The sequence below is a fragment of the Mustela lutreola genome, chromosome 6 (assembly GCF_030435805.1).
Source record: "Mustela lutreola isolate mMusLut2 chromosome 6, mMusLut2.pri, whole genome shotgun sequence".
Taxonomy (NCBI): Eukaryota; Metazoa; Chordata; class Mammalia; order Carnivora; family Mustelidae; genus Mustela; species Mustela lutreola.
In genome coordinates, this window is record NC_081295.1 from 139,424,242 (window position 1) to 139,567,938 (window position 143,697).

The following is a 143,697-nucleotide window of genomic DNA, read 5'->3' on the forward strand; positions in this document are numbered from 1 at the left end:
GATCTGACCAAGTCTCTGACAAAATGAAACTATTGTGACCCTAGATTATGAGAATGCATTAAAGCTGAGAATTTTCCCCACCAGCGCCAGTTCTATTTAGAAGCTCACTCTTGGATTTTTGTTACTACTAGCACTTGGTTTATGTTTCGTATTTTGTCTCCTGTGTTAGATGCTTCAGATGTCAAGATAATTATAGACAGGAGTTAATTCTTTAAACTTCCTTTATTCTTTAAACCCATGCGGACATTTCTCTCTGCAGCAAGGAAACAATGTAAGTACAATAAATCCTTCCTGATGATAAAATGATAATGGTTGCAGGAACGTCCTATTTTACCTATGAATATCTAGAATTTTGGAAGATGGTCACTTCAGAGACTAGGTGACATGTCCTCTGCGTCATACTCTACTCAAAGTTAGATGTGAGATCATTTACAGCTTCATTCCCATTCTGATTTTAGGTTGTTTGTATAGGAACCCCTAATTTCACTTTTTCTAAATGATGGAAGCTGTATTTGTACAAAAATCAACCCAAACAAAACAAAAACATGCACTGTGATTTGCTGACACCAAGTAAAACACTCACGTCACCTATAGGAATAGGACTAAAAATAATGACTAAACTTTTTTTGGTGTGACTTCTGCAGAACAGGCTGATGATTTTATAGTGACTGCTTTTCCAGACATCCTATGTGTCTAGTATAGGAAAATAACAATTAATCGGATAGTTCCTTGGTTTTAAATTGATACCAAATTACTGCTCAGAAATGTATGCTTTCATGTCTGATTGTGCAGGAATTTTGACATAGTGAAAAGGGCAGGAGGCCAGAAATAGAATTGTAGTATTTTAGATATTAAGTAACTCAGAAAAGGTTCTTAACCTGTCTGGGACTCACTATTTTCTTTTATTAAAATGTGGGTTTTGGGGGCACCTGGGTGGCTCAGTCGGTTGGGCGTTGTCGTATTGGGCTCCACGCTTAGTGAGGAGTCTGCATCTCTCTTTCCCGCTGCCCTTCCCCCTCCCCCCAGCTCATGCTCGAGCTTGCTCTCTCTCAAAAAAAAAAAAAAATGATTAGAAAAATCTTAAAGTAAAATAAAATGTGGGTTTTGATTTATATGGCACTTGACTTGGGGAAATCTTTCTGGGGCCACAGCACTAGAAGGCATAGGGCAGGTACTGTGGGGGGGACAGTGGGCTCCCCCCAAGCTATTACCAGTCTGACATTATGACCACCTGTTCTTGCTGTTGGTTGTTTCTCACAAGGCTTCCTTTGTAAAGAGAGTTCCGAGGCTCTTAAAATTTTGAGAACAACCGGTATAAAGACTCTTTAAGAAAGCTTTTATTTCTGAAATTCTCCATGGAACATCAATTTGGAATTCCTTCTGTAAAAGCTAAGTAGCTATTCATAATTTTCTTCACGTGGCTATTAGCACATGATGAATCCATGCGGTCTTTGGGGATAACTGGGTTTACCAGCAATCTTCTGCATCTTGACTTATTTATAGAAGTTTCAGTAAGTGTTCCTGTCCCGATGTGGTGGACAGACAGTTCTTCACAATAATGATAAGCTTAAAATATTACTTTGAGGGCATATTTAAAAGGCTAACTTACTTGGCACCTATATTATATTTATTGACTGCGTGTCTTATGCACTAAAAATTAGTGTGAGCTATTGTTTAGCGTGGTAGGTGAGAAGTCATTTGGCCAAGGTTGTGAATGGTCCCTATGTGGTCCAAAGCTGTGCTTGCCATCATTCATACCCTTAACCTCCAGCCACTCAACCTTGCAGCTTGGGGTCTTAAAGCAAAAGAGATTTGGGCAGGAAAGCACGAGTGGATCCCCAATATCTGTGCTATCCAGTTAGAGGCAGTCAAAAGAAAAAACCAAACCAAACCAAAACAAAACAAAACCCCCCCAAAACAAAAACCACCCTCCCCAAACCCAAAAACCAAAACCCAAACCAAACAAAAATCAGACTCTTAAAACATAAAAGATAGCACCATTTATTAGATATGACCTGTGTGAAAACCAAAACAAGTGCCAACAACAACAAAGAATCTTTTCACTACAGCGACAGAAAAGGTATTTGAGAAGTTTCTTTCAGTTTTTAATGTTTTTAAAAGTTAACCCCCTTCCCTTGGTAAAATCAAATTAAAAAATTCTCCTATTCCTGAAGGACATTTGAACCAAGGATAATAAAGAGAGTTCTGGGCTAATGTATATGTTTTGCCAACATTTTCCTACTTCTGAAATGAAATTTATGTGGTTTATCAAATTGCTTTCTTGAATGAGTAGTTTCAATAAGGAGAGCTCAATTTTATTTTGGGGATACTGAGAACCCAGATTTAATGATTTCTGGAGGATTGTAATTTACTCACAAGAAAGAAAAAGCAAAAATTAAACCATCTGGTATTTTAATAGGCATTTTCTTTACCTCACGTTATAGTTCCAATCCTAGCTTCTGTAGTTATGATTTGTTAAAATACCGCTTCTCTGGCAGAAGAAACAGCTATTTTAACTCATGGGCTGTAAATCTTTTCTGTGGCTCAGGGATATCATTTCACCAACAAAGAGATATGAGAGAGTTCCCATGGGGTTTTGAGCAAGTAAATGATCCCTTCTAATCTCATTGAAATCAAGGTGCTCCGTTTAGTTTTAAAAATATGCTCAGGATCTGACTGATGCCTCTTACCTAACCACAAGGTCATCTCTAAGGTCAGCCAGAGAGAAAGTTACATGTCAGTGATCTGTCTCTAACAGTACAAGGGGACGTATCTACAAGTGGCCGGGAAAAAAATAGCTGACCTTACTTAGGTCAGCTAGTGAGGGCTTTGCCAGATTTTGGATGGGGCACTTTATAAGCCTCATTGTAAGAAATAAGCTGAATTCTTGTGCTGTGCTCCCAGGATTCTATAAATATGTGTTTGTAATACTGTATCAAACGTACTGGAATGATTTGTTTTCCTATGGCAGGCTTGATATCCTACAGAAAGGGAGCCCCGCCTTATTCATCTTCCTGTGATCATTCACTGAGCTTATTGTGAAGCGCATAGTAGATGTTTATCTTTTTTTTTTTTTAATATTTTATTTATTTTTTTGTCAGAGAAAGAGAACACATGCTGGGAGAGAGAGACGTGGAGCAGGCAGAGGGAGAAGCAGACTCCCCTCCCTGAGCAAGAAGCCCAATGCAGGACTCCATCCCAGGACGCTGGGATCAGGACCTGAGCTGTAGGCGGGTACTTAACTGATTAAGCCACCCAGGCATCTCACATTGTGGATGTTTAATAACTGCTTTTTTTTTTTTTTTAAAGATTTTATTTATTTATTTGACAGATCACAAGTCGGCAGAGAGGCAGGCAGAGAGACAGAGGAGGAAGCAGGCTCCCCGCGGAGCAGAGATCTGGAAGCGGGGATCAATCCCAGGATCCTGAGATCATGACCGGAGCCAAAGGCAGAGGCTCAACCCACTGAGCCACCCAGGCGCCCCTAATAACTGCTTTTTAAGTGAATGAAGGTTAAACATCTGCAAAAGGGAGTTTTATTGATTCAGGGGGATTAAACACTAAAAGCTAAGATTTCTATCTAGCCAAGAGCTTTTGATTTAATGGGTGATATCTTAGCTTTATACAAGGTTTCTGCTTTCAAGAACGTTCATCTATTATAAAATTAGCAGGGCAAGATTATTATTTCCATTTTGCATGTGAAGAAATTGATCTCCTGCCCAAGTAAATTGTAGCACTAAGATCAGAATTCTGATTTTCTGATCTCCAGCCTTCAATGTGGGACCTTCCACAAGGTGAGCTCATTTAGACAACTCATGTGTATATGTCTGGATTCCATCTAACATGTCAATCTTTTATTTCATCTTTTTATCTTCCTTGGAGAAAGATAAACAGAAGCCATTGTCTTCCCAAACCTGATATGTTTGGTTAGCTGAAAGCAATCCCCTTTCTGGAAATGCCCTAAAGGAGCTCAGGAATCTGTAGGATAGGCTACCAAGTAACGGTAGCCAGAGGTGTGTAATTGGTGGGTTGTACTTTTCACCTCTTCCCCTGTTTGTAAAGAGATGGAACAGCCCTGTGAGTCTGGGTGGCGTTTGGGTCCACTGTGAGTTAGGTGGAGCTTTTGTCATGAATGGGCTGTGGTTTACAGATTTGTCTTGTTTTTTAGGAGAATTTTCCTGTGCAATTGCATGATCTTCTCATTACACAGCATAAGAATAAAGAAATCCCTGAAGATTTTAAATTGAAGATTTACTATATTTTTCAGGGCGGTGAAACAATGCCTCATTTATCTTCGTATTATCCAAAATCTTACACTAGCCCTCCATACAGTAGGTTATAATTATTTGCTGAACCAATGAGACGCAGAGAGGTAACAAAACACCCCAAATAAAATTACGTGCCTTATGCACCGACATCACAAATGGCTTTTCTTCCATCCGGCCAATGGATATTATGGCCCGTTTGTGCTGATAAAGACTTTGAGCTAAAGATTCAATGTTCAGAAGAAACACCGTTCCTGTCTGTACATCAGAGCTAGTGTGATCATTTGAATTTGAACTTTATCATATTACCATTTATTAAAAAGGAGTCTAAACTGAGACAGTGATGGGAATTACTGAGTGTGCTAACAGTGGTAAACTTTGACCTCATGGTATTTAATCTGGTCAACTCTGAGGTTGATTGAGAAGAACAAGAACAGCACGTTTTGTTGGAGATTTGTGCCTAAAGAGTGAGCTGTGATTCGGGGTGCTACAATATGGGAACTTTTAGAAAACTTCCTACTCCCTTTAGGACATGTAAATGTAGTTCCATTCACGTTCTTTTCAGTTCACAAACATTTTGGGATATATTGTGTATGAAGGTGAGTTAATGGGCATTCCTTGGGAAGAGGACAAATATTTATTATAAAGATCTTTAAATGGTGTTTATTAAAGAGTAATCTAACAGTTCTCCAGATGATAAAAGCAGTTTTTTGCGGATTGCCTGACTGGGTCTGCATCTCAGCCCTGGTCTCAGAGACTACAGTGTGTTTCACACCTAACTGGGAGGGGGCCCTGGAGCAAGTTGCTGGAATGTTCTGACTTACTCATCTGTACCAAGTGGGTATCTCTGTCCAGGATTCTTTGCTGTTCTCAGACTGAAGTCCCAGGAAGGCCACTGACTTGTGGGAAAAGCTGATTTTCGAAAGGGATGGATCCTGTGAAAAGGTGCTCAGGGGCGTGAGGCAAACGTTCCCAAGGTTCTTTAAAAAAAAAAAAAATTAAAAAAAAAAAAAAAAAACAACAAAAACTGGATCTGAAGGTGGAAGTCTTTGCAACTTACTCAAAATGACCACCAACAGGCAAAGTAAAATAAATGACAATGTATATTTTCCTTTTACTTACTGCAAAATGGTTAGTGTGTTCTTTTTAATCTTCACAACAAAGAAATTAACTATTCATGGTATTCATGGTGAAGACTTGCCCAGGAAGTGGTGGCTCGTTTTACACATCGGAAATCGGACTTTTGAGACAACTTTTCTGAAATCCCGGAATAAAAGAAGATTCCAAAAAAAGTTCCCTAAAATGAAACCTCACCATCTAAGCGTGCTCTTCTCAATTATGTTTCTGTTCAAAGCTTGGCTGGCACCGTTTCCAGGAATTAGCAAAAGTATGTGTTTAATAAGTAACCCTCCAATCGAATGGCCCTTATTTTTTTTTCGTCTTATTTCCGCCCCGGGGACCGAGGAAATCCTGAAAAGCAGGGGCCGCGCTTGCCCGGCCGCCGCAGCTGAGCAAAAGGCCTCCGGCGCCGCACGCCCTGCCCTCGGTAGCCGCGCCAGGGGCGCTCGGGTCTCGGGGACCTCGCCCCTGCCGGCGTTCCCCGGGCCTCGGAGGCGCAGGGCGGAGCCGCGGGCCGGCGGGCGCCGGTGGGGAGGGGCGGCCCGAGCGCGTCGGTGACACCCGCGGTGGGGCGGGGAGGCGCAGCGGCCGCACCCCGCCCTGGGAAGAAACCCGCCAGGTGTGGCCTGGGCGCCCGGTGCCAGCGGGGAGGAGACTCGCGCCCCCACCGACCAACACCAACACCCAGCCGCGAGCCCGCTCCTCTGCGCCCTCGCCGCCCTCCGAGCCACAGCTCTCGCGCCGCTCCTGCTCCCCGCCCGTCGTCGTCCCCGCGCCCGACCTCCGTCCGCCGCACCGCGCTCGCAGCGGCCAGGACGGCCCTGGTGGCCAGGAGCGTCCCCGCGACCTACTGCGCGCCCGCCCCAGTTCCCAGTTTGGGGGCCTTCCCTTCGAACCCCCCACCCCACATTCTCCGAGCCCGCCCGCCCTCGCTTATGCCTCGGCGCTGAGCTGCTCTCTGAGTGCCCGCCGACATGAGCTGCAACGGAGGCTCTCACCCGCGGATCAACACGCTGGGCCGCATGACCCGCGCGGAGTCCGGTCCCGACCTGCGCTACGAGGTGACCTGCGGCGGCGGCGGCGGCGGGGGCGGCGGCGGCGGCGGGGGCACCAGCAGGATGTACTACTCCCGGCGCTGCACGGTCACCGACCAGAACTCGGACGGCTACTGGTGGGTACCGGCCAGCGGGCAGACACCGGGCGCCCGGCCCGCGGGGTCTCCGTGCTCTTCTCTCCGAACCCCAGCACGCTGGGACAGGGAGGGACGAGCCTTCCTCTGGTCGACGAAAAAAAAACCAGGTCCTGGCGGAGGAAAGTGGTTTTGCTCGAGCTCGTGAAAGCACTTCCTGCTGGCTCTGGGGCAGCAGCCCGGTGTCCTCCCGCCCCGTGCGCTGCTCACACCCGGGTGGGTGGGTGTGGGAGCCCGGAGAGGAGCGGTCCTTCCCTGCAAACGGGTTCTCCGTCCCAACCTTCTTGCTTCCCGCGAGCCGGGGCAGGAGGGTGGCCGGCGAGCGCTGCAGGAGGACGCGGCGGGCGTGCGGGTCACAGGGGTCTCTGCCTCCAGGACTCCTCCCCTCCACCCCCTGCGCCGCCGGGCCCAGCTGGCATCCCCTTTGTCCCGGCCGGCAGGTGGGAGGTCGGGCGGGGCTGTGACAACAAAACCCTACCCTAACCTACTATTACTAAAAGTAGAATAGTAAACGAGCGGGGATTCCGGCCTGACCTGTAGGCAGGGCTCGGATTCGGGGCTCCGCCGCCTCTGGTGGCTTATCCTAAATTCCTGGTCACCCGGAGACCACCCCTCTCGGGCGCCTGGCGGCTCCGCCACCCAGGGCTTTTGTAAGGAGGCTGCGCGTCCGGAGGCTCTGGGTCGGGTCTCAAGAAGGCCCCGCCTCGGTCTTCCCTGCCTCCCAAACTGAGCTTTCGGGCCGGAGCAGTCGCCCGGCCCCAGGTCCCGGCTCTGCCAGGACACGCCTGCCCCCTTGCCCCGCTGCGCCGCAGCCCCCGTACCTGTGGCCCTGAGCCTGCGCCCTTGGTTTCCTCCTTTTAAAAAAGCCCAGGAGGAAGGACCTCGGTGTATTATTGGTAGCCGAGCGCGGGCGCAGGGTCTTCGGGTGGCAGCGGGGACATGTGGCGGGGTGGGCGCTGCTTCCCATCCGCGCCAGCCCGCGACGCTGGGGGCCTCTCCCGATTCAGGTACCCCGGAGGGACCCCCGGGATGTGGGGAGGGTCTGTTTCTCAGAATCATTACGGAAACCGATCGAGGGGGTAGTTTGGGAAGATGGGGGAAGATAATGAGGCTGCTTTTACTGGGTCCGCAGAGCTGGATGCCAGATGCCCACGGGAACCGTGAGAATTTTGCGGTCGGTGCCCTCCCCGCTCCCCTGCAAGCCCTTCCCCAGCAGGGCTTTTGGGAAACTGGCCTGCGTTCCAGAAAATTATTTACCTTGCCTGTGGCCTTAGGCTGGGGAGGAGCAGCCTGAATGCACTCCAGGAGTTTTTTGTTTTACCAGCAGATTTGAACGCAGGGACTGCTCGAGTTGCAACCTGTTTTCTGACCTGTTTTCTGCTTCGGTTTATTTATGTCTTTATTTTCTCCGAGCATCTTGGCAATTGATTTCCTCTTTTTGAGTTAGCAAAGAATTGTTTCGATCTTGGAGCTCTTGTTTTTTGGACATAATGCACCCCGGGGAATTCCAGGAGACACGGACCGAGTACTAGGAAAAATGGGGAGAAAGTTTTGCCAGTTATTACTTTGGTTTTTAAGTTTGTTTTAAAACTTAGCCAACCGATTAAATCTGACACTTTACTTTTCCCTCCCAGTCTTCCTGTATTTGGGAAGCACGCTCTTTTAACCCACACATTTATAGTCCAGTCGGAATTTCGCAAGGATTCTCAGGCAGCAATTTTTCTTTTCTGGCATCTTATGAACCAAGTATTTCATTTTGATTTTGTATTTTTTTAAAAAAATATGATTGTGTTCATTCAGAGTCCGTTTTTTTTTTTTTTTAAATTGGCAATAAACATTACTGGGTATTGGACTATTTTGCTCCCTCGGCCTCTTGTAGAGGTAAATTTGTGAAGAATTATGTATCCGCTAACGAACTGTAAGGCTCCTTCACGGAGACACTAAGTTTTGAGGAGGATCAATGTTTTCCCATAGTATATACCTTGTGTTCTGTTTTTCCAGCCTAAAAGCTGTTTATGAGTATGTCAAGTTTTACCTCTCTGGGAAGGGAAGACAAGACTGAAATTTTGAATTACGTAATTTGGGGGGAAGGCGTTTCTTTCTGCGCTTTGATGTTGATATCCCGCCCCTCCGCCCCCCCTTCCCCCCCATCCCCCTCTTCTCCCCCCTCCCCCGGCAGCGGCAGCGGGGCATCTTGCTTGGGGGCTGGAGTCATCGTGGGGCCCTTCTTTCTTGATCCAGTAATGGGGATTCTCCCAGCATGCCTGGCCAGCCCCTGGTGCGGCTGACCCCTCTGGAATGAGAATTAGCACGAGCGCGCGCGCGCGCACACACACACACACACACACACACATCCCCAGCAACTGCTGACTTGTGGATCTTAAAAATAAGGAGAACTGACTGAAGAGAGACAGGACTTGCCCTGACACTTTTTTTCTGGTGTTTTTAATGGTTTTGCACGGAGGGACTGTTGTCCCAGAGCATGTACTTTGTAGAAGGTGGATTTCATCTCTGACCCGACTGCCCCCAAATGGAGGATTAAGAATTCACTAAGTGCTTTTCTGCCCCCAAAGTCTTTCTAAATAAAGGGTTTTTTTTCTTTTTAAGGCACAAAAACTGGCATGGAAGCTATTGGTTGAATTTTAGTTTGTCTATTTAAACTACCACTTTATTGTCTGAGTGATTATTTTTTTTAATAAGTGCGATTTTAAAGAATTGGTGTTTGTATCTAACCTTTCCCTAAGTAAACTAATTTGAGTGTGTAAAGAGCCTAAATCTCCTTTTTCTCTCTAAGATGACTTTAAAACATCTTCCTGTGTCTGTGCTTTATATTAAGAACACTGTCAGTTCTTAAGACAGTATTTTATCTCATTTGTGGTTCTTCTTCCTTCCCTGCTTACCCATCTTTTGTGTTTTCTTTATTGTAGGCTGAATGGAATCAAAACTACTTTCATTTCTTTTTCTTTACTCAGTGTTTGAAAGTTCAGTAAATGTTATGTGCTTGATGATGTAAGAGGTACATTTTTGAAAATTTAAACTGTGGATTTTGGTTGTATAGGATGTTATACTAATATGCTTTTTTCGTTTAGGCAGATCTACCCCAGTCTTGTTCTTTTGGTTAAAAGAAATGACAAATCTATAGTGAAATTTGGAGGCCAAGCGACAAAGTCCCACAGTTGTATATTTCCCTGATCAAAGTGTGGATATTATTGGAGGATTAAAAGCCAAATAGGGTGATTAAGCTTCAGAAATATGTGGTCATAAAGTTAATGCTTACTTTTCTCCAGAACTCGTGATTTCAAAGCCAAAATACATGTGAACCTTAATTGATACAAAGTTTGTTTTCAACTATCTTTTAGGGGCGCCTGGGTGGCTCAGTGGGCTAAAGCCTCTGCCTTCGGCTCATGTCATGATCCCAACATTCTGGGATCAAGCCCCGCATCGGGCTCTCTGCCCAGCAGGGAGCCTGCTTCCACCTCTCTCTCTCTGCCTGCCTCTCTGCCTGTCAAATAAATAAATTAATTAAATTCTTTTAAAAAGAAGCCTCTTCCTTAGTGAGAGATACATGGGTCCATTTGCATTGAATTTTAAGGCTGGGGAGAGTGCAAAGGTGTACAGAGCCTCATTCTTCCACTTTGGAGACCAGTAGAGTAAGACTTGCCCTAAATCCCCAAGTCCATTCATGGCCAAGTTGGCCAGGGAACTCAAGGCTACTCCCCTCTGCCCTCCTGTCAGCCTGTGCCTTTAGACCATGTATCTTTTGTAGTAGACTGGACAGCCCTGTATTTAAACAACGGAAGTATCTCAGTTCCACTCATTCATTCATTCATTCATTCAGTAACTACGGAACATGTGGTGAGTGTTAGGTGTCAAGGAGAGTCAAAGGTGAAAATACAAAAACTTTTTTTTTTTTTCTATGACAAAGACTTCTTGAAAGAAATGGAGTTCCTTAAAGGAAAATAAGCACCATAATACAAAAGGATGATGGACAGGAGAGTATCAGTGATTCCAAGGCTTCCTAAAGATAACATCTGTAGTGGAGGCACTAGTGAGATTTTATAAAGAAAGTAATGCTGAATTAGACTTGGGAGTGTTTCAGCAGGTCAGGATGGATGGGCAAAGAACATTCCAGGGGGAGAGAGGAGCACGAGAAAAATCTGGGAGACAAAAGACCAGGAGCACACATTCAAGGCCTGTAGAACAGTCTCCTTTCTGAGTGAGAAGCTGTAAGACATCAAGGAGGAAGGGCAGGTTGGGACCAGCCCTTGGGACACCTTGACTCCATGGTGGGGAATGTGCATAGGCAGAGGGGGGCCATTGCAAGTTTTCACAGAAGCCCAGGGGTAGAGTCCTGCACTGAAGGAGCAGGGAGCTCAGACTGTCGTAGTGAGCTGTAGGATGGTTTCTGTGCAGCTGTGTGCTGGATCTGGAGGAAGGTGGCTTAAGGAATCCATCAGGCAGTGAAGGAGAGAGGTGATGAAAGTCTGATCGAGGGTGGTGGCCTGACCGTGGGATAGGAAAGTGGTTGCGGCCGGGTGGAGTGGAGGCTGCCCCTGAGAGCTGGATGCGAGAAGCAGGGAGAGTCTGAGAAAACAGGCTTGGAGTCCAGTGACTCACAGCAGGGATCTTCTAAATATTTTTCTGGGAAGCGATTGCAAAGTAAGATTCAGTTTAGCTTAATCGAGAGCAGATAACACTGACATGGTTATTAACTTTGAGTAAGTTCCATCTTTTATAAAAGTATCAGATCAGTAGTTAATAATAGTTACCATCACCCGGGAGACACCTGTGATGTGCCAGGTATCTTCTGTCCATTATTGGAAGGTTCCCATTGTACAGATAGTAAACTGAGGTTAAAGTAGTGACTGCGACGTGGCCCGGGTCACACAGCTAGTGAGTGGCTGAGCTGCGTTTGAATCCAGGATACCACAGTGGGTCAAGAAATGATCAAAAACCTTGGCTGTTAGAATTATCTTTTGTACTTGAAAACTCTTCTAGCTAAAATGCTTTTACTCTGTTGCGTTCCTGTGAAATATTTATTTCATAATCATTGTACTCTTTTGTTATTCCTCTGGTAGGGTTTCCATCTGCTTAGGAAGAAACACAGTGTGATGCTGCCTTCAGCCAACTCCTGTTGGTCAGCCCTACAGAACAGCTTTCAACAGCAGTTAACTTTGTCCTCTAAATATGGGCATAATTTCATCGTAGTTCAGGTGACTGAAATGTCTTGGGAAAGAGAAAAAACCTGCTGATGGCCCTGATGGCTCAGAGCTGACTACCTAGGGTGGAGCAAAGGTGGGCTTGGGTGTGACTTGGGGAGTCCAGCTCAATCCTCAGCCAACCGGTCTTTCCAGATGAGGAGGTTCTAGAAGGCTGCTTCAGTCTGGAGGCCATGCTGCTCACGGCCTGGCCCCACCCTTCCCTTTTCTCTTTCTCTGTCCTGCACTCCATGGGAAACAGTAGGTGTGGTTCTGATAGTAAAGGTACCGCCCCACAGACCCCCAAGTCTCAGTGAGCCTCTCCTTTGGGGCAACATCCTGGAGAAATGTTAGCACAGCCCAACCATTTACTTCTTATCGCCCGCACCTGGGACTGGACGGGTCCAGTACTTGGGAGGGCCTCTTGAAGGTGAAATCCACATTTCATGAAATTGATGATGCTTTAGCAAACAGATTTTAAGTGCTTGCTTGGAATCACATTGACAATTTTTTATTTATTTGTTTTTTAAAGTTTATTTATTTAGTAATCTCTATACCCAGCGTGGGGCTCGAACTCACAACCCCACGATCAAGAGTTTCATGCTCTTCCAATTGAGCCAGCCAGGTGCCCCTGGAATGAAATTTTTTTACATGCAAACATAACGTCCCTTGCTTCATCTGGCACCGGAAAAAAGTTGAAAAGGAGCTGACTTCGTGAGGAATAACCAGATAACTTGTAAATAATTTTTTCCCCCCTCAGAATGAATGGGAGGTTTCTCTTAGGGGAATAATTCAAAATAGAAATTCTTATGACATTAAGGACCAAATACCCATGTGTCATCCCCACTTAATGAAGGAAAAGAGGGCATCTTTTTCTGAATTTTCTTATCCCTTTAGTAAGTTTTGTGCTGTTAAAATGTGTCACTCTCTTTGAATCATCTCAAACTTTTTATTTCATGTCTTGTAATAATTTTGGGAACCTGTGAAGTGCCTCATATTTAATACCTAATCCATTTCTTCTTTTTCATGTTTTGGTTTGGTTTTAGTTTTGTTTTGTTTTTCTTTTTTCCTTCTCACCTTATCCCAATTGGTGCAAAATATCCTTGGGCAAACCTCAGAATTACACACTGAGACAAAAACACAAAATGCAAGATAAAACCGAAATCTCAGAATCCTATCCTCAAGGCAGCTGCAGTGAGGACTGGGTTTGTGCGGGAAGCGGCCAACCTTCCTGGCTCCCCTTAAGAATCCCGTCAAGCGGGGCACCTGGGTGGCTCAGTGGGTTGGGCCTCTGCCTTCGGCTCGGGTCGTGATCCCGGGGTCCTGGGATCGAGCCCCATATCGGGCTTTCTGCTCTGCGGGGAGCCTGCTTCCTCCTCTCTCTCTGCCTGCCTCTCTGCCTACTTGTGATCTCTGTCAGATAAATAAAGAAAAAATCTTTAAAAATAAAAAAAAATAAAAAAAAAAAATAAAGAATCCCATCAAGCCCAGAAGGCGGGTGTGTTCCTGTGTGTTACAGAGGCAAATACTCCAGGCCCAGCGAGTTAAGTCATTTGCTCCGAGTCACAGGCTGTACAAGCAGGAGTGGCTGAGCAGGGAATGGACTTTTGGTCTACCGACCTCAGAGTATTCATTAAATTAATGTTAGGTCTTCTGTTTGTCCCACAATGCTCCAATCCACTGAAAGCAGTGTGAGAATCATAAAATGGAAAGGAAGTGGAGCTTTTATTACAGACGGCTTCCAAAGCTCCCGGGTGAGGACAAAATGAAGGCTTGGAGAAGACCCTATTTCTAAAATTTATACGAAAAAACCCTTTTCTTACATCGTTGTGGTGGGAATGGGGGGTAGGGGACAGGGCAGGTGCGCTCCCTGACTTCGATTTGGAAATCAGGGTAAGGAGATGGTGGTCATATCCTTGGATCAGTCTTTTATTTACCTTTGTTTTTCTTTTTCGTTACTAAACCAAACAAACATGCATTCACTACCTTCTGTCTGCAAAACGAGGTTGTTAGGTGCATGGAGGAGTCAAGGGTGACTAAGATATGGGACTTTGCTCTCCAGGACTGGGGTACACAGGTGTGTAATGACTAGTGCAGAATAAGGGCGGAGGTGGGAACGCAAGAGCTCCAGGCAGTCAGCATGTGGTCTGTGACTTCCAAAGGATGGACACATGACATCTCCGCTGTGTAGCATGTTTGATGTGTCTTGGAGGTGTGATACTGTCCTCCCGTGAAAAAGTAAAAAGATCACTTTTTCCTCTTTCAAGATCCTTGAAAGAAGCTCCAATAGTACATGTTAAAATGCTTTGAAAATTCTAAAGAGCAAAGCAAATGGGCTTTAAGATCCATATGAATGCATCACACAATTCTAATTTCCAACCAGTATTTATGGAGCTTTTCTAAGGCCACTCTTCGTCGAACCTGAATATATAAAGAGCCATAAAATGCCATTTCTGGTACTTGTTCAGGACCCTAGGTTGATGGAATGAACGAAAGAAAGGCCAGAGATAAAGAGGGTGGCAGAGAGAGAGGGAGAGAGAGAGAGGGAGGAAGAGAGACAGAGGAAAGAAGAAGAGAAGGGGCCCAAGAGGAGAAAACGTGTATCCACAGAAAGAAATGCAGAATTCACTGGCGCGGGCTGGGGTGTAATGAACAGCATAGATACTATAAAATGACTTTAAAAAACAAACAGTAAATATTTTTAAAAATTACCTTGTAATGCTGCATGCCTCTGTTCAAAATATTTGTCTTCTGTTTTTTTTCCTATAGTATTCTTGGCAGTGTTAAACTAGTGTCTTAAAACAGCTAATTCTGGGGACGCCTGGGTGGCTCAGTTGGTTAAGCGGCTGCCTTCGGCTCAGGTCATGATCCCAGCGTCCTGGAATCGAGTCCCACATCAGGCTCCTTGCTTGGCGGGGAGCCTGCTTCTCCCTCTGCCTCTGCCTGCCTCTCTGTCTGCCTGTGCTCGCTCTCGCTTCTCTCTATGACAAATAAATAAAATCTTTAAAAACACACACACACACACACACACACACACAAACATCTAGTTCTGAAGTCCTATTTTTTTTAAAGAAAAGAATGTTTTTTGTCAGTAGTAAAATAAAAGATAACTGTCTAATATTGTTCACATATTCGTGTGCTTTGTCCCTAATATTTGGATTAAAATCCAGAACGCATTTTCCGTTTAGCCATTGTTGAAGGGATCTTTATGTAAACTGAACCACTACTTGTTTAAACAAGTTTCAGAATGAATTTTTTTTTTTTAAGTGTTTGTGTTGGCAGGTTCTTTGTCGTATGAACCATTTGCCTTTGTAAGTTTGAAGATAAAAACCAGAATTTCAGAAAAGTTGAGGACAAATGTTATTTTTTTAAGGACAGTTATTAATTTTAGAAGTCAGTATTTTTTGACTGATCTGACCCAAGTGAGTTTTGTTTTCTTGTGGGTCTTTTTTTTTTTTTTTCCCCACATGACATCTTTCATCTTCCATGTCACTGAGTCACTGAAATGGGATTTAATACGTGAACTTTGAGCTTGTTAGTTCACTTCTCACCGTGGTTTAAAATCTCTGCACCCCAACACCTATATGTACCCATAGTGAAAAGTTCTTTCCGGCCAGGGATTTTTAAAATCTTTCCATGCTTGTTAAATAAGTACATTTATTTACAAATTATTTCTTCACCTATGCTAGAATTGTGCATTTTCCCAATCCCTGGATGAACTTAAGAGGAAACTTCCCTGCCATGAGACAGAACAAACGTGTATAATATTCTCGGTAGGAAGGAGTTCATTTGGTAGTTTTATGGAACAGTTACAGAAGAGTGAACTAAAGAAATCTTAGGTATCATCTTGCCTAGTGGATGAGAAAACCCAGGTCTAGACATTTCTGATGTTAAAAGAAAGAAAGTTCCAGAATTGTTATGTGATCAATACAAAATATGATTTGACTCAAAAAGTTGTGAAGGGCGCATAACTGTAAAAAAAACACACATGTTCCCCGAAGCCAGCCCTCCCGGCTCTCCTGCTGAAGAATCCTGCACCGCACAAAGTCAGGGGCCTGATGCCAGACCCACTCCATGAGTCACAGTCTTTTTGCCTGCCCTTCCTCCTTGATTTCAGTAGATCCATTTCTATGGGGATCTTCCCTTGGGCCAGAGACCCTCAAACGGAACAGGAAAGTGGATTCTCTTTTCTCTAGTCACCAAACCTCCGTGGGTCCGAGTCTCCCTCCCTTTGTCTCCTGTTGACAGACTGACCTATGGGGAAAAGCGTACAACCAGTTCCCTTTCTCACCTAGCTCTGTTTCCAAAGGTTGTTCTGGGCCACACGTTGGACCGAAGTGAGAGTCTTAACAGATTAAAGAGGGAATGTGTAGATCTTGCTTTAAGAGCCAGGCAAAGTCTTGAGAAGTAGTGTGTCAGATGGAACTTGGTTAATTAGGTCATATTTTTCCTATAGACAAACAGCAAGGCCAAAGAATCTCTGTTACGTTGTTCTGACACTTAGCTTTTCCTTCTTTGTTGACCCTTAAAAAGATTCGATTTTCATGCATTTCTCTTGCTGTATAGTTGTCAGTGTATTCACTTAATTGCCAAGCGACACATATGGGGTTTTAGTGGCTATCTAGGGCATGTGTGGTGAACATAGGCAGGTCCTTTAGCAAAGCGTGAAGAAGTTTTTGTGAGAATTATTAGCAGCATGAAGTTACCTGGGGCTTCTTGTTGTTGTTGTTGTTGTTGTTTTAATTTAAATTCAGATGTGTGCAGGGGAGAGGAAGCAGTGAAGATGGCTTCTTAATTTATAGAGATGTCCACTGCTGTCCAGACAAATGTCTTCTAAAAGTAGGAGGGAACCAAAAAAATATACAAAGTCCATCAGTATTTTAAGCCAACATATAACTTCCTCACCTCCCTTTTTGCTGGATACAGTTCACTTTTGTGTCATGTAACTAATAATTGGTTTTGAAGAAGCTGGTGAGTTTTATATTTTGTCAAGTGAACTTAGAATTGAGTGTCATAAACTCACCCTTCAAAAGACTTGTATGTACACTGTGGTCCCTTCATTCACAGCTGAGTTGGCCTCCCTGCCTTTCTCTCTCTCTCTTTTAAGATTTTATTTATTTATTTGACAGGCAGAGATCACAAATAGGCAGAGAGGCAGGCAGAGAGAGAGAAGGAAGCAGGCTCCCTGCTGAGCAGAGAGCCCGATTTGGGGCTCGATCCCAGGACCCTGAGATCATGACCTGAGCCGAAGGCAGAGGCTTTAACCCACTGAGCCACGCAGGCACTCCCCCCTCTCTTTTTTAAATACATTTTTATTTTGGAATGATTTCACGTTTACAGAAAATTCGTAAAGCTACTGGAGAATTTTCCTGGACCCTTCACCCAGTTTGCGATACTTTTTACAACAGCACAAGTTATTAAGTCTTTTAAGGGACTCTGACTTTCCATTGCCCGAAGAGAGAGCCCTTTCATTTGTAAGCTGGGGACTGGCTTTCTTTGTGGGAATCACTTTGTGAACAGGATCGCTGAAAATGCTTCCAAACAAAGGTACTCTCATCCCTGTTCAAGAGAGAAAACAAAGATAATTACACAGGACCTTCCTGATTTCCTTTTACATCCTCGGGTTCTAAATGAGCTTTCTGTATTTCCCAGTTATTTTTTTCCCCCTTTGTCTCTTGAATTTCTTTCCTATGATTCTAAGGCGATTGGAATTTTGCGCAAGTTTTGACAACTGGTGGAGTCCTGCTTACATCTCAGCGATGTAATGTGCCAGATTTCCTGTATCATTCCGCATGGAAGGAAGAGAAGGCCGCATTCACGGGGGTGAGGGGTGGGGCGTGCTGGTTTTGATGGGTGGGCGGTCTGGGCTGCGCTCTGCCCGGGCCTGCCTGGACCAGCGGTGTCATCACCCAGGAGTGGTTCCCAGGGAGAGCTTGGGTCCTCACCCACATACGTCAGCTAGTGCTGGCTTGTAGGAGCCTCGCTTGCAGGGAGGAATGGCAAAGAAGTGGCAGGGAAAGCCAGTGCTTCTCCAGTGTGAAAAGATGCAGAATCAGGGCCATGGAAGAAATTTCTTGCGATTTCACCCCATCTGTGCATAATAGTATAGCCTGGATTTTACAACACCCCCCTTTTATTAAACAGTGAAAATCTTTCTTTACAGCACACACAGACACACACCCCAACCCCCAGGTACACACACTTGTAGGAGAAAGTGAATGCATCAAACAGGCGTCGAACAGTTTTTTTCTGCAGGTGTAGGCTTGCCCTGTCCAAGGGGCCTGGGTGCCTCCAAGGCCCTGTGAGGGACTCAGGCTTCTTGCAACGCATTTGGGAGACCTTTTCCTGAACATTTAAACCATAATTCAACATGTTTTAAATCTCTCTTAAGCTAAGCTATAGGAGGCTGTGCCATGATTTAGAGTATCCCGGCAAATGACCAAGCAGGACTATTTTTATCATACCTTTTCTTTTGACTTCTATCTGAAACACATTACATTCCTGGCATCTCTTTCTTTAAAATATGGTACATCTACATTTCACCACCTTTCTTTTAAGATTTCTGAATGCATCTACCAGAAAAGTGTTTTGGGGACACACCTGGGTGGCTTTCTCCGTTAAGCACCTGCCTTTGGCTCAGATCATGATCCTGGGGTCCTGGGATCGAATCCCGCGTCCGCTCCCTGCTCAGCGGGGAGTCTGCTTCTCCGTCTCCTTCTGTCCCTTCTACCCTGCTCATTCTCTCTCCCACTCTGTCTCAAACAAAATCTTTAAAAAAGAGGATTTCATTTGAGAGGTACATTTGGGTGATTGTCCTTATAGAGAAGAATATTCCATAGGGCCATCTTGGAAGGAAAAGTGGCTTGTGTTTGTATTAGAGTTGTTTACATTTCCCTTCACTTTCCTGACACCGTATTTCTTTATCATTATTGTCTCCTTGTGATAGCAGAAAATACTTCTTTAGAATAAGCTCGTCTTGTGCCTCTAGCTGTTTTCCTCAGCCAGACTGGCCAGTGAAACTCTCATACTCTGGGTCTGATCCGTTGAGGTCTTCCCTTGGAGGGGCTTGTGCAGATAATCCTCATTGTGGATTATTGGGGGATGAAGCGGGAAAGGTGATAGATAATCTGCTAGAAATGTGTTTTTACAACTCAAGGGACTATTTCTGGGTTGGATCTTAGACCTGGAAAAAAAAAACTTTAGTAATTATTAGGCTAGTTAGTAAAATTAAAAAATGTTCTATAGATTAGCCAATCATATTCAGTTTTAAATGTCCTGATTTTGATAATTCTACTGTGGTTATGTAATAGAAAGTCTTTATTCTTAGGAAACATATGCTGAAATATTTTGGCATAAAAGCTTATGATGATCTTCAAGTGGTTCAGACAAGCGTGGGTATCTATAGGTAAATACACCTGCAGAGAGGGAAGAGGAGGAAACATGTTAGCATTTCTGGCTGAAGGGTCTATAGGAGTGTTTTTGTTGCATTTTTGCAACTTTTCTGAAAGTTTGAAATTGTTTTGAAACTGGAAAAAAAAATTTCATGCCTGCTTTTTTGTGTTTGCTTCATTAGTCAAACCGGGACGATGTCCAGGCACCAGAACCAGAACACCATCCAGGAGCTTCTCCAGAACTGCTCGGACTGCCTAATGCGGGCAGAGCTGATCGTGCAGCCGGTGAGCTTGCTTGTCCCGCTCCATTGGCCACATCTCGCTTTGTTCTCTCCTAGCGTCGCCTTATCCTCCTGACCTGTGCTTCCTTACTCACGACCCTCCTTCTCATACTTAGGGTTTAGAGATTATCTTTTTCTAAACGGACTAGAGAGGGGTGTGTATCTTCATAACCTAGTGGCGATGTTGGTTTAACAATGGAAACCAGGGCTCGCAGGGTTTCCCCCAGCAAATATTTACACAGATGCCTACCCTTTTGGCTTTGCAACAGCTCCTCATTTATTATTGTTTGTGTGATTATTGTAGCACTTTCTCTTCCTAGAAATGCAGCCTGACTTGTGTATCTTATGGGTTTATGTTGTACACCATCAATTTAAGAAGTTAGTTTTTTTCTTTAGGAAAAATTACCATATTGTGAGAACAATTCTGTTTGAGAAACAAAGAAAGGAAGGAAGGAAGAAAAATGAGAGAAAAAGGAAGGAAGAAAGAAAGAAAGGGAAAAAAAGAAAATGCAATTGAAAATTGAGGAAAATGGTAGCATTTAACAAAAACCTCCCAGTATTTCTGGGTATTAGCTTAGATTCTCATTGAAACAGGCTTAGAAATCCTGGACACTGTGAGGTTGTATGAGTCAAGTTTCTATTTTGAAACACTGTAGCTGGCATTCAAATTTGCTAAAACTAGACTAGAGAGTGGTGGGGCCATAGACCCCTTCTCTCTCCTGCCCCTGATTTATTGCACACCTGTGAAGGGACTGAGTTCTAGCCTCCCCGATGCGGACCGGGAATCTGGCCCATCACAAAGTACCCCTGTTAAATAAGTATAAAGAAGGATTTTAACCAAGTGAATTTGCAAGGTTCTGTTTGGAGAATATCTTAATGTTCCAATTTCTCAATTTTGGAGATTTGGGGTGGATTCTGGTCTATTTCACCCAGTTAAAAAAATAACTTCACTTTAGTCCCTCCCTGTAAAAGGATATTTGGGACTCGGCAAATGAGCTTGGTGCTAGTTCGGGTCGTTTCAAGTCTCTGACTTGCAACGCACTCCTTCTCACAGAGCCGTGGTTCCTTTACCTAGAGCAAAACGGGAAGCTCCTGCGACTCAGACTGAACACGTGCACGCCCCAGACCTGGACACGAGGTGTAGTGCCTATGGAAACGCTTTCCATGTGGCTTCGGAAATTTACATGGCATCACGTGCTCAGTGTATTTTTATTTCTGTGCACGGAAGTGGAATAACGTCAGGGAAATGTAGTGTGTTTGCTGCCATTTCTGCTAAGAGAAAGAAGGTTCATTTGACTGAAGCCCGATGAAAGCAGCAAATGTAAAATTCCAGGGAAAGCTCCTATATGGCCCTGTGGCAGCAGGCTTTTGCATGGGAAAAGAGGGTGGTTTCCTTTTCTAAAACAATTTTTAATTAGAAAATATTGATAGCCTCACAAGAAGTTGTAAAAATAGTACAGAGCACTTCTCGTGTGCCCATCACCCCTCCCCCAAAGGTGACATCTCACATAAGGGTCACGTGTCATCAGAAGCAGGAGATTGATTGGCCCAAGATAATGAATTAGATATGAATTAGATAGGCTCCTTTTTTTTTTTTTTTTTTAAGATTTTACTTATTTATTTGACAGACAAAAATCACAAGTAGGCAGAGAGGCAGGCAGAGAGAGAGGGGGAGGCAGGCTCCCTGCGGAGCAGAGAGCCCTATGCGGGGCTCGATCCCAGGACCCTGAGATCATGACCTGAGCTGAAGGCAGAGGTTCAACCCACTAAGCCCCCCAGGTGCCCCAATAGCTTCCTTTTTAAGAATGGAAAAACTTTGTTCCCATAAGATGGAGGAAAATCGCAGTTCGTGTGTAAAAGACCTTATCTAGCATAATAGTACTATGTTCTTACCCCAGTGAAGTTCCCATTGGCCGAATGTTGTTTGTAAACAGGAAAGATAGTATTTAACACATTGAAGAAAGGGAAAACTCACTGCTCCATAAATACACTTTTAAAAGCCTAGTAAAAATTTAAAATACAGTCCACAAATTTTGCTTCATGAATCCTCCTGTATTTACCCACTTCTCTCAAATTAATAAGGTAATTTCCAGGCAGGAATTCTTTGCAGTCACATGCAAAATGGAAACTCACACTCTTTGTTAAGTTCACAGCAGACGCTTTTGCTGCCATTAACAAAAATGAAGCTTCTCTCTCCAGCATTTTCTGCTCTAGTGTGAACACCTGTGAAGCTGTCTCTCTACATGTTTCCTTTATGTGAATTCTTTCCTTTAGGAGCTGAAATACGGAGATGGAATACAGCTGGCTCGGAGCAGAGAACTGGATGAGTGTTTCACCCAGGCCAATGATCAGATGGAAATTACCGATAGCTTGATCAGAGAGATGCGACAGATGGGCCAGCCGTGTGATGCTTATCAGAAAAGGTGTTGCCTTTACCCCAGAGCCTAAATGCAGGCGTCATAAACCCACTTTCGCTCGATCCTGTGGCCCAGGTCCTCCCTTGAAGGGAGCACAGCTATTCTAGGGGGAGGGCTCCCTTGCCTTGCTGTTCCGTAGCTACTCTGTACAGATGGACGGCACTCACTGCCTCCATCTTATGTGGCTGCCATGAAAAGAATCAGACAGACCCGCCCAAAGGAGCTGGCTTGTGTTGAAGGGTTGAGTTTGTTCTGTGATGTTCGCTGGACTTCCATCTGGGGAGCAGCAATGGCCTTTGGCACAGCATTTGCCTTTCAAGGGTCCAATACCAAGTCAGGCTCAGTTTCATGTGTACAAAAATGAGACCTGTAGAGTTGGAAAAGCAGTTTAAAGCAGAAACGGGTTGTCTTGATTTTGTTGTCAGAGTACGTGGGGCCCAGGATACGAGGCAAATTCCCAGGGTGAAATTTAGGGGGAAAGCCGAGGTTGCTACCAGGTTAGGCAAAGCCAGCTACACTTGCCCTGATGTTTCAGGCTCTGACCATCACAGTAGTGAGGTTTTTATATGGGATTGCAATTCAAGTCAGATGGTAAAGAATTCTCCAAATCCCACATTTGTGACCTCCATCCTGGCAATGAAGGAGACTCAGAAAGGGGGGCGTTTGCCTAGAACATGGGCCCATAGGCAGTTTTCCTGCAACAGTGTGATTGTTTTCCTTTCTTTTCAGACTGCTGCAGCTCCAGGAGCAGATGCGAGCCCTTTATAAAGCCATCAGCGCCCCTCGAGTCCGAAGGGCCAGCTCCAAGGGTGGTGGAGGGTACACCTGTCAGAGTGGCTCTGGCTGGGATGAATTCACCAAGCGCGTCACCAGCGAATGTCTGGGGTGGATGAGGCAGCAGAGGGTAAGCACCTTCCTGATGAGGTTGGTTCTCGAATGTTCCAAGCAAGCCTGAGTGGGGCAGAGGTATAGAACGTGGCAGGCTCAGCCCCTGCGGTCTGGCCACAGAGTGGTCTGGGATTTCAGCCAGTGGCGGAAACCTGGTATTTTCCGTAGTTTCCTCATATATAATTTATTTGTAATTTTTTATTTTTTAGAGAGAGAGAGTGGTGCACACTCACGAACAAGTTGGGGAGGGATAGAGGAAAAGAGAGAAAGATTGAGAATCCGAGGCAGGCTCCATGTTCAGTGTGGAGCCCAATGTGGGGCTTGATCTCACAACCCTGAGATCATGACCTGAGCCAAAATCAAGAGTCAGATGCCTAACCGACTGAGCCTCCCAAGTGCCCTGCCTTGTGTACAATTTAAATCGAAGGCTTCTATTTTGAAATAAATCAAACTTCCGATAGTTTTTTTTTTTTTTCCCCTCTCTTGTGGCTTGGGGAAGGAGCCTCATGGTTTTCTGGTCAAAACTTCTCTCACAGGTTAACACTTAGGTATAATTTAATTAGTAGATTTTGAATGTCTAGCTTTTACAATTCACAACCTGAAAATGTGTTGGCCTTTATGCACCCAAAAACCTCATTGTTCTATCTGAATGGTAGGTGACCTCATTTGTGTGAGTGATAGGTACTTAAAAAAACGTGTTGTGGAAATGCATTTAAAATGGTAAATCCGAGAGCTGGAAACGGTAAAACCGGATATTCTGGTTTGGGCTCATCGGATGCTTCCCTTATATTTTTGAGGTGTCGGTTGTTCTTGGGCAACCCTGACGGCACAGGTGTGGGAGGGGAGCGAAATCATGGCGACCGGAGTCTATGCTGAGCCTTTCCCCGCCATGGCAGTTTCTACAAAGTGTTTCTCCTGCTAATTATTGTTTTGTTGTTTTATGTGGTCATTTTGCCCTTTAATGAACAGGTGGCATTAGAAATATGCCTTAATCTCGTCGCTGGGAATTGTATCATGCCAACTGCCTGCCAATCAGCCACCCTTCTCTGGAGATGGGGGATGTGTTAGGTTGATTGATGGGACAGACATCATTTGTGGTGCCATGCGGTCATGGTCGTGAGAAGCATTAGTCTTACTGTTTGTCGTAGGCCCAGTTGAGTAGCGGTTCTAAAGTTTGCAGCCACTCGAGATTTGGGGGGATGTATTCTTTCCTAAGTGGGTTTATGAGTCTACATGTTCATTCATTCAGTTAGTTAAGCTTCCCCCTCCATGTTACAAAGACGGTGCGGCACTATCACAGAAAGTAGGGCTTCTAGAAGAGAAAAGTCCATTGTAATCCCAGAAACCAGAGTAGAGTCCTAGTTTTCAGATTCCCTTTTGATCTTTGAACACACATTTCTAGAACTCTCTATATGTACTGGCACCATACCAGAAAGTGAGTGTTCAGAAATTCTTGAAAGTGGATATTATTGACGAAAACATGGACGCCCACACGCCACATTTCTATCCAGAGCATGCAGGGTTAATTGCTATTTGAGCTGTAATAAAATCCTGAGCAGATAGGGCTGGGGGAGAGGTGGTGCTCCAGTCCCTGGGGAAGAAAGGGAACCCTGAAAAGAAGGCTTGGCAGAGCTGATGGGGCTTAAACTACGTTGTACGTAGGTGATGTTAGGTGAGACCACCTTTGAACTGAATCACTTAGGAAACATCCAGTCCCTTAATTTCTTCTTAGTCAGTATGACAGTTACATGAAAGGATAGCTCATAATTGGTCATTTTCTGCCTGCATGTTGGGTGTAGGTTCGTGACACTCTCTTGTTGCGAAGGCTCAGCATTTTTTAAGTTTTGGCAAACTTAAAAATGGCCTCGTCTCCTGGACTCAGTTTTGTGTCAGGTAGGGGAGTGTTTTTTAATAGGTGCAATTCATGAGCGAAGCTCTTCAGATCAGCTGGCCTCCAGCGTTTCAAGGGAACTAAAACTTGTTCGATCACTTCCTGCCCGTTTGCTCTGGGATTCTCTGGGGCCCTTTCCCTCTTATCCTTCTTCCCCCAAGCATAGCCCGCATTCTTTCTCACTCCCCCGAGGGACTGAGCTGCAGGCCAGGCCAGCTGATAAGGGAGCAGTGTCCCTCATCATGATCTGTAGGCAGTCACACATCTCCTGTGCCAGGCTTTTGTCTGTTTCCCTGATTTGTGCTTCTGCTGATGGATGGGTCAGATACTGCACCCCTGGCTGGTAATGAGGGGCGGGCAGGGGAGCCTGGTCATCTCATTAACTTCCCAAGTGCACTCACCTGTTTCTGCTTTAAAGCCCCAGTGAGCCGAGGAAGAGAAAGGTCGAAGTCCTAGGTAACTTTCAGCAGTCTGGCTGAAATGGCTCCCCTCTCTGAAGGCTTGCCAAGTGTATTAGGACATGGATGTGGCTTAGAACAATGTGTGTTATGTTCTTGCCGCAATACCAGACTGGAATGTTTGCCCTTGGCATGTCTAAGAGATGACACAGGTGATTTGGAAATTTACATGAGCTCATGCGAAAGACAGATGAGCTGATAGACTTGTGGACCAGAATGCTTGATTCTTATTATGGGATGTTCTTAAATTCAAAGTAGGGGAGACTCAAATTGGAAAGGGAGTTAGATTTCATTTTTAAAGAGTTCACATACGCCCACTATCTTAATATTGCCAGCGTTAATTGAAATGAGCTTTGAGTATGCTCTGTAGCAACTTCTCTTTGAAATGGGCTGCAGAGAGTTCGGCATCCTGAAAGATAATGGTAAACACTGAATTTAAAGCGTTGACAATTACAGGGATCAAAACAATTTAAAGGAATAAACAATGCAAAATACGTTTAGGTAGGCTGTTTAGCTTGGGACATAGTACATGACTAAGCTTAATGAACTATCTCACGGTTGAAAATGACTGAGTATAGAAACTTCTGTCAGTAATTTCTAATGTGTCATACATAGATATGCACACCTATTACACACACATACACACACACACCCCGCTTGTACAAAGGTAGATTTTTTTGTCCTCCCCCTCCCCCCCCCCGCAGAGGACATGATGTAGCTTTCAGGAATCTCATTCCTCCGTCATCTTCTCTTCAGCTGTGTTGAGCTGGGGTTCAACAAGTGGGGGGGAGTGTTGGGCCAGCCCCGTTCTCTGTTGGAGAGTTCCAAGCCTTTACACAATTTTGTTTGGTTTCGAAAATACTGAATATATACAACTTCGGTTTTATCGGAATGGGAGTTATATATGTCCCTTGGTGCTCGGACCCCTGATGCGAGGGGTAGGGTGAGTTGGACGCAAAGCATCGGGCATGAAGGCACGCTCTCTTTCCCCCGGCAGGCGGAGATGGACATGGTGGCCTGGGGCGTGGACCTGGCCTCCGTGGAGCAGCACATCGACAGCCACAGGAGCATCCACAACGCCATCGGGGACTACCGCTGGCAGCTGGACAAGATCAAAGCCGACCTGGTACTTGGAGATGTTTCAGTTGTCGAGTCTTGGAAAAGCATACCGAAGCATTGTGTCGTTCCTCAATCCTGGGCATTTTTGGCTGAGACATTAGCCTAAGATGGCTCCCCCAATGGACTGGAAATTTCTAAAAATCCCATTTCATAAATGGGGAAGTGGACTCGGGTAGACCTAGTAGAGATTGTGTTAACTCTTAAGGAAGACGTAAGCAAAAGGCAAAGGGCATACCCACGTGGTTTTGTGCATAGTTTGTAGATGAGTGTTTTTGAGGTGGGGGGGATGGTGGGGTTTTTTGTTTGTTATTTTCAGCAAGCAGAGCATCTCTTCAAATAGAGCACAGCAATTGTAGAGTTTTGTGGGCTTGGCAAATCCTTTCTTATATGTCTCTTACCGACACTCTTCCTTGAAGCTGGGTCAAGAATTGCATCATGAAATAATCATCTGGTTTTTATTTTTTTTTATCATTTAAAAAAAAGAATTTATTTATTTATTTATTTGTCCCAGAGAGAGAGAGGGCAGGGTGCACAAGCAGGCAAAGTGCCAGGCAGAGGTGGAGAGAGAAGTAGGCTCCCTGCCAAGCAAGGACTCGATCCTAGGACCCTGGGATCATGACCTTAGCTGAAGGCAGTGGTTAACCAACTGAGCCACCCAGGTGCACACTCCCCCCAACCTTTTTTTTTTTTAAGTTTTTATAATCACCTGGTTTTTAGTGCCTGGTTCCTACCCAGGTCTCCATGCTTTTAAATCCCTCTTGTTTTTTTTTTACTTTGATCAGAGATACTCATGCTCACTTGTACTGCCTTTTTTTTCTCCCCTTACTTTTGTCCCCCTAAGTCTCTGACCAAATTTCTCCCTCTTTTCTCTAAGATCTGGGGAGTTCTAAATTATATTGTCACACTTAACATTTTTCAACAAGTGAGTCCTCAAGTGACAGTGATCGACCCTCTACTTTGTGGAGATGGTACCACCGGGCCAGCGCAGGGAGAGGGTTGCCTTCAAGTCCGACCGGGAAAAGGTCCCTGTGGGTAAACGTTTCTATAGAGCAAACACTTCTTTCTACCGAGTGATCTGAAGTCATTATCTGACAAAAGGGAGGTTCAGAAGGGCTGCGGTTGGTATACACACCCACAAGGGGAATTAAATAATTACTCACTGTTTGCCTTCTAGCGGGAGAAATCTGCCATCTACCAGTTGGAGGAGGAGTATGAAAACCTGCTGGTAAGCTGACTGACTTCTGAAGTCTCTGTGTTCAGTGTGGTTCTGTTCCATTAAAATGCAGCCCGCCTGGGTGAGAGGAACCTGACGGCTGTGGGGATATCTGGGTATATGCACGGTGCCTGGAGATACTACTTCCAGGTCTCCTGGCCGGTTTCCTTGAGAAGTGAGTGTTAGAAGACTGTTTTCTGGAAACCGTACCCGGTGCTGTTCTATTGTAAGTTGAGAGTCACGTAGATAGCACCTATTTTAAGTACTTAGAGTTAAGGAAATAAAGCTTTTTCACTTGTGACTTGCAGCCTTTTTTTGAAGTATAAGCAAAAATAAGACTCATTTTCCCCAGAGAGGGGTTTCTTAGACCATTATCACCATTTTTTAAAAAAGATTTTATTTATTTATTAGAGAGATCACAAGTAGGCAGAGAGGCAGGCAGAGAGAGAGGAGGAAGCAGGCTCCCTGCTGAGCAGAGAGCCCGATGCAGGGCTCGATCCCAGGACCCTGAGATCATGACCTGAGCTGAAGGCAGAGACTTAACCCACTGAGCCACCCAGGCGCCCCCATTATCATCATTTTATGACAAAGTGGGAATCAATTCACTGGTCTGGTAAGAAGAAGAGCTGTTGTCTTTTTTTTTTTTTTTTTAACCCTATTGTGTCACCTTCACCTTTTTAGTATTTCCTTGTGGTAGTGATCCTTTGTATTTATTGATTGATTTTAAAGATTTATTTAATTTTTGAGAGAGAGAAAGAGAGACAGAGACAGAGAGAGCGTGAGTCAGGGGAAAGGCAGGGGGAGAAGGAAAGAGAGAAAGCCGCAGAGCCTGACTCGAGACTTGATCCCAGGACCCCGAGATCATGACCCCAGCTGAAATCAAGAGTGGAACGCTCAACTGACACAGCCACCCAGGTGCCCTGGCGGTGATCCTTTTTAAATAGTATAACTAGCAGTGACACAAGTGTCCTATTAAGTCTGGCCGTGGCTGACCGTCCCTTGAATTTTGGGGGTACGGAAGAGGGCAGGAAAAGCTTGATTTATGTTTTTAAGATTTGAATTTTCCCCTTGTAATCTGAAACTAATTATTGAACCCAAGCCTCAGTGTCTGAGTCAAGATCCTTCTGAATTAGGCTCTTCCAATAATCTAAAATTGTTCCCTTGTTCGTCGTAAGTTTGGATGGGTCTTTTTTACATACTAGGGGGTCACTGAACATTTTATTGGTTCATGTGATTTAATTGGTTAATTAATTAATTAATTAAATTATTTTTTGGCGAAAGGGACCACACAGACCAATCTCTGGAATCGCAGAGAATCCCATTAACGTGCCTGCTGTCACCCTAACGCTGCTTTTGAACTTGCTGTGCAGAAAGCGTCCTTCGAGAGGATGGATCACCTGCGGCAGCTGCAGAACATCATCCAGGCCACGTCCCGAGAGATCATGTGGATCAATGACTGCGAGGAGGAGGAGCTTCTGTACGACTGGAGTGACCGCAACACCAACATCGCCCAGAAGCAGGAGGCCTTCTCTGTAAGCTCGCCCCTCCCGGCCGTAGACGTGAGGCTCCTGCCTGGGGATGGATGGGGATGAACCCAATCAGCTACTTGGAATCCAGCCTCTGCTGAAGTGGTCGTGGAGAGCCATTCCTTTCTGGAAGCTTTCCAGGGACTCTAGAGAGGCGGGGCATTGCTTAACATCCCGGAAGCCCATAGAGAGGGTCATCAGGCATTCCGATATCCCAGAGTGTGGGTAGCACAGTGGGAGGGGGGTTAGAACCCACAATTAGAAGATCCCTGCATTACTTGTCACTGTCCATTTACCTCCATTATCTGTGTGGATTTGGGCAAGAAATGTCACCAGTGTGCCCTCTGCCAGGTACTGGGTGACCTCAGACATTCTCTTTGGTCTCAAAAATGCTATGATTCTGGAGGAAACCGTAACATGATTCTTTGAGTTGTTCATTTCCACAGCACAGTTTTCAGTTCTGACTTCCCTTGAATACGGCAGAAATGCTGGAAGGCTAATGGTGACTTGCTCTGAAGGGTCGGTTTTTCTCTCATTTACAGATACGCATGAGCCAACTGGAGGTTAAGGAAAAAGAGCTCAATAAACTTAAACAAGAAAGTGACCAGCTTGTCCTCAATCAGCATCCGGCTTCAGACAAAATTGAGGTAGGCTTCATGTGATTTATATTTTTTATTAGAGAAAAAAAAGGGAAGTTTTGGAAAAGACTATCTAGATGAATGATTTTTATCTGTCATAAAGCCATGACGAGTTTATTTTATATATTTTGGGATCAACACCCTAGACTGGCAGTTGGCAAGCTTTTCTGGAAAGGACCAAATAATACACATTTTAGGTTTGCAGACCATTTGGTTTCCGTTGAAATTACGTGACTCTGTCATTATAGTATGAAAGCAACCATAACAATATGTAAGTAAAGGAACATGGCTGTGTTCCAATAAAACTTTATTTATAAATGCAGGCAGTGGGCCAGATGTGGCCCTGGGGCTATGGCTTGCTGACCTCTGCCCTGCAGAGGCTGCCATCTGTGGGCTGTGCTCAAGGCTGACATTAGCTGGTATGACATCAACTGGTATGGCCATACTGGTTGTGAAAGAACAAAACAAAGTGTTTTCCTATCAGTTGGTGAGAGTCACTGCCTTAAGACCCTTAAGCCCTCTGCATGGGTTCCTCGGACGTACCCATCATCTAGCAGCAGAATAGGGACAGGGTGTCCTGGAGCAACCCTGTGACAGTTCTGCCTCTAGTTTCTGCTCTAATTCTGATTAGTCAGTAGCTATACCACTTGAGTGAGTATTTTGACCAATACTCCTAATGGTATCTATTTGCTAAAACTGGTTTTTAGGTTGAATCACTACCATACCATGAGTTCCCTGTTGGGAAATTCTGTTTTCGCTCTTTAGAAAAACGTTTGCTTGAGTGGGTATTCGATAAAGAAATGTTTTGTAGATTTTACTGGGGGTCACATACCTGTGAAAGGACGGATGTCCTTATATGCCTGCGCGGTGACGTGATGGCGGATGTTTTCTTGCTTCAGGCCTATATGGACACTCTTCAGACTCAGTGGAGCTGGATTCTTCAGATCACCAAGTGCATTGACGTTCACCTCAAAGAAAATGCTGCCTACTTTCAGGTTTTTACGCTTAGTTGTAATTTAATTGTCGTTTAGGTCCTAATACCTTATTTTTTGGAATGTATTTTGTAAAAGCCCTGAAAACAACCTTGGAAATATTTTACAAATACCACTTATTGGCTTTTAGTTTGGAGGAGCATAGATTGGTGACCTGGGCACCCGTTGCTCAGATGGCTCTTACTGTTACATGACTTAATACCGTTTCTTAAGCCACCTGTTAACTAGACCCCAGAAAGGTAGTCCTTGACCTGGAAGTACTGGAAATAGTAGGAAATACTAGACATTGCTGCTTACTGAGTGCCTTTTCGTGAATACGCAATCATGCTCATCTTTATTTATCATCTTTATTTTTCTCAAGATTTTATTTATTTGACTGAGAGAGACAGCGAGAGAGGGAACACAAACAGGGGGCATGGGAGAGGGAGAAGCTGAGCAGGGAGCCTTAGGCGGGGCTCGATCCCAGGACCCTGGGATCATGACCTGAGAGGAAGGCAGACGCTTAAGGACTGTCACACTCATCATCAACAGTTCTTTGAAGAGGCCCAGTCAACCGAAGCCTACCTGAAAGGCCTTCAGGACTCCATCAGAAAGAAATACCCCTGTGACAAGAACATGCCCCTGCAGCGCCTGCTGGACCAGATCAAGGAGCTAGAGGTACCATCACCAAACGAAAACAGAGAGAATACTGATTACTTGATGTGGAAGTTCCTTTGGGAAAAAGCATGCTTCAAATTCTAGCCCCTTAGGCTTTTCACACAATGACATTCTTTCCAGCCCACTTACTTCCTGGCTCTGTAGCTTCTGAAGTGGCTAAAAGTCCCTGCGGAGGGGGTAGTTTGTGGCTTTTTGGAGCTCATGCCATGCGAGCAATGTCTCATCTGTCATGTCGTAGCAGCTAGGCTGATGTCCCTTACAGGTCTTCTGTGACATTCACAGAGTTATCGGCGTGATGAAAATACGATCTTATTTGCAATTGCAGAAAGAACGAGAGAAAATCCTCGAATACAAGCGTCAGGTACAGAACTTGGTCAACAAGTCCAAGAAGATCGTGCAGCTGAAACCACGGAACCCGGACTATAGGAGCAACAAACCCATTATTCTCAGGGCTCTCTGTGACTACAAACAAGATCAGGTGGGCACCGTTATTTGGGGGTGAAGCCCAAGTTTTCCCCTTTCTTTACAGTGAGAGCTTTGCCAATAGAGGGAGGAGAGTTTAATCCAGGTTTCAGTGGGCAGCACAGTTAAATACCTTTCTTTCATACACAAAGCAGCAAGCCGTGGAAATGCAGCAGCTCTGTCCAGAGTCCTTAGCAGAGTCTTTAGGACAGCGAGTATTCAAGCTATTTAAGTATTTAAGCTATTTTATTTTTAATTAAAAAAAATTTTTTTTTTTTGGTAAAGATTTTGTTTCTTTGAAAGACCAGAGGGAGCAGAAGCAGAAAGAGGGGCGGACAGACTCCTCACTGAGCAGGGAGCCCCACGAGTTGAGGGGAGGCTTCCCAGGACTCTGGGATCTTGACCTGAGCCTAAGGCAGATGCTTAACCGACTGAGCCACCCAGGCGCCCCTAGACTATTCATTTTAAGTCTTAATACTTCTCTTCTTCTAATACGCAAAACTTTATCTGTGAGTACCCTTTAAATCTTAAATTCTATAATCTTTACGTTTCTTAAAATCTCTTTTAATTTCTGACATAAAAGAAATGAGAGATATGACCATTATGCTGCAGGGGAAGTGACGATCAGTGCAGATTTTCTGTCATCACAGAACACATCAATTCTGTGGGCTCTGCAGTACCTACAAGCATCTATATGGAACGATGACTTGGTTTTACTAATTATTTGTGTAATTCCCACAGCTCTGATTTTTTTTTTTAAGATTTTATTTATTTATTTGACAGAGATCACAAGGAGGCAGAGAGGCAGGCAGAAAGAGAGAGGAGGAAGCAGGCTCCCTCTGAGCAGAGAGCCCGATGCAGGACTTGATCCCAGAACCCTGGGATCATGACCTGAGCCGAAGGCAGAGGTTTTAACCCACTGAGCCACCCAGGTGCCCCCACAGCTCTGATTTCTTATAAGAATTACGGAGGGTTTAAGAAACATGATCAGTTGCTTAGATGAGTGTTGTAAAACAGTGGGGTTTATTCTGGCAGGAAGAAATATTTTAAGAACTTGCGTGGAGAGGAGAAGTCGAAATAGAGGTTGAAATACGTAAATATCAAGCTCGTTACATTTACCAGTGAGGATAGTTGTCATATTCAAAGTGTACCCCTTTTAAGAAGCCAGGGAGTTAATTTAGAAAGTGAGGTGTTCTGATGGTGGAGTTAATTTAGAAAGTTGTTTTTCTGGGGGACCTGATGCCAGAATTTCTTGTTTTTACTTCTAAATTTTAAGAGAGAGTACACGCGCCAAGTGAGTCCCACATCGTATATCTAATATGTAAAATATGAACTCACAAAAATAAGAGAGCTGTGGGGTGAGTTTTTGCTTTATGAAAGGATTTCTCACTTTAAAAATGGATTCTCTGGGTTTTCTTTGGAAAGTTACTTTACCTAAATCACTATAGATAGCTTTTAGTCTCTTGTGCATTGTTTAATGCATCAGTATTGTTGGAATGTGTAAAGATCATCTTCATTTAAAGAAAAATAATAAGGGCCACCTGGGTGGCTCAGTCAGTTAAGCATCTGACTCTTGATTTCAGCCCGGGTCTTGTTCTCACTGTTGTGAGTTCAAGCCCCACGCTGGGCTCCATGATGGGCGTGAGCTTATTTTAAAAAAATAAAATAGAAAAAGAAAAATAATAAGGTAAAAGCTCAAATGGTTTGTACAGTTTTATCTCTAGTTCTTTCTTTGAGAAAAAAAGATAATCATGTGTACTCATGAGTAAAGCCAAAACACGGGGCCGCTTGCCTTACAGAAAATCGTGCACAAAGGGGATGAGTGCATCCTGAAGGACAATAATGAGCGCAGCAAGTGGTATGTGACCGGTCCCGGAGGTGTGGACATGCTCGTCCCTTCCGTTGGTCTGATCATCCCTCCTCCAAACCCTCTGGCTGTAGACCTCTCGTGCAAGTAAGTTGTTGAAGTTTCTAGTAGCCACAACATGAATTTGAGTGTGGAAAAATAGGGCAAATGCTTGTACAAGAAACACAGACATGCCCTTTTTCACAAAAACCCCCTCCCTTAAAAAAAGGAGCTTCAGGAAGGTCCCTTGCATTGTCATGCAACTTTATGTTGAAGAACTATAGTTTTTATTGGAAGGTAAAAGAGAATGTCTGACTGTACGGGGGCTGGAGGAAACGTTTTTTTAATACTGAATATTTAATATGTAAATATTAAACAATACAGTACTGCCCAAGCAGTGGGCCAAATTAGAAATCAAACAGCAAACCAAAATATGTCTCCAAACAAAAGAAAAACTCCACAATACTCCAAAACCTATGGGATGCAGCAAAAGGAGATATAGTAGTAAAATTTATCTATAAATGCTGGTATTAAGAAAAAAAGTTCAAATAAACAACATTATACCACAGGGAACTAGAAGAAGAAGAAACTTAGCTGAGATTTAGTAGAGGGAGAAAAGAACAAAGAAAAACAGAAATAAATAAAATAAAGACTAGAATAAACAATAACATAATATTGAAAGTTGATGATTAGTTTTTCTAAAAAGAGAAACAAAATTAGCAGTACTTTAACTACAGTAGCTAAGGGGAAAAAAAGAGAGAAGACTCAAAAATCAAAATTAGAAATGGAAGAGAAAACAGTATAAAAATTAACTACAGAAATATGTAGTATGATTAACAGATTGTTGTAAAGAATCATATACTAACAAATCAGATAACTTAAGGAAAAAAACCCAGATAATTCCTAAAAATGCACAAGTTACCAAGAGTGAATCATGAATCTTGAATCCAAGTAACAGGAAATTTTCTTACACCAATAACAAGAATGAAAGCTGAATTAGGAATTAAAAATCTCCCAGCACAGAAAAGCTCAAGACCACATGGTTTCATTGGTGAATTCTACCAAACATTTAAAAAATATAATTAATGACAATCTTTATCAAGATCTTACAAATAATGGAATAGAGGAAACAGATCCAAAATCATTCCATGAGGACCTTACGACCCTGACCAAAGCAGGATAAAAATAACATAAGAACAAAACAGTCTAGTTTGTCCCATATAAGTATTGCTATTCTGACTTTCTTTTGAAATTTACATAATAAATGTTTTTTATTTGCATAATGTTTCTCTGCCTCCTCACTTTCAATCTGCAGGTGTCTTTCAGTCTAAAATGAGTCTCTTGTAGGAAGCATATAGATGGGTCTCTTTTTTTTTCCATTCTGACACCCTGTGTCTTTTGATTGGAATATTTAGTCTGTTTACAGTCAAAGTAATTATTGATAGATATGTATTTATTGCCATTTTATTACTAGTTTTGTCATTGTTTTTGGAGATGTTCTCAGATTCTTTCTTACGTTTGTGACTTTTTGTGTCTTCTTTGTGCACAAAGAGTCTCCTTTAATATTTCCTGCAGGTCTGGGGTAATGGTCATCAACTCCTTTAGTTTGTGTTTGCCTGGGAAACTCTTTATCTCTCCTATTCTGAATGATAGCCTTGCTGGATAGAATATTCTTGGCTGCAGATTTTTCCTATTCAGCACTTTGACTATATCATGTCACTACCTTCTGACTTGCCAAGTTTCTGTTGAGAAATCTTCAGCTAACCTTACAGGTTTTCCTTTGTAAGTTAAGGACTTCTTTATCTTGCTGCTTTTGAGATTTTTTTTTTTCTCACTATATTTTATGAATTTAATTACAATATGTCTTGGCCTGCTTTTGTTGATTTTGGTGGGAGTTCTCTGTGCTTCCTGGATCTGGATGTCTGTGAAGAAACAATTCTTACCATGTATCTTGAAGGCATTGTTTCAAAGTTCTTCTTCCATTCTTAGAATATCACTAATTTTGCAGGTAGCCACAAATATAAAATGCCCTTCGTTTTAATACCTGCTCATCAACATGGAAGTAGAGCTTTCATTATACAGATTGCCCCTGGCAGATTCTTGTCTACCTTATATCATGGAAATCCTCAGCCTTACACGGAATAGGAAGGGTAGCAAAATGAGCCCACGTGTTCATTTCCAAGCTGCAGTAGCCATCAGCATCCCATGACTGCTTTCTCCCTGTCATCCTGCATGGTGTTAGACCTCTGTCAATTACAAAGTTGCTGACAAACAACACGAGAACAAAGAAATGTATATTTTGACCCAAAGTTCGTTATCTCTACTAGTGTAGATCATCGAGAATGAGCTTTGGGCAAGTAACTTTGTCCAGATCTATTGAAATGTTGAGTGTTTAAAAAATATACATTTAAAAAACATACATTTACTCTGTTCATTCTTGTTGTAGTTTTGTATGTGGTGTGTAAGCATGGCAAGGTTTCCCGTTTGGGTCAGGGTTTGAAAGCCAGGCTCCAGCATATTTTCTTTCCCCTTGTGCCTTCTAGGATCGAGCAGTACTACGAGGCCATCTTGGCTCTGTGGAACCAGCTATACATCAACATGAAGAGCCTGGTGTCCTGGCACTACTGCATGATTGACATCGAGAAAATCAGGGCCATGACCATCGCCAAGGTACATCCTTAGGACCATTCAGGCTGCTGGCGGGTGCCTCACGCTGTTCCCCAGGGTGCTTGTTCCTGCCAGACACATCGACTAGCAGCTGAGGCTTTGGTATTTCATCTGGAGAGTTAGCTCAGCCTGCCTGAGTGGTTAGGGTCCATCCTACGTAGGATGGGAGGGAGTCACACACAGCCAGTTCTGGTACAGACAGAAGTATAAATTAAAGTTGCCCGGCAAGACAGAAGGGCCCATGGAAAAGGCATGCGGTCCTGTAATATCCTGGATCTGATTCTCCTTTGAAGTAGTAGAAAGCTAGGTCATCGATTATTAACTGGATATCTCAGAAGTGAAAGGTAGGGTAGAGTTCTTGGAATAACACCCAAAACATTAGTTCTGTAGACCAGTGGTTTTCGAGTTGTAGTCTGAAGAATCCCAGCTTCAGGGGGGTCCTCTAGGGATGACAGGGCCAGCAGAGAGGAGAGAGGCACAGAATGGATAAGTCTGGTCGGCTCCCCTTACTCCCCCTTTTCTCCATTTTCAGTCATTGCAGCTTTGCTGGAACCTGCTTTAGATTTGCAACTTCTCAGTAATAGTTCCTGTGACGAATAAAATTCTGTAGAAAAAAAATAGACAATGCACTGCTGTAGCTCTTAGGAGTAATCTTGGAGTCCTCAAGGTCTATATGTGTGTGTGTGTGTGTGTGTGTGTATAAAATATAATGCAATATATATATATATGTATATATATATATACTTATATATATATATTTACTTATTTATTTGAAAGAGAGAGAGCGCACTAGAGGGGGAAGGGGCAGAGGGAGAGGGAATCTCAGGCAGACTCTGCACAGAGCCTGATATGGGGGACTCGATCTCACAAGCTTGAGATCGTGACCTGAGCTGAAACCAAGAGTCAGATACTTAACCCACTGTGCCACCGAGGTGCCCCAAAGACCTTTTGTATCCTAATGGGCCTCTGACAAGTATTGCCTTAAGGCCCCTCTAGCATAGCGCATTTTCTGGCACTCTTCTTGTTCATGGCATGGGGACGATCCAACACTCCTGCCTGGTTTACTTCCAGCTGAAAACCATGCGGCAGGAAGATTACATGAAGACAATATCTGACCTTGAGCTGCATTACCAAGAGTTCATCAGAAACAGCCAGGGCTCAGAGATGTTTGGAGATGATGACAAGCGGAAGATGCAGTCTCAGTTCACGGACGCCCAGAAGCACTACCAGACCCTGGTGATCCAGCTCCCCGGCCACCCCCAGCACCAGACAGGTTTGGGGCATCTTTTTCTTTGTCTCAACCACACACACACACACATCTCCAACAGAAAGTAGTTTGCATATAACTAGTTTCAGAATCCCTTCTTCAGAAAATAACATATCTAAGGTCACTTATACTCTAAATATTCAGAATCAAATCAAAGGAGGGAGCTACAGTTTGTGCAGTATGGGTACTTTTTGAGGCCAAGCACCCTTCTAGCTAGGAATTCTCTGATGTTTGCGGTCCTAACTCTTTTTACAGTAACCACCACTGAAATCACTCATACTTCCTGCCAAGATCTCAACCATAATAAAGTGATTGAAACCAACCGAGAAAATGACAAGCAAGAAACATGGCTGCTGATGGAGCTCCAGAAGATTCGCAGGCAGATGGAGCACTGTGAGAGCAGAATGACCCTTAAAAACATGCTCCTAGCAGACCAGGGGTCTACGCACCACATCACAGTGAAAATAAATGAGCTGAAGGTAGGCCTCCAGTATTGTTTCAACCAATACTAGCTATATTTGTATTTATCTGTGAACTAATTAAAAAACCAATTGGTTTAAATATTTATAGAGAAGAAGCACGAATTTTCAAGAAAACAGGCTTCTGTCAGGATTTCCTTTTTTCTCTCCTCTGCTTTCAGTTTGTAGAAGGTTACCAGGCTGGGGATTAAGCCACCTTTTTGTTCGTTTGTGGGTTGCTGGATCAGGGTACAGCGTTTCCCTTTGTGGGACATAGGGAAAGTTTTCATAGACATTAATTTGGTTGCTCCCTGATACAATCTATGGTATGGGCTAAACAGATAGAATTATTTTTATTTATAGACAGAAGACTGACACGGAGAGATTCGATGGGGTGAGGCAGGTGTTGGTAAAAGCTCAAAGCCATGGACAGATCTGGGACTGCAGCCTCGGTGTTTGAACTCCCCGCTCTGGGATCTTTTCTGCTCAGCCATGCCTGGGCACTGCACTGGGAAGTGCAAGTTAGATACCCTACAGAAGAGGGCCATGTTTACACTGTGCTGATAAGGCCTCCCCAAAGAACGAAATGCAATGTCAACTCTGTCTCTCGAGGCTTTTCCATTTAGTGGGCTTGTTTGGGGCAAAAAAAAAAAAAAAAAAAAAGGACCCTAAGAATCGGATGGCTACATCTAGCACTTTCCTTCTTTTTTTTGAACAGAGTGTGCAGAATGATTCTCAAGCAATTGCTGAGGTTCTCAACCAGCTGAAAGACATGCTAGCGAACTTCAGAGGTTCAGAAAAATACTGCTACTTACAGAATGAGGTATTTGGGCTGTTCCAGAAACTGGAAAATATCAACGGTGTGACAGACGGCTACCTTAACAGGTAAACGTGAGTGACCTCAGTCACACATATTCTGCTGTTCTCAGGCTTCATTTTGTCACTGTTCGTTTGCTTTCTCTGCCTGACTCACTGTAGCCTTGCCTCCCAGTTACTTGGTTCACTACGGGCTTCCTCACATTCTTCTGTGCCTCAGGGAGAGGGTCCTCCGGCCTCGGTGTTCCTTCCTCCGTAGTGAAATCTGATATATCTTACAGCTGAGGTATATCTATAAGAGTCAGGACTTTGAAATCTTCAGTGAACACACAATGGCTGTCCGAATCATGGTGCAGGGGTGGGGTAGGGGAGGGAGTCTGTTTCTCCTGCAGTTGGTGCAGGGGTGGGGCGTGGGGAGTCTGTTGCTCCTGCAATTGTAGAATGGGCAAAATGAATTTTTTATTGGCTGTAACATTCTTTCATTAATAGCGGCCAGAGCCAAACGTTCAGTCTAATTATGTCACCGGCAATGTTCTTGGCTTCCTTGGCTCCTTGCAGCTTATGCACAGTGAGAGCTCTACTCCAGGCTATCCTGCAGACAGAAGACATGTTGAAGGTGTACGAAGCCAGACTCACCGAAGAGGAAACCGTGTGCCTGGATCTGGATAAAGTGGAAGCTTACCGCTGTGGACTGAAGGTAAACGGAAGTCACAGTCCATTATCACAGTGCTCGCGGTTATGGGAAATAATGCAGGACTGCTCAGTGCCTGATCCTGAGGCTTCGGTAACTTTTTAATGAGTCTTGAGGATTCCTGGATTTTGCTGGCCACACATGGTTGACGTTGTCGTTATCTCTAGAACACTTGCTTTCCAGAATGCGCTAGCAGGAACTATGTGCACAGGTAATTTGTGGTGAGATTAGTTTGTGGAATGCAGAGTTAAACATAATTAAACTGGTTTCTTTACGACAGGACTTTTCTTCCTCTTCAAGAACGTTTGTATGTGTTATAATTATTTAGGAATGGAATACAGTATGGTATTTAGCATTTCTCAAACAAATGAATTTCTCACACTGAATCTTTTGTCAATGGGGTAGCATCAGGAACTAGATCATGGACATAAATATTGGAAAATGCAATCAGTGAATATGTCTTCCTGGATTGATTAGCACTTAAAAATACAAATGTTCCAAGAGATTAACTTGTACTCTTTTCTTTCTCCTGTGACAGAAAATCAAAAATGACTTGAACTTGAAGAAGTCCTTGCTGGCCACCATGAAGACAGAGCTGCAGAAAGCACAGCAGATCCACTCCCAGACCTCACAGCAGTATCCACTCTATGACCTGGATCTGGGCAAGTTCAGTGACAAAGTCACACAGCTGACAGACCGCTGGCAAAAAATAGATAAACAGATAGACTACAGGTGTGCCAACCTCTTTCCCTGCTTTCTTCCTGTTTGCTTGTTCCAAGATAACGTCACTTGAAGTGATCACTGTCAAAGTCGTGGTTTGGTTTGGATTGGTGTGTAAGTTAGGCACAAGGGGCACTCTGTTTTTGGAGGCAACCCTTTTGGAAATGGGAAGTGGGCACATCACAACAGGTGCTTGCATCAACCCCTAACAGGTGCTTTCCAGTCCCTTAGAAAAAAATGGAAGCCATTGATCAGGTTCTTGTAGGCCCTATGAACTCTTGTTAGGACGGTTGGAAGGAGCAGATGCTTTGAGTGAGTGTTCTTCGGAAATTTAAGAAAATTGTGTCTTCTACCCCCTCATTCCAAATGAGGATTTAAAAGTATCCTGAATTTTGATGTCGTTCCTTTTAGTAACTACTTTTTAAAAATATCTTTATTGACTAAAAAAGAACACAGCCATCTTTATTGATAGCTAGTTCACATGTCACACAATTCCCCACTGGCAGTGTACAGTCTAGTGAATTTTAGTGCATCAGAAGGGCATCACCATCACCACAATCTACATCTACAACATTTTCTTTACCCTAAGAAAAAAAAGCTCTGTTCCCATTAGTAGTCATTCCTTGTTACCTCGCAACCATTTGGCCCCAAGCAACCACCCGTCTTCCCTCTGTCTCTGTATATTTGCCTGTTCTAGACATTTTGTAGGAATGGACTCAGCCCATATGTGGTCCTTTTTGACTGTTTTTCCCCGCTCATCATAATGTTTTCAAGGTTCCTCCGTGGGCCAGCATGTCTCCGTACTTCATTCCTTTTTATGGCTGAATAATATTTGATCGTACGGCTGTACCACATTTTATTTATTCCTTCATCCATTGATGATTTTTGGCTATCATGAAAGATGTCCCTAGGAACATTCATGGATAACTTTTTGTATGGGTGCATGTTTCCAGTTCTGAGCATGTAGCAGGTGGAATTACTGGGCAATAATGTGTGATATCATGTGATAACTCTGTTAAATACTTTCAGGAAAGGTAGCATTGGTTTAATAATTTTATTCTTTCTGTTTCCTCCAGACTGTGGGACCTCGAGAAACAAATCAAGCAACTGAGGAATTACCGTGATAACTATCAGGCTTTCTGCAAGTGGCTCTATGATGCTAAACGCCGCCAGGATGCCTTGGAATCCATGAAGTTTGGTGACTCCAACACAGTCATGCGATTTTTGAATGAGCAGAAGGTACAAGCCAGTATGTCATTCCCTTAGAGAACACTGCGTGTAAGCTGTATTTTCCTCTGGTTTTCTCAGCAGTACCTAGGTTCGAAAGGGTATTTAATAATATTACTAGTTCATCTTGTGACTGGCTGGCAGATGGCCCAAAGGAAAAATAATCGAGATACTTACAAAGAAATCAATTATTAACTAGAAATAATGTAACATTATAGTAAAGTATCTTTATAAGTTGAGTCCTTAGGATCAGAGAAGAGCACAGATTAGAAAGCTTCCTCTTAGAGAAAAAAAAAAGTGACAGTTGTGCTTCTCTTTGCTGAAGAGAAAACACCCTCATCTCCTAAGGTTTAGCTGTGAGAATGTGAGGAAACTGAGGGAAAACAGTTGTTTAGCCATGTAATAATATTTATATAAAATTATTTATACACTTTGTTGTTTATAAATATTTTATTTTTTGTATAGAACTTGCATAATGAAATATGTGGGAAACGAGACAAATCAGAAGAAGTGCAAAAAATTGCCGAACTTTGTGCTAATTCAATTAAGGTATGCTGGTTTCACAAAGAATGTTGGCATTTCATCAGGAATAATATTAACTGTGTTTACTTCAGCAGCACATGGACTGGAATTGGAATAAGACAGAATATTAGCATGGCTCTTGCACAGGGATGACATGCAAATTTGTGAAGTGTTCCATATATTAAAAATCTACACTATTAACTGCATTATTTTCTTATTTACTTTAAAGTGAGCACACCTCTTTTTTTTAAATTTTAAAGATTTCTTTTCTTTTTTTTTTTTTTTAGAGAGCATACACACATATGCACATGCTTGAGCAGGAGCAGGGGGAAGGGCAAAGGGAGAGGGAGAGAGAGAATCCCAAGCAGACTCCAGGCTAAGCACAGAGCTTGATGTGGCGCTCGATCTCATGACCCTGAGATCATGACCCGAACCAAAATCAATACTCAGATACTTAACCAATTGAGCCACCCCAGCGCCCCCAAAACTATAAACTTCTTGAGGATAGCAATTAGGCTTTCATGTAGTCTTTCCTGAACAGACCATAAAAATTTGTTAACCTTTACCTTGAATTCACTGCACATGGGCAGCATCTGTGGGGGTGGGTTGGTCTTCATTCTTTACACTGGTAGTATGTGTAAGAATCTTCGTTTAGGATATAAACATGTACCATTTGGTTTAATAATGTAATATTAGCTACTTGGACACTATCCGTACATGATAGCCTCTGGGGTTGGTCATTAGAAATACAGCTTGTGATTAAAAACCATGCAGCTGTAGCTGTCAGTGACTTGTTTGGGTCCATTAGGTATGTTTATCTTAAATTTTTTATTTGGCAGGATTATGAACTCCAGCTGGCATCATACACCTCAGGCTTGGAAACTCTCCTGAACATACCTATCAAGAGAACCATGGTCCAGTCTCCCTCTGGGGTGATTCTGCAAGAGGTAGATATGTCATTACCTGTTTCCTAGTTGTCTCCCCTACATCTTTTTTCCCTGCCCCCTTCCTATCTTCCCTGCAGACCCCGAATTCAACGTTTGTTCCAGGGGATCCACTCAAAACAGGTTTAAAAGCAGTTTATGCTCCCTTAGTGTAGGTCATCAATATGTGATGCATTTTAGGAAATGGTCAGTGGAAGTCTGAATCTAGAGTTTATATGCTAGAATCTTTGCAGGACCTGGGCTAAAATTCTAGGCTTAATGAGGGAGGCTCTTAACAAGTGGAAAATGTCTAGCAGATTTTTAAAAGACAGCTTCTTCCCAAAGACATTGGAGAGCATCACTGGTCAGATGGCTTCAGAGAACCACCCTAGGGTTGTGAGGTTGGAATACAATATTATCAGCCCTTGGTTGTACCTCTAGATTTTAGAATTAGCATACATGAACAAGGGGAGTTCTCTCTTTAAATGATCATTTCAATTTCAAATTAAAATTCCTTTCACTCCTTTTTTTGCAAGGCTGCAGATATCCATGCTCGGTACATAGAACTACTTACAAGGTCTGGAGACTACTATAGATTCTTAAGTGAGATGCTGAAGAGTTTGGAAGATCTGAAGGTAATTTACTTACCTGACTTCCTTGGAGGATCAGAAAAGAAAACGAAATAGAACCTATTATTATTGCCTCATTATAATCTGGATTTGGACACACTCACTGTAAACACTCACTGGTACATAGTTTGTTCATAAGTTAGGTGTGAGTTCTGTGATCTGGGATGCGGCTGTGAATGGAGTTAGGTAATATTTATAAAATTCTAGCTACTTTACCTTATACAAAAAGCCAGTAATTTCCTTTATTGTTTGGTTAAGGGATTTGCTTTATTTACTTTGTTCGTGTGTGTGTTCAGTTAAGGAAGAGAATGTCCTGGATTAGCTGGATTTGGAATTTTTATGTTGGGTAATTGTTTCATTTACTTCTCATTTCTTTTTTGACTTTTTAAATTATTATTATTTTTTAAAATAATTTTTTATTTTTATTTTTTTAAATAAACATATAATGTACTTTTATCCCCAGGGGTGCAGGTCTGTGAATCGCCAGGTTTACACACTTCACAGCACTCACCATAGCACATACCCTCCCCAATGTCCATAACCCCATCCTCCTCTCCCAACCCCCCTCCCCCCAGCAACCCTCAGTTTGTTTTGTGAGATTAAGAGTCACTTATGGTTTGTCTCCCTCCCAATCCCATCTTGTTTCATTTATTCTTCTCCTACCCCCTTAACCCCCCCATGTTGCATCACCACTTCCTCATATCAGGGAGATCATATGATAGTTGTCTTTCTCTGACTTATTTCACTAAGCATGATACTCTCTAGTTCCATCCACGTCATCACAAATGGCCAAATTTCATTTCTTTTGATGGCTGCATAGTATTCCATTGTGTATATATACCACATCTTCTTTATCCATTCATCTGTTGATGGACGTCTAGGTTCTTTCCATAGTTTGGCTTACTCCTCATTTCTAATACACACATTGAGTTTCTATGGAAACTTTCTACCTTGAAAGAGAGGAAACATAATTCGTGAAACCCCAAGCTTTTGATCTTGGAAGAGATGGTCTCACTTACAGACGAGGCAGGGGAAACTCAGGGTGTTGTATTATTTGCTAAGATCCTACAGATGGTTGATGGAAGAATTATGATGAAAATAGAGATCTCATGAATTTTTGTGTAGTAGCTCAGTCTGTATGTGTGCTTCTCTGTGTGTGTAGTGTGTGTGTGTGCCCACGTGCAGGTGTGTAAAGAGAAAGGAGACCCCAGGATGGGCTGGGAGGGGTGACGAGCAGTTTCTTACAACGGGAGATGTTTTTCTTTCAACCTAATTTCTGCTTTTACTTCCCCAGCTGAAAAATACCAAGATCGAAGTTTTGGAAGAGGAGCTCAGGTTGGCCCGGGATGCCAACTCTGAAAACTGCAACAAGAACAAATTCCTGGATCAGAACCTGCAGAAATACCAGGCGGAATGTTCCCAGTTCAAAGCCAAGCTCGTGAGCTTGGAGGAGCTGAAGAGGCAAGCGGAGCTGGATGGAAAGTCCGCGAAGCAAAACCTGGACAAGTGCTACGGTCAAATAAAAGAACTGAATGAGAAGATCACTCGGCTGACTTACGAGATCGAAGACGAGAAGCGGAGGAGGAAGGCGGTGGAAGACAGGTTTGACCAGCAGAAGAGTGACTATGACCAGCTGCAGAAGGCCAGGCAGTGTGAGAAGGAGAGCCTGGGCTGGCAGAAGATGGAGTCTGAGAAAGCCATCAAGGAGAAGGAGTACGAGATAGAGAGGTTGAGGGTTCTTCTGCAGGAGGAGGGCGCCCGGAAGAGAGAATATGAAAATGAGCTGGCAAAGGTAAGAAACCACTATAATGAGGAGATGAGTAATTTAAGGAACAAGTATGAAACAGAGATTAACATTACGAAGACCACCATCAAGGAGATCTCCATGCAGAAGGAAGACGATTCCAAAAACCTGAGGAACCAGCTTGACCGCCTCTCGAGGGAAAACCGCGACCTGAAGGATGAGATCGTCCGGCTCAATGACAGCATCCTGCAGACCACGGAGCAGCGGCGGCGGGCGGAGGAGGACGCCCTGCAGCAGAAAGCCTGCGGCTCCGAGATGCTGCAGAAGAAGCAGCACCTGGAGCTGGAGCTGAAGCAGGTCCTCCAGCAGCGCTCCGAGGACAACGCTCGACACAAGCAGTCCCTGGAGGAGGCGGCGAAGACCATCCAGGACAAGAACAAGGAGATCGAGAGACTCAAAGCCGAGTTTCAGGAGGAGGCCAAGCGCCGCTGGGAGTATGAGAATGAACTGGCAAAGGTAAGGAACAGTTACGATGAGGAGATCATCAGCTTGAAGAACCAGTTCGAGACGGAGATCAACATCACCAAGACCACCATCCACCAGCTCACCATGCAGAAGGAGGAGGACACCAGCGGCTACCGAGCCCAGATCGACGCCCTCACCCGGGAGAACCGGAGCCTGTCCGAGGAGGTGAAGCGGCTGAAGGACACGCTGGCCCAGACCACGGAGACGCTCCGGAGGGTGGAGGAGAGCGCCCAGCAGCAGAAGGCCACCGGCACCGAGGTGTCGCAGAGGAAGCAGCAGCTGGAGATCGAGCTGCGCCAGGTCACCCAGATGCGCACGGAGGAGAGCCTGCGCTACAAGCAGTCTCTCGACGATGCCGCCAAGACGATCCAGGACAAAAACAAGGAGATAGAAAGGCTCAAACAGCTGATCGACTCAGAAACCGGCGCACGGAAGTGCCTGGAGGAGGAGAACGCGAAGCTGCAGAGGACCCAGTATGAGCTGCAGAAAGCCAACAGCAGCGCCGCCGAGACAATCGGGAAGCTGAAGCTGCAGGAGCAGGAGCTCTCGCGGCTGCGGATCGACTACGAGAGGGTGTCCCAGGAGAGGATCGTGAAGGACCAGGACATCTCACGGTTCCAGAGCTCCCTGAAGGACCTGCAGCTGCAGAAGCAGAAGGTGGAAGATGAGCTGGCCCGGCTGCGGAGGACAGCCTGCGAGGACTCGTCCAAGAGGAAGAAGCTGGAGGAGGAGCTGGAAGGCATGAGGCGGTCCCTGAAGGAGCAGGCGATCAAGATCACCAGCCTGACACAGCAGCTGGAGCAGGCGTCCATTGTGAAGAAACGCAGCGAGGACGATCTGCGGCAGCAGAGGGACGTGCTGGAGGGCCACCTGCGGGACAAGCAGCGGACGCAGGAGGAGCTCAGAAGGCTCTCCGGGGAGGTGGAGGCCCTCCGGCGGCAGCTGCTCCAGGAGCAGGACAACGTCAAGCAGGCTCACCTGAGGAACGAGCACTTCCAGAAGGCGATCGAGGACAAGAGCCGGAGCTTGAACGAGAGCAAGATCGAAATCGAGAGGCTGCAGTCTCTCACGGAGAACCTGACCAAGGAGCACCTGATGCTGGAGGAGGAGCTTCGGAACCTGCGGCTGGAGTATGACGACCTCAGGAGGAGCCGGAGCGAGGCGGACAGCGACAAAAACACCACCATCTCCGAGCTCCGGAGCCAGCTCCAGCTGAGCAACAGCCGGACCCTGGAGCTGCAGGGGCTCATTAATGATTTACAGAGAGAGAGGGAAAATTTGAGACAGGAAATTGAGAAATTCCAAAAGCAGGCTTTAGAGGTACTCACAAATATTTGATCACAGCTTCACTGTCTTTTAAATCGTTTGCTCTTCTTCCAGCTGGTCTCGGCCATGCTCCTGCTCCCGGGATTGGATACTCCTGAACTCTCTGCTTTTCCTGCCGCTTGCCGCGCTGCTCCCTGTCGTAACCCAGGCCACTGCTCTGCCCTAGTGTAATTTCAGTGCCGTGTGCCCTTCTCTGCTCCCCTTGCTTTGATGCCCCTCTGAGTGGAACCGCTGTCTGGCCCTGCCTTTCGAACATTAGCGGGGGTGTAACAGCCAGAGTTTGTCTTCTGAACGGTCCACTCTATTTTCTAGAAGATAGCTCTTCACTTAATGAGCTCTAACCTGCATTTTTCATGAAGGTTTCTGATAAAAGCCATATTAAAGGGGCTTAAAAATCACCTTTTCTTTTTTGCTTACGTGCTTTTTCTGCATGCATTATCCAATTCTCTTTTGATCATTATTCAAATCTATTTTGATCACCACCCTAATATGTTTCTTTTTGTTTGCCTTTTCTTCTTTTAACCCCTAATTTACAAATACCTTCTTTAAGTTCTAATATGATTGGCTTCTGTAGACAATATTTGTGTGGGGCTGGGTGTGGGGTGTGCATACGTCCGTAGATTTATTTTGCTTTATTAAATATGTTAGTGTAGATGTAACAGGTGGGATGTAGGTGTTAGCAGGTGCGATGACCGGGAAACAAAACCCCCTATATTTTTTCAAACCGTAATTCCTGTTAAGAACAAGAGAGGTCTACAGCTTCTCCTAGTTCCTTCTAAAACAATAGTAAGTATGAAGCCATTTATCAAAGTGGCACCCTATATTTACGGAATTTATTTTTTTGTGAATTTATAATATAAAATAGCAGTATATCCAGGGAACACAGAGGAAGGGAAAATAAGTAAACAAGTTTTTTTTTTTTTAAATGTAGGAAATAGATTGAATTATGATCACCATATGATACAATCACAACATTATTTCTTCCCATTTCTCTCTTTTTAAATTGCAGGCATCGAACAGGATTCAGGAATCCAAGAACCAGTGCACTCAGGTGGTGCAGGAAAGGGAGAGCCTTCTGGTGAAGATCAAAGTTCTGGAGCAGGACAAGAGCCGGCTGCAGAGGCTGGAGGATGAGCTCAACCGCCTGAAAACAGCGCTGGAGGCAGAAAGCAGGCTGAAGCAGCGCCTGGAGTGCGAGAAGCAGCAGATCCAGAATGACCTCAACCAGTGGAAAACCCAGTACTCCCGCAAGGAAGAGACCATTAGGAAGATCGAGTCGGAGAGAGAAAAGAGCGAGAGGGAGAAGAACAGCTTCCGGAGCGAGATCGAGAGACTGCAGGCCGAGATCAAGAGGATCGAGGAGCGGTACAGGCGCAAGCTGGAGGACTCCACCAGGGAGACGCAGTCGCAGCTGGAAACAGAGCGCTCCCGCCTTCAGAGGGAGATCGACAGGCTCAAGCAGCGTCCCTACGGCTCCCACCGGGAGACCCAGACTGAGTACGAGTGGACCGTCGACTCCTCCAAGCTGGTGTTCGATGGACTGAGGAAGAAAGTGACGGCCATGCAGCTCTACGAGTGCCAACTGATTGACAAAACAACCTTGGACAAACTGTTGAAGGGGAAGAAGTCCGTGGAGGAGGTTGCCTCTGAAATCCAACCTTTCCTTCGGGGTGCGGGAGCCATCGCCGGAGCATCTGCTTCCCCGAAGGAGAAGTATTCCTTGGTGGAGGCCAAGAGGAAGAAGTTAATCACCCCAGAATCCACAGTCATGCTCCTGGAGGCCCAGGCAGCTACAGGCGGTATAATCGACCCCCACAGGAATGAGAAGCTGACTGTGGACAACGCCATCGCTCGGGACCTCATCGACTTCGATGACCGCCAGCAGATATACACAGCAGAGAAAGCCATCACTGGTTTTGACGACCCGTTCTCCGGCAAGACGGTCTCTGTTTCGGAAGCCATCAAGAAAAACCTGATCGACAGAGAAACCGGAATGCGCCTGCTGGAAGCCCAGATTGCTTCGGGGGGTGTGGTGGACCCCGTGAATAGTGTCTTTTTGCCAAAAGATGTAGCGTTGGCCCGTGGGCTGATTGACAGAGATTTGTATCGGTCCCTGAATGATCCCCGAGATAGTCAGAAAAACTTTGTGGATCCAGTCACCAAAAAGAAAGTCAGTTACATGCAGCTGAGGGAACGCTGCAGAATCGAACCACACACGGGGCTGCTCTTGCTGTCGGTGCAGAAGAGAAGTATGTCCTTCCAAGGAATCAGACAACAGGTGACCGTCTCTGAGCTGGTGGATTCCGGTATACTGAGACCATCCACTGTAAACGAACTGGAATCAGGTCAGATTTCCTATGATGAGGTTGGTGAGAGAATTAAAGACTTCCTTCAGGGTTCAAGTTGCATAGCAGGCATATACAATGAGACCACGAAGCAGAAGCTTGGCATTTATGAGGCCATGAAGATTGGCTTGGTCCGACCTGGTACTGCCCTGGAGTTGCTGGAAGCCCAAGCAGCCACTGGCTTTATAGTGGATCCTGTCAGCAACTTGCGGTTACCGGTGGAGGAAGCCTACAAAAGAGGCCTGGTGGGAATTGAGTTCAAAGAGAAGCTCCTGTCTGCAGAACGAGCCGTCACTGGGTACAATGATCCCGAAACGGGAAACATCATCTCTTTGTTCCAAGCCATGAACAAGGAACTCATTGAAAAGGGCCACGGCATCCGTTTATTGGAAGCACAGATTGCGACGGGCGGCATCATCGACCCGAAGGAGAGCCATCGTTTGCCAGTTGACATGGCCTACAAGAGGGGCTACTTTAATGAGGAGCTCAGTGAGATTCTGTCAGATCCAAGTGACGATACGAAAGGGTTTTTTGACCCCAACACCGAAGAGAATCTTACGTATCTGCAGCTGAAAGAACGGTGTATCAAGGATGAGGAGACAGGGCTCTGTCTCCTGCCTCTGAAGGAGAAGAAGAAGGAGGTGCAGACGTCACAGAAGAACACTCTGAGGAAGCGTAGAGTGGTCATTGTTGACCCAGAGACCAACAAGGAGATGTCCGTTCAGGAGGCCTACAAGAAGGGCCTGATAGATTATGAAACCTTCAGAGAACTGTGTGAGCAGGAGTGTGAGTGGGAAGAAATAACCATCACTGGATCCGATGGCTCCACCAGGGTGGTCCTGGTCGACAGGAAGACAGGCAGTCAGTATGATATCCAAGACGCCATTGACAAGGGCCTCATTGACAGGAAGTTCTTCGATCAGTACCGATCCGGCAGCCTCAGCCTCACTCAGTTTGCTGATATGATCTCCTTGAAAAACGGTGTCGGCAACAGCAGTGGGATAGGGGGTGGTGTCAGCGATGAGGTTTTCAGCAACTCCCGACATGAGTCAGTGAGTAAGATTTCCACCGTTTCCAGTGTCAGGAACATAACCATCCGGAGCAGCTCTCTGTCTGACCCGCTGGAAGAATCGAGCCCCATTGCAGCCATCTTTGACACAGAAAACTTGGAGAAGATCTCCATCACGGAAGGAATCGAGCGGGGTATCGTCGACAGCATCACGGGTCAGAGGCTTCTGGAGGCGCAGGCCTGCACGGGCGGCATCATCCACCCAACCAGCGGTCAGAAGCTATCACTTCAGGACGCAGTCTCCCAGGGCCTGATCGACCAAGATATGGCCACCAGGCTGAAGCCCGCTCAGAAAGCCTTCATCGGCTTTGAAGGTGTGAAGGGAAAGAAGAAGATGTCAGCCGCAGAGGCAGTCAAAGAAAAATGGCTCCCCTACGAGGCAGGTCAGCGCTTTCTGGAGTTCCAGTACCTCACTGGGGGCCTTGTTGACCCGGAAGTGCATGGGAGGATAAGCACGGAAGAAGCCATCAGGAAGGGGTTCATCGACGGCAGAGCCGCTCAGAGGCTGCAGGACACCAGCAGCTACGCCAAAATCCTGACCTGCCCCAAAACCAAATTAAAAATATCCTATAAGGATGCCATGAATCGCTCCATGGTGGAAGATATCACTGGCCTTCGCCTTCTGGAGGCTGCCTCTGTTTCATCTAAGGGCTTGCCTAGCCCCTATAACATGTCTTCTGCCCCAGGCTCCCGCTCTGGATCCCGCTCCGGCTCTCGCTCTGGATCCCGCTCCGGCTCTCGCTCTGGTTCCCGCAGTGGGTCCCGGAGAGGAAGCTTTGATGCGACCGGGAATTCCTCCTACTCTTACTCCTATTCCTTCAGCAGTAGCTCTATTGGGCACTAGTAGTCAGTTACTTGCTATTTTCTTGGGTTCGTTTACGTGAATGTTCACTTTATTAAATACTTTACTAGAAGAAGACCTAGTGCTTGCAGTATAGTGATAGAACTTTCTGTGATTCTGAGATATAACCCTGGTTGAAATCAAGTAGTAAAGGCTGTTCTGGCTTTTTATCTTCTTAGCTCACCCGAAGTACGTAATATGCTGAGTGTAGTACGTATGACGTGGTAATCAGTTGTAAGGATAGCACAGATTGAATCTAGAGTTTGTTCTTTCCGTGTTTAGATTTTTGATCGATGCTTGTACTCTTTTAGCCTATAGTATGTATTTCTGTTCTTGGAGATGAAATTACGCTGATAATGGTTATTTTAGTCCTCATTCTGTTTCATCTAAATGCTTCCATTTTTCTGTATTAGGAGAAAATCACCCCTCCCATTCTCCCTAGAATACTCCACCGCAAACCCAAACATTTTGGAATAAGTCTCCTTTAGTTTTAGATTGTGGATTGTGTAACCTATATGCTCTTAAATGCACCCGTTTGGTTTGGCATTAATTTGACTATACGTGCATGATAGCAGCAATCTTTGCTTCTCTTTGGCCAAAGTTTTCTGTTTATTTTGCTCGTCATTTACTATGTACTTTAAAAAGGTGTCTTTATGAAATTTGCTATTCTGGCAATAAACTTTTAGACTTTTGAAGTTTTTGAGTTTTGATTTCATATGTCTGTACACCCAAGGTATTTATCAGCATCTTTCTATTAATTATGTTAAATTATTTCTAAAACCCTCTGTTTACTAAATACCTATTAGGAAACACCATTAGGGCACCTGGGTGGCTAGGTTGGTTAAACAGCTGCCTTCAGGTCAGGTCATGATCCTAGGGTCCTGGGATCGAGTCCCATATCTGGCTCCCTGCTCAGTGGGGAGCCTCTCCCTCTGTCTGCCGCTTTGCCTACTTATGCTCTCTCTCTCTCTCTCTCTGGCAAATAAATAAATAAATAAATATTTTAAAAGAAAGATTTAAAAAAAAGACCAATGAAAAAAACTATTTTAGTTCTGAATTCTTGCGGGAAGCTGGTCTTTTGTAGTTTATTCAACATCTCTCAAGTGCCTGTTGTGTGCCAAGCAGTGTACAGAGGTCAAGTCACAGATCAATGCCCCGTTCTTGTTTATTCTGGACAATAAGTTCTAAGGAGCATGGGCAAAAGTCACCATAATCCCATTAAAAAAAAATGAAGTGGCTCAGATTCCATTCGGGTATTTTCCAAATACATGGGGTTTCATTTTGTCCCCTAAGAGGAAAGAATTGTCATCGAATCTATAAAAACAAGTCCTGAAGAGTTCTTGACTCTCTGTTGAAGGACAGTGAGATATAAACCTTTTCTCTGTATCAAAGAGAAACTTTTGAAATTCAGACATTTGTCATTAAATCAACACGACCTTTCTGAATACTTACTACGTCTAGGATTAGGCTAGGTACTATGAGGATTCAACAGAATTTACCAGCCACCTGACTTCAAGACATTTGCTGTCTGGGTGGGGACAGGAGACACATATAAAGCAATCAGAGGGACAACTTTCCTATATCAGCAGTATGTATTAATATACTCAAACATTTTTGTATTGTGTTATGTTAGTCACCATATAGTATGTCATTAGTTTCTGATGCAGTGTTCCAAGATTCATTGTTTACGTATAACACCCAGTGCTCCATGCAACACGTGCCCTCCTTAATACCCACCACCAGGCTCACCAACCTCCCATCCCCCTCCCTTCCAAAACCCTCAGTTTGTTTCTCAGAATCTACAGTCTCTCATGGTTCATCTCCTCCTCCGATTTTCCCCCCAATTCACTTTTCCCTTCCTTCTCCTAATATTCTCCATGTTATTCCTTGTGCTCCACAAGTAAGTGAAACCATATGGTAATTTCCTTTCTCTACTTGACTCAAACATTTTATAGTATAGGTGAGAAAATAGGAAAACAAATGAGTTGCTAATTGTGAAGAACAAAAAAGATCATATGTAAGATAGTACTTAAAATCTTGGGGGCTTTGGGGACTTTGGGTGAAAAACAGCATTCATTTCTTCCTTGTCTTACTTACCTCCTGTTCTTCTCCTTGCTCCCCTCCCAAGCTGGAGGACTTGTAATTAACTTCATTCAGTAAGTATTAAGCTCTGTGTGCTACACATTGTGCCAGAAGCTATGAATCCCATGGTAGAAACACATGGTGCAAAAATAGCCCTCGTAATATAAAAGGGAGAGGGAGATTTGTGGTAAATGCTGTGTTGAGCAAAATGAAGGAAGATCTTCAGGCTAGAGCTAGGAAGCTGTATCAGTCAACTTGGGCTGCCACAACAAGATGCCACAGACTATGTGACTTAAATTCATTTTCTCATAGTTTCAGAAGCTAGAAGGTTGGTTGCTGGTGAAAGCTCTCTTTCTGGGTGGTAGGCAGTAAGGGGCAGGGAAGGAGCTCCTGTATGTCTTCCTTGTCTTAGAAGGGCTTTAGTTTTATCACATTAGAGCCCCATCTTTATTACCTCATTCAACTTTAATTACCTCTATATAGTCCCTATGTCCAAATACAGTCACACTGGAGGTTAGGGCTCCAGTGTATGTACTGGGATGGGGGTGAGGATAGCACACAATTCAGCCTCTAATAGGAGCCTAATCTAGAATGGGTCAGAAGTTCTCCCTGGAAAAATGGTGATTAAACAGATTAATAAGGGGCACCTGGGTGGCTCAATTGGCTAAACATTTGCCTTCAGCTCAGGTCATGGTCCCAGGGTCTTGGAATCGAGCCCCACTTCGGTTTCCCTGCTCGGTGGGGAGCCTGCTTCTCCCTCTGCACTCCCCCTGCTTATACTCTCTTTCTCTCTGTCAAATAAATAAAATCTTTAAAAAGTTAAAAAAAAATTAAACATCAGTGTAAAGCAGTTCTTCAGGTTGAAAGAGTATACCCCCAGGCTTTTACCCAAGTTGTCATTAAGCTCTGAGGTGAGATAGGCTGTGTCCTGAAGAGAGGACATCTTTGACCTTGGCTAATTTTTTTTAATGATTTATTTGACAGCACAAGCAGGGGGAGCAGGAGAGGGAGAAGGAGGCTTCTTATTGAGCAGGGAACCCCACATACATATTCATCTGTGCAGGCACACTGTAGTGAAGCAAATCAAAATTAGTCAAGGTCAAAAGGTGTCTGGGTGGCTCAGTTGGTTAAGCATCTGCCTTTGGCTTGGGTCATTATCCCAGGGTCCTGAGATGGAACCGTGCATCGGGCTCCCTACTGGGTGTGGAGCCTGTTTCTTCCTCTCCCTCTGCCTGCTGCTCTTCCTGCTTGTGCTTTCTCCCTCTTTCTGTCAAATAAATACACAAAAATTTTTTAAAAAATCAAATCTTTTGATTCGATAATGAACAAGAAAGTGAATGTATGGTAGGGATGCCAGTTAACAAATATAGAAGCCATGACAGTATCAGAGAATCATCAGTTATGACCCCTAACGTAACGACAGGTTTACTGAAGGATTGTGAGTTTGTTGGGGACAGGACATTCATATGGCCTCAGAGTATCATCCCTCAGAGGGAAATGGCCTACGGTGGAGTGATGTAACCATCTACCTTTACCTAATGATCAAATTTAGCATTACTAATAGGAACATTTATGATATGTGTTCTGTATGAGGTATAATAAGGTCACACACATCTTGCAAAAATGCTTGAACAAAACCTAGTCCTAAGGGGGAAAATGTTGTAAGTTCAGAAAGAGAAACATTCTACAAGACAACTGGCTGTAGCTCCTGACAAAATTCAGTGACTTAATTTGAAAAGGAGGGTGGGCAGATGTTCTAGCTTAAAAGAGACAACAGCCCATTACAGCTCATGGGTTGAAAAAACTCATAAAGAAATGGATATAAAAGGAACTCAGGGGACAACTGGGGAAATTTGAATATAAACTGAACATAGGATGATATGAAACTATTAGTTCTCTCAGATTTGACCATGTATGGCAGTTATGTAGGACAATGTCCTTATTCTTATGAGATGCATGCAGACGTATTTGGGGGTTGAAGCAGCTGCAACTGACTTTCAAATTCTTGAAAAATAGTATGTGGGGCTGTGGTTTGTGGAGAGAGAAAGAGAGAGTACGCAAACGTGGGCAAATGTTAACAATTAATGAGCTGGAGGATGGCCATGCAAATACTCTTTAAACTTTTCTGTAGATACAAACCATTTTTTTTTTTTTAAAGCTCAGCTTTTTATTGAACCTGTTTAAAGACGTTTAGTTAAAAAGACCAAAGCCCATGTCATCATGAGACTCATTGGGTTCTTCTTTCTTTGCTTCCCGTTTTTTCTCAGCAGCGGCAGACACTGGTGGACAGGGCAGGACCTTGGCTGGTGCAGCGTGAGCCGCTGGGGCAGGTCCACCAGCCCCTACATTGAGATGAGGCTCCCAATGCGACCACCGGCCAGGGCCTTTCCAAAGAAGCCTGGCCAGAAAGGTTCAGCATTTAATAAGAGCATTGATCTTATCCTCCGTGACCGCCACCTCATCCTCGTGCAGCATGAGGGCCAAAGAGATGCAGGCAAGCTCCGAGGTGGAGGCCACGGTGCGCGGAAAGCAGCCGGCGGGAGCTGCTCCAAGCGGGTGCTTGTCGCTGTCTGAAATGAAGACCTAATCTCAATTGAAGCGAGTGACCTAGCTTCAACGGAAGGACCGAGCATCTTAGCAGCAGCTGAGGCAAGGGCGATGTAAACCATTTCTTAAAAGTTCTGGGGGCGGGAGGGAATGCAGTTCAGGGAAGCCCGGGCTCGAACGTACCGGGGAGCAGTTGCACCAGCTGCAACTCCTGGAAGACACGGAAGACCCCTGGGAACACCGCTCTAAATGACAGCTCCGCCCTTCCCGGGCCTCTCTCTATAGGCGGTTCCAATCACGTGGCAGCCTGGTCCCGCCCACAGTTCCCAGAGGCCCGCGCGCGGCGCCGGCAGTTCGACTGCTTCCTTCTGGCGGGTCGGGTGCGGCCATGGAGGGCGAGCCGCCCCCAGTGGAGGAGCGGCGGCGGCTACAGCAGGAGCTTAGCGAGTTCGTGGAGAGCTGCTGCCGGAGGCTGGAGGAGGTGACGGCGTCCCTGGGCTGGAGCCTGGATCGGCTGGACCCCGGGGAGGAGGCGGCACAGGTGAGGCGGGCTTGAGCCCCGGGTCCTTTTGGGGGCCCTCAGCCTGCGGTGTCCTCTGCGGGGGAAGGAATCCGCGTGGGAGCCCTCTCCGGTCCGCAGAGCCGTGGTGGGCGCCCGGGACCGGGCCTGGAGCGCCCTTGACGCCTGCGGGCCTCGGGTGGGGCGCGTGGGCGCCTTCGGAGCGCTCTGCGCGGGTCGCCGGTGCGGCGCTCCTGCGGAACTTCGGTTCAAGGAGAGGGTGGAAATGCGGTGGGTGAGGAGGGGTGGCAGGTCTAGGGTTTATCTAGAAAATACGGGAATCGGCCCTCGGAGCGCCGCTAGCGCAGGTGTTGCCCGTTTGCTTTGTCATGTGTCACATGGATGCCGCAGTTGCACCAGATTTGGGGTCCGGAGAGCTTAGGAGTTCACTTCCCCCTTTTCTGCCTTAAAATTCTGCACTTCTGATGGGACAGCATCGATGCTAGGATTATTAGAGGGTATCACTAAGAGATGGTGACGAGCAACTCTTTTGAACATTAGAATTGCCTTTAAAAATGTAGGTAGGTGTATAAAAGTGAACAATCCTGATTGTTTGTTTGTTTCTGTTTTGGGGTGGGAGGAGAAGAAGCCCTTCAGTTTGGGGTCATTCATGATCTCCAGTGCTCTTTCTGGGTTCATCACGCTGTAATAATTTCTCCCAGCTTTCAATTACATGACTGATTCGTAAAGACACCTAAGGCGTGTTTGACCTATACACAGGCAATTCACATTTATTGTATTAAAGGCGTCGTGGAAATTTTTAAAATTTGTTTAGAGTGATGTTTGAAGCTGTGAATTCCGTTGAGTGGGGCCTTCCATGCTCTTAACACTTTACTCAGCATCCTACTAGCCTGAAATTTCTTGGATGAACACTTAAATAGCACTTTGCTTATGCCGTTTACTGTACCTTAGTTACTTCGTTTAATAGTTATAATTACCCTGTGAGTACTGTTAGCCACATTTTACAGATGAGAAAACAAACCCAGAGAAGTGGTAATTTGTCCAAGGACACACTGCTAGTAAATAGCAATTGGGATTTTGAACCCAGGCATTCTGGCTCCTGAGATCTCTGTTTAGTTGCTATGCTGCCTCTCTAAAACGTCTTTATAAAATTCCAAAATTATGACAGATAACTCTGAGTGTACATCTAAATGCTACAGAACTAACGTCTGATATTCAAGAGAGTGACTAGTTTAAAAATCCTGTTAGGTGACATCCATCGTTCCTGGGATAGTCTGCAGACTTAATGAAGCCTCACTTTTCTGCTGGAGGTTTTTTTTTTTTAAGTTTATTTATTTATTTTGACAGACAGAGATCACAAGTACGTGGAGAAGCAGGCAGAAAGAGAGGAGGAAGCCGGCTCCCCACTGAGCAGAGAGCCCCATGAGGGACTAAATCCCAGGACCCTGGGATCATGACCTGAGCTGCAGGCAGAGGCTTTAACCCAACCCACTCAGCCACACAGGCGCCCCTCTGCTAGAGGGTTTTAATACTGAAGTTTAGCGAAGAGCAGTCGCAGGTTCTATCATAGAGCTTACTGTGTGGTCATAGTGAGGGGAAATCTAGAGAAATCAGCCTACATTACAATGTGATAAAGTCTATGAAGGTGGGATAGCTGTTTATTATAGGCTGCGGTAGGACATTACAGGTTTCCTGGATAAAGTGAATTCTAAGCTGATTGAAGTGTGCAGAATAGCTAGGGAAGCACAGAGAAAGTGTCAGTGGTAGGGAAGTCCAGAGAAAAGGGTGTGACCAGATCAGGAAACCCAAGGTGGTTAAGGATAGCTAAGCATAGACTGTAGAGAAGAATGATGGTGGGAAGGATCCAGATCTTAAAGGTCCTGTGTCAGCTGTATTAAAGAATCTGGGTTTTTGTTGTTGTTGTTGTTGTTTAAATGAGGGCAGTGGGGAAGCATGGAAGTGTCTTAAGCCAGACAATACCATATTTGCCTTTTAATAAACTCGTAATTGCTTACATTGGAACACTTGCTATGTACCAGGCCCTGTTTGATTGCTCTATATGTATAAACCCATGTATAATTTATTTAATCTTCACAATAGCTCTGTGAGAAAAGTTTTTCCCATTTTATAAATGAGGAAACTGAGGCAAAGAAAGGTAAAATACCTTGACCAAGTTCATACAGACCTGGGATTCAGAGTAGCCACAGTGCGGAGAATGAGAAGGACAACAGGTCTGGAAGCAGAGCAGTTAGGCAATGGCTGTTGTAATCCAGAATGATGTTGATGTCCTGAAGTGGGGAAGTAACAGTGAGGATGGATTTTGTGGAGGGATTTCAGAGTTACTTAGGGGTGAAAAGGGCTGGGTATTGGTTAGATGTCAATGACGAGGAAGAGGAGATGGCTTTCTGCATGAGGAAACTGGGAGACATAAGAGGAATGGGTTTGGGGTTTGGAGACCAGGACTATGATGAATTTATTTCTGTTATATTGAGTTGTTAGTGTTTTAGTATAAGATACTTAAAAGAGAAACAAGGTCTAAAAATCTAGATTTCGGGAGCCATTACTCTATAGTGAAAATTAAAGCCATGAGATTTTCCAGTAAGTGTATATCAAATGGCAAAACGTCACTGGTTTGACTTACATGAAACACCAACATTTAAAGGGGTACAGGTAGAACAAGGAAGACATCTTTAGAGAAGACCAAGTAGAAGAACTAGAGAGGTAGAACATGAAGACTGTATCTGGGTGACAGAAATGGGCAATTGGATTGTGACCTTCAAAGAGTTCAAATATTTTAAAGAGTCTGACATGTGCTTTGACACATCTTCTTTAGTAAGAAGATTGTTAGTGACCTACTGACTGGTAGTTTGTAAGCAAATCTTTTAAACTTGGGCTTTGGAGAGGTGGAGAGGGGGCTATAAAGGAGAGAGAGGTTGAGGGAAATTTTTTGTTTTTTGTTTTTTTAAATATGCACATACATCACACTGGGGTTGGGAAAGAAGCCTCCAGAAGAGGAGATAAATGGATAGCACTACTTGATCAAGTAGTAAACATTTAATGATTTAATCATTTGAATATTGTATTCCGATGGGGTGCCTGGGTGGCTCAGTTGGTTAAGTGTCCGACTCTAGGTTTCGCTTCAGGTCAGGATCTCATGGGTCGTGGGATCCAGCCCCACCTGGGTTCAGTGCTCAGCAGGGAGTTCACTTGAGATTCTCTCCCCCTGACCCACACACGTGCTTTCTCTCTCTCTCTCTTTCTCTCCAATAAATAAGTCTTAAATGTTTTTTTGTTTCTCTTTTTTATAGGATGAAGTTGTGATATGTCCCTATGATTCCAATCATCACATGCCTAAATCATCTTTAGCAAAGCACATGGTGTCTTGTAGATTAAGGAAACTGGGCTATACCAAAGAAGAAGAGGTACCATAAATTTATTATGTATATGTCATGTAATTCATGCATGAATAAATTCAGAAGATTTTGTGGGTATAGTGTGAAGTGTTCTGACATAAATACTAGTCACTTGTGGGGTAGAATGGTATTTGCCTAACTGCTAATTTTTGTAAGAAATACTGAAATGATAGTAATCTCTTGTTTGTTCATGTCAAATCTTAAAATAGGCAGTTATTGGTTACAAATACTAACTTCTTTGTTTTTACTGTTTAGGATCAAATGTATAATTCTGATTTTTTCTATGAGAATGTGAAGATACCTTCAATTACTTTGAGTAAGTATTAATTTAATAGATTATATTAAAGATAGTATAGGCATTAATATTTCATTTTTGAATTATCAGAAGAATGGACTCTTTATAAGTATGCTTGTGATTAAGAAGGACACTTCATACTTTAAGAGAATGTAAGATTAATTAATGTGTAGTGAAACTAGTTTGCTTAATCTGGAATTTAGAGACCAGGCTTATATTAATAGGCAGTGAAAACCCTTCAAAGCTTTGTGCAGTAAGACAGGTACCTTCCTTCTTGGATATAACAAAAATCTGGCCACACAACACAGTTTGCAAACGGAGGCTGGAAATGTGTTCCAAGTGTTCACAGCATATGCGGTGGTTAAAATTCCAGACTCTAGAATCGAATGCCCTGCTTCAGCTCCTGGTTTTATCACTAGTAGATTTGTGACTTTCAGCAAGTAATTACAGCTTTTTGTTGCCTGAATTTCTCCATGAAATGGGATGATGATAATGCACCTTTGCGCTGATTAAATGTTGTAGTATACGTAAAATGCTTAGAATACTTCCTGACACTTAGCAGGATTAAAAAAATGGTAGCTGTTACTGGTTGCTAAAATTTGCAGCAGCTACTACAGTATGCCGATGGTAATATTTTCTAGACTGCCTGAAATCTAGTTGCTTATTGGTTTCTAGCTAAGTCTGAAAAATTTCTGCATTCAGATTACCTAGGCAGCAGTGTAGGTTTTTTCACTTTTCAGATTCTGGAGATTTGTCAGTGTGCCCAAAGAGCTTGGATTGGAAACAAGTTAATAATATGATTGTGGACACTGATGACTCATACTGTGTTTATGGGTGCTTTTTTGACAGATAAGGACTCACAATTCCAGATAATTAAACAAGCTAGAACTGCAGTTGGAAAAGATGGTGATGGTTATAATCAAAGTAAGTGGCATCATAGTTTGAGCTAATTAATGATTTAAACTATTTTTGTCCCATAAGCAAATAAAAATCTTGTGGAAACAGTTGCATGGGGAAAGTTACATTTTATATTTAATATTATATCAGTGTATTTAGTGTCAGCTTCATTTGGTAGATATTTTCTGCTCAAAACCGCAAAGTATTTAGCTAGTGTCTTAGCTAGGGATTCATGCTTTGGAATCACCCGATAGATGAGATTACCTTGTAGATAATTTTTATTATGATTACTAGGTAACTAAATTGCATTGAGAGCGTCTTACCCTGAGATTTGCTCTTTCTCTTGAGAATTAGTCCATTGTTAAATATAAGAATGTTGAAATGCAGTGTAAAAGGACAGGCTTATGTTAAAAGAGAGCCGTCTTCATAGCTGGTCCTTCAAATAAAGCCCAAACACAAAGTTTTACATAGAGTGTCAGAAAGTTTGTGGATCCCTTCATACACAGCTTTGGAGCTGGGTTAAGAGTTTCTGCCTGGGACTTAACTTCAGCAGAGAACAGGTTAGAATTTTTAAGTATGAGCTTTTAGGAAATGAAAAGAAAAAACAAGCCACTGGAATGTTAATAGCGTTAATAGATTTATTTACTAATAGAGTTAATAGATTTAATAGATGAGTAAATAGTGTTAATAGATTTCTGAACCTGGGTATAACATGTAGCCAAAGCATGACTTTGCTTGTCTTACAAGGACTTCCGAGTTGTCCTTGAACCTTCTGAAGGTAGCTTTCTCTGGACATCTTACCTTTTTTTCCTCCTCTCATTATTCTTTCTAGCTGAATTCTATTCATTAAATTAGTCCAGAGTTAGGATTTGTTTCTCCCTTGTTGAAATTCAGTCTCTACCCATTGTTCTAAACCAGTATCTGGACTTCATCTTTTCCCAAGTTGTACTGTGGCTTCAGGAGGAGCTGTCTTACCATTAGTGCGCATTACAGTGGTTCCATACCACAGACAGAATAATCTTTGCTGTATTTCCTGTTTTAAAGGTCCCATTTTTATGTACTTTGTGCTAAATTCTGTGTTGTTGTTGTTGTTTTCGTTGAGGGAGACATTTGGCTCTTATTTGAAAAGATTACTGAGCTGTGATCAGTCAGTCCTTTTTTGGGCTCCTATTATTGTTCTGCCCCCTCCTCCTGTTTAGTTAATGAGCCAGAAAAATGTAGAAGATTTTTGCTATTGATTTTTGGAGGGGTTAATAGTTCGAGGCCTTTTTTGACCTAACTAGTTAGGTAGATTTACTAGATGTATTTTGTAGTTGAAAGAGAACTGGGAGATCATCTAATCCAGTGTCTTTGTTGAGGAGACACACCCTTTCTGAGAGGAGTAAGAAAGTTCTTGTGTGTTCATTCTGAAGACTATCAATACTTTAGTTTTTTTTTTTTTTTTAAGATTTTTTATTTATTTGACAGAGAGATCACAAGCAGGCAGAGAGGCAGACAGAGAGAGAGGAGGAAGCAGGCTCCCTGCTGAGTAGAGAGCCCGATGCGGGGCTCGATCCCAGGACCCTGAGATCATGACCTGAGCCGAAGGCAGTGGCTTAACCCACTGAGCCACCCAGGCGCCCCAATACTTTAGTTTTTTTAAAAGAGATTCTTTATAGTTCTTTCATGTATTCATTTCTCTTTCATAACACACTTACATAAGCTGGACAACTACTTTCCCCTCCTATTAGGTGAAGAAATAGATTAACACTCCTTTGCTAGATGATTGCAAGGCTTACTAATGGCTGCGCTGGATTGAGAACCAAGTTTTGGATTTGGTACATACTCTGAACTGAGTTATTCTGTTTTCTGATAGAAATTGCATTTAAGTGCAATTTATGGACTAGGAATCACTGCTCAAATATATTCATTATTTATTATGTCTGTTATAATTAAGTAGAATACCACAAACTTTAAATCTGTACCTACTCACTGCTTGCTATTATTAGCACTGTTCTTTGTTTATTCTGGTTTGTGTAAGCCTGCTTTAAAGAAACTAGTTTCTTGGCCTGGTACAAATGACAGCTTTTTTGAGGTTTTGTCTTCTTGTCTCTGGTATGAAACTATCTTGTAGTGTTGTTTAGGGTAATGGAAATAATGAATGCTAAACTAGCCCAGGCTCTAATAATTGGCTGCTTATGTGTAAGCAATTTAATTTCTAAGCACATTAATGTACAGAAAGTGATTTTTTTAGATAATGAAATGGTTGAGAATTTTATGTATTTGTGTAATTTAGAGAATATTCTCAAATTTTTTTATTAATAAGACTAAGTAATAAGGTAGATTTGGACCTTGAGTTTAGTTCTTTACAAAAGCGAAGAATTACTTTGAATAAGTAGTTCCTTCAGTAGAAAGTTAAGAGGAACTTTTGTTTTGGCACTCTCTTAAATTAAGATTTAACTTAAGAATTTTGTTATATGATATGATCCTCTTTTAAAATTTTTTTTTCATATTGTATAGAGTTCTACTGTTTCTCAATAGACCTTATTTTTGTGGCCCACTTGTGTGTTAAGAGATTTTAAAATCTAATAGCCAAGAACAGAATCTCCTAATATCTTGCTAATTTATTTACTTTGAAGGAAGAATGACTAATACGAGCAATTTTACATTTTCCCATTTAATTAATATTTTGTTTGTCACATACTAAATTATATGTTTTTTGATGAATTATATTTATGTTTCCATTTTATCACTCATACTAGGTCTCCACCAGTGTATAGAATTCTAAGTTCATTTACCTTTGTGAAAGCTTGAAACAACTACTTACTTATTTTCAGATATAATTACCTTTGTTAATTTTATAACCAGGATGCTAATTTTAATCATAAACAGTCATTTTATATTTAGTAGTTTATCTTTTTCCTTCATTATTATTTGCTGTACTTCAGTTTCATGACATATATTTGAATCATGGCCATACTTTGAAGATCATGACCATGATTTGAAGACAAAGTAGTGCATTATACTAAAAGAACCCTCAAGAGACCTAAGTAACTGATTAGGCCTAATCTGTTCCTACCACTTGTGAGAATTGGGCAAGTCATTTTACTTCTTGTGGGCCTTAATTTCTTTTTCTGTGATATTTGGAAATTGACTCTGTATGAATTCTCTGTAAAATTCTGAATTTGTAGCTTTGAACCAGTACTTTTTATGAATATTTAGTATTATATGTCACATGTTTAAGATGCTCTGTCGTGGCAAAGGTGGTAAAACAAGAATTAGAGTTATTAAAAAGCTAGATTAGAGTTTTAGTTTGGGTGACAAAAAAGTTCTGGAGATGGATAGAGGTGATGGTTGCAAAACAGTGTAATGTATTTAATGCCACTAAGCTGTACACTTAAAAATTCTTAAATGGTGCATTGTATGTAATGTGTATTTACCACAATTTTTTAAAAAGCTACTACAAAAATAGAGGATCATAGAATTTAATATGGTTACAGCACATTCAGATATACTTCTAAATCTACAGAAGCTTATATTTGAAAATTTACTTTTTATGGAAATGTAAGCTTATTTGTGTTTTCCTTTTTTTTTTTTTTGGTCAGAAATATCTATATGTTCTCAATGATTTGAATGCAGTCTGTTGTTTAACTTTTCCTGTACTTTTTCTTTTTCAGTAATTGGGGTGAGTATAAAGAGGAATTAGGAACCTGAATATACTCCTTATTTAAAGATATGCAGTATCCTTTTTGCAAATGATATCCTTTTAAAAGTATCACTCAAATTTCTAAACTTTATCTTAACCACTGTCACAATATTATAATCTTTGGAATTTTAGTTGAATTTCAAGGAATTTAAGTATCCGTCTTCACCATACAGAAATTTCAGATGAATAAAGATGACTCCAGTATATTTTAAGGAGGAAATTATATTTCTTTGTCTAAAAGTAACAGGCAAAGGTTTATGTGGAGCTTGTTTATAATATATCAGTATTTTCTAATCTTTGTATTTTTCTTCCAGTTTTTTATAGCCTATATTCAAAAGAATTAGGCTTATCAAAGCTAAGTCAGTTTTATAGTACAAAGTTAAATGTTTTAACACTTAACTGCATAAAAAGGCTTTTCCAAGTGTCTACCAGAATTAGAGTGAAATTGATCAACTTGAAAGGAAACCCTTCTCCACTAATTCAGAACCCTTTGACTAATACAAATGACCATGTATTGTTATCCATGGCTAGTCACAAACTCATATTCAATGTAGCACTCCTCTTAATTTGTAGACACATGTAAAATCACCTCTTTTTTTGTGTGTTGTAGTTCTTAGTTCATAGTTTGCTCTTATTTTATCTTTTGCCTCTTTACTTAGGAAGTCAATGAGGTTAGGCTTTATCAGATAAAAGTACTGGGAAGAGCTACTGATCTTACCTTGTTCTATGAACCAGAGTTATTACTTTAGGGTAACTTGGGAAACATTAGTAGCTCCTGTTCATTGTTTTCATCAGTGAATAATGAAGGCTAGAAAGAATTGTTTTAAAACAATTGCTTTATTTACAGTTACAATTTTTTTATTTCTTTGAGAAAATTTGAATCTCAAAAATTTTCTTCAATGTTTAATACATCATATCAAGGTATTGTATTTACTTTCTTTCATTAATGAACAGATTTTAGAAAGTTCTGTGACTGTTGTGGGGGGCACTCCTGTTAACTTTTTAAAATGAATTTGGTTATGCCAATATGCTTCTTCAGAAAATTAAAAGTTTGGTTTTAGTTTAATCTGTCATTCTCTGCTCTGGGGAAGTTTGGGATTTCTGCTACTTAAGTGATTGTGTTTTGGTCCTTCACTCTGAATCATTGTACAGTTGGGATATATTTTGAATATGGAACACCTAACATGATGCCTCCTATAAAAAGACATTTTTTACACATTTTTCGTACTTCCATAATTTATTTTCAGAAGGACTACAATGTGTACTACATTCCCCCCCCCTTTTATGGGGAAAAGCATATAAACAGAAAGAAGGTTAATATCTACTTTTATAGTATTGGTAGCCTTCTAAAATTGTTACCCAGGAAGTTTTATGAGCAAATTATCTCATGGTTATTACTGCCTGCCTTCATGGGATCTGTCCTAGCATTGTTAAAGAGAATAGCAAAGAATCCACATACATCTTTACTGGGGATATAGCATTGAGGATAAAGTTACTATTTACCATTTATCACATAGATGAATATTTTGTATATTAAGGGATTACTATGAAAACAGTTGTGTTAATGTTGCATTATTACAGCGCATGTTTAAAGATAAGGAGTAGATTTTAAGTCCATAACATATTCATGCTTCATGTATTGTTTATTCTTGTGGCTTTATTTTTACTTTAGGGATTTATTCTTCGTTACCTGTTGAAGTTCCTCTGAATCACAAACGGTGTGTTTGTGATCTGACCCAAGCTGATCGTCTTGCCCTCTATGATTTCGTAGTGGAGGAGACGAAGAAAAAGCGCTCTGATTCACAGATTATTGAAAATGACAGTGATCTGTTTGTAGACTTGGCTGCCAAAGTCAATCAAGGTTTGAGATGAATACCATGTTTTATATTTCTTAATAGTCATTTCATTCTTTGTGTGTTACTAAGATTTAGTTGTCAGACCACTTTGAATAGAAATAGGATGGTTTTGCATTATTTGATATTCACATATATGTTAAAATGTTTACTCAGTGTGCGAAATTTTGCTCTCTGACTTTTATATTAAGCGTACCTTCCTTCTATAAAATTGTTACAGCTGTACTTGTCCTTTAATCTTTGTACTTTAACGGTCTTAGCTTCAACTAATGGCTAGAGAAAAGGAATAATATAAAACAGCCTATTTCTATAATATGGAAATTTTGGGGATGTTTTTAGATGCATGGAAACATGTTGAAGTATGGGATTGTAGTCTTTCTTCCTGCTAATTCATAAGAATTTTAAAGCTTCCAAAGATGTAATTTATTTTATTCTTTTATTAGATAATAGTCGAAAAAGTCCAAAATCTTACCTTGAAATCCTGGCAGAAGTGAGAGATTATAAAAGAAGACGCCAGTCCTATAGAGCTAAGAATGTTCACATAACCAAGAAATCATATACGGAGGTAAGTTTTACATACTCTTTCAGAGCTTTGTTGAGAACAGAAATTTCCCTTAGTTATGTAAGTCTGCTCTATGGGTTTCCACAGTTCCTTAGAGGTTCTCTGAAAGAAGTATCTTCAAGACAGCCACACCTGATTTATATTTGCTCCATTCCTTTCAGATCCACTGTGCCAGGGAAAGGCTTTTCAGGGTACAAAAATCTTATGTGAAGAGGCTGTACAATCTTAAAAAAATACCAACTTTTGAGAAAGTAGCATATCACAATAAAAGCATAGATTTTGGCTTTAGACCTGTGTTAGAGTTTTGATCCTACTGTTTATCATTGCCTGTTTGACTTGAACAGCTTATTTGAACATTTTAAGTGTCAATAATTTTCATTTTAAACATTTTATGTAGACTTCGTAGGATTGTTACACGAATTGATTGAGAATGCATGTGGACACAGAAATTGGTCAACAAATAGACTTTCTGTTTTCCTTACAGAAGTTTTAGCATGCTTTTGTGTACTCTGTTAAGTATTTGGGCTTAAAAAATGTCTGGCATAAATTATTTATACTTTAATCTCTTGATATAGATCTAGACTTATTTTCAGAGTTTCTTTAGTGGATAGAGCTGGTGAATTTTTTGGTACATGACTTACCTTACCCAGACTCTACAAATAATTTCCACATTGAATCTCTAAATTTTTACCACATTATTTCTTACTTCTTACTTCTTTCTTTTTTTTTTTTTTTTTTTTAAAGATTTTATTTATTTATTTGACAGAGAGAAATCACAAGTAGGTAGAAAGGCAGGCAGAGAGAGAGAGGAGGAGGAAACAGGCTCCCTGCCGAGCAGAGAGCCCGATGTGGGACTCGATCCCAGGACCCTGAGATCATGACCTGAGCCGAAGGCAGCGGCTTAACCCACTGAGCCACCCAGGCGCCCCTTCTTACTTCTTTCTATGATTTCTAAGACTGTCCATAAATCTGGCCTCATTTTACTGAATATTTTCTTTTGCTCTAGTCAAGAGTGTCTCTTAAACTATATCTGATTACACACATTTACTCTTTCCTTTGTGTCAGGATAACAAGTTGTTAGCTCACCTGAAATGCTCTTTGTTGTTGCTCTTTTAAATCTCGATAAGTTTAAGGTCCACTGTCACCATGAGGTGCTCCTTCCCTGGTTGATTGCTGTTATGCTCTCTGTACCCCATAGCTTGGTATTTAAATCTTCTGCCTGAGATCATGTCATACAGCCTAAGTATTCTTACAGTCCCTCAAGTACTTGGTGGTTCATCTGTGTTTCTTCTCCAGTCTCATTACCTTGTAATCAAGTGAAAATGTTGTTACTAGTGTTCTTCACAATTGTATATTAACTTTTTGTTATGGAAATACTCAAACATAGACTAAAGTGACTGCAATAGTCTTATGAACCCTTTTGTCCCTGTCACTCAGCCTCAACAATTATCAACATATGACTTTGTCATTTTATTTATATTCTCACTTACTACCTCCCATTCTCCCCTTCCTCCACATTGATAATTTTGGAAGCAGATGTGAAATACCTTTCATCTGTAAAAACTTCAGTGTTTACAAATATTACAGTGATTTATCATATTTTTGGTCATGGCTTTGTCAACATTTTACCTCCTAGTTTCATTCATATCATCTAAAATTTTTGTTTGCTTTGGATTAGAACCTAAACTTTGTTAGATTTTAGAAAAAAACAATTATTGCTGCCTGTACTCAGTATGCATAACACTGCTGTTGGGTAGGTAAAGATAAATGGCACACAGCCCCCACCCAGCAGAAGCTTAGTATAGTTTAACAAGTGAAACTTCTTTCAAAATACAGATTGCATTAAGTGATAAAGTGAGATCAAAGTATGTGGGAGAAAATAGCAATTCTTCTTTTAAAATATTAGATTGGTATACCATCTTTATATGTTTTCTGAAAATAAGCTGGTATACCAGCTTTATAGAGAAGATAGCAGTCGAAGGAAAGGGAGAAGCAGGAATGGTAAAACATGTCTGTTCATAGGCTCTTTCCTGTGTGCTGAACCTGGAAACTATCCAGTAACATTCGGGTCTCGTGGAGCTCATGTAGAGCTACTACTAGTCTGGAGTCATGTTGCGCTACTCTGGAAGTGCTAGAGCTGGGAGTGGGAATTTAGGGGTGTGTGTGTGACTCATGTTACATGTCTTAGATTTTCACAAGAGAGTGTGGTAGAGGAGGGGAACTCGTGGGTAGGGATATTCCAGGTCAAAGGGCTAGTGTTCCTAAAAATATAAAAGAGCAGGAGTTTTCCAGAGACCTATCAGTAATACAGATTGCATTAAGTGATAAAGTGAGATCAAAGTATGTGGGAGAAAATAGCAATTCTTCTTTTAAAATATTAGATTGGTATACCATCTTTATATGTTCCTAAGGTGCCTAGAGCTTAGGTGCCTAGAGCTTAGGGTTTCTGAACTATGCAGTAAGAAATAAGGCTGGTTTCAATTACGTGATGTAGTAAAATCATGAAAGGCTTCAGAGGCTCTATTAAGGATTTTGGACATTGTTCCATTTTACTTTGGGAGCCATTGAAAGTTTCTTTAAAGTGGGGAGAAACTTTCCCACTATATAGTGACTATATAGTGTGTGCCTTTGAGATTGCCCATTGTCCCCTGTACCTTCTGTCTGTCTGTCTATCTGTCTGTAAGAGATCATGACCAGTGGTGGGGGTGAGGAAGGGGTAGAAGGAGAAGCCAACTCCCCAGGACCCTGGGATCATGACCTGACTGAAGGCAGATGCTTAACTGACTGAGCTACCCAGGCGTCCTCCCGCCCCTTTTTAAATTTATTTTATTTGTAGGCAGAGAGGCAGGCAGAGAGAGAGAGAGAGAGAGAGGGAAGCAGGCTTCCTGCGGAGCAGGGAGCCAGGTGCGGGGCTCGATCCCAGGACCCTGAGATCATGACCCGAGCCGAAGGCAGCAGCCCAAACCACTGAGCCACCCAGGCGCCCCCCCCCTTTTTAAATTTAAATTTAGTTATCCCCTGTACCTTCTTTTTTTCCCCCTATACCTTCTTCTTCTTTTTTTTTTTTAAAGATTTTATTTATTCATTTGACAGACAGAGATCACAAGTAGGCAGAGAGAGAGGAAGGGAAGCAGGCTCCCTGCCAAGCAGAGAGCCTGACTCGGGGCTTGATCCAGGACTCTGGGATCATGATCTGAGCTGAAGGCAGAGGTTTTAACCCACTGAGCCACCGAGGTGTCCCTCCCCCGTACCTTCTTAAAACACTTCCTCAGTAGGCATGAGGGAAGTGTAAGCTATTTTGGTTTCATCTGTGCTCCCAGGTGACCAGCCCTATGCTTGTTGTTTGCATGGATAAATAGGAAAGAAGAAACTTGCAAGTTGTTCTGAGAAATTAGGGGTTTATATAGTCTGTTAGGAAAGTATCTGTGAAGTGACTGAGATGTTTTGTATTTTATCGGTCATCTTGACTTAATTATAAAATTAAAAAAAATTTTAATTGTAAATAATATCAAATATACAAATAAGTTGCAAAACTAAAAATAGTATAAAGAACTCCTGAATATCCTTTACCCAGATCACCTGTTGTTAACATTTTGTCCCATTTGCTTGTCATTTGTACTCTGTACGTTTTTCTCTTTTGATCTGTAACTGTACATTATTTTTTTTCTAAACTATTTGAGAGGAAGTTATCCCTTGATCATTTGTCACTAAATACTTAGTATGTACTTCTTTTTTTTTTTTTTTTTTTTTTTAAAGGTTTTGTTTATTTATTTGACAGAGATCACTGGTAGGCAGAGAGGCAGGTGAGGGCGGTTGTAGAAAGCAGGCTTCCTACTGAGCAGAGAGCCTGATGTGGGGCTTGATCCCAGGGCTCTGGGATCATGACCTGAGCTGAAGGCAGAGGCTTTAACCACTGAGCCACCCAGGCGCCCCTAGTATATACTTCTTAAGAACAGGGATAGTTTCCCTAACATAATCATAATATGGTGGTCGACTAGTGAGTTTATCAATAATTACAGTACTTTCATCTACCATTCATATTCCAATTTGACCATTGACTTTTTTATGTTCTCTAAACTGCTTATGTCCCATAGTCCATTCTGATTGTTAATAGTGATTTTTCTAGCTTTGTATAATTTTTTGAAAAACCTTTCTTATCTGAAATTGGGTGCTTCTCTCCCCTCAGGTGATTCGGGATGTCATAAATGTGCACATGGAAGAACTCAGTAGTCATTGGCAAGAAGAGCAAAGAGCGGAGGATGATGCTGAAAAGTATGTCATGGTGTTTACTGGTGAAAATACTCTCTTTTTAATCTGTTACATTATAATTATTTAACTAAATTTTAGCCTTTCCAAGACCATTAATAATAGCACATCATAATTCATTAAAATGCTGAAATTGTTCCATGTTGTCATTGCTAAAGATTATTATACCAGAGTTTTTCTGTTGACATAGCTCTTTGACAGTTTTGTAGAGACATATATATTAGTGAGATAGAAAAGACATAAAACACAAGGGCTATATTTCCTTGCCCTCTCATATAGAATGTAAGGTTATACCTATTTATATTGACTCAATCATTGTTCTGATACAGAGTATTCAACTTTAAGTTAGTGAGTCTGTGTGTGTTTGGTGGAGACTAGTGGTTAAAACTAACTGTTCTCTGTTTCAGGAATGAAGAAAGACGATCAGCTTCAGTAGATTCCCGGCAGTCTGGTGGAAGTTACTTGGATGCTGAGTATTCACGACATAGAAAGGATCGGAGTAGGAGCCCACATAAACGGAAAAGAAATAAAGATAAGGATAAAAACTGGGACTCGAGAAGAAGGAAGGACAGGTGAGTCTTAACACTGCATCATCTGATGTTGAATTGTTTACTCTTGAAAGGTAAATAGATCCTTTTGTTGTAGACAATGTTGAAAAAATGAGTTGTAAGAGTAAATTACAGTAAGGAGAGTAAGTTATTCGTGAGAATTCTTATCATTTGATTTTAGTTCAAGTAACCATAGCTCTGGTGGCATAGTTCTCTATATGCCTGATTCGATATGGGTTTCCCTCTTTTAATCCTTGTTTCCTAGCAAGGACATAGGGAAGTAATGTCTAGGTAGGAAGGTATGTAGGAAGTTAACTCTATAAATTAGGTGTTTGCCTAGATCTTTTTTTTCTGCTCCTTTCTCCTTTTTCTTGTCATTTCTTTCTCCTGCTAATTCTTGAGTTAAAGGGTCTCTAGGGTCAGAGAGAAGATCCAAGCTTTAATATCAAGTCAGTTTTGTCCTTGTTAATATCACTGATAGAATTTTGACAACTGGAAAGTTATGAACTAATGGTAAAATAATAAATTTATATCACTTGCAATCTATTCCAGTAGTCCAGCTGCTTACAGGGCATCTGCATGGATCTCAGTGTTAGTCAGAACTCTTTCTCATACTGACCTCTTTCCCCAGCATTCCCTATTCTGGTTAATGGGACAGACATCATCTATTCACCTAAGCCAGAAATCATGGAGTTATTTTAGTTGCTCCTTTTTTATTCCCGCCATCTGGTTAGTTCCTCATTTCCATCAATTCTACCTGAAGATACCTTTACGTGCACCTCCTTAATGCTGTCCACCTGGGAAATAATAGTTTTCGTAATTGTTCTAACCATTTGTAACCTTGTGCCATGTGGAGTCATCCCTGCTTTACTGCCTGAGTGAATTTTCACTCTTACAACTCTTCAGGAGCAAAATCCACATTGTTTAGAATGGCCCACAAGACCACCAGCTTCAGGGCTTTTGGCTACCCATCTTTGTTTTTGCCACCAGCCCATGAAATTATGCTTTAGCTAGCCTGAATTGCTTAAATAGTTTCTCATCTGTACGTGCCACATTTATGCCTTTCTGTGTCAGGCTCTGCTGCCTAATTTTTATTTTTAAAGCCTGCTTGGTCTTTTAAGACCCAGCTTAGTCATTTCCATGAAACCTCTTATCACTCATTGAGGCAGAGCTAATCTCTCTGATTTTGTCAGCATTCCGCCTACCACGTATTTTTTATTGAACTTAAGTTATTACTCTCCCTAGTAGACTGAGCTCCTTGAAGGCAAGTCCATGTCTGATTTAGTAGTATATGCACAGTATTTGTCTAATAATAGCTTCTCAAATGGTATCTTGTCCCTCTCCAGGGCCACTGGTGATCATGAATTAGTAATGCTTATTGATTTAATAATTTTGTTCATGATACTGTCCTTCAGTTCATAAGCTTAAAGCTGACTGTGATTTAGTCCTCTTATAAAAATGAAATATTTCCTTAGTAATCCCTTTGATTCATATAATGAATGATATTTTTTAATAATTATATACAGATTAACTTAATTATCAGAGTTATTACGCTCTTTTACTACTTTCTGGTTTGTTAATGCTTCTTCCATTGAAGTAATTTTTGGCATCTCTGAACAGTTTTTATTGACTTAAATCCATTAGCTTCAAATGTAAACATGAGATAATTTGCTTTTAGAGAGGATATATTTAAAGTCTAAATAGTATTAGTGGGAAATACTTCTCAAAAGTACAGGGTTGGTCTTAATGAATAGCAACCAGCATAAGGATATCAGACAATTTTTGAATTCCGTCTATGACTTTATGACTTCAATATTTTATTTGGAATAAATTCTCTGGTCCTCATACATATGTATGTATATATATATATATTCAAAGTCAATTTTAAAGCAGAATTCTAAAATGCAGTTTAAAAAAAATTCTCATTTTGCCTATCCCCATGTCAATTTTGTCCTTTAGTTTTAATGATCCATTTTCCATATTTACTCTTAAAAGAAATTCCTGTTTAGTGTATCTGTTTGTCTTAGTTGGCAGAGCATGTGACTCTTGATTCCAGGCTCATGATTTCAAACCCCACAATGAGGGTAGAGCTTACTTAGTTAAAACAAGTATTCTTTAGTTCTGACTGTATCTTTTAACTTGTTCTGAAGTACATTACTGGTGAATCACTATTTTAAAATTCTGATATTAAGATGTCCATCATTTGTAATACCTTTTTTTCTACTCCTGTCATTTCAGGGATGGGGAAAGACATCATAGTCATAAAAGAAGAAAGCAAAAAATATAATGAGGTATTGGTGCGTGTATTAATTATGCTTATGTCATGATAACCAGTATGACAGCATTTTAATTACAATTTCTTTGAGTAGAAGAATGTTTATATGACTTGTTTAGTGCTCAGATCATTAATTTTCAGTAAGTACTTATGTTTCAAACCATGAGTATACTATTAGTCCTTTAACTTTGTTTTGCTTATATTTTAATAGATGATTGCTTCCTATTATAGATTTTGTTTCATTCTTTGTGATAATTTATGTATCAGAAAATTCTTTAAAGTCAGTACTTAAACTGTATAAATAGTACACGAACACATTCTCATTTTTAAAAATGAGACCTTATAGCTAAGGTTAACAGCCCCTTGGAACCACACTCTATAATTCCTGTGGCCACCTCAGTAACTACGACTTAACCACTGCACCGGTGAAATATAGTAGGGAAAAAACCACCTAAATATCTGTCAGGAGGGGAATGGCCTGGTTAAATAAAATATGGTATAGTCATGTGATAGATTACTATATTGGATTTAAAAGAAATAAACTTTATAATAACATGGATAGATCTCAGAAACATAATGCTAAGTGAAAATAGCTAACTGCAGAAAAATGTATACAAGTTATATTTACGTACAATATAATACTGTACATTTTCTGTGACCATGTATGTATGTAAATATATTTTTAAAGCTTCAGAAGGACCAATACCAATCTCATAACAATAATTATTTGTGGAAGGAGGTATGGATGGGAGAGATATGGAATGAAAACCAGGATTGAGAGGTGGTCAGAGAAAACTTCAGCTTTATCCACAATATGTTAAGTTTTTAAAGGCATTCATTTTTCACTTGTTAATTAAAAGTAGATTTTAATTAAAATTAAAAATATACTGTCATTTTCTTTTATGTAAATCATCTTTATTGAGGTACTGTTTATATAAAATAAAATGCACCCATTTTAAGTGTACGTTTCATTTGATTTTGACCAACTTAGACCCAAGCCGATGAAGTCGTCCCTGTGATCAAGATAGAGAACATTTCCATCATGCCCCAAAATTCTCATATACCCCTTTTACCAATTTCTCTAGGCAACCAAGATCTGGTTTTTGTTGCTGTTGACTAGATGTATCTTTTTCAGAATTCATTTAAATGGAATACTATAATATGTACTTTCTTCCACCCCACGTATTTTTGAGATTGACCCATGTTTTGTGTGTCAGTTGTCTCCTCCTTTTTGTTTGTAGTATATTTTGTTGTATGATAGGTCACTCAGGTGAAAGTTGGCCATTAAATGTTAATTACCTCCTGTCTAGTTAACAATATTTGGAATCTTAAAAACTCAGGGTGAAGATTCCAAGGTGGGTTTCAATAGAAATGAAACTTAAAATAAGTAACCAACAGTGACAGAAAGGTTGACTGGCTTTAGATCAGAATGGCTCTTGGGCTTTAGGTATAAAAAAACAGCTCTCAGATTTATAAGTTGGAAATCTTAACAGTTTACCTGCCAATACAAAATCTTTCTACTGCTATTGTACTTGATTTCTAAATATATAAAAATTCAGATTTAAAAATCTTAAGGACTTTGGTGTTACATAATGGGGAACCATGCGGAATCGCTGCTTTTGTAGGTCAAAAACTATTTGAATTCATCAGCAGTTTTATATGTTGTAACTTAATTTATTGTTTTGTTTTTCAATGTGATTTCAATGATTTTGCTGAGTGGAAGAAACTAAAAAGTGAGATTGAAAGGCATACTTGGGTTTTCAGTAGAAGAGAGAAATAAGTGGAAAGAAGTATGTTGGTCAACTTAACGAAAAATAGAATAGGTGGCAAAAGGAGATCATCTAACCGGAGTGCTCGCTTCAGCAGTGTAGGCACCAGAATTGGGAGGGTACAGGGAAGATGAGCATGGCTCCCGCGCAAGGATGAGAAGTAAAATGTAACCAGAGTTCTTTACGGATTTTTAAGTATAATACCAGCTACTGCAAACTATCCAATAAAATAGATTTAGATGAAAAGAGGCTTTGTTTGACACTTGCACATATTAATTTTCCATGCTTATCTATTTGAGTTTTAGACTCCTTCACTGGTTTATGAGCTCTTTGAGAGAAGGTTTTATATCTTTATCAGTATAAGCCCCATGCCTAGCACAACAGCTGTCAATTTATCATTTTAAATTTTGGCAGAAGGATTTGCAAGCCCCTGTCACTTAACATCTAATTTTTGATTCACAAAATATTGATATTTATAAGTACTATAACTGCTGTCCATCTTATCCATATTAAATCCTACCTCAGGTGGCACCTTCATGCCTACATTTATGATCTACTGGCCATAAACAATTTTCTCTGCTGAACTCTTTTAAAAGCACTAAGGATAGTTAACATTCATTGAGCACTTACTATGTAGCAGGCCAAACTTTTTAAAAATATACATATAGAAAGTATACATAGCAACATTTACCATTTTAGCTATTTTTAAGTACATAGTTCAGTGGCATTAGTAATCACTTTGTTGTACAACCATCACCACTATACATCACCAGAATGTTTTCATCATCCCAAACTGTATCTGTTTCTACCCATTAAACAGCAGCTCTCCATTTACCCCTTCCCTCAGCCCTTGGTAATCACGACTCCACTTTCTGTCTCTATGAATTTGACTATTCTAGGGACCTCATAGAAGTGGAATCAGAAGTGTGTGTGTGTGTGTGTGTGTGTGCGCGCGCGCGCGCGAGCGTGTGTTTGTGGTTTATTTTACTCAGTGTTTTCAAGGTTCATCCATCTTGTAGCATGTATCAAATTCATTTCTTTTAAGGCTGAATAATACTCCATTGTGTATATATTCCATATCTGTTCGTCCATTCATCTGTCGGTGGGCATTTGGATTATTTCCAACTTTTGGCTGTTGTGAATATGCTGTACAGAGATCTGTTTGAGTGCCTGTCTTCACTTCTTGTGGATGTCTAGAATTGGAATCGTTCTGTCGTAAGGGAACTCTGGGTTTCGTATTTTGAGAAACCTTCATAGTGTTTTCCACAGGGCTTATACATTTTACATTTCTATCAGCAGTGCAGCAGGGATACAGTTTCTCTATGTCTTTGGCAATACTTGGTATATTCTGGTGTTTTTTTATGTGTGTTTTTGGTAATAGCCATTCTTATGGGTGTGAAGTGGTATCTATTTGTGGTTTTGATGAGCTCTTTGTAATAAACATATTTAGTTGTCAGGAAACACTCTGAGGTGTAAAGACTAGTATTTTCACTAGTATTTTCTTCAATGAAGAAATTGAGGCTCAAGGAACTAAATAACTTGCTCTTGTTCTCAAAGGGAGTCTTGGTACTCTTGCCCCAGGGCTCGTGCTCTTTCAGTAGGTCCCTCTTGTATTATAATTACTTACTCACAATTGTTTGTGTCTCCAGCTAGGTTTTAAAATTTTTTGAAAGTAAGATATGTTTATCTGAGTCCCCAGAGTGCTTAGTATAATTCCTTGAATGATGTAGGTGATAAATGTTTATGGATAAGAAAATTCAGGCATAAAAATGCTTAATTATCTTCCTAACATCATACAAACAGTGCAAACAAAGATTGGAATTAGAGCCCCTGCTCTTAACAACTATACAGACATTTATTTATTTATAAGGGTGTTTTTGTTTTGTTTTGTTCTTTTGTAAGTAATCTCTACACCTGTCATGGGGCTTGTACTCACCCCAAGATCAAGAGCTGCATGTTCACTGAGCCAGCCGGCGCCCCTATATAAACTTTTATTAACTGTGGACACATTTGGATAGACTTATATCGTGGTATTGTCTACCATTTCATAACAATCTCTGCATTATCCACCAAGTTTTCTGAACTCCTTTATAAAATCTGAAAAAATGAATGTTTCCCACCTATCATTTTGTTAAATTCAAACTGATTCATAAATGAACTTGCCTTCTGTCTGGATACCTATTAATTATATACTAAAGTTCATTGCAGTGATCAATTTTACGTTTCACATGAAGACCTAAAAATCAAAATCTCACAGTACCTTGTGAAAGATTTTATTGATTTATTTATTTGTCAGAGAGAGAGAGAGAGAGAGAGAGAGAGCACAAGCAGGCAGAGTGGCAGGCAAAGGCCGAGAGAGAAGCAGGCTCCCTGCCAAGCAAGGAGCTGGATTCGGGACTCGATCCCAGGACCCTGGGATCATGACCTGAACTGAAGACAGCAGCTTAACCGAGTGAGCCACGCAGGCACCCCAAAATCTCACAGTACCTTCAAAATTAAGAGTGACCGTTAAATGTGAGGTTTTTGGAAGAATCTTAGCCAACATAAGGAAGTTGGAAGCAGCTGAGGAAAAATTGAAACCTGCTCTGTCCTCCTGCCCACTGCCTCCTATCTCTCCTACTCTTAAAGAGGATGTGGCTACGGTTTTTTAATCTGCCACAGAACAGCACTTACGCTGAAGTTTAAAGGAGAGGCATTTGCAAGCAAAGAGAAGTTAAGGCAACTTCTCAAATATTTATAGACTCGTCTTGGTTGCTTTAATTTACATGTCAAGGTGGCTACTGTGCAGAGCCCAGGACACTGATTACATGCAATGGGAAACTGAACCTGTCACTCAGATTTATGAATAAGATCAGTGATCTCCAAGTCTTTGTCACTGTGGAGTAAGGCTGATGGGGTAATCTTGAGCCTTTTAGTGAAAGTTAGTTGTCAAATGGCAAATTTTACATAAAATGTTTTAAGTTGGCTTTGAAAAAAAAATTTAAACCTATATATTATGTTGCACAGAAATATTAATACCATGAAAGTGTGTGTAAGGTCTTTACTCCTATCTTTGAGGACACTTTATTTTTATGTTTAGTGAATTTCTGTAGGTCCAAGAGTTCTGGTGTGAAGCTTTGTTGCATTGAGTGTAAAAAAACAAAATCTATTTGTAGTTTTTGAGTATGTTTATGAGGTTGATTTCTTTTTATGTAGCCTGCTTTTGAGTTGTTATAACTAAGCCAGCAGGTGTGTTAATTATGAAACTAAATCTCACTTACTAGATTTGCAGTTGTACTTCTTACTCTGGTCATAGATTTGGGAGTTTGGTCTCCTGGAAAGTCCTCACAGCTTTTGGATATTTGGATTGACACAGGTAATTTCTATTGCTCCTTTTCAGGAAAGAAAAAATGTAAGATTTGTCAGATTCAAGGGGCTGCAAGTTGGATTCATCTTTACTAAGCAAGTTGAGTCAGTTTTCCATCCGAAAAACCCAGTATGGTCACCTAAGAGAAAGGATGCCATCATAAAATAGAATATAAACTTCAAACTTACTTTTAGTCCTTTGGCGTAGTAATAAAAGGCAGGAAGCACTTCCAGTTTAAAAAGTCGCTAGGAGCCTAGGGGGCTCAGATGGTTCAGCATCTGCCTTCCGCAGAGGTCATGATCTCCAGGTCCTGGGATCCAGCCCTGTGTCAGGCTCCCAGCTCACTGGGGAGTCTGCTTCTCCCTCTCCTTTTGCCTCTCCCCTCGCTTATGCTCTCTCCGTCAGACGAATTAAAAATAAAATAAAATGTTGCTATACACAGCATCTGGACAATGCTAAATTAAGGAAGACTGCAGGCCCCCGAGAGGCCATGCCTTCTGAGGATCATACCTTGTGTTTGGGGTTGGGTTGCTGGAGTGCTATGTTTATGAGGCTAATTTCCCATAATCATGGAACTTTGGTAACCCATGTTTTTCCTCCAGCTCCAAGGCATGATTCCTCTTCTAGAATGAGAAGGCTAATTAAGGGGAGCTTTGAGGATTCCAGAGAGTTGAAGCATGAGCCTGGGCTTTTATTTGCTATTGCTGATACTATTTCATACAAATGAAACATTTGTAAGTAACAAATTCTTCACATAATGGAAGGAATAGCCTTGATCAAAGGGGGAGATGGATACAATACAGGTCTGCCTTTCACTGTGGGGATGGGGGGTAGGGGGGTGGGAAGGATGGGGGGGTGGGAGTTAATCTTTCCATGCCTCCTGTTTCTCATCTGCAGATAAGAATAACAATATGCTCCCAAGGATCAAGGTGAGGTTTAGAGATCATGGATGTGACTTGCCTCACACAGTGTTTGATCGAAAGCAAGTACTAAATACCTGCCATTATTATTTATAACACACTTGTGAATATTTTCTTTCTGCTCTGCCTTCTACATTGGACCCTCCTAGATACCTGTCTCATGCCCTCAGAGAATTCTGTCCTGCTGTAATGTTAGCACACAAGCCATACATCCTGGAGGGCTCTGTAGAGAAGCGTTTATAGGGAAGTGCTTCACATTCCCTATCTCCAGGGCATGTACACAGCTGCATGCACCTGAATGGCTGACCAGCATAAAAATACTGAAATACCTCTTAAGCTGCTGGATAAATAACTGCTGTCCCAAACCCCACCTCCCATCTCCCCTTCTTTGCCATGGAAATTCCTGACTGTCTCCTAGGCACCACCATGATGCAGCAAAAAGAAAAGCGTGATGTCTGGCACAGCTGGAGGCCTTGGAGTACCTAAGGCTGGTTGGCGGCTGATTAACTGGTGACTATGCAGTCAGCCTGTCCCCAAACAGTGAGATGACTGTTAACACGGATGTATTATTCCATTTCTCACTTTGCCCTATGCAGTGGGCTCTGTGTGCAGGTTTCTATATGGTGGGGGTACTGATCGTGGGCGTGGTTACAGGTGGTTGAGTCAGCCACAGCTCCCTATAGACGACAGTAGTACAAGTGTGGAAGGAGGAATCAGAAGTTGTAAGGGTTTCACACTATATATGTATAGTATTCGAATATGGTTATGGTAAGTGAATATATAAAATGCTAGAGAAGCCACTAAACAAACAAAACAGGAATAGCTAATAAGCCATAGTAGAGGGGAAACAGAATCATTAAAAACCATCCAAAAGAAGAAGGTAGGAAGAAAAAGAGAAGGAAAGAACAGATAAGATAAAAAATAGCAAGAAGGTGGATTTAAACCCACCCATATTGACCTTATTAAGCATTAAATGTAAATGTTCTAAGTGCTCAAAAGGCAGAGGTTGTCAAATTGGATAAAAAGGCAAGACCTAGGTGTATATTGTCTATAAGAAACCCATCTTATTTTATTTTTTTAAAGATTTTATTTATTTGACAGAGATCGCAAGTAGGCAGAGAGAGAGAGGAGGAAGCAGGCTCCCTGAGGAGCAGAGAGCCAGATGTGGGGCTCGATCCCAGGACCCTGGGATCACGACCCGAGCCGAAGGCAGAGGCTTTAACCCACTGAGCCACTCAGGTGCCCCAAGAAACCGATTTTAAATATGAGGATACCAATAGGTTAAAAATAAAAAGATAGAAAAATGTGTCATGCTAACACTAAACGAAAGCTATTTTACAATCAAAGTAGACTTCAGAACAATGAATGTTACCAGAGATAAAGAGGAACATTTCACAACGTCACAGAAGTCAGTTCATCAAGAGAACATAACAATCCTAAATATATGTGCACCTCATAAAAGGTGCAAAATACCTACAGCAAAGGACTGAAGGGACAACAGGGCAAGTTCACAATTACGGTGGAGATTTCAACACTTGTGCCTTATCAATACATAGTGTGAGCAGATAGCACTTCAAGAAAGAAGTGTTGCACAAGTGACATTTGTAGAACACTCCACCTGGACAACCAGAAGAATATTCTTTTTATACACACTTGTGATAGTGACCAAATGGGCCATAAAACAACTTTTGATGCATTGGAGAGGATTGAAATCATACAAAGTATTCCTCTGAACACAAAAGAAACTAGAAATCAATAAAAGATATTTGAAACTAGAAATCAATAAAAGATATTTGAAGAATCCTCAAATATTGGGAAATTAAACAGCCTACTTCTAAATAACTCATGGGCCAAAAATTATAAGGCGAATTAGAAAATACTCTGAACTGAATCAGAACAAAAACATCACAGCATATCAGAATTTGTGGGATGTAGCTAATGCAGTGCTTAGAAGGACATTTGTGATATTAAATGCTTGACTAAGAAAAGATGAAAGTATTAAATTAATGACCTAAGCTCCCATCCTGAAACAGTATAGATAAAGATCAAATTAAGCAGAAGGAAGGAAACAACAGAAATCAATGAAATAGAAAACTGAAAAGCAGTAAAGAAAGTAAACGGAACCAAAGGCAGATTTTTTAAAAATGTCAAGCATCCAACTCTTGGTTTTGAGGCAGGTCATGATTTCAGGGTCCTGGGATAGAGCTCTGCATCAGGCTCTGCACTGACTGCCAAAGTCTGCTAAAGTTTCTCTCTCCTCCACTGTGCTCACTTGCTTGCTCGCTCTTAACGAATCTTAAAAAATTTTTTTAAATGATGAATAAAATTGACCAGCCTCTAGGCAGGTGAATCCAACCAGACTCCAGCCAGGAGGAAAAAGAAAAAAGAAAAAAAAAAAAAAGACAAACGATTGATACCAAGAGTGAACACAAAAAAGAATGAACATGGACAAGTTGCTATAGATTCTAGAGACTTTTTTTTTTTAAAGATTTTATTTATTTATTTGTCAGAGTGAGCACAGGCAAACAGAGAGGCAGGCAGAGGCAGAGGGAGAAGCAGGCTCCCTGCTGAGCAAGGAGCCCGATGCGGGACCCGATCCCAGGATGCTGGGATCATGACCTGAGCCAAAGGCAGACACTTAATCAACTGAGTCACCCAGGCATCCCTAGATTCTAGAGACTTTAAAATGATAGAAAGGGAATTTTAACAATATCGTGTCAATAAATCCAACAACTTAGATGAAATGGATAAATTCCTTAAAATACACAAATCATCTAGACCTACTCAAGAAGAAGCAATCTGAGGGGCACCTGGGTGGCTCAGTGGGTTAAAGGCTCTGCCTTCGGCTCTGGGTCATGATCTCAGGGTCCTGGGATCGAGCCCCACATTGGGCTCCCTGCTCAGCAGGGAGCCTGCTTCCCCCTCTGTTTCTGTCTGCCTCTCTGCCTACTTGTGATCTCTCTGTCTGTCAAATAAATAAATAAAACATTTTAAAAAAAGAAGCAGTTTGAGATACTTATATCCAATAAATACATTGAATTCAGTTAGAAACTTTCCCACAAGAAAACCAGTCCCAAACAGCTTCACTGGTAAGTTCTACCAAATATGTAGGGAGGACTAATACCAATTCTTCACAAACCCAGATAATAGAAGAGGGAGGGAACTCCCAGCTGTGCTCTTGATACCAAAACCAAAGATATTATAAGTAAACTTTAGACCAACAGAGCTCATGAACATAGATACCTTAACAAAAATTTGGCAATGTTTTACAAACAAATCCAGCAACACATTAAAAAAAAATGACTTATGGTCATATACATTTTATTCCAGGAATTCAAGATGATATAACATTAAACATCAGGGTAATTCACCATGTCGATGAAGAAAAATCCTGTGATCCTCCATAGATTCAGAAAAAGCATATGATTAAAATTCAATACTGTTCATGGTTTAAAAACAAAAACAAAATACTCAGCATCTAGCAATGGAAGGAAACCTCAACCCAGTAAGGGACATCTACAAAAAATCTGGAGCTGGGGCACCTGGGTGGCTCAGTTGGTTAAGCAGCTGCCTTCGGCTCAGGTCATGATCCCAGCGCCCTGGGATCGAGTCCCGCATTGGGCTTCTTGCTGGGCAGGGGGCCTGCTTCTCCTTCTGCCTCTGCCTGCCATTCTGTCTGCTTGTGCTCGCTCTCCCCCCCCCCCCGCCCCCGACAAATAAATAAATAAATAATATTAAAAAAAAAAATCTGGAGCTAAGATTGTATTTAACAGTGGAAGAGTGAATTATTTCTTCTGATTGGGAACAAGGCAAAGCTGTCTGCTTTGCCACTTCTGTTCAACATTGTACCAAGGTCCTAATTCGTACAATAATGCAATGAAAAGAAAATGTATAGATTGGAAAGTAATACTGTCTTTATTCACAGATGACATAATCATCTGTGTAGAAGATCCTAAAGAATTTACAAAAATAACCAATTAAAACTAATAAATTTAGCAATATACAATATTTACCAATATACAGAAATCTTATAATTTTTATATGCTAGTAATGAAAATTGGAACAAGCATCAAAGAACATAAAATATATAGCGGAAAATTGAACAAAACACATGCAGGACCTGTACACTGAACACTATAAATCTTGCTGAGAGAAATTAAAGAAGATTTAAATAAATGAAGAGAGATGTCACACCCACCAATCAGAACACTCTTTTTAAGGCACCAATTCTCATTAGATGGAACAACAGATTCTATGCAATTGCAATAAATTACCAGCAGGCCCTCCTAAAAAAATGGCATAATATATTTTTTATTGTAAGATATGCATAACATTGACCATTTTAACCATTTTTAGATGTACAAGTCCGTGGCATTGAGTCCATTCACATTGCTGTGCAACTCCCACCACCATCTATCTCTAGAACTTTCTCATCTCCCCAAACCCATTAAACAACTCCCCATTTCCCCTCTTCTAGGCCCTGGCAACCACCATTTCATTTTCCATGAATTGGGCTACTCCAGGAACCTCGTATAAGTGGAACCATAAAATATTTGTACTTTTGTGTTTGGCTTTATTGCACTTAGCATAATGTCCTGAAGGTTCATCTATGTTGCAGCCTGCCAGCAGACCGGCTGGCCTGCGTTCTGTGTTTCTTTGTACCTTTCCTTTCCCTACCCCCTTCTCCTTCCCTCCCTCTCTTCCACCTACCCTTCCTGCCTGCCTGCCTGCCTGCCTGCCTTTGACAGACTGATTTAAAAATTATATGCAAATGCAGTGGACGTAACCAGAACCTTTTAGGAGGAAAAAGAACAAAGTTGGAAGACTTACACTACCTGATTTCAAGACTTCTTAGGAAGTTACAGTAACCAAGACAGAGTGGTATTAGCAAAAGGATAGACATGTAAATGAGTAAAACAGAAGAACAAATCCAGAAGTAAATGCACAGCTGTGTGATCAGTTGATTTTTGACAAGCCGCGAGGTGATTCAATGAGGAAAGGATGGCACTAATACGCCGGAGCAACATGGTATGCATAGGAAATTCAAGGAACCTCAAGTTTTACCTCAAGTCATACACCGGCATCAACCCGAAGATAATCATAAACTAATTACATGTAAAAGCTGAAGTAAAATTTCTAAAAGAGAACATAGCAGAAGTTGTTTGTGACCTTGGGTTAGGCAAAGATTTCTTAAACATTACACATAAAAGAGAAAACCACTAAGTTGGATTTCATCAAATTGAACTCTTGTGGGCGCCTGGGTGGCTCAGTGGGTTAAAGCCTCTGCCTTCGGCTCAGGTCATGATCCCAGGGTCCTGGGATCGAGTTCTGCATCCGGCTCTCTGCTCAGCTCTGCCCTGTTTCCCCCCTCTCTCTGTCTGCCTCTCTGCCTACTTGTGATCTCTGTCTGTCAGATAAATAAATAAAATCTTTTAAAAAAATTGAACTTTAGCTCTTTACAAGACATTGTTAAGGCAAACCGTAGAATGGGAGTAAGTATGCACAAAGCATGTAGCAGACAAAGGACAGATCTAGAATACATAACTCTTAAAACAACCTCCCAAAAATGGACAAAAGATCTGAGTAGGTACTCAAGGGAAGATATATGGATGGTAAATAAGCACATGAAAAGAAACTCAACAGAATTACTAAGGGAGATGCAAACTAAAACCACAATGAAGTAACACTGCGCATCCCAGAATGGCTCAAAGTGACAGACTGATACTACCAAGTGTTGGTGAGAATGCAGAACAACCAGAATTATCGTTTATTGCTGGCAGGACTGTATCATTGTACAACCACTTTAAAAAACTTTGTGATTTTTTTCTTTAATTTTAAAGTTTAACATACCATACAATCCAGCAGCATTTCTCCCAAGCTATTCCTAGATTGCCTCTGTGTTACCAAAGGTAAAAGGAAACATGTCCGCACTCTGACCTGCCCACAAATATTTAAGCGGCTTTATTCATAGTAGCCCCAAAGCAGGAACAACTGAAATGCCCATCAGCTGGTGAATGCATAGACAAATTATCTATCCATCCAGTGGGATACCACTCAGCCATAGAAAGGAGTGAACTATTGAAACAGCAATGGATGAATCCCAAAAGCATGTTAAGGGAAAGAAGCCACACATAAAGGACTATATACTGTGTGATTTCACTTACATACAATTGTAGAAAAGGTAAAACCTAGTGACAAATCAGTGGTTGGTAGGGATTGGGGAGTGAGGAGAGGGAGCTATAAAGTAACACAAAGAAGCTTTCTAGGACGATGGAAGTGTTCTATACCACTATTGAGCTGGTTGCAAGACTGAATACATTTGTTAAAACTTACCAAATCATACACCTAAGATGGGTGAGTTTTATTATAGTAAAATTATACCTCAGCAATGAAAAAAGAACAAAAGGAAAGAGAGAATAAAGAATATGATGGCTTCTTCCCTCCAGGAACTCCTCTATGTAGGGAGTCAAGATAGCCTGGAAAAAAAACTTAAGACAATGAATGATTAGGAGTCCGGTATAATTCACTTGAACATGTTCTATCACACCCGGCATTGGTCGTTGTAAACCCATGCTCTGGGCTGGTGATCAGTAATGCTTGGCCGTGCCATGGCAATGAGGGAAGCAAATCCAGCTTCCTTCAAGGAAGTAATTTAAAACGGAGGCTTTCTCCTTAACAAGTCAGCGTGGACCTTCCCATCTTTTATCTATCTGGAAGGACTCTGGATTCTGCCCTGTGTAAGGCAGCTGGGAGCAACTGTCCTTTAACTGGAACGCACTGTGTCTAGTCTGGTCTTGGGAATATGAAAGAAACAAGACTTTAGGGTGATCATTGGGAGAATAAAAGCCAACACCTGGGAAGTACCCGAAGGTTGAGAGTAAACGGGAATACATAGACTGCAGAGTATTTGTGGACATATCCCTGTGGGTCATGGGTTTGGAGTAGCAGATTATTGGAGATGAAGTACTAAACCTAGTGGTTCTGATAATAATCCTAAAGAAGCAGGAGATGAACTCAGACCAAATGGAAAGGGTTCGAATTTGAGATAGATGCTGAGTCCTGAAGAGGGGAAAGGAAAGACTTTTCTCCCTCTTACAGAAGATCCATGTGGACAACCTACTTAAACACATAACAGCAACCCCACCTCCCCCCAAAAAATACTGCTACAGGTTTAAAGAGTTTGATTTCTTTGGAGAAAAAGTAGAAATTTGGAGCGAAGGAGGCAAAATTGATAGCTTTGTTGAATTATGGTTTCATGAAGCATAGCTACACTTCCCATAATTTTTTTGCCAAGTTAGAGTGTGACTATATACACAAGGCAAGTTATTCCATGAGATGCATGAAAAAAGGTTCTGCACCTTAGTTCATTTTATGAGAGTTATCATTAAAGGTGATGATTGGGGTGGTCAACAGCTGGGGAGGCTGTGCACATGGTGAAGGGGTCGGGGATGTGTAGGAGTTCTGTACCTTCGCTCCATTTTGCTGTGAGCCAAAAGTATTCTAAAAAATAAAATTGGGGTGCCTGGGTGGCTCAGTGGGTTAAGCCTCTGCCTTCGGCTCAGGTCATGATCCCAGGGTTCTGGGATCAAGCCCCGCATCGGGCTCCCTGCTCAGCGGGAAGCCTGCTTCCCCCTCTCTCTTTCTGCCTGCCTCTCTACTTGTGATCTCTGTCAAATAAATAAATAAAATCTTTAAAAAAAAATAAATGAAGTCTATTTGGGGGGCGCCTGGGTGGCTCAGTTGTTAAGTGTCTGCCTTCAGCTCAGGTCATGATATCAGGGTCCTGGGGTTGAGCCCTGCGTCGGATGGGAAGCCTGTTTCTCCCTCTCTCACTGCCCCTGCTTGTGTGCCCTCTCTTACTGTGTCACTCTCTGACAAATAAATAAATAAAATACTTAAAAAACTAAAGTCTGGGGCTCCTGGGTGGCTCAGTGGATTAGGACGCTGCCTTCGGCTCAGGTCATGCATGATCTCAGGGTTCTGGGATCGAGCCCCGCATCGGGCTCTCTGCTCAGCAGGGAGCCTGCTTCCTCCTCTCTCTCTGCCTGCTTGTCATCTCTCTCTGTCAAATAAATAAATAAAATCTTTTTAAATAAATAAAATAAAGTCTATTTTTTTAAAAAAGATTATCAGAAAATGTGGCTTTGTTTGACAGGGTAAGAATCAAGATTTGGAATTTTCAAAAAATTCTAGGAGGTCAGAGTTTTCTGGGTAATAAGTGACAGTGAAAGGGGCGGTGTGCCCACATTTTTCTGGCTCCAGACTGGCTTCTGTTTAAATGGAAGCACATTCGAAGGCAAAGTGAAGAAGCAAGTCTAGATTTCAGAGCATCGGCTTTTCTGAATTAGGAAAAGCCGGGGAGTTGGATTCTCTGACGAAGGGAATAGCTGCTCCCATTTCCCTGCCATTCTCCTCCTGCCTTACCTGTCTCGTTGTCAGTGTGGGGCCGGAGGGGGTTGAGCAGCACAAGGCATCATCCGGGTGCCTGAGGGAATTGATGGAGGGACGGGGGCACGGGGGAGTGAACAGCAGCTGACCCCCTCTCAGAGAGCAGGCAGGACAGGCAAGCCTCCAGACTTGGCATCCCTTAGAGGGGGGCGTGCAGGTGTTAACCAGGAAGCTGCAAGGAACTCTTCAGTTCCCCGAAAATTCTTTAGCTGTGGAACATTCCAGAAATGATGTCAGGAACGTCACTGAGACATAACATCTAGACCGGAGGTGGCAGCTGGTCACAGAAGCAATGACATTGCACTCATAACAGCTGTCATTTTCTGGACACCTGTACTGTCTGAGTTCAGTGCACCTGCCAAGCATCATTTCACGGCATCTCCACAACACCCAGGTCTTGACCCCAGAGCCTGCGGGCTGCACTCTTGGCAGCTCAGACTGCATTCTTTGGTGAGAAAGAAAGAGGGAGGGACGCCCGGGTGGCTCAGTCACTTAAGCATCTACCTTTGGCTCAGATCATGATCCCAGAATCCAGGGATCAAGTCCTGTGTGGGTCTCTCTGCTCAGTGGGGAGTCTGCTTCTCCGTCTGCCTGCTGCTCCCTCTGCTTGTGCTCTCTCTCTGACAAATAAATACATAAAATCTTAAAAAAAAAAAAACAAAAAAAACGTAAGAAAGAAAGAGGGAAACGTGTGTGTCCAGCCCTTGTAAGAAATTTTGCCCAGAAATGCAGAACTAGCAAGGACTTCCTGCCACGGTGATGCAGTGGGGGCAGCCAGGCTAGCTGACTGTTCTGCGGTGTCCGCAGTCTATGCCCGTGTTTTCTCTTCTGACCTCATATGTTTGTGAGGTGCTGGAGGATGTAGGCTCAGTCCCCATTTTAGAGGTGAGAACACTGAGGCCAGGGAAGATAGGAGCTCACCGAGAATCATGCAAAGGTGTGACCTGATGACCAGGGCACAGATGTGTCACCTAGTCCCTGCACTCCCCACATGGATCCAAGTGAGGGCATCTTTTTTTTTTTTTTTTTTAATTTTTCTCCAAAGATTTTATTTTTCAGGAATCTCTATACCTAACGTGGGGTTCGAACTTAAAACCCTGAGATCAACAGTCCTATGCTCCACCGACAAAGGCAGCCAGGCATCTCCCAGTGAAGGCTTCTTAGCAGAAGGGTGAGATGTTGTCCCCTTTACCTCTGAGGTGAGTCGGGCAGGTGATGCTTAGATGAACCCCTGGTCTCCTCACCTGCTTGTAGAAACAGATGTCACCAGTCTTGAAATGGTTCATGGGAAGCAAAAGTAAAGCATTTCAGAAAAGTTCTGAGATTTCTAGGACTTTGTTGGCTTAATTAATCATTAAGAAGGGGCAGTGTATTTGCAGGGAAATAAAGCTTTTCAGTGAATCTACTGCAAAAGTCATAAAGGCAACTGTCTTCGTTGAAAGGAGCATTCTTTTACTTTATCCGGGAGTTTCACTTCCTCGGCTGCTTTGCAAACCAGCTCCTTCAAAAAAAACATCTGTCTTATTGCTGGGTAGATAATAGTGGGAATCATTCTGGTGTGGGGACGAAAGTCACCCAGAAGAAAAGAAACAGGTTAGCATTCCCGTTTTATTTGACTCTTTCCTATGGGAAGAAGGAAGGCATGTATCAGTTTGCATTGTGTGTTTCTAGCTGGAAATGTACTGGGCACTTCCTAGGTGACAGGCACAGTGCTAGGCTCTTTAGCGAAGTTCCCTGGGAGGGGGGGGGTGGTTACTCATTCTACTCTCCCAGTTGTTTGTTTTCCTGCACTAAGAGCTGTGCTTCTGGGTCCCAGCAAGAGTTAACGAGGTGGCAGGCAGCCAGTCCTAGGGTCACACGTGAGTGTGGCCTCAGCAGACCTCCCAGGCAGGGAGCAGGGCGTGGATTCTGTAGGGGTGGTTCTTGGGGAGATTTCGTGGTGTTTCCTGAGCCAGGAGCATGTCTGGAGCTTTCTCATCACCAAGTCTCCAGATCTTTGTCCCTCAGAAGCTTCCAGACTCCCAGCTCCTGGTTGGGACAGAGGCGGCAGTTTGAAGCGGGCCAGGTCTCAGGTGTTGCTGTGGGATTTGTTCCTAAAAGCCCAGCCTAGGTCCAAGTCCTCCAGCCCTTCCACTGGTTTTGTGAGCTCCTAATCTCTTAATGAACACACTTTGAGGCTGTTCAGGCTGCGGGAACAGAATATCATAGGCCGGCTGACTTCTACAACAGACATTTAGTTCTCAGAGTTCTGGAGGCTGGGAAGTCCAAGACCAAGTGCCAGCACGTTTGGTGTCAGTGAAAGCTTACTTCCTGGTTCGTAGACAGCTGTCTTCTCACATGGTAGAAGGTGCGAGCAGAGTGCACCACTCTCACAACCTAATCACCTCCCAAGGCCCCACCTCCCAATACCATCACATTGGGGGTGAGGTGTAAACATACACACGTTGTGGGCGACACAGACGCTCCATCTACAGCAGGCGTCTTGTGACTGAAGCTTTCTAGACTTGAAATGTGGCAGCTTCCCTCTCTTGAGTGGCCAAGAGGCTGCCTGTTTTTGTTGTCTGTGAACTAAGAATGTTTTTTACATTTTTAAATGATTGGGAGAGAAATCAAAAGAAGAAGAATATTTCATGACACATGAAAATCATATAAAATTCAAATTTCAGTGTCCATAACGGTTTCTTGGCTCACCGTTGCCCCTGATGGTTTTACATATTGTCCACGGCTGCGTGGGAACTAGACTTGTGACCGAGACAGGTCACCCAAAACACTCACTATCTGCCCTTTTTTTGCAGAAAGTTTGCCCACTCCTCCTCAAAAAGGCTGAGTTTTGTTTTCTTTTCTAAAAGAGTGACTAATCGTGTGTGTGTGTGTGTGTGTGTCTGTGTGTGTGTTCTAAAATAAGCAACGGCATCTTCCAACGTTCCTTTTGGCTAGTGTCTGGATGTCTGCGTAGTGTATTCCTATAATCCTAACGCTCTTATGGGGTCAGCCTCAGGGATGAGACCCTGAGCCCCATGCTCAGAAGGGGAACCTGTGCTTGGGGTTCTATACTCTGTCATTGCCATTCTGAAATTCTTAACAGCTATTTTATCTTTGAGTTTGTGTCTTTTTGTGGGGTTCTTTGGGACCCTGGAGCACGTGATAGGGTTTAGAGCCTTGGTCCCCATGTGGTCTCTGTCACCTCCTGTCTTGCTAGGACAGCCCCTCACGCCCGTCCTGGCCCTATGGGGGCTTAGATGCATTCACCTCAGTGTTCCTACCAGTCAGCGCTTGACCTGTGACCGTCCTCACTCCTGGAGGAAGCATGACATTGGAAGCAAATAAAAACAACCTTGACAGGTCAAGAAAGAGATCATGAAAGAGGAAAAAAATCATTTTTGTTTTCCCACTCTATGGACAAGGAGCTCTGCATTTTTATTTTTCTCAGGGTCCTGCAAATGATGTAGCTGCTCTGCTCTTATGACTCATAGCCTAGTGGTTTTATTAAATATAAGGAACTATTTGTCCAAATTAGAGAATGTTGTAGCACATAAAACAGGAGATAAATTACACTTGTTTTTGCTCTTTTATGTCCATTCCCAATATTAGCATTTTAAAATAATCACTCTTTTGATTTACTAACATTCCTTAATATTTATTTGGCAATGAATAAAGGCATTCATGAGCAAATGAAAGACTAACATCAAAAGTTAGAAATTTTCCTTTGGGTGCAGAGTTCAGTCATATTACAGATACTTAATAAATGTTTCTTCTTATGGTCTTTCCATTCAATAATGATCAAGTGTTGTATGACTTTACTATTTTGAGAAAAAAATGCAGAGAAGTTTAAAAATACTTAGTTTTGATTAAATGAATTATGCATAAATTAAAGGGCAATTTTTAAAAATTTTTAATTATTATTTTTATTTTATTATTCTGTGCCCAGCCTGGAGCCCAACTTGGGGCTTGAACTCACAACACTGAGATCAGGACCTGAACTGAGATTATGAGTTGGACACTTAATTCACTGAGCCACACAGGCACCCTAGCAATTGTTTTTAATAACAATTTTGGTATATTACAGATCAAATAAATATCCCAAACAGGAGCATAGTGCGTTTACACATTTACATAATAATCCTTCAGAATCTCATTGTCACAAAGCCCCCAAAGCAATTCTGATGAAAAAGCCTGATCATTCACTGGTTCACTGGTTGGCATTGAAGAACTACTGCTCGATCCACAAATCATCGGCCTAAAGCCATCACTGTATTGCTTTTGTTTTTGTTTTTTAAATTTACATATAATGTATTATTTGTTTCAGGGGTACAGGTCTGTGGATGGTCAGGCTTACACATTTCAGAACACTCTCCATAGTACATACCCTCCCCAATGTCCATGACCCAGCCACCCCAACTTCCAGCAACCCTTAGTTTGTTTCCTGAGATTGTCTCTTATGGTGTGTCTCCCTTCCCGCTCCCATCTTGTTTCATTTTTTCCCTTCCTTCTTCCCATGACCCTCCACCCTGCCTCTCAAATTCCTCATATCAGGGAGATCATATGATAAGTCTTTCTCTGATTGACTTATGTCACTCAGCATAATACCCTCCAATTCCATCTACATCATTGCAAATGGCAAGAGTTTATTTCTTTTGATGGCTGCATAGTATTCCATTGTTCATCTGTTGGTAGATATCTAGGATCTTTCCATAGTTTGGCTATTGTGGACATTGCTGCTATGAACATTCAGGTGCAAGTGCCCCTTCGGATCATTACATTTATATCTTTAGGGTAAATACCCAGTAGTGCAATTGCTGGGTCATAGCGTAGCTCTGTTTTCATCTTTTTGGGGAACCTCCATACTGTTTTCCAGAGTGGCTGCACCAGCTTGCATTTCCACCATAGTGTAAGGAGGGTTCCCCTTTCTCCGCATCCTCGTCAGCATCTGTCGTTTCTTGACTTGTTAATTTTAGCCATTCTGACTGCTGTAAGGTGGTATCTCACTGTGGTTTTGATTTGTATTTCCCTGATGCCGAGTGATGTTGAGCGCTTTTTCTGTGTCTGTTGGCCATTTGGATGTCTTCTTTGCAGAAATGTCTGTTCATGTCTTCTGCCCATTTCTGGATTGGACTATTTGTTCTTTGGATGTTGAGTTTGATAAATTCTTTATAAATATTGGATACTAGCCCTTTATCTGATATGTCATTTGCAAATATTTTCTCCCATTCTGCCAGTTGTCTTTTGGTTTTGTTGATTGTTTCCTTTGCTGTGCAAAAGCTTTTGTTCTGGATGAAGTCCCAATAGTTCATTTTTGCTCTTGCTTCCCTTGCCTTTGGTGATGTTTCTAGGAAGAAATTGCTGCAGCTGTCGAAGAGGTTGCTGCCTGTATTCTCCTCAAGGATTTCGATGGATACCTGCCCCACATTGAGATCTTTCATCCATTTTGAGTCTGTTTTTGTGAGTGGTGTAAGGAAATGGTCCAGTTTCATTCTTCTGTATGTGGCTGTCCAATTTCTCCAACATCATTTGTTGAAGAGACTATCTTTTTTCCATTGGACATTCTTTTCTGCTTTGTTGAGGATAGCTGACCATAGACTTGGGGTCCATTTCTGGGCTCTCTATTCTGTTCCATTGATCTGTGTGTCTGTTTTTGTGCCAGTGCCACACTGTCCTGATTATTACAGTTTTGTAATAGAGCTTAAAGTCTGGAATTGTGATGCTGCCAACTTTGGTTTTCCTTTTCCACATTCCTCTGGCTATTTGAGGTCTTTCCTGGTTCCATACATATTTTAGGATTATTTGTTCCATTTCTTCGAAAAAAAAAAAAAGTTGATGGTATTTTGATAGGGATTGCATTAAATGTGTAGATTGCTTTAGGCAGCATGGACACTTTCACAATATTTGTTCTTCCAATCCATGAACATGGAATTTTTTTTTCATTTATTTGTGTCTTCCTCAATTTCTTGCAGGAGACTTTATAGTTTTCTTTTTTTTTTTTTTTTTTTTTTTTTTTTTGGGAGCAAATAATTTTTAATTTTTTTTTTAAACAATTACACCAAAGAATCATGCAATGCTGCCAGCATTGGATGCAATCCTGGGCCACAAGTCTGCACACTCCTTTGCGACTGGTCCTGTGATAGCAGACCCTTTCATTTCACCTTTATTGATTACTATGACCCCCGCATTATCTTCAAAATAGAGAAACACACCATCTTTTCTCCGGTATGACTTTCGTTGTCGAATTACCACTGCTGGATGTACTTTCTTTCTGAGCTCTGGTTTGCCTTTCTTCACTGTGGCCATCACCATGTCACCCACACCCGCAGCAGGAAGTCTGTTCAATCGTCCCTTGATCCCCTTCACAGAGATGATATACAGATTTTTGGCTCCTGTGTTGTCAGCACAGTTGATCACGGCGCCCACCGGAAGACCCAGGGAAATCCGGAATTTCGCACCGGAGGACCCACCACGTCCTCGCTTCGACATCTTGGACGCCGGAAAGAGACAAAAAGGCTATAGTTTTCTTAGTACAGATTTTTTGCCTCTTTGGTTAGGTTTATTCCCCAGCATCTTATGGTTTTGGGGCAGTTGTAAATGGGATTGACTCCTTAATTTCTCTTTCTTCTGTCTTATTGTTCTGTATAGAAATGCAACTAATTTCTGTGCATTGATTTTATATCCTGACACTTTACTGAATTCCTATATGAGTTCTAGCAGATTTGGAGTGGAGTCTTTTGGGTTTCCCACATAAAATATCATATCATCTGGAAAGAGTGATAGTTTGACTTCTTCTTTGCTGTCTCAGTTGCCTTTTATTTCTTTTTGTTGTCTGATTGCTGTTGCTAGGACTTTAGTACAATGTCGAATAGCAGTGGTGATAGTGAACAGCCCTGCATGTTCCTTACCTTAGCGGAAAAACTCTCAGTTTTTTCCCATTGAGAATGATATTCGGTGAGGGGTTTTCATAGACGGGCTTTGATTATACTGAGGTATATACCCTCTATCCCTACACTTTGAAGAGTTTTGATCAAGAGGGGATGCTGTACTTTGTCAAATGCTTTTTCAGCATCTCTTGAGAGTATCATCTGGTTCTTGTTCTTTCTTTCATTAATGTATTGTATCACATTGACTTGTGAATGTTGAACCAACCTTGCACCACAGGAATGAATCCCACTTGGTCGTGGTGAATAATCCTTTTAATGTACTGTTGGATCCTATTGGCTAGTATTTTGGTGATAATTTTTGCATCTCTGTTCATTAAGGGTATTAGTCTATATTTCTTTTTTTTGATGGGGTCTTTGTCTGGTTTTCAGATCAAGGTAATGTTGGCCTCATAAAATGAGTTTGGGAGTTTTCCTTTCATTTCTATTTTTTGGAACAGTTTCAGGAGAATAGGTATTAATTCTTCTTTAAATGTTTGGTTAAATTCCCCTGGGAAGCTGTTTGGCCCTGGGCTCTTGTTTGTTGGGAGATATTTGATGACTGCTTCAATCTCCTTACTGCTTATGGGTCTGTTCAAGCTTTCTATTTCTTTCTGGTTCAGTTGTGATAGTTTATGTCTCTAGGAATGCATCTGTTTCTTCCAGATAGTCAAATTTGCTGGCATGTAGTTGCTCATAATATGTTCTTATAATTGTTTTTATTTCTTTGGTGTTGGTTATGATTTCTTCTCTTTCACTCATGACTTTATTAATTTGGGTCCTTTCTCTTTTCTTTTTGATAAGGCTGGCCAGGGGTTTATCAATCTTATTAATTCTTTCAAAGAACCAGCTCCTAGTTTCATTGATCTGTTCTATCGTTCTTTTGGTTTCTATTTCATTGATTTCTGCTATGATCTTGATTATTTCTCTTCTCCTGCTGGGTTTAGGCTTTATTTGTTCTTTCTCCAGCTCCTTTCGGTGTAGGGTTAGGTTGTGTCTTGAGACCTTTCTTGTTTCTTGAGAAAGGCTTGTATTGCTATATACTTACACCTCAGGACCGCCTTTGCTGTGTCCCAAAGATTTTGAACAGTTATGTTTTCATTTTCATTTGTTTCCATAAATTTTTTTCAATTCTTGTTTAATGTCCTGGTTGACCCATTCATTCTTTAGAAGGTTGCTCTTTAGCCTCCATGTATTTGAGTTCTTTCCAACTTTCCTCTTGTTGTTGAATTATAGTTTCAAAGCACTATGGTCTGAAAATATGCAGGGAATGATCCCAATCTTTTGGTACTGGTTGAGACCTGATTTGTGACCCAGGGTATGACCTATTCTGAAGAATGTTCCATGTGCACTAGAGAAGAATGTGTATTCTGTTGCTTTGGTGTGGAGTGTTCTGAATATATCTGTGATGTCCATCTGGTTCAGTGTGTCCTTTAAGGTCTTTATTTTCTTGTTGATCTTTTGCTTAGGTGATCTGTCCATTTCAGTGAGAGGGGTGTTAAAGTACCCTACTGTTGGTGGGGGACAAGATGGCGGGGAAGTAGGAGGAGGCGCCTTTTCAACCTGTACCCTAAAGTGAGCTGATTATCTACCAAAGAACTCCGATCACCCATGAAATCAGCCTGAAATCAGAATTATACATGTCTGGATCTCTACAGGGGCAGAAGATGCCAGTGGGCAGGTAAAGCGGAATGGGAACGGTGGACTGATATCGGAAGATAAACAAAAGGGGGAGGGAGCCACCAGAGGTGACCGGTTGGAAACTAATACCCCCAATACGAGCGAGAGTACCCTGTGTGAGAGGGTCCATGGACAAAAGGACAAGACTGATACAAAGTGAAGGTCAAGCAAAGCTTTATTTTGCACCAAGCATCGAGAATCAAACTGACGGGCCAGGGCCGTCTCTTGCAAAGAGGTGACCCCTCCCAGGCCCACAGACTAACTTTTATAGATTAAAGGCGATGTGGTTGAGTCTGGCCACATACAGGTGGCCAATTGAATTACAATTCACCCCATGATAGTCATTTAATTCAGCCTATGACCTTGACTGGAACCGGCACCTTTGTCTGGCGCCTGATAGGCAGGGCTCACACTCCTTGGCGGGTAATACGTGTGCTTTCCCTTGATTAGATGTCTCCACCTGGCCTGGCTCATCCTTGGCGGGTAGGGAGGTAATACATGCGCTTTTACTGATTGGATGTTTGCACCTGGCCAGACACGTCCTTGTATGTGGGCTACGTTATCAGGGGCTGGTCAGGCATATTTTACCAGTTCTGTTTCTAAGCGCTTTCCTCTTGGGGGGAAGAGGCAGGTTCAGTCTAAGTTTACTGCATAAACAACAAAATGGCTCGCTTTGGCTAAGTAGGCTCTTACACTGCGTCTGGGGACCAGCATTAACTTGGAGACTGAGCCAGAGAGAGTGCGGCGGAGAAACCAGGTCTTGGTCCCTAAGCCGCCAGCGCACCTGAGAACGCGTGGGGTCAGGCTCAGCCTGAGATGCGCATGCCCCTCATCCTCCCCTGAAAGAGGTACACAAAGACCCAGCCGGCGCTCTTTGACCCACGCCATTGTTTCAGAGCTTAAGACACATGCCCCAAACTCTCCCCTGAGAGAGGTTCGCGAAGGCCCAGCCTGGTGCTTTTGGACCTGCAACCCGTTCTCAGAGACTGAGATGCGTGCGCAACCCACAGCCTCCCCTGAAATTGGTGCACGCAAGCCAGGCGCTCTTAGACCCAGAAAGACCAGGCACTCCCAGCCCAGGCCAGCGGGAAAATCTCAGTGTGTGATTGCTGCTTGGAACCTCTCTGGCAGTCTGGAGCCGCCCAGACAGCTGCCGCTGCCGTGGTTTTGGGTATAAGCTACATCTGTTCAGTCATCTCTCACCAAAATGACTAGGAGGAGGAATGCCCAACAGAAGAAAAATACAGAGGAACGACCTTCTGCAACAGAGCTAATGGCTATTAACATAGACAATATGTCGGAAAGAGAATTCAGGCTAACAATTATCCAGGCAATAGCTAGGTTGGAGAAAGCCATGGATGACCAAACGGAATTGATTAGGGCTGAGGTGAAAGCGACCAGAGGTGATGTTCACAATGTTAGGGCGGAGCTAAAAGCTACCAGGGCTGAGGTTCACAATGCTCTCAATGAGTTCCAATCTAATCTAAATTCTCTCAAAGCTAGGGTAACTGAGACAGAAGATAGAATTAATGATCGGGAGGACAAACAGAGAGAAAGGATCAGGAAGAAGCCTGGAACAAACAGCTTAGAAACCACGAAAACAGAATCAGGGAAATAAATGATGTCATGAAACGTTCCAACGTCAGAATTATTGGAATCTCTGAAGGGGAGGAGAAAGAAGTCTAGAAGATATAGTGGAACAAGTTCTTCATGAAAATTTTCCCAATCTCGTGAATGGAACCAGTGTTCATGTGCTAGAGGCTGAACGGTCTCCACCCAAGATTATAGATTCCAAAAAAACATCAAGGCACCTGATAGTCAAATTGAGGAATCATAATTGTAGGTATAATCTCTTGAAAGCTTCTACAACAAAGAGGCTCCTTACTTACAGAGGAAAGCCCATCAGAATAACGTCAGACCTGTCCACAGAGACCTGGCAAGCCAGAAAGGGCTGGCAAGATATACCCAAGGCATTAAATGAGAAGACATGCAGCCAAGAATACTTTATCCAGCAAGACTGGCATTCAAAATGGATGGAGAGATAAAGAGTTTCCAAGACCGGCAAGGCTTAAAAGACTATGCAAACACCAAGCCGACACTGCAGGAAATATTAAGGGGGGTTCTATAAAAGAGGAAAAAATCCTAAGAATAGCATTGAACAGAAATATAGAGACAATCTACAGAAAGAAAGACTTCAAAGCTAACATGATGTCAATAAAAACATATCTATCAATAATCACTCTCAATGTGAATGGCCTAAATGCACCCATAAAATGGCACAGGGTTGCAGATTGGATAAAACGACAGGACCCATCCATATGTTGTCTACAAGACATTTTGAACCTAAAGATACACCCAGACTGAAAGTGAAGGGATGGAGAAGCATCTTTCATGCCAATGGGCCTCAAAGAAGGCTGGGGTAGTGATTCTCATATCAGATAAATTAGATTTTAAACTAAAGACTGTAGTTAGAGATACAGAAGGACACTACATCATTCTTAAAGGGACTACCCACCAAGATGATCTAACAATTGTAAATATTTATGCCCCAATATGGGAGCAGCCAATTACATAAGAAAACTATTAATCAAGATAAAGAGACATGTTGATATGAATACATTAATAGTAGGAGATCTTAACACGCTTCTCTCAGAAATAGATCATTGAAGCAGAAAATCAATAAAGAAACAAGAGCATTGAATGACACATTGGACCAGATGGACCTCATAGATATATACAGAACATTCCACCCTAAACCAACAGAATATTCATTCTTCTCAAGTGCACATGGAACCTTCTTAAGAATAGATCACATACTGGGTCACAAATCAGGACTCAACCAATACCAAAAGACTGAGATTATTCCCTGCACATTCTCAGATCACAATGCTTTGAAACTGGAGCTCAATCACAAGGAAAAGTTCCAAAGGAACTCAAACACCTGGAAGCTAAAGGCCACCTTGCTTAAGAATGCTTGGATCAACCAGAAGATCAAAGAAGAACTGAAACAATTCATGGAAACCAATGAGAATGAAGACACTTCTGTCCAAAACCTATGGGATACAGCAAAGGTGGTCCCAAGAGGGAAATACATAGCCATCCAAGCCTCTCTCAAAAAAATGGAAAAATCCAGAACACAGTAGCTGTCTCTACACCTTAAAGAACTGGAGGATCTACAACAAATCAAACCAACTCCACACATAAGAAAGGAAATAATCAAGATTAGAGCTGAGATCAATGAGGTAGAAACCAGAGATACAGTAGAACGTATCAATGAAACTAGAAGCTGGTTTTTTGAAAGAATCAATAAGATCGATAAACCATTGGCCACACTAATCCAAAAGAAAAGAGAGAAAGCCCAAATTCATAAAATTATGAATGAAAAGGGAGAGATCACAAGTAACTCCAAGAAGTAGAAACAATCATCAGAAGTTATTATCAACAGTTATATGCCAATAAGCTAAGCAACCTAGATGAAATGGATGCATTCCTGGAAAACTATAAACTCCCAAAATTGAACCAGGAAGAAATTGACAACCTTAATAGACCAATATCTAGTAACGAGATTGAAGCAGTGATCAAAAACTTCCCAAAAAACAAGAGCCCAGGACCTGACAGATTCCCTGGGGAATTCTACCAAACCTTCAAAGAAGAAATAACACCTATTCTCCTGAAGCTGTTTCAAAAAATTGAAGCAGAAGGAAAACTTCCGGACTTTTTCCATGAAGCCAGCATTACCCTGATCCCCAAACCAGGCAAAGACCCTACCAAAAAGGAGAATTTCAGACCAATATCACTGATGAATATGGATGCTAAGATTCTCAACAAGATCCTAGCAAACAGGATCCAACAGCACATTAAAAGGATTATCCACCATGACCAGGTGGGATTCATCCCTGGGCTACAAGGATGGTTCAGCATTTGCAAATCAATCAATGTGATAGAACAAATTAATATGAGAAGAGAGAAGAACCACATGGTCCTCTCAATCGAAGCAGAAAAAGCATTTGACAAAATCCAGCATCCGTTCCTGATTAAAACGCTTCAAAATATAGGGATAGAGGGAACATTCCTGAACTTCATCAAATCTATCTATGAAAGACCCACAGCAAATATCATCCTCAATGGAAAAAAGCTTGCAGCCTTCCCGTTGAGATCAGGAACATGACAAGGATGCCCACTCTCACCACTCTTGTTCAACATAGTATTAGAAGTCCTAGCAACAGCAATCAGACAACGAAGAGAAATAAAAGGTATCCAAATTGGCAATGAAGAAGTCAAACTCTCTCTCTTCGCAGATGACATGATTCTTTATATAAAAAACCAAAAAGACTCCACTCCCAAACTACTAGAACTCATACAGCAATTCAGCAACGAGGCAGGATACAAAGTCAATGTACAGAAATCAGTGGCTTTCTTATACACTAACAATGAAAATACAGAAAGGGAAATTAGAGAATCGATTCCATTTACTATAGCACCAAGAACCATAAGATACCTGGGAATAAACCTAACCAAAGAGGTAAAGGATCTGTACTCGAGGAACTACAGAACACTCATGAAAGAAATTGAAGAAGACACAAAAAGATGGAAGACCATCCCATGCTCTTGGATCAGAAGAATAAACATTGTTAAAATGTCTATACTGCCTAGAGCAATCTATACTTTTAATGCCATTCCAATCAAAATTCCACCCTTATTCTTCAAAGAGCTGGAGCAAATAATCCAAAAATTTGTATGGAACCAGAAGAGACCCCGGATCGCTAAGGAAATGTTGAAAAACGAAAATAAAACTGGGGGCATCACGCTACCTGATTTCAAGCTTTACTACAAAACTGTGATCACCAAGACAGCATGGTACCTGCATAAAAACAGACACATAGACCAGTGGAACAGAGTAGAGAGCCCAGATATGGACCCTCAACTCTATGGGCAAATAATCTTTGACAAAGCAGGAAAAAAATATACAGTGGAAAACAGACAGTGTCTTCAATAAATGGTGCTGGGAAAACTGGGCAGCTATATGTAGAAGAATGAAACTCAATCATTCTCTTACACCGTACACAAAGATCAACTCAAAATGGATAAAAGACCTCAACATTAGACAGGAATCCATCAGAATCCTAGAGGAGAACATAGGCAGTAATCTCTTCGATATTAGCCACAGCAACTTCTTTCAAGCTATGTCTCCAAAGGCAAAGGAAACAAAAGCGAAAATAAACTTTTGGGACTTCATCAAAATCAAAAGCTTCTGCACAGCAAAGGAAACAGTCAAGAAAACAAAGAGGCAACCCACGGAATGGGAGAAGATATTTGCAAATGACAGTACAGGCAAAAGGTTGATATCCAGCATCTATAAAGAACTCCTCAAACTCAACATACACAAAACAGACAATTATATCAAAAAATGGGCAGAAGATATGAACAGACACTTCTCCAATGAAGACATACAAATGGCTATCAGACACATGAAAAAATGTTCATCATCACTAGCCCTCAGGGAGATTCAAATTAAAACCACATTGAGATATCACCTTACACCAGTTTGAATGGCCAAAATTAGCAAGACAGGAAACAACATGTGTTGGAGGGAATGTGGAGAAAGGGGAACCCTCTTCCACTGTTGGTGGGGATGCAAGTTGGTGCAGCCTCTTTGGAGGCTCAAGAAATTAAAAATAGAGCTTCCCTATGACCCTGCCATTGCACTACTGGGTATTTACCCCAAAGATACAGATGTAGTGAAAAGAAGGGCCATCTGTACCCCAATGTTTATAGCAGCAATGGCCACGGTGGCCAAACTGTGGAAAGAACCAAGATGCCCTTCAACAGATGAATAGATAAGGAAGATGTGGTCCATATACACTATGGAGTATTATGCCTCCATCAGAAAGTATGAATACCCAACTTTTGTAGCAACATGGACGGGACTGGAAGAGATTATGCTGAGTGAAATAATTCTAGCAGAGGGAGTCAATTATCATATGGTTTTACTTATTTGTGGAGCATAAAAAGTAGCATGGAGGACATGGGGAGTTAGAGGGGAGAATGGAGTTGAGGGATATTGGAAGGGGAGGTGAACCATGAGAGACTATGGACTCTGAAAAACAATCTGATGGCTTCTAAGTGGTGGGGGGGTAGGAAGTTGGGGTACTAGGTGGTGGGTATTATAGAGGGCATGGATTGCATGGAGCACTGGGTGTGGTGCAAAAGTAATGAATACTGTTATGCTGAAAATAAATAAAAAATAAATTTTTAAAAATGTTAAAAAAAAAGTACCCTACTGTTATTGTATTACTGTCCATGTGTTTCTTTGATTTTGGTTTATATAATTGGCTGCTCCCATGTTGGGGCATAGATATTTAAAGTTGTTATATCTTCTTTTTATACAGACTCTTTAAGTATGATATAGTGTCCTGCTTCATCTCTTATTATAGTCTTGACTTAAAATCTAATTTATCTATTATAAGGATTGCCACCCCAGCTTTCTTTTGATGTCTATTTGTATGGTAAATTGTTTTCCACCCCTTTTTAAATCTGCATGTATCTTTGGGTATAAAATGAGTTTCCTGCAGACAGCATATCGATGAGTCTTGCTTTTTTGTCCATTCTGATACTCTGTCTTTTGGTTGGGGCATTTAGCCCATTTACATTTAGGGTAACTATTGAAAGATATAAATTTAGTGCCATTGTATTTATTGCCTGTAATGTGACTGTTACTGTGTATTTCCTCTGTTCTTTCTGGTCTGTTATTTTTAGGCTCTCTCTTTGCTTAGAGGACCCCTTTCAATAATTCCTGTAGAGCTGGTTTGGTGTTCGCAAATTCTTTTAGTTTTTGTTTGTCCTGGAAACATTTTATCTCTACTTTTCAATGAGAACCTAGCTGGATATAGTATTCTTGGCTTCACAGTTTTTTCTCATTTAGTGCTCTGAATATATCATGCCAGTCCTTTCTGGCCTCTCTATGTTTGGGTCTGCTGCCAATCTAATACTTCTACCATTGTATGATATAGACCTCTTGTCCTGAGCTGCTTTCAGGATTTTCTCTTTGTCACTGAGACTTGTAAGTTTTACTATTAGATGATGGGTGTTGACCCATTTTTTATTGATTTTGAGAGGGTATTCTCTGTGCCTCCTGGATTTTGATGCTTGTTCCCTTCACCAAATTAGGAAAATTCTCTGCCATAATTTGCTCCAATATACCTCTTTCTCTCTTTCTCTCTCTCTTTCTTCTTCTTCTGGGATCCCAGTTATTCTAAAATTGTTTTGTCTTATGGTATCACTTATCTCTCAAATTCTCCTCTCATGGTGCAGTAGTTGTTTATCCCTCTTTTTTCTCAGCTTCTTTATTCTCCATCATTTGGTCTTCTATATCACGAATTCTCTCTTCTGCTTCATTTATCCTAGCAGTAAGATCCTCCATTTTTGATGCAACGCATTAATAGCTTTTTTAATTTCAACTTGGTTAGATTTTCATTCTTTTTATTTCTCCAGAAAGGGATTTTATTTCTCCAGAAGGGGATTCTCTGGTATCTTCCATGCCTTTTTTGAGCCCAGCTAGCACCTTGATAATCATTATTCTGAACTCTAGTTCTGACATCTTACTAATGTCTGTATTGATCAGGTCCCTAGCTGTCAGTACTGCCTCTTGTTCTTTTTTTTGAGCTAAGGTTTTCCACCTTGTCATTTTATCCAGATAAGAATAGGTGAGTGAGAGAACAAGAACTAAAAGGGTAACAATGACCCCAGAAAAATATACACTAACCAATTTGGAAAAGATCTGAAACTGGGAAAGAGAAGAAAGGAGAGAAGGAAAAACAAAACAAATATATATATATATATATGTATATATATATATATATGAATAAATGTTTATATTTATATATTATATATGTATATATTACATATTACACATACATATATTAGACTGGTGAATAGAACAGATCCACACACTTGATTTTGGGTGTATTTTGATCTGTTAGGAGAAACTGCCTCCCAAAATGTTAAAGAATGAAAAACTTATATATATACAAAAATAAGGGTAAACACAATGAAGGGACAGAATATGACTATAAAGATGAAAATTTAAAAAGATTCTAAAAAGGGAATTGATAAGAAGTTGGTTGAAAAAAAAATAAAAGGAGGAAAAAATGTGACCAGGCTGGAGACTAGGACAAAGCCATGTGCTAGATTCAGGGTATATTTTGATTTGTTAGAAGAAACTGTATCCCAAAATTTTAAAGAAAGAAAAACCTATATGTATACAAAAATAAGGTTAAATACAATGAAGCATAAAATATGACTAGAACAATGAAAATCTAAAAAGATTTTTTAAAAAATGTATTGATAATACAAAATAGTTTCAAAAATTTAAATTAGGAAAGAGGAAAAAATTAAAAAAAATAGAATAAGAGACCAACAAAATTTTTAAAATTTAACTTTTAAAGACTAAAGGGTCATGGGGAAAAAACCATGAATTCTATGTGTTGTGTTCCCCTAGCTCTGGAGTTCTGCAGTTCTCATTGATTGGTGAACTTGGTCTTGGCTGGATGGTCTTGCTGATCTTCTGGGGGAGAGACCTGTTGCCGTGATTCTCAAAGGTCTTTGCCCGAGGCAGAATTGCACTGCCCTTGCCAGGGGCCAGGCTAAGTAATCAGCTTGGGTTCATTCTTGGAGCTTTTGTTCCCTGAACACTTTCTATACAGCTTTGGAGGACAGCAATGAAGATTGTGGCCTCCCAATCTCTGGCCTGGAGGCACTGAGAGCTCGGGGCACCCCTCCTCAGTGTACCCTCAGGAAAAAGCAGTCAATCCTTCCCATCTCCCTGGTCTCTGGCTGCACTGCAAGCTCACCAAGCCTGTGATTGAGCATTTCTATCTCTGGCAGATAGCCCCATTTGGAGTCTCCAAACCCAGCAAATTCCTGCCATGTGATCCCATGCCACTCCCCCTGGTGTGGAGTAAGGTGAGTCTCCCGCATCTGCCACTTGAGGGGTCCCTGCTCGAAGAGCAAGTGGCCCAACTGTGCCTCGGATCATGGTTTAAGGTAACCCTGAGCTGAGAGCTCACTCCTTGGCTCCATCTCAGCTGCACACTTCTCAGCTTTGATACAAAGGAGCTCTGTCACCCTCAGACACCCCTGATCTTTCTGTAACCCTGTGAGTCCTGAGACCACACTGTCCCTGCTAGGACTTCACCCCCACTTAGCCTCTGGAGCAACGTCCCTCAGTGGAGCAAACTTCTAAAGTTCTGATTTTGTGCTCACTGCTCCACTGCTTTCTGGGAGCTGGCCCCTCCCCCCGTGGTCTATCTTTCTATTGTTTGGGATTCACTTCTCCGCACATCTTACCTTTGGGAAAGTGGTCGCTTTTCTGTTCCTAGAGTTGCTGCTTTTCTTCTCTTCAATTTCCTGTTGAGTTTGTAGGTGTTCAAAATGGTTTGATATCTATCTAGCTCAACTCCTGGGACCTGATGATATTTAGCTCTCCTACTCCTCCACCATCTTGCTCCTCCCCCGTGACCAGCTTTTAATACAGTTCAGCCTTCTTTAGGGGTCTTAAAAATTATGATCTTTGAGGGTCATCTGGCTGGTTCAGTTCTTGGAGCATACAACTCTTGATCTCAGGGTCATGAGTTTGAGTCCCATGTAGGGTGAGGAGATTACTTAAAAGCAATAGTGTTTAAAAAGAAAACTGTGATCTTTAAGGCAATTGTTTGATTACAGGTTTGATTAGAGAGGGAGAAAGGGAAAGAATTATTCCTTAGAGGGGAAGGGATGTATAACAGATAGAGAAGATATCTCTTGATAAAAGACCTAGATGAATAAACATAGTATGTTTGTGCTTTTAACAAATACATGTTTAGATGAGTTTATTTTTAAAGAATTTTGAGTTTTACTTTCATATCAGAAACTCATATCTTCTTTGTTCATTGGTCTTCCAGGGAAGAAGGCAATAGTTCATGAGCATTCTTGGTGATTCTTAGTTAATAGGTAATTGGGCAATGATTCTTGATTAAGGGGCAATAGGGCAATGATTCTCCATTATTAACCAGTTCAAGATTTTACTAGTCAATTTATAGTCATATATTTCCTGTCTCTCCTCCCATTGCCTACTTCACCCTCATCAACATCTCCATCATAAGCAGGGGTAAGAGATTAGAAATGAAATACAAGTACATTCCAGTGTTGCTGTGATCAGCTAAGAGTATAATTTCAGGATACATTTTATATACTCAGTGTCTTTGTGGGTATTAATTCTCTCTGACTTTAAAATGAAATGCAAAGCAAAACCCATAATCAAATAGCAGTCAATCACATTCTAGGAAGAGTTTGCATAAATGTATTCCCTTTGCAGGGCTTTGAAATTTTGGAACATAACTCTCATAAAATAAAAGAATTTGCTTACCTTAAAGAAATGGAATTTCCAGGGGTGTCTGGGTGGCTCAGTGAGTTAAGCCTCTGCCTTCGGCTCAGGTCATGATCTCAGGGTCCTGGGATCGAGCCCTGCATTGGGCTCTCCACTCAGCGGGGAGCCTTCTTCCCCTTCTCTCTCTCTGTCTGCCTCTCTGCCTACTTGTAATCTCTGTCTGTCAAATAAATAAATAAAATCTTTGGAGGGGGGGAAAGGAATAGAGTTTCCAAATGCTGATGATTGTATAGGGATTTTTTTTTTTGAGAGGGGGAGTGGGTGCTGATAAAATGGTTATACTATATCCTTGCTTAGGCTGTCTCTAATGTCTAATGTCTAATATCTCTTGTCATTCTGTGGTATCTAGGGATGGTGGAGGAACTGGACTGGTTTCTTCTCTGTCACCTCTCTGTCTCTGTGAAAGGACCAAAATGGAAGATGGGGACACACTTGGCTTCTGTAGCATCAGGAAGTAGAAACCAGTTAAGGCTGGTACTAACTGTGACCAAGAACAGCTTAGCCTTGGGCTATGGGGTAAGTTTGCAAGGAACTCTGGGTTAGAGGAGCTGGGTCTCTCCAGAAATACATGTTATCTACATGGCATTAAGAGGTATTGTGGCTTTCTATAAAATATGCAGGCTAAACAGAAGATAAGGATTTAATTCCAATTCTTTGACCAAGTAGTTTGGCTTTAGGCAAGTAATATAACTTCTATGAATCCTACTTTTCTTATCTGTAAAATAGGGAAATCTCTAAGTTCCTTCCTGATGATATTAGTTTAGGTCTATGAGCCTATTAGGAAAACAGTCATTATCATGACTGATCAGAAATACTGTAGGATTAAGGAGCATGAAGAGAAAGACTGAAAATGTGGTTTGTTTGTATGGTCTAATAAAGAATACATCTGGTGTTTGCCCTCAGTTCCAGAGCTTCAAGCACCCATAGAATTTCCTGAATGACCACAGTATTTGGTTATGCTGATGAGGCAACTCGAGGTAACTCCTGAGACAGCTTCAGGATCTGGTCACCAGAAGGACCAACCATGTAAGCGTTGGAACATTGCGCCAGCCCAGCCTCCACAGAGAGGAACTGGAGATTGAGTTCAGCCATGTAGTCAATGATTTTATCAGTTGTGTGTAATCATGTGTAATCATGATGCCCCAATAAAAATCTCTGGACACCGAGTTTCAGTAGAGCTTCCCAGGTGATGAACACATTGGCATGCTGGAAGGAAGACATGGCTAGATTCCATTAGGAGAAGGCATGGCAGTTCTGTGCCCTTTCCTGTCTGCCCCTTCCTCCTGCCCCCAGACCTGTCCTATGTGTTTCTTCATTTGGCTATTTTTGAATTGCATCCTGTATACTCAGCTATAATCACAGTAAAGCTTTAAGTGATCTCTGTGAGTCATTCTGGCAAATTATTGAACTTGAAAGGGTTATGGGACTCCTCAAATGTATCGCTGGTTGATCAGAGGTGCATGTGGCCTGGGAACCCCACTTGTGGCTGGCATCTGAAATGAGGGCAGTCTTGTGGAGGATGGAATCTTTAAGCCTATCTTAGTGTGATACTTAACTCCAGGTAGTTATATGAAAACTGTGTTGTAAGACACCCACTTGGTGTTGGAAAGTTGTTATTAGTTTGCCTAGAATTAATATGAATTATAATATTTTATATGAACTTCCCACCTTTATGCTTTATTTCAATAGAACCAAATAATGATTGTATTTGTAATTGAATATGTGTACTTATGTATTTAATATAAAATTATTTGATTACAGTCCCAGACTCTGTTCATGGATACTCAACCTTTAATGAATATTCACTTATTTTGGTCATCTGCTTACATAGTATGTGCATGACTTTAAAAAGAATAAGGAAATAAAACTAAGGGAGTACTTCAAAAATTCTTTTTCTTTGGGGCACCCAGGTGGTTCAGTCAGTTGAACATCCGACTCTTGATTTTGGCTCAGGTCCTGATCTCAGGGTCGTGAAATCAAGCCCTGCATTGGAACTTGCTTAGGATTCTCTCTCTCTCTCTCTCTCTCCCTCTCCCTGGGCCTTTCCCCCTTGAAAAAAAATGGGTTTGCTTTTAAAAAAGATGTATTAAGTCATCAGGTATAAATGTAAGAGCACTACTTGATCATTCAGATGATAGATGTCAATGTAGAACTAGAAGATAGAAACATTCAGGGACAGAGTCCAGGTTCTCATAATTTGAGAAGGAAAGTATCTGTGACACAGACTAGATGTGTTCATCACATTTAATTTTTTCTTCACTTTCTTTACTTTCTGAGCACATGAGAAGACTTTCCAGATCCTTAGCAGTTATGTGAGGGCCATATGTTTTGGCCAATGGGTTGTGAGAAGGAACAAGGGTCATTTCCAGTCAGAAGGCCCTTAATGAGCCAATGGGACTGCTCTGTGTCACATTAGACTCTGAAACTGTGTCAATATGGTGGCGTCACCAGCTGGCAGATCCTCTGTCCTCCTGGATTGCTGAGTGACGGCGGAGCCATCCGCTGATCTATGTGGGCTGTGCAGCATGAAGAACTAAATATTTGTTATGTGAAACTACTGATAGTTCAGGATTAATGTGTTACCATAGCGCATAGGTTATAGGTTATAGTAGTGACTTTGGGTACCTGTGACTTTAAATTCCTGTCCTGGGTTGAGCTCTTGAAGGGATCTCCAGGTTCTCAGGGGAAGATCTGAGCTGATGTAAAAGAAGGAAGAGGCAAATCTTATGGTGTGCACATGTTAGTGATAAGCACTGCTTAACCAGTGTTACATATTGGTTTTTCACACGGTGACCAGATATTTGAGCTGCAAGGACCCTTAGAGATCATTCAGCTCACCAGCAGACACCACTGGTTGTATACCTAAATCCGTTCCTCCCCCTTTTTTTCTTGCTTTCAGAACCCAGGAGCTCAGGAAAGGTCTTCCCTGGGCTCCCTCCTCTGAGCTAGTCATGTGACCCCACCCACTTGGCAGTGATCTATCTTGGAGTGGTCATGTGACTCCATCTGGCCAATGTTAGGTAAGAGGCTGTCTCCTGGGGGCCTTCTGGGAAAGGCTTTCCTTGCTCTCAAACAAAAACGTCTCATAAAAAAGCACTCACTTTTATACCTCAGCACATGGCTGTGTGAAGCATGATGCTTGGAACATAAGAGAGTTTGGGTTGTTGAGACTCTGAATAAGCCAACCCCAGAGGGCCCTTCATCTGGACTTCTCAGTGTGTGAGATGAAATGTCCTTGTTGTGAAGTCACTTGTGACCCCAAGCCTCCTGTCAGATGTGCCTGATCCCATCATTTTGCAGGTGGAATCTGACGTGTGTTGACTTTAACTCTCTTCCACTGAGTATAAGTTCTAGAAGAAATCTGTGTAGGGTGCCTGGGTGGCTCAGTTGGTTAAGTGTCTGCCTTAGGCTCAAGCCATGATCTCAGGGTCCTGGGATCGAGTCCATATCGGGCTCTCTGCTCAGAGAGGAGTCTGCTTGTGCTTCTCCCTCTGCCCCTCCCCCGCACTTGTGCTCACACTCTCTCTCTCTAATAAATAAATCTTTACAAAATCTGTGTATAAAATGTTATCACTGCTTTAAAAACAGCTTTATTGCTACAATTTACATACTATACATTTCACCTGTTTAAAGTGCACAATTTGGCGGTTTTTGGTTATTTGTGGAGTTGCGTGTCCATCACTGCAGTCAGTCTTCGAACATTTGCATTACCCTAAAAAGAAATTATACCCATCGGCAGTCACTCCCTAATGAGTTGGCTTTGGCTGCTCTAAGAAAATACCCCAGACTGGGTGGTTTGAAATGGAAATTTATTTCTCAACAATTCTGGAGGCTGAGAAGTCCAAGATCAAGGTGCTGGCAAGGTAGATTTCATTCTGAGGCTTCTTCTCTGGGCTTATAGGTGCTGCCTTCGCTCTTTGCACTCATGTGACCTTTCTGTGCATGCTCAGGGACAGAGAGCAAGCTCCCCGGTATCTCTCGGTATAAGGGCCCTAATCCTGTGGAGTAGGGCCCCACTCTTATGACCTCATTTAATCTTTATTATTTCCATACAGGTCCTATATGCAAATATAGTCACCCTGGGAGCTAATGTCCATCTATGAATTTTGGGGGAACATTATTCAGTCCATAGCGCTCCCTATTCCTTCCTCCCTTCCCACAACCCCGGCAGCCACTAACCTGCTTTCTTTTTCCACAGAAACACTGGACACCCATTGTTTCATAATTGGTATGATTTATGATACCCCTTCCCCCTACCCAAATTTAAAACAGGATGGACAGGGGACTAGATTGAACAGCAATGTCAGCTTTACTAATGTGAATGCTCAACTGAAGTATGGGGGACCCCGAAGTTCATCCTGAGAACCAGTGAGGCACTCCCCACTAGTGTCTGCACACCTGAACAAATGCAGACCCCTCCCTCGGACCCTTGTCCTATGTGGCAGAGGGAGACCCAGCACACCTGCCTTCTGCAGGCTGAGAATCCCCAGCTCCTCCTCCCAAACTCACCCATCATCAAGGCCTGGCCCCAGGAAGAGTGAAGGGGGCAGAAGGTGACAGGAGAACTCCCTGTGGAGCCTTCACAGGAGCCCCACCCCAGCCGCGGGGGCTATGCTCTTCCATGCTGTGACTGAAATAATTTTGTTTCTAGAACTTCCTGTTGGTCTTGATTTGCAGTCATTCTGAGACTCTCTGGCCATGTTGCAGTAACATTTTTTCCTCCAAGGTGTTTGAAACCCCCATTCCTAAAGCCAAGGTGAGAGGTCAGTCTGGCCAGGACCCCCTTCCTTCATTGCCCGGGGCTCCAAGATACAGGGATCTCTTTCTCCTAGTGACAGCTTCAGCCAGTGGGCTGAATTCCATTCGGAGGCCTGGATTCTCTTGCAAGGTCTCTTGTTCTCAGGGAGGATCCTGCTGCAGGAGGGTCAGGAGTTTGCCGCCCTCTGTCCCTCGCAAGCTCAGTCTCAGCAGGCTACGGAGTGGTTGATTCTCGTCCCTGCTTTCTCTTGTTCCCGGGTTAGTGTTTGGCCCATGCTAGGAAAAACCAGTCATGCTGATCTCAGATGACTGGACAAAAATCCAGAACTAAGAACGGACATTGCCACACCTAACCCAGCCTGTCATGGTGGATTTTTTGTACGTGGATTTACGTATGTGCACATAGTTATTACCCAGATCCCAGGTCATTGCTGCCCCAGTCGTGAGGGCCCTCCAGAAGAACTGCTTTGATAAAGAAGGGTGAGGGAGATTAAAAAAGGAAATGAGTTTCTCTCTTGAGGCAATAATCCCAAGGATTCTTTGTCTCTTGGGCATTGGAATCACGGTATTAATAATAGAAGCGAGGCACAAGAGAGGAAGTCTGGTTTATCTCTTACACATCTCATTATCTCCACACTTAGGGTTTCCGTAGTCATCCCCCATCATCTCCACACTCTACATTCCTCCATCATCTCCACATTTACCCCCATCATCTCCGCACTCCCCCAGGTCTACACTCCCCATCATCTCCACACTCTACATTCCTCCATCATCTCCACATTTACCCCCATCATCTCCGCACTCCCCCAGGTCTACACTCCCCATCATCTCCACACTACCCCCCGACATCTCCACACTCCTCCCCAGTATCGCCACACTCCCCCATCTCCCATCATCTCTACACTCATGCCCCTTTTCTCCCCTAACCCCCTATGTCTCCTCACCCTGAGTTCTGGAATTGCCAATCCTATGGCATGAGCCAAAGAGACATCTTTCAGAGCCTGACTCTTCACACAAATTTAAAAATACAAGACATTGTGATAATTTTGATCATTTTAACTTTTTCTGTTGACAAGCTATCTTATTCCTGGTTTCCTGGAGCTATGGAGCGTTCTTGAGGCCACTTCAGTTACAGTGCATGTTGCTTCCTGATTGAGGGACTTTGCAGTTTGTACTCCGCCTTTATGTCTTACAGTTACCAAGACTATTCCTATAAATCAGACTAGGTTCAAACTCTGTAATTGCTTGGTTTTGTTCTAATATTTAGTACACACATTACTCAGGATTAATGTGTGTATTAAATATTAAATGTTCACCCCTTACTTTCAGGGTTCATCTTCCCAGCCTGGTTCAAGGGGACCATGTCAGTGTGTGTGTGTGTGTGTGTGTGCATGTGTGTGTGTGTGTGAATGTACACATGCACATAAACACACTCACATACGCTACTTAGCAGATTTATTGGAATCTTACAGATACAGGTTCAGATTGGAGTCACGATAAGGTAACAGGCACATGATGATAAGGGAACAGATGCTTCTATTCTTCCTCGGGCTGCTGTGTCACTTCTCTCTTTCTGCCTCTACTCCCTTCCCAAAAACATTTTCATATCCACCATTCTCCCTATTCCGAATGGGCTGAGTGTGACCTGAGGAAAATGACTCTCTGACATCCCTCCGACTCTGACTGAATAAATATAACTATCAGGAAATGTCTCCAGTACTGAAATGTCACTCTCCTGGAAGTGTCCAGGTCTCAAATGGTGCCTGATCATTTCGGCAGAGCCATTCCCCGGGCGGAGTCACTTCCTGTTTGTAGAGTCCTCACCACAAATGAGAATGATGTCTGAACAAGTCTTCATGCTCACGCTCTCAGTACCTGTTTGGGGGATGATGGCAGGCATGTTGTCCCCACTGTACAGATTTGGTGCCTGCCTCTGTGTCTTGCACCATGATGATGCTCATGAGCGAAGACCTGACTGATAAGAAGAACCTGTAGGTTGAGTTGAACAGTCTTGAAGGGCCAGACCTCAAAAGGCAGACTGTGACCTCACAGGCTATGGTCCTGAGTTGGGATTTGATTTAGATATTCGAAACATTCTGGTCTCTGAATGGAGAATGAGTGAAAGCCAGAGAAGAAGGATCAGAGAAAATCAGGAGAGGATTGCATTAACCCAGATGAGAAACTAAGGACCACTGTTCTTCCAGTGTTTTGAACAACAATAATAACAACAACAACAGACATACTTTTATAAAATGTATTGTACAGATTTAATATAGTTTTGAATGAGATTATGCTGTATGTATAACTTCCAATCCACCACTAAGCTTAATACTCCTATTATGAACACATTTCTTTGTCAGCTGATAATCTTCAAGGCACCATTATAAATGGTTAGTCACTATATTGATATGGAAACTTGAAACACACTAGCCTCATGAACTGATTCGAGATGGCAAAGAGAAACTGTATGCTTGACTCTCGAGGTCCCAGAAGACTAGTAGACCAAGAGAAGAACAAGTAGATTTATTAAGATTCTCAGTAATAGTCATCACAGTGATGCTAACAAGAGTAGTTACTATTAAGTAACTACTCTTACTGTATGTCAGCCTCTATTGCATGTGCTTCCCACGTATGAACTCAGCCTGTCCTCATCTCTCCTAATACCTGGGAGGAAAGCCCTGTTATTCTCATTCTTACTGATGAGAAGAAGGAAGCACAGAGCATTAAGTAAATCCATGTGAGGTGTTTTATCTAAAGAAGCACAATAGCCAAAACGTGAAAGCAACCCAAACATCCATTGATAGGTGAATGGTTAAAGAAAATGTGGTCTATTCACATGAAAAAATGTTCATCATCACTGGCCCTCAGGGAGATTCAAATGAAAGCCACATTGAGATACCCCCTTACACCAGTTAAAATGGCCAAAATTAACAAGACAGTAAACAATGTGTGTTGGAGAGGATGTGAAGAAAGGGGAACCCTCCTACACTGTTGGTGGGAATGCAAGTTGGTGCAGCCACTTTGGAGAACAATGTGGAGATTCCTCAAGAAATTAAAAATAGAGCTTCCCTATGACCCTGCCATTGCGCTACTGGGTATTTACCCCAAAGATACAGATGTAGTGAAAAGAAGGGCCATCTGTACCCCAATGTTTATAGCAGCAATGGCCACAGTCGCCAAACTGTGGAAAGAACCAAGATGCCCTTCAACGGACGAATGGATAAGGAAGATGTGGTCCATATACACTACGGAGTATTATGCCTCCATCAGAAAGGATGAATACCCAACTTTTGTAGCAACATGGACGGGACTGGAAGAGATTATGCTGAGTGAAGTAAGTCAAGCAGAGAGAGTCAGTTATCATATGGTTTCACTTATTTGTGGAGCATAACAAATGGCATGGAGGACAAGGGGAGATAGAGAGGAGGAGGGAGTTGAGGGAACCATGAGAGACTATGGACTCTGAAAAACAACTTGAGGGTTCTGAAGGGGCGGAGGGTGGGAGGTTGGGGGAACCAGGTGGTGGGTATTAGAGAGGGCACGGATTGCATGGAGCACTGGGTGTGGTGCAAAAACAATGAATACTGTTACACTGAAAAAAATAAATTATATAAAAAAAGAAAATGTGGTCTATATATACAGTGGAATATTATTCAGTTTCAAAAAGGAAGGAACTTTGGACACACGTTACAACATGTATGAAACATGAGGATATGATGTTCAGTGAAGTAAGCCACTCACAAAAGGACAAACACTGCATGAGTCCACTTATATGATAAGGTCCCAAGAGGAGTCAAATCCACAAAGACAGAAAGCAGAAGGGTGGTTTCCAGGGCCTGGGGCAGAATGGGGGATGGAGAGTCAATGTTTCACAGATACAGAGTTTCAGTTTGGGGAGATGAAGAAGTCCTGAACAAGGTACTGCTTGCCTAACACTGTGAATGGACTTCCTGTCGGTGAGGGAATGAAAAAAGGCTGAAATGCTGAATTTTATGTGTTGTATCTTTTGCCCCAATCAAAAAAAAAAATGCACACTTCTTTCTCTAAAGGAGTTCCCAGACTTTTCAGTGTGAAGCCTTCAAATGTAAACATAACCACATTTAATACGAGTGAAACAAATTTGTCTGGCTTCAAGGAGCATTCCTCAGTCCCTCCAAAGTTAGTTGGAACACACTCAGGCTGAATATTCTAGGCATGGAAATGTTTACCTTTAAGAGGAAATGTTTTCAGAGGGTACAGTTTGAAATTCGGCAATAAAAATGAAACATATTTCAAACGTAGCTATGTTGTTTGTTATTGTGAGTGAAGGGACACATAAAGGCACTTTCAAAGAACCTACACAAAATGCATAAAAAGCCTTGATGATTCAGAAAATTAGGTGGAGCTGGAGATTCTCTTCCTTATGAAACAACAGACCTGCTTTTAGGGGAATGTGAATTTTGAGCTGTCTGGATGCCACATGCCCATAGCAGACACTCTTGGTGCCTGACCTACATCTCCCTGGCCTGTCCTTGAGGTTGACTGCCAACAGTCCTTGTGTGCATCCATGGCCTGTGCCCCTCTCTGAACCAGAGCATTGGCTGGCCTCTGGTGGGTGCTTTGCCTGCTGCTGGCAGGCTAGAAGTGTCAGAGAGTTAAATGCTCCTGGAGTAAGCATGGGACTGCAGGTGGTGGATAAACACCCTGGCTCCCTCACTCTCAGGGGGACCATTCTGAGGTGTGCTCTGCTCAGAGAAATGGTGCCCGCTTGCCTACAGTGGGAACTCATTAATATACCCTAGATGGGATTTTTTTTTCTTCCCTTATGGTGCTTCCTGGGGTTTCCTCCTAAAGGAACTACTTGGATCCATATTCTTTTTATTTTTAAGAAATGATTTTTAAATTTTTATTGTATTATGTATGTAAAATATCCATAACATAAAATTAAATCTTTTGACCATTTGTAAGTGTTCAGTTCTGTGGTATTAACCTTATTCATATTGTTGTGCCACCACCATCACTGTCCATCTTCAGAACTTTTTCATGTTCCGAAACTGAAACTCCGTCCTCATTAAGCACTAACTTCCCCATTCCCATTCCCTCACCAAACATCAGCCCCTGGCAACCACCTCTCTACTTTCTGTGTTCATGAATTTGACTACTCTGGGCACCACACACAGGCGGAACCATACAGTGTTTGTCCTTCTGTGACTGGCTTGTTTCACTAAGTATCATGTCCTCAAGTTTCATCTACATTGCAATAAATGACAAGATTTCCTTCCTTTTTAAGGCTTGATAAGATCCCCTTGTAGGTGTACACCAAGTTTTGTTTATCCATTCATCATCTAGGGACACTTGGGTTGCTTTGGATCCACACTCTTTCCTCAAGATATTTTTTGGAGAGAAACTAAGACATTTTGAATACTATCCAGGAGGGAATTCACGTGATGGTTACTGGAAGTTGGAATCAACTAGTTAAATGGAAGGATCCCAGAACTCCTTGTGATGGAGACCCCCTCATCTCAGCCTGAAGAGGCATCTATTCCATCAATATGCGGACAGTGGAAACAGAAGTTAAGAAACATGGGTGGCATTCAAAGATAAACCATTTTATCCCAGAGATTATAAAGACACAGTGGAAAATACATGAGAATTCCAGTTCAGTAAAGGTGATCATATTGGGGCTCCCTGGGGTGGTTCAGTCAGTTAAGTGTCCAAATCTTGATTTCAGCTCAGGTCGTGATCTCAGGGTCATGAGTTGATCCTCAAGTTAGGCTCTGTGTTTGGCATGGAGCCTACTGGGATTCTCTCTCTTCTCCCTCTGCCCCTGCTCCTTCCCCCCCTCCACCCTACCTCACAAGTTCTTTCTCTCTCTCTCAAAAAAAAAAGATAATCACATTGATTTCATGCCTAAAGAAATTGAATTTTTAGGTTGTTAATCTGTTTTGTGTGTGTGTTCCTTAAAAAGACTGGATGCCTTTGAAGAGAATTTTTCTTTCTTTCTTTTTTTAAATTTTATTTATTTATTTGACAGGGAGAGAGAGAGATCACAAGTAGACAGAGAGGCAGGCAGAGAGAAGCAGGGAAGCAGGCTCCCTGCTGAGCAGAGAGCCCGATGCGGGACTTGATCCCAGGACCCTGAGATCATGACCTGAGCCGAAGACAGAGGCTTTAACCCCCTGAACCACCCAGGCACCCCTGAAGAGAATTTCTATTAACTCTGATGGGCATTTCATACTAAAAGGAACTGAAATGGAACACCATGGTTGGAACACTACATAAACGGTTGGAATTGTCAGTTCTAATGGTCTTTTACTCTCAGGAGAACCCTCCTGAATGACTGGGCTGGGCTGGCAGTTCCTACTGGTGGGCGAGCTCCCTTATTCCAGACTCTTCCACTCCTGTGGCTGCATACACACACAGCCATCTTGGTGGGACGAAGCCGTGCATGTGCCAGGGTCAGAGAGTGGAGGAGAGAGTAAACCACAAAAAGGGGCAAGAGGTAAGAGTGGTATTTATTATTTGCCAGGCTCCAGGGAAATCATTTGAAATAGCACTCTCCACCACAGTAAGGCTCTCATGGAAGGGCTCTACATGGCCTGCCATCACCTCCTGAAACATCCCTTCCTTGGTGTTTTCCATTTGCCTCAGAGCCAAGTACATATGTGCGGCAGGAATGTTTTCCATCCCCTTGGAACATTTGGGAGAGTTGAAGTCATTGTGTGGTTAAGTAGTGATTGGATCTGGCAGCAATAGGAAGTTTGCTTTTTTAAAAATGGAAAGGAAAACTCCATTATTGGGAAGCAGCAAATCTATTCGAGCAGCTCAGTTCTGCCTGGTGAATTTCTCCAGAAGCGAACAGTCCTGAGATCCATGCGGAGATGGAAATGGCGGCCCACAGTCAGGGAGATTCAAGACCCACAGTCAGGGTAATTTGAGACCACTATTTAGAAACTGTGCCCCGCACCTGTTTGGAAGTGCTTCCAATTGTCTTTGCACATGAAAAACAGTTTTTCAAAGCATTTTACTTCTCATTAATGTTACGCAATGCTTCATTAGCTTCATAAACACTCCCCTCCACACCTATGATCTTAATCCTCTATACTAGAAATGAAAAAGTACATTATTTAAGCAGTTGGTATGACAATCCTTTTAGGAGAGACACAGGAGACCTTCCTCTGAGCTCCCACAGCTCTTACCCTGTACTTTTTAAGGTTTTTTTTTTTTTAATGTGGTAAAAATATAACAAAATGTACAATTATAACTATTTTTAAGTGTGCGGTTTAGTGGCATTAAGTACATTAAGTACATTGTTAATGTAGCCATCCCCACCATCTGTCTCCAGAACTTTCTTCATCTTGTAAAACTGAAACTCTATACTTATTAAAAATAACTCCCTATTGGGACGCCTGGGTGGCTCAGTTGGTTAAGCAGCTGCCTTCGGCTCAGGTCATGATCCCAGCGTCCTGGGATCGAGTCCCACATCGGGCTCTTTGCTCAGCGGGGAGCCTGCTTCTCCCTCTGCCTCTGCCTGCCTCTCTGTCTGCCTGTGCTCGCTTTCGCTCACGTTCTCTCTGACAAATAAATAAATAAAATCTTTAAAAAAAATAAAAATAAAAATAAAAAAATAAAAAAATAAAAATAACTCCCTATTGCCTCCTCCCCTCCAGGTCCCTGACAACCACCATTCCACTTTCTGTCTTTGTGAATTTGACTTCTCTAGGTGCCTCATATCAGATGAATCATATAGTATTTATTTATTTATTTTAGGGAGAGGCTGGGGGAGGGGCAGAGGAAGGAGAGAGAGAGAATCCTCAAGCAGACTCCCTGTTGAGCACAGAGCCTGACGTGGGGCTTGATCCTATGACCCCAAGATCATGACCAGAGCTGAAATCAGAAATCAGACACTTAACTGACTGGGCCACCCGGGTGTCCCAGAATCATATAGTATTTACTCTTTTGTGTCTGGCTTATTTTATTTAGCGTAATGCCCTCAAGATTCATCCATATTATAGCCTGTGTCAGAATTTCTTTCTTTTCCAAGACTGATAATATTCCACTGTATGCTTTTTTAAATTGGGGTTTAATTGACGTATAACATTATATTAGTTTCAGGTATACAACATAATGGTTTGATATGTGTTTATATTATGAAATGAATAAATCTAGGTAACATGCATTACCACACTCACATACAGTTACAATTTGTTTCTTATAATGAGAGGTTAAGATTTACTCTCTTAGCACCTTTCAAAAATACAATACATCTTACACAATACAATACACAAATATATTAAACTACAGTCACCATGCTGTACATTACATGCCCAGGACTTACTCGTTTTATAACTTGAAGTTTGTACCTTTTGACCACCTTCTGCCATCCCTCTCTCCCCTTACCCCTGGCCACTGGAGGCCACCAATCTGTTTTCTGTATCTAGTAGTTAATTTTTTTTTCTTAAAGATTTCACATGTAAGTGAGATAATATCATATTTGTCTTTCTCTGTCTCATTTATTTCACTTGGCATCATACCCTCTAGGTCCACTCATGTTGTCACAAGTGGCAGGGTTTCCTCCTTTTTTATGGCTGAGTAGTATCCCATTCATGCCACATTGTCTTTACCCATTCATCTGTTGATGGACACTTAGGTTGTTTCCATGTCTTGGCTCTTGTAAATAATGCTGTCATCAACATGGCAGTGCAGATCAACTTTTGATTGAGTGTTTTCATTTCCTTAGGATAAATACTTAGAAGTGGAATTGCTGAATCATAGGGAGGTCCTATTTTTAATTTTCTGAGAAACCTCCCTACGGTTTTCCATAATGGTTGCACCAATTTACACTCCTACTAACAGTGCACAGGGTTCCCTTTTCTCCACATCCTCACCAACAATCACATTTCTTGTCTTTTGGGTACTAGCCATCCTAACAAGTGTAAGGTGCTATCTCACTGTGGTTTTGCTTTGCATTTCCCTGGTCTGTATTTTGATATAGCACTTACCAACTGCTGTCTCTTTCACCCTATAATCTGCATGGGGACACAAAGACACTAAGGATTCCTCCTTTGAATTCATTCACTTTGTCATGTGGCAGGGGAGTTAGCACAGCGTAGCAGCAATGTCCATGATAGCCAAACTGTGGAAGGAGCTGAGATGTCCTTCATTGGATGAATGGATAAAGAAGATGTGGTTCATATACACAATGGAATATTACTCAGCCGTCAGAAAGGATGAATACCCACCATTTGCACTGACACGGATGGAACTGGAGGAGATTATGCTGGTGTATGGGACACAACAGAAACATACACATCCTCTAAGGAGATTTTTAAATTAAAACAAAATGTAGTTCTCCGGTGGCTGACCTCTGATTGACATTGACAGAGGGAATTCCTATCTTGGAAACTTCTTTCCTCCAAGACTTAACAGGGTGAAAAATGAAAGAAGGAGAGTCAGGAGAGGGTGATTGTCAATAACAAGGTAAGAAATGAGTGTCCAATAAACAGCTCAGCAACCACATTCCATTCCCCTGAGTGCCTAACTCTATGCTCTATAGAAACACCGAGAGAAATACGTTTACAAATCCCTGAGAGATGGCATGGCACAAATGACCTCCCAATTGTAGTGAGGCAGAAGAAAGGCTGCTGGGTGGCGTGAGGAGCCGGTGACAACAGCAAGTGCCCTAGGAGACCATCAGGCTGGATGGCACAGGGAGAGTAGAGCTGGACAGATGCCACCATTTAGCTGTCAAGTGGAGAATTAGGCAAGCAAAGAAGAAGAGAGGTCAGAGATGAAGGGGAGGAAAACCAGGGACGTGGAGACGCGGAGAGAAGAGAATATGGTAAATGCTCTGGAGAGGTGCCCTGGGGGGAGCATGAAGCACTGTCCTTGATTCTGGCAAATGGAGGCAAGAATTTCCTCACCCCGGGGTCTTTGCATGGTCAGATTCTCCTCCAGCTAATGATACTCAGGCCCCTTGAAAGTCACTTTGATCCGTGGGTTCCCACTGCCATCAATCTGCAGTGGTTGGTGGAGATGCCCAGGGACGGTCCATTGAGACAACATCACGGCACAATGCAGAGTCGCTGCCGTGATGGTGGAATCGGTCCATTGGCTGCCGGCAGGACACTAAGCAGCCTCATGACACGCGCCCCACAACCTCCTCTTCCAGCGCGCTCTCAGTGTCTCCACGAAGTCCAGCTTCTATTCTCTGTTGCTTGAAAAAGCAGAAGATCTGAGATTAAGAAGACATGTCTGTATGGGGAGAAAAGCCTCAAAGCCCAGCACAGCGGGTGGTCATTGCCAGAGATGAGCCCCCGGGGGCGGCGGGGGGCTTCTTTTGGTCTTCAAGTCCTCCCCTCTGCTTCAATCAGGTCTGTGAGCCTGAGCGCTTTGTCTGCCTTGAGTCAAGGATGCTTGCTGGGTCTGGGTGAGCAATTTCAAAGTCACTCATGCAGCTGGAGGGTCTCCTGAAAGATCTTCTTCTCTGCCAGGCAGAATGTGAGCGGACAAGTAATCCCTTTTCCTTTTGGTGTCAATAATTCTAGTAGTTTTGTGTCTTGATTTTGTCATTTAAAAACAAATTATTAACATGTCACAAAAATTACTCAGTATTGGTGGGATAATTCTGTAGCATTACTTTATGTTTTCCTTCCCGTGTATTTTTCTTTCTCTTCTCTCATTCAGGTAGCTAACAAGTTACTTGGGTGGAAAGACTTTCCAAGACTTTTCCCCCGACCCTGATTTTTATTTATAAGCCTTTTTGGGTATTGCGTCCTTCTCCCAGAGGTGGCAACACCTCAAGAAGAAATTGGCTGTGGGATCCCTAGCCCTGTCAAATATTCCTGTGCCCTGAGCATCTGGGTGGCTCAGCTGGTTGAGCATCTGATTGATTTCAGCTCAGGTCATGATCTCAGGGTCGTGGGATCGAGCCCTGTATCTGTCTCTGCACTCAACTCAGACTCTGCTTGTCCCTCTCCCTCTCCCTCTGGCCCTCTCCCACCCACTCACACAGGTGCACTCTCGCTCTCTCTAAAATAAATAAATAAATCTTAAAAAAGTATTCCTGTGTCGCAAGACCCTTATAGGCATATCAGGGGTGCTTGACATTTGGAGCTACGTGGACAAAGAGGGACTTCCCATCCTCAGTCCTCCAAGATTAGCAGAAATATCTTAGTAACTCTCTAGCACAGCCAAGTGACCTGAGGGCGGGGCAGTCGGTGTCCCAGAGGAGCTGATGACTGACAGAGAAGGACCCATCCCTTGGCCTTGGTCCAGGGAAGACCCTGGCACATTTTCATTTCACTGGAGATAGGGAAAGAACCCTAAGAATGATTGAGGTTGAGTTTCCTTCCAGCTGAGGGAATGTAGGCACCAAGTCAAAATTAATTCAATTTAGAGAAATTTTTTAATGCATTTTTTTCCTGGTGCATTCGAATCTGAGGTCCAAGAATGGTCATACGCGTCTCACATTACATTAACCTGAAGACGTCAAAGTGCAACAGGTTCTGACTTTGTGGCCCATGGAAAAGAATGGCACATAGAAATGAAGCCCTCTGCTAATTCCAAACTGCTTTTCCTTATTGAAAGCCTTTTATTGATTTTTCACTAAACAACAGCAGGATGATTTTTCCTACTTTCCCCCTTTCCTCGCCTTGTCAGTATCATATACAGCCACTTTGAAAAGGAATTTGGCAGCTTCCTATAAAATTAAATATACACTTACCACATGATCTGGCAATCCCACGCCTAGATATTTACCACAAAGAAATGAAAACATGTGTGTCCACACAGAGGCCTGTACATGAATGTTCCATGTAGCAGCTTTATTCATCATCGAAAAAACTGGAAATGATCCGAATGTCCGGCTGGTACGCAGAACCCACATTTGGTGTATCCATATCATGAAACGCTATTCAGCAAACTGAATGAGTTACTGATAATGCAACCCTAGGGAAGGAGCGCCAAAGTATAATGCTAAAGGAGAGTGGCTGAACACAGACGAGTGCATGCCCTGGGATTCCACCCATAGGAAATCCTCTGCAAAGCCCCAGGGATAGACGCTGCCTTGGAGTTGATTGGCAGCGGGATGGGAGTGGGGGGTGGGGGCTGGGAGGGGTAGAGGGAGGTAGTGAGGAGAGAGGACGGACTGCAAAGGGGCACGAGGGAGCTTTTGGGAGCGCTCACTGGAAATGTTCCATATCCTAATTGCGGTGATGGGCAATGTGACCATGTACATTTGTTACCACCTCTCAGATTGTAACTTCAAAAATTGGAGAACTTTATTGTAGATCAAAAAAGCTCAAAAAGGCTGACAAAAATCCTAGGGAAAGAGTAAAGATGAAAGTAATGAAACTATTGAATAAGGAGTTCCTGGACGCCTGAGAGACTGTGTAAAGCCTCCCCAGCTTGTTCATGCCCGTTTTTCCTTATTTCTTTTTCCTTTCTTCTTCAAGTTTATTTATTTGAAAGAGAGTGAGCGAGAGAGAGAACACGGGCAGGGGGAGAGACAGAGGGAGAGGGAGAAGCAGGCTCCCTGCTGAGTAAGGAGCCCGATGTGGGGCTCCGACCCAGGACCCTGGGATCATGACCTGAGCCGAAGGCAGACGCTTAACCCACTGAGCCGCCCAGGAGCCCCTCGTGCCGATTTTTCTTCAGTGTTTCTGAATTACATGTTGCTCACTCCCTCCACCCACCCATACTCCAACGCTCCAGCCAGAGGAGGTCCTCTACTTTCTCCAACACTCCTTCTTTCACTGGGAGAAGCCAGGTTGCCTTGGCTCAACTCTACTAACTGGTATCTGGCTCCCAGTATAACACGAACCAACACTCCCTCACCACATCTTCCTCTGTGGTCGCTTTCCCTTTTGCCTAGCTTCGCTCCACAGCCTTATTGGTGACTGTGGGCAATGTTTACCCCATGTGTACTTGGGTTCTCCAGAGAAACAGACCAGCAAAGATCTCTATATCATCTGTCTGTCTACCCATCCATCTATCCATCTGTCTATCCATCTATCATCTGTCTGCCTGTGTATCCATCTATCTATCTACCTCTCTAGAGAGAAAGAAAAAGAATGAGAGAGACTTTTAGTTTAAAGGAGTTCACTCCCACAGTCGTCAGGACTAGCAAGTCTGGAGTTTGCAGGGCAGGCCAGCCGGCTGGAAACTCAGTGAAGAGCTGATGTAATCTTGATTCTGAAGGCTGGGAACTCAGGCAGAATTTCTGTGTGGCAGTCGAGAGGTAGAGTTCCTTCTTTTGAGTATTCTGAGTCTTTGCTCTTAAGGCCTTTTACTGATTGGAAGAGGCCCACCCACATTGTGGAAGGTCACCTGCTTTACCCAAAGTCTGATTTAAATATTAATCACATCAGGGTTCCTGGGTGGCTCAGCCGGTTAAGCATCCGACTCTTGATTTTGGCTCAGTTCATGATCTCAGGGTCGTGAGATTGAGCCTCAAGTGGGTGCCACGCTGGACATGGGGATTGCTTGGGATTCTCGCTCTCCATCTCCCTTTGCCCCTCCACCCCTCTACCCTCCTGCTCTCTTAAAAAATTGTAAAAGAGATATATATTAATCACATCTAAAAAATACCTTGACAGCAATATCTGAACTGGTGTTTGATCAAATAAATGGTGCCCTTAGCTTAGCTAAATCGACACATAAAATTAGCCATCACACATCTTCTTTAGCATCTTTCCTCCCATTTAAGGCCATTAAAAGTCTGGGTTTGCACTTCTGCTCTGCGCGTGGCTAGCTGTGTTACCTTGGGATAGTTACTTGTCTTTCTGAGCCTCCATTTTCCCAATACAAATCTGGGGCAATAGTAGGGTTGATATACAAGAATTAAATGAGTGATGGGGCACCTGGGTGGCTCAGTGGGTTAAAGCCTCTGTCTTCGACTCAGGTCATGATCTCAGAGTCTTGAGATCGAGCCCCGCATCAGGCTCTCTGCTCAGCAGGGAGCCTGCTTCCTCTTCTCTCTCTGTCTGCCTCTCTGCATACTTGTGATCTCTGTCAAATAAATAAAATCTTTAAAAAAAAAGAATTAAATGAATGAATATAAGAGAGTTAATACATTCAAAGAGCCTACAGAAGGGTACCCAGTGTAGGGGCCTCCTTAGCCAGAGCAACTCCTTCTCGGTTAAACAGCCATTTTGTTGTTTGTGCAGTAAAACTTAAACTCACCCTGTCCCCCCCCCCCCCCCCCCGCAAGGAACTTACTTAAAAGCAAGTCTGGGAAACCAGTAAAATATGGTCGACCAGTCCCTGATAACAGAGCCCAAATACAAGACGGGTCAGGTCAGGTGGAGATAACAGAGCCCAGAATGCAGGGATGAGTCAGGCCAGGTGGAGACAAATCTCATTGGCCAGGCTCAACCACACGGCCTTTGCTCTGTAAAAGCTAGTCTGTGAAGCTGGGAGTGGTCGCTCTCTCCGAAGGAGGTGGCCCAGGCTGGTCGGTTTGATTCTCGGTGCTGGTGCGAAATAAAGCTTTGCTTGACCTTCACTTTGTATCAGTCTCGCTCCTTTGATCACGGACCCCATCACCCAGCGCTATAACCCACTTACTACATGCCGGGCTCTATTTTATATTTTACATATATTAACTAATTTTTGAAAAAAATTCTATTCATCTTAAAATGACATTTATGAGTTAAGAAACTTCCCAGTCATGGCCAATGAGTGGCTTGAGTCAAAGAGCAGGGAGGGAACCATATGTTTGAAGTAAATTGGACAGAATAAAGAAACATTTCAAATGCACACGTTCAAAAAAAATGCCCCCGAGCCTTCCCCTACTGACTTCCTTAGCGACATTTAATCAAGGCCTAGGATTTAAGATAATTTTCAAAAGCTTTTTGCTCAATGATATTCTTGTTTTGCTGTTTTATTTAATCACTAGTATGGTAAAAGCCTTAGGTTTTTCTCTTTTTGGTAGTATATGAAAAGCATTTCTCATACATTACAACTGAAACAGCCCACTTGTGGGCTGATGGGGGCCCAGTCACCATGGATCACATTTCTATGGGAAAATGTATTCCGAGATCCAAGCAAATGACTTACAAATGAACTTTTAGTAAATATCCCATCTCTAATTTGCTGACTGTCTGCTTTAAATACAGGCAGCATGACGAAGTGGGGAAGGATGAGAGCTTTGAAGCTTTCAAACAGCTGCGAGGGTGACTCCCAGCCTGGCCACCTACGGACGTGTCCCTGTGGGCAAATTGCTTAACCCCCAGAAGACTCAGTTCCTCAACTTGTTGTGAAGATTAATGAATTTTTCTAGCACTTAAAAAGTACTCAGTAAATGAAATTGTCCTGTTCTGGAGATCATCTCAAATGAGAAAAAGTGAGTAGAGACATTATAGCTACTCTTCTTAACACTCCTTGCATGTGCCTTTGTCTGCATTTCTCTAAAGAGTGTTTGTTCCCATTCAGGAACCTCCTGTAATGCCCTGCTATCCTGTAGCAGCAACTGAGATCCATGACTTCTGCATTGCCAAAACCAAAGGGCAGTTTGCATCTTTTTTTTTTTTTTTAAGAGAGAGCATGTGTGTGCATGTATGTGTGTGAGCTGGGGGAGCTGGGTGGGTGGGAGGGACACGGGGAGGGGGGAGAGAGGGGAGAGAGAGAGAGAACCTCAAGCAGACTCTGTGCTGAGCCTGGAGCCTGACAGGGGGCTCAATCTCGCAACCCTGAGATCATGACCCAAGCTGAAATCAAGTCAGACATTTAACTGACTGAGCCACCCAGGCGTCCCTGCGTCTTTAAATTATTGGGCCTCTGTGCTCTGTTTAACGATCAAACCATATTTATGGGCTAAATTGTGTCCCCCTACATTTATGTGCTGAAGTACTAACCCGTAGCACATCAGAATGTGACTTTTTATTTGGAGAAAGGCCTTTGCGGAGGTATTTAGGTCAAACCTAACCAAGTAGGACTGGTGTCTTTCTAAGAAAAGGACATGAAGACACAAGACACGTAGAGAGGACAGACAGCATGAGGACACAGGGAAAAGACTGCCATCCACAAGTCCAGGAGACGGGTCTTAGAGAGAACCAACCCTGATGACACCTTGATCTTGAACTTCCAGCCTCCAGAATGGTGAGCAAATACATTTCTATTGTTTCACAGCCCCATCTGTGGCCCTGTGTTACGGCAGCTCTTCGCAGACAAATACAACCAAATTTACCACTACTGCCTCAACTCCCCCAGCTCCAACTGGTTTTCCAACTGTTCTTTCTGGGTGGACTTCTTGTCCTTTGCTCATTCCTAAATATTAGTGATTCTCAGGGCACATAGCTTTTCTTATTTTATATGCTCTGCCCAGCAGATGTCACCCACTCTTATGTTTTAACTGCTGACAGTAACCAATTCAGTGATTTCAACCTAGAGCTCTCTGGAAAGAGCCATGTTTATGTGGAAAATGGCACGCTTTCCCCAAATGTTGTCCATGTACTTCAGACTCCACAGGGCAAAACCATGGTCTCTGCCTCCTGTGTTGTCCCTTGTGTTCAGTTCAGGGCACCATCTTCCTGTTCACCCATGCTAGAGATCTGAGACCCAGTCTGGAGTTCTCCCTCTTCTCTACCGCCAGATAGGATCTCCTAAATATGTGTTTAAGCACCCGTGTCCTTCCCATACTCAGCACCCCGCTCAGAGTCCAGGCACTAAGCCTCTCTTGCTCTGACCGCAGCAAGCACTTCCTAGTTGCTCTTGGTGATGCTCAGATCTGTCCCAGTAGTGGTCGCCTGGGCAATGGCCTGGACTCTTCTCCGCGCTCTTTCCAGCATAGCACCACACATCCTTTAGCAGTTTGATCAGGAAGACTTACAGATCTATCTAGGAAGTTTGGACAGGGATGGACTGATCGAGAAGACACTCTAAGATGCGGCCGGAAGGACCAGGAGGTACCAGTGTAGACCTTCCCAGCACCCATCGCGTCTTAAAAAAAAATTCAAAATCAACTTAAGCTTTTGCCATTTTCCCAAAGGCCTTCTTTAAAGATTGTTGGATTTATATGAAGCCATCTACTGCCACCTTATGGCCAAAAGTTGAAAAGAAAGCCTGATGCAAAAAGCTCAGCCAACTTCTCAAAGCCTGATCCTCGCTTCTATTACAATGGATGAATTATTCTAGGCTCCATCTCAGAACACCACTTCTTCTCCTGCACTGGACATTCCTTTCTCACTCACCCAAAGACGGTGTTCCTAATATGTCCCTCTGTCTCCCATCATCGATTTGGGAGATTTTCCTCTCTCTATGGACACCTCCCATCAGGACTCAAACCTCCTGATACTCACCATCTTAATACAAAACAAAACAAGAGCACAAATACCTTACCTCACCACTCCGACTCCCCTCTAGCGACCACCCCATTTTTCTGCTCTCCTTTACAGCAAATTGCTTCAGAAGAGTTTCCTGTACATGCTGTCCCCGCTTGCTCTTTTCTCTCCCCTCCCCTCCCTCCCCCCCCTTCTCTTCTCTTCTCTTCTCTTTTCCTCTTTTGAGTCTATTCCCAGTTGGGTTTTTGCCTCTAGCACTCTACCTCGACAGCTGAGTTAAGGCCAGAAATGACTTCCATGTTGACACATGCCGTGGTCAAGTCTCAGTCCTCATCTTGACCCAACCGTAGTTGACGACATTGCTGAGTCTCTTCTCGAAACACTTTCCTCACACCCCAGACTCTGCTCTCTCCTGGCTCTCCCTTCCACATCACAGGCCATGTCTGGTTTCTCCTTTTATGTCTGAACCTTAAATACTGGAATGCCCATGGCACCATCTTCTGGCCTCTTCCTTCACCCTTTCGAATACCCACATCCAACCCGTTGCGAAATCCCATTGACATAATCAAGCATTTTACCATTTCCTTCCACCACCACTCCCATCAGTCTTGTTTGAGCCCATGTCACCTTCACATGGTTAGAAAAAACTCTTACGAGGTCTCCCTCCTGCTGCCTTGTCCCTCTTACAACCTGTCTCTCCACCTAGGAGCCAAGGACCAGCCTGGTCCTTTTAAACTGGAAACAAGACCATGTCATTTCTCTGCTCAAAATCACCCAGTGGCTCCCCATCTCACGCAGAGTAAAATGCCAGGTTCTCACTGAGATCTTCAAGGCTCTGCAGGGTCTGCGCCCATACCCAGGCTTCTGGTCTTACCTCCTGCCACTGTCTCCGGGACTTACCCTCTCCAGCCTTCTCAGGCCTGAGAGCCTTGGTCCCACCCACTGCCCTCCCCTTTCCTTCTGCCTGAAAGCTTGGTTCTTACATCCTCCAGTTCTCTGTTATAAGTCTTATTGAAGAGGCCTTTCCAGACCATCCTACTGAAAACTGTGCTTTTCCTCCCTTCCCCTGATCGTGTTATTTAACTCTGTTGCATTCATTACCTAGTACGGCTTACATTCTTACGCAAGTTTCCCAAGTGTAGGGGACTGCGTCTTTTTGCGCAAGGCCATGTCCCCAGTGCATATGGCAGTGCCGGGACGCAGTGGGCGTACAATCCATGTTTGTTGGGTGAATAAATGAGGGTCACTGTCCTAGGCGGTCCAGTCTCAAAAGAAGAAATGTATTCTCTCTAATCCATCTACTGCTCAAATGAAGTAACAGCGACACTACCTGCGATCAATTATTTCTTCACTTAAAAATATATTTACGATTATTTTTGTAGAGCAGTTTTAGGTTCACAGCCAAATGGAGAGAAAGATACAGTGATTTCTCATAGACCCCCTGCTCTGCCTCCCCCATTTCAACATTTCCTACCAGAGTGGAAGATGGGGTACAATTGATGAACCTGTGCTGAAGTATGACGGTTCCTTCCTGGTGTTGCCCACTCTGTGGGTTTGGAAAAATGTCTAATGAAATGGATCCATCATTATGGTATTACAGAGTATTCCTACTGCCCTAAAAATCCTCCGTGCTCTCCCTATTCATCCCGCCTCCATAACCCCTGGCAGCCACTAATCTTCTGACTATCTCCCTCGTTTTGAATTTCCCAGAATGTCACATAGTTGGGAGCATACCCTGTGTAGCATTTTCAGATTGCTTCTTTCACTTAGTAATATGGCTTTAAGGTTCTTCTGTGTATTTTTAAGGCTTGATAGCTCATTTCTTTTTAGCACTCTGGATGAAGTGGAGTTCGTTTATCCATTCACCTTCTGAAGGGCATCTTGGTTGCGTCCAAGATTTGGCAACTATAAATAAAGTTGCTAATAACAACTGTACATCGTTTTTGTATGGGCAGGAGTTTTTAGCTCCTTTGGGTGAATATTAAGGAGCGCAGTTGTTGGATCTTATGGTGAGACTGTGTTTGGCTTTGTAAGAAACCACCAGTTTGTCTTCCAAAGTGGCTGCACCATTTTGCATTCCCACCAGGAATGAATGAGAGTCCCTATGGGCTCATATCCTCACCAGCATTTGGTGTTGTTAGTGTTCTGGATTTGGGCCATTCTCATAGGCATATAGTGGAATCTCATGGTTGTTTCAATTCGCATTTCTCTGATTACCTAGGATGTGGAGCAACTTTTCATATGCTTATTTGATATCTGTCTGCTTTCTTTGGTGAGCTGTCTACTAAAGTCTTCGGCTCTTTTTGAGATCAGGTCGTTTATCGTTGAGTTTTAATCTTTAACTTTTTTTTTTTTTTTTTTTTTTTTTAATGGAGAGAAGCTGCCATTGCTAGTTGTTTCTCTGTGGAGATACTAGACAGCAAGTCAGATTTTCTCTGTTCTGGGAGAGTCCTTTGTTTTTGGAAATGGGCAGCAAGCCTTGTCCTGTGGGGGCAGAGCAGAGTCCTTTTGATGGCTTGGTGGAGGCTACCCATCCCTCTGGTCAACAAGGTGTAGAAAGAACAGAAACTTCCTGTGAGGAAAGAAACGGAAACCCCAGTCTTTTCCCTTTTGAGGTTGAATGCCATTCAGACCCCTGCAGATTGAGATGGCTTCTGGCTGAGACTGTCTTACAGAGAGAGTAGTGTTGATTGGCGGCACCTATCTGCTTGCTGTGGGGTACACGCTTGTAGGGGGATCTTGGGAGCCTGAGCTGGTTTGGGTGTGTGGCTTCCGGTATGGAAATACCCTTGGAAAGTAAGATTTTGCTGTAATATTATGTCCTGAAACCCACAGTAGCACCAGTGATTTCTTTGAATCAGACAAGATGAGCGCTTAATTGTAGCTCTTGTGATCCTCTTGTGATTTAGCTGGGCAGCTAAATCCGGAGCAGCCCAGTTCTGGGGGTGGCTGTGGTTTCCTTCAGCCCCAGGGGCATCTGTCTCAGGTCTCCTTCATGTGACTGGAGGGGACCGGCTTTGGAGACACCAATAGGCACATGGGGGGAGCGGGGAGGAGAAGTGCTGGACAATGCTAAGACGTTGGCAGGAAGCCACATGGGAGATGTTCAACTTCCTGCTAATCTGGCATGCTGCAGCCTGAGCCGAATTCAGTTTGAAAAGTAAAAGGGATCCCGCCTTCCTCATGCACAGAGCCGGTGGTGTGGCTCAGGCTGATTATGGGAGAGTCTGGTGTCCTCTACAGAAACAAGTAGGGCACAATGCTCCTGCTTCTGTCTGTTTCACCGCCCACTCTCCGGCCCACACCCGTGTTCCTGACGGCTCCCTCACACCCAGGTGAAACCCAGCCTGGACTAACCCAGGTCCTTCTCCCTGTTCCCAGCCGCGCGCCCTGGAGGGTACCACGAGATCCGGCCCGGTGCGGCTGGACGTGTCCGGACGCCCATCGCTACCCTCCATCCCTCTACCTTCCCTCTTCGTGTGTCGTCTGCTTCCCTCCAAACGACAGCTGGACCACTTCCCCCTTCACTCTGAAAATGGAGACCGACAGACAGAAACATCTTTCACTTTCGCCCACCGAAGCTATTCCCTTTGCAACGTCTGGAATGATCATAACTGAGAACGAAGTGGGAGTTTGCAGTGACCCAGCCCTGCCCTAAATGCTTCCCTGCCCAACTCACTTCATCTGCAGTTTGGCCTTTTCCACTTACACCAACAAACACGAGGCCCAGAGAGATGAAGGGACTGGACTGAGCTCGCAGGACTTGCAGGGGCAGAGCTGGGATACGAACTCGGGTGAACTGAGTCCAGAGGACCCAGCCCCTGTGAGGACTCCTGGACCACGTGGGCACAGGGCTGCTGCGTGAAAAACGTGTTCAGCAAATCTACTGATGTATGCATGAACCTGTGAAAGCAAAGAGGTTGAATCCAGCTTTAGACTGGGGTGCCAGGCAGCTCACCATCAAACACCAGAGGAAAAGAGCAATGATTTGGGGGGGGAGGTGGACATGGTGAAACACAGTCCATTTATATTCACATTAATTTTTCCAGTGCACAAATTATACCCGCTAGCCGGAGAATGTAGCAAAGAATCATAACACTATAAAGAAGAAAAACAAAGCTGCTAGGAGAACCAGCAATATTTGTTCCCTTTTGAAATTCGGGTATCTTTGGAAAAAATACATGAGGCTCCTGTCATTTATATAACTTTGTGTGAATGACTTTGAGGTCCCTTTGGAAACCAGCTGGGATAAATGCCCAAGGTTAAGGGTGTCTACTGCTCATCGCCCTCCCTCCTTTGATTGATAGAGAACAGAGGCAAGGAGCCCAGAAGAGGGTTGAAATATTGATTTTATCACCAGCAATAATGCAAGTGCCTGGGCGCTGTAATGCCAGATTACAGAATGTCCCCGGGCCTCCTATATCCTTTCCCAAACCAGACCCATATGAGTGGACCGGAAGGCCCGGCCTGACTCACAGTATCAGTCAAGGTTGTCCAGACAAACAGAGCCAATAGGATATATGTAGATTTACATAAAAAGATTTCTTCGAAGGGGTTGGCTCATTCTGTTATAAAGGCTATCGAGTCCAAGATGTAGAGGGTGGGCTGGCAGCCTGGAGACCCAGGGACGAGTCAATGTTGCCATTCATGTCCAAAGGCCATCTGCTGGCAGAATTTGCTCTTTCTTGGAAAGCTCAGTCTTTTTGTTCTAGTCAGGCTGTCCACTGATTAGATGAGGCCCACCCCTCTTACGGCCGATAATCTGCCTCACTCATGGTCTCCTAATTTAAATGTCAGTCTCATCCAAAAACACCCTCCCAAAGACATTCCAAATAATGTCTGACCAACTGCCATCTGGGGACATTGGCCCAACCAAGTTGATGCAGAATCATACTCACGTAGGCTCCGGTGCCAAACCTGGGAAGCGATCTCCTTCCCCTAGCCAAACGTCTAGGTGGCAGGGAGGGCCCACGACGTGGAGGCTGGAGGGGAGAGCTCACTGGCTTTGAACTTTGACATCCCTCAGAGGCTCAGAGGTAGTTGTTGAACACAGCATACTTGGGAACGTGGTCAAACACGAGTCAGGCCCTGGCTCGGGACGGTGAGAGGCACAACTGTCTTCCTTCCAGCCTGCGCCCACCTGCTTGCTCGTCAGGTGAGAGAACAGGGCCCATCTGTTCAGTAGGTAACGCACTTCCGAACTTTCCTCCTGTCCTGACCAGGGACGTATGTTCTCATGGGTGGTAAGTGTGATTTGTCCCTGATGGTTTTGGAGATAACCTTCCAGGGTTTTCATAGGAATGCTCAGGAGGAAGTAGGGCTGGTGGCGTCAGGCTGTCTGGGGGAGTGTGAGGGGGCTGTAGGGAGGGGTTGGGGCAAAGGTCGTTGGGTGTGCGCTGTTCCTTCCGTGGAGGAGAAAGTACACAGCACAGGTGTGGTAAGGCCTGGAACGCCCTGGGATGGTCGGCGGTCTGTGTCCGCTTCCCCGGGCACAGGGGCTCAGGGACCTGCTTAAACATTATTTCTGGAAGGGATTCGCATTGGATTCAGGGGCCTGAGTAAAGCAGGGCACCCTCCCCAGTGTGGATGGTCCTCATCCAATCTGTGAGGGCCCCGACGGAACAAAAAGGTGGGGAGGAACAAGAAGAAAGGGAGGATTCAGTCTTTCCGCCTAAGTGCATGAGTGGGGACAGCCGTTCTTCCCTCGGACTGGGGCTTACCCCCGGCTTCCCTTGTTCTCCAGCTTGCCGACGGTAGATCACGGGACTTCCCAGCCTCCAGAATCACATGAGCTGATTCCTCAGAGTAAATATGTGTATTTGTATGTGTGTATCCATGTATTTATGTGTGTGTGTATCTATGTATGTATTATGTATCTCTCCATGTATGTATGTATGTATGTGTGTATCTATGTATCTATCCATGTAAGCATCTATCTATATTTATCCTATGAATATCTGTATTTATTTCTCCAGACAGCCCTGACTGCGACAGTGCCTTATTTATTGTGCTTAGAATAGTGCTCAGTCTATATCCTTAGTATTGGGTCACTTAAATGGAATGGCAGACTCCAGGAGTCTTCATCATTCCAGACTTCATGATCAGAGTTTCTGAAGTTATAAAGTTACACAAAAAAAGCAAAAATAGACACATCATGAAAATATTAAGCAATGAATTGGCCACATTTAAAAATCTTCCGCTGCTCAAACATCTGTCCTGATCTCGGATATCTTTGCTTGGAGCCTGGTGTTGTGAATACTCAGCGACATTGTGCCAGGGCTGACAGACGGCACAATGACAGTGCAGACCTGGCAAGGGGTATGGCTCTTCATGCAGCTGATGAAACGATGGTGGGTCCCAGCTCAGATGGCATGCAGAGCCATGGGCAGGGGAGACCCTGGCAGCAGGAGACCCGTTAAGGAACAAAGAAGAGAAAGTTTATAAGCAAATCAGGATCCATTCTTCAAAAGGGGATGATTTAAACATCAAAGGATTGAGAGAGAATCCCTGGGGAGAATTCACACTGTCTGCAGCTATTTTTGTAAACTTTTATTTCTTCTGATTGCTCTATTATGCAATCACAGATTTCAATGGTAAAAACAATCCCCCTCTGTAAAAGCCTGATTTATTTCTTGTTCATTTTGAAAAGTAGTTTATGGTTCAAATTATAATGGAAATGCTGTTAGGTATAAGAAACACTTATTTAATTTTACTGTTCCACATAAAATTTCAACCCCAACTTTTTTTTTTTCATTGTTTCCTTGGTAACCATTATCCTTGGATAATGAGGAGTGTTTTCCATATGCTGGGGTGGGAAAAGCCTCCCTGAGCAAGACCCAAAATGCCGAAGGAAAAGATTGTCATAACTGACCACTACACACGTGATGATTTTGCACGGCAGACTGACAAAAGGTTCAGTGGGTGAAAATTGGGTGAAAATCTGAGTAGCCTGCATAATTGCTAAAGGTTATTAGCAAGCCAATTCAAATCCTTAAGAAAAAAGAAAGATAACTCAGCGTGAAAATCAGTAAAATTTGTGGCTGGTGGATTCACAGAAGAAAAAAGGGACCGAGGGTAGAGAATGGTTTACAAACCCGTGAAAAGGTATTAACACTTTTCATGGTAATCTGGGGAGCAAAATAAAACATTAATGCACCATTCCAACCCACAGATTGCCCAGGACTGGAGGTAACGTGGGTTATAGCTCAGGTGCAAATAAATAGACAATCACACACACATGTTCTCTCTCGTGAAGATGCAGCTTAGTACCCGCCTAGCAAAGTTAAATGTGTCTCTGAATACAGCAGTTCCACTTCTAGGAATAGAAACCTGCCCCATAGAAATACTCACATAAGACTGCCTACATGGTGACTGCTAAAATATTATTGTAGGAAAGTGGCAAATATTGCCATTACTGTGAATAACAGCTGACACTTACAGAAAGCCTCCTCTGGGTCAGCACTAGACGAAGCACTTTACATAAATGAGCTCACTTAATCCCCCGTGACAACGCTGGAAGGGATTTCAGGAGCCTCACTGTCCAGAGGAAGGATGCAAAATAGTGAGGGGCCTCGGGGTAGGAGGAGGCAGAATTGCAATGGGATCGACCCCAGGCGGTCTGGCTCAAGTCTGGGCACTACATCACTTGCCACGTCACCAACATGCAGTACGGGAGGGCTTCAATAAATCAGGGAAGATCCTTGCAAGTAATACTGAGACCTACTGCAAAATGAAATGAATGGGTAGCTGTGTAATCGCATTTATGAAATATGCAAGCCGTCCACGGTGTGTGTGGGGTGTGTGTATGTAAATGCACAAATGAGGACAAATTGGAAGAAACACGCCAACCGTTCTTTTTCTTTTCTCTACTTTTCTTTTTTTAAGATTTTATTTACTAGAGAGAGAGAGAGAGAGCAAGCATGAGTAGCAGCAGGTAAAGGGAAAAGCAGGCTCCTCACTGAGCAGGGAGCCTGATGCAGGACTCGATCCCAGGACCCTGGAATCATGACCTGAGCCAAAGGTAGGCCCTTAACCGACTGAGCCACCCAGGCACCCCCCCATTGTTCTTAGTGATTGCACCTGCTAAGGGACATGTGGCTGGGAGCAGGTGATGGGGGTTGCTGGTAGAGGAAGACTTTTCATTTCTAATCTATATTCTATTTGTTGTTCTATTCTAGTCTATATTCAAATAGTTGATATTTTAGGATATTTATATTTATGACATGTGTCATTTTCAAAGCCAAACGCTAAGGGGTGGCCGGTCCTTGTGACCTGGTCTCTGAAGAGCTGAGTTTGCGGCTCAGGGACTGTTTCCCAGTTTCAGCAGGGGATGAAGAGCAGCTGGCGGGCAGAGAGGGGTGGGTGGATGAGGGAGCGGGAGCCGTGCGCGGGCAGCTCTCTCCCTCAGGCACGGTTCCTTCGCTGGACTTATCCCGGCCCTGGTCATAGGGCTGGACCAGAAAAGAGCAGTTATTTCTCGCCTGTTACTGCCTATGAGAGGCTGATTCCTAATTGCAGTCGTCCAGCCGTCAGCCGTGCCACGGCTCTCGTTCTCATGAACTCAGTGTTTCTTTGCTAAATAAGGATCTGCTGGGGACAGGAGCGATATGGGAGGTATATTGACACACGTGCCCTGAACAGGACAATGACAGGCCTTATGATATGAATTATGTGACTTTGAATTAGCAAGCCCACAGTCATTTATGATCCCACTTGCCCTCTTCAACGGTGGAATTTGAAAACTAAAAATACTCACTTTCCCAGACGTCCATGCAGCTGGAGGGTGGTCATGTGACCCAGTCCTGTTCCCTGAGACGTTCCTCCGTATCACTGATCACACTTCCGGGAAAGCTTCCTACAGGGGCAGTCTAGACTAGAAGGACCCATCAGACTTTTGCTCTAACCCCCTTTTTTCCTGGGCAGACTACAGATGTCTAGAAATGTAGCTGCTGTCCTAGAACTATGAAGATGAAAGTCACACGCTGTTCATTTCCCAGGGCCACCATAATAAAGTACTATAAACTGGGTGGCCTAAAACCACAGAAATGTATCCCCTCACCGTTCTGGGGGCTAGAGGTTCAAAATCGGGGTATCAGCAGGTCTCTGTGTCCCTCTGACGTCTCTAGGGGAGGATCCTTCCTTGCCTCTTTGTCTTCTGGTGTTGCTGACACTCCTTGACACTTCTTGGCTCATAGGAGCATCATGCCAGTCTCTGCCTGTGTTGTCACATGGCCTCTCTCTGTGTCTGTGACTCTTCTCTTCTTGGATTTAGGGCCTACCCTACTCCAGCATGACCTCATCTGAACATGAGGACATCCACAAAGACCCTGTTTCCAAATAAGATCACATTCACAAGTACCAGGGGTCAAGACATGGACATATTTTTGGGAAGGGGGGGTCATAAAACACACTAAAAATAGACAGAAGGAAGATCGAAGCCCCGGACAGCCCTGTGGGATTACCACCAGTGCACAGCCTACCTCCACCTTCTCGTGTGAGTCAAATAAGTTCCTTATTTATTTAAGCCATGATGTAGGTTTTATTTTTGCTGTAGTTGAACACATTCCTAACCGACACATTCCTAATTGTCAGGGCATTCATCTATCTATTCAGCTGGGTCAGCCAAGTTGGGGGAGATACCCACACTGTTCCAGACAGGAAGCAAGGGGATGTCTCCCTCTGAGTTGAGCCTGGCACAGTAAGAGTACTCACTATTTATTTGTTAAGTCCATGCCTGGAAGACACATTCCTTGCTTTCATGGAACGTAGAGTTTAGAGGATATGCAAAAAGACAGACAATTCAAATGTAGAAAGAGACTGTAGGTGTGGGGCTGGTACCTAACTGACTTGGGGCTTAAGGGGGAGGTGGTGTGTTTGTGGTGATGAAGGGTGTTGGGAGTACATACAGAAGCTGAAGAGAGTGTGATGCATCTAAGAAACAGAAAACATCTACTATGCGGACCCACGGAGAGTAGGGAAGGGAAAGGGATGAGGAGTGGGAAGAGGAAGAGAGAGAGAGATTGTGTGTGTGTGTGTGTGTGTGTGTGTGTGTGAAGAGCGATCTGGAGAGAGGGCTAGAGACACAAGCATGAATGCTTGAGATCATTTTTAAATATTTGAACCCGTGTCTGCTCACATGGTGACTGTGGGGGGGCGGCTACTGTGTATACTTTTCTATTTGGGGAGGAGAGGGTCTGTCGTGGGCTGCTTTCCCTCTGCAAGTTGCCTGGCTGATATACCAAGAGGTACAATGCACGGCCGAGGAAAAAAGACTTGAAGATGCAAACATGCCTCTTTTGCACTGCTCGAGCCTGCTCTCCTGAACTCTCCATTCTTGGGTCAAGAGTCTGAAGCTCGAGTTTTGCATTTTATGTCACATGTGTTAACACTTAGGGATGTTTCCAGTAGGCCTTGCTTTTGCACATGATCCTCGTGCAGCTGTGTTTTCTGGAAGAGACCCGCGGAGAGCTGGTTTATGCCAAGTGCTCACTCCTGACACATTCTCGCCTCCCCTGTTGCTTGCCAAAGGAACAGGCATGGACAGTTTTCATTTGCATGGACTTCTTTTCCTGCATCACTAAAATGAGCCTTCTAAAAAAAAAATCGTGAAAAAACAAAATGAGATAAACGATGCCTTACACACAGAAAGTGCTAACAACTGATTGCATCAATGCATACAAGTCACAATTACCTATTTTGGGAAAAACCCCGTTATCATTTTGAGAGATAATCAGAAGCAGGCTGATTGTTTTTTAGGATTTTATTTTTAAGTCATCTCCACACCCAACGCGGGGTTCAAACTAACAACCCTGAGTTCGAGAGTCACAGGCCCCACAGAACAGAGCCAGCCAGGTGCCCCAGAAGTAGATTGAATTTTGTGTCCCTTGGCCCCTCTGGTCGGCTGGTTCTGGCCCTGCCCTTGGATGAGCATTCCGGCAGGATTCATGTTTCTTCTGGCCATCTGGAGTGGTCCTGACCTAGAGACCTAGCACTGGCGTGTTCTAGACTTGGCAAATGTTTAAAGCTGATCGTTTCTCTGGAAATTTCTCTTGTGGCTTCTTGGGAGACCCTTCATCCACCACGATCTCTCATCTTCTTTCTCTTGACTTGAGTAAATACGTCTCTGTAGTTTCTGGTTCTCTATGACCCCTTCACAAGTCCTTAGGCATCGGGATGTGCCTCCCTAGACTCTCTGTATTGGGGATCCCTTTGTCCCTCCAGGGAAGCCCTTTTAGGACAGGATTAAGACATCCCCTTCCTAGCTTTCTCTCGTCACCCATCCTTTGCCCATCACACGTCCTTTACCATGACATATTTAGGTCAGGCCAAACCCAGTGCAGTAACAGCCTTCGCCTTCAGACTCATCAGGCAGGAGTTAGACACCAGTCCTCTGGGTACCCCCAAACTACAGGGGACACACATTTTGCTTTCTAAGTGGAAGCACTAAAGCCCTTTTCCATACACTTGAGGTGAAGGAAAAGCATCCCGACTCCTGCCCCCGCAATGGGAGAAGGGGGGACACAAAGCACACTGAGAACTCTCTCTACACAGCATTCTTTGTCAGTGCCCCTCCGCTCCTCTTCATGAGGTTTAGGGATCCAAGAGTCATGACCAATCTTGAAAAGTTTGTATTTCTGTCCCTCACCTTTCTTTGGAAAACAGTATGTGTTATCTTCATGCTTCGGGTAAAACTTGTGTCTTAACATCCTGTTACAATGTCTCTGAACCTTGGGCACCCCCCCTGTAAAGTGGGAATCACAGATTTATAGATATCAGCCATTTGATTGCTGTGAGGACTGACAAAGGTATCTAAATCAATTCCTAATTGTTTCTGGCATGGAGTAGACACCCAGCCAATGGTTCTTCTCTCCCACTTGACCCCAAGCTCTTGAAGGTGTTAATTGAGTCTGGTGGGAATAACTTGCCTGGAAAAGTTATTTCTCATGTCAGCTTTTGGAGAAACCATAAGACCTTCTGATTCTAAAGCCCTGGTATGTACCTGAGGTCAGTTTCTGTGCTTCATCCCTGTGGCTGGCCCCTAGCTCAGCCTACACAGGAGGTGAAGGGCGATTCCTTTAAATATGGGCCTCCTGGCCCTTCACCCAGAGCAACTAGCATTGATGACACCTAGGGCAGACTCAGGAGGAACTCAAAGCCTCGGGACCATGGACTTTGTCTGACCAAAGGATGAATGAAAGTAATTGCTCAACAGATTTGCCCCTTCTGAGGCCCATTATGTCCCTATACTGACTTCCCTAATGGGTCAGGGGAAAGTGGAGAGGGGTATAGTTTCCTGAAAAGGAGAAGTGATATTCAGGAAGGCTGAGAAACTGGCCCTACCTCTTCCACTGAACTTCATCTTGTAAAACAGTCTCAGCCAAGATTTCAACTGGTTGTGGCATGAAGTATGGGAGGAGCTGGTGAATTACAGTCACCATTTTTAAGGTTTCTGGGTATACCAGGGTTCCTTACCTGGGCCTGAGTTGAGACTTAGGCAACACTGCCCCCTAGAGGTCCCCTGGTGCTTTTGGTCATGCTCCTTCAACCACAGGATCTTGGGGTATCATCTTAGATATAAGGTATTCCATTAAAGGTAGACACTCGACTGCATCCCTTGATTTGTGGTGATTCTGGAGTTCAAAGGAAATAAGTTGAGCCTATCCACAGATGAACTTCAGGTATATATGGACCTGTTCAAGGACAGGGGCCAGGACCAGGGCAAGAGAGTTAATGAAGGCCCACAACTCTAAGTTCAAATATTTCAAAGTTATAGATTAACCTAATAAACTATCAAATACAATATATCCTCTAACTTTGACAAATGTACTTTCATAATGACATGGACAGCTAAGATCAGATTCAAAATTCTTAGACTCTTTGGACTTGTCCTTCTAAACATTAGAGCGTGGGAGAGCCAGTGTGGCCTCCATACTGCCCAGCTTCTGCTTGCACATGCAGCTTCATCTGTCACTGCAAGAAGGTTCGAGTGCACATATGTGGACAACCTAGACCCCATTTCCAAGCTCTGTCCACAGTATCCCTTAAACAGTAGTCTCTGGTCCACGTCCTAGATCTAGGCTGCACGTACTAGAAACACAGCCAGATAAGAGGGTGTGCAAACTCTAGATATCATGGGCCCACTTGGGCAGGGATTCCAAGAATCCGGGCACTCAGAGCATGGAAGACCATGGTCTCTACCTGAGCATGATCCTTTGGTCCTATTGAATCCTCACTGTCTGAGGTGGAACACGTCTAGAAAGCTGAAGCTGAGCCCTCTAAACCATGGGGCTCAGGATGAAGTTCTTTTTACTTGAATCTGATGACCATTATTGATTGGGGAATCTCTAATGGAAGCCATTTTGGCTGCTGAGAAAAACATAACCGACAGTGGATGAGAAAGAAGGCTGGAAGTGTTGATAGGATGAGTAGCACAGCTCGGCTGATGAAGGCACAAATGGTTCCAGGTATAGGGGAGGCTGTTCTCCACCCATTCTCAACCCAGTGGCTCCCCTTTCTGCAACCCCACATCACCCTCACACCAAGTCCTAGTGCCCGTACATGCTAGGAAGGGGAGGGCTTCCATATAAAGAAAACAACCAAATCCAGTTTAGGAATTCAACAACTCTGGTGTGGGAAGTCCCTCTGCCAGAGTTGGTCATGAGGATCAAGAAGCCTATTTCCCGTAGGTCAGAGGACCTACGGAAGATGTGGGCAGAGGACAGATGGGGAAGACTTGTGGATCGTGGGAGGTGAGGGGGTTCCAAGATCAGTGGTCGTTGCGGGTGGGAGAGGCGACACGAGGGAGGCAGAGAGGAGTCCATGGGGCAGAAGGATGAAGAGGGCTGTTGACCCGGAAATAGCGGGTTTAGAGAGCTGCAGGTGACAGCCTCGCTATAAATGAGCTCCCTGGGGACAGATAGAAAGAAAG

At 42.9% G+C, this 143,697-nt stretch overlaps 3 protein-coding genes, 1 long non-coding RNA gene, 2 other non-coding genes and 1 pseudogene across 8 annotated transcripts; 4 read left to right on the plus strand and 3 right to left on the minus strand.

The window, feature by feature from the left end:
• Positions 1-5,943: 5,943 nt before the first annotated feature.
• DSP (desmoplakin) lies at positions 5,944-52,015 on the plus strand. Of its 3 annotated transcripts, none has more exons than XM_059179212.1 (24): positions 5,944-6,555; positions 19,345-19,447; positions 21,718-21,866; positions 22,590-22,764; positions 26,095-26,223; positions 27,391-27,441; positions 28,800-28,961; positions 29,498-29,602; positions 30,493-30,588; positions 31,117-31,242; positions 31,568-31,720; positions 33,504-33,658; positions 36,094-36,220; positions 37,289-37,490; positions 37,740-37,963; positions 38,661-38,827; positions 39,317-39,455; positions 39,988-40,181; positions 41,246-41,408; positions 41,862-41,945; positions 42,758-42,865; positions 43,378-43,476; positions 44,765-45,262; positions 48,075-52,015. In XM_059179212.1, the coding sequence occupies exons 1-24, from the start codon at positions 6,359-6,361 to the stop codon at positions 51,321-51,323; spliced, it is 6,855 nt and encodes a 2,284-aa protein (XP_059035195.1). In that variant the 5' UTR covers positions 5,944-6,358; the 3' UTR covers positions 51,324-52,015. The 3 variants fall into 3 exon arrangements, with proteins under 3 accessions (XP_059035195.1, XP_059035193.1, XP_059035194.1); XM_059179210.1 differs by having other exon boundaries at positions 6,221-6,555; positions 44,765-47,059; XM_059179211.1 differs by lacking the exon at positions 5,944-6,555 and adding an exon at positions 7,452-7,580 and having other exon boundaries at positions 44,765-47,059.
• On the plus strand, positions 41,998-42,102 carry LOC131834954 (U6 spliceosomal RNA). Its single transcript, XR_009355046.1, has one exon. It is a non-coding gene; the product is annotated as a U6 spliceosomal RNA (small nuclear RNA).
• A 3,544-nt stretch (positions 52,016-55,559) lies between the features above and the next one.
• Positions 55,560-56,339, minus strand: LOC131834718 (large ribosomal subunit protein P1-like; annotated as a pseudogene).
• On the plus strand, positions 56,275-75,222 carry SNRNP48 (small nuclear ribonucleoprotein U11/U12 subunit 48). Its single transcript, XM_059179213.1, has 9 exons — positions 56,275-56,490; positions 59,778-59,891; positions 60,138-60,198; positions 61,027-61,101; positions 66,432-66,620; positions 67,056-67,177; positions 71,361-71,446; positions 71,848-72,012; positions 74,227-75,222. Exons 1-9 carry the CDS (start codon positions 56,338-56,340, stop codon positions 74,273-74,275), a joined length of 1,014 nt encoding a protein of 337 aa, XP_059035196.1. The 5' UTR covers positions 56,275-56,337; the 3' UTR covers positions 74,276-75,222.
• An 895-nt stretch (positions 75,223-76,117) lies between these two features.
• Positions 76,118-76,225, plus strand: LOC131834976 (U6 spliceosomal RNA). Its single transcript, XR_009355061.1, has one exon. It is a non-coding gene; the product is annotated as a U6 spliceosomal RNA (small nuclear RNA).
• An 18,530-nt stretch (positions 76,226-94,755) lies between these two features.
• Positions 94,756-95,246, minus strand: LOC131833246 (large ribosomal subunit protein uL14-like). Its single transcript, XM_059176399.1, has one exon. The coding sequence runs from the start codon at positions 95,212-95,214 to the stop codon at positions 94,792-94,794; it is 423 nt and encodes a 140-aa protein (XP_059032382.1). The 5' UTR covers positions 95,215-95,246; the 3' UTR covers positions 94,756-94,791.
• A 29,048-nt stretch (positions 95,247-124,294) lies between these two features.
• On the minus strand, positions 124,295-135,038 carry LOC131833247 (uncharacterized). The gene is made up of 2 exons (XR_009354371.1): positions 134,669-135,038; positions 124,295-126,516 (listed from the first exon to the last, which is right to left on the minus strand). It is a non-coding gene; the product is annotated as an uncharacterized LOC131833247 (long non-coding RNA).
• Positions 135,039-143,697: the final 8,659 nt, after the last annotated feature.

Excerpts from the sequence above, each read along its gene's own strand:
- DSP (XM_059179210.1), top strand. The coding sequence starts at position 6,359 with ATGAGCTGCAACGGAGGCTCTCACCCGCGGATCAACACGCTGGGCCGC. Across the intron at positions 22,765-26,094 it reads GGTGGATGAGGCAGCAGAGG|GCGGAGATGGACATGGTGGC; the intron begins GTAAGCACCTTC and ends TTCCCCCGGCAG. Across the intron at positions 40,182-41,245 it reads GATAAACAGATAGACTACAG|ACTGTGGGACCTCGAGAAAC; the intron begins GTGTGCCAACCT and ends TGTTTCCTCCAG.
- SNRNP48 (XM_059179213.1), top strand. The coding sequence starts at position 56,338 with ATGGAGGGCGAGCCGCCCCCAGTGGAGGAGCGGCGGCGGCTACAGCAG. Across the intron at positions 67,178-71,360 it reads CCAAGAAATCATATACGGAG|GTGATTCGGGATGTCATAAA; the intron begins GTAAGTTTTACA and ends CTCTCCCCTCAG. Across the intron at positions 72,013-74,226 it reads TCGAGAAGAAGGAAGGACAG|GGATGGGGAAAGACATCATA; the intron begins GTGAGTCTTAAC and ends CTGTCATTTCAG.
- LOC131833246 (XM_059176399.1), bottom strand. The coding sequence starts at position 95,214 with ATGTCGAAGCGAGGACGTGGTGGGTCCTCCGGTGCGAAATTCCGGATT.